The 135,280-nt window shown below is 42.2% G+C and overlaps 4 protein-coding genes across 8 annotated transcripts in view; 3 read left to right on the forward strand and 1 right to left on the reverse strand.

The window, feature by feature from the left end:
- Positions 1–5,993: 5,993 nt before the first annotated feature.
- On the forward strand, positions 5,994–36,742 carry lhcgr (luteinizing hormone/choriogonadotropin receptor). Of its 2 annotated transcripts, XM_042306208.1 has the most exons (14): positions 5,994–6,420; positions 18,983–19,054; positions 19,172–19,246; positions 19,582–19,656; positions 20,664–20,747; positions 21,421–21,498; positions 21,699–21,767; positions 21,882–21,956; positions 22,064–22,111; positions 30,439–30,624; positions 33,360–33,431; positions 34,370–34,566; positions 34,978–35,435; positions 35,838–36,742. In XM_042306208.1, the coding sequence occupies exons 1-14, from the start codon at positions 6,242–6,244 to the stop codon at positions 36,402–36,404; spliced, it is 2,235 nt and encodes a 744-aa protein (XP_042162142.1). In that variant the 5' UTR covers positions 5,994–6,241; the 3' UTR covers positions 36,405–36,742. The 2 variants fall into 2 exon arrangements, with proteins under 2 accessions (XP_042162142.1, XP_024243988.1); XM_024388220.2 differs by lacking the exon at positions 22,064–22,111.
- A 14,393-nt stretch (positions 36,743–51,135) lies between these two features.
- mertka (c-mer proto-oncogene tyrosine kinase a) lies at positions 51,136–90,582 on the forward strand. Its single transcript, XM_042306209.1, has 21 exons — positions 51,136–51,428; positions 55,571–55,754; positions 56,030–56,233; positions 56,490–56,590; positions 56,815–56,988; positions 67,098–67,184; positions 67,972–68,087; positions 71,843–72,032; positions 73,151–73,296; positions 77,092–77,227; positions 81,153–81,303; positions 83,358–83,446; positions 83,631–83,726; positions 84,000–84,080; positions 84,384–84,476; positions 84,701–84,819; positions 84,943–85,052; positions 86,943–87,102; positions 87,921–88,057; positions 88,351–88,411; positions 88,866–90,582. The coding sequence occupies exons 1-21, from the start codon at positions 51,344–51,346 to the stop codon at positions 89,376–89,378; spliced, it is 3,033 nt and encodes a 1,010-aa protein (XP_042162143.1). The 5' UTR covers positions 51,136–51,343; the 3' UTR covers positions 89,379–90,582.
- Positions 90,583–92,377: 1,795 nt separating this feature from the next.
- tmem87b (transmembrane protein 87B) lies at positions 92,378–121,247 on the forward strand. Of its 3 annotated transcripts, none has more exons than XM_024388223.2 (19): positions 92,378–92,575; positions 96,856–96,916; positions 105,017–105,108; positions 105,771–105,905; positions 107,303–107,356; positions 107,610–107,787; positions 108,196–108,257; positions 113,194–113,377; positions 114,465–114,564; positions 114,678–114,771; positions 115,507–115,578; positions 116,153–116,261; positions 116,375–116,433; positions 116,727–116,830; positions 117,095–117,168; positions 117,268–117,344; positions 118,192–118,244; positions 118,344–118,374; positions 118,562–121,247. In XM_024388223.2, the coding sequence occupies exons 1-19, from the start codon at positions 92,423–92,425 to the stop codon at positions 118,601–118,603; spliced, it is 1,734 nt and encodes a 577-aa protein (XP_024243991.2). In that variant the 5' UTR covers positions 92,378–92,422; the 3' UTR covers positions 118,604–121,247. The 3 variants fall into 3 exon arrangements, with proteins under 3 accessions (XP_024243991.2, XP_024243992.2, XP_024243990.2); XM_024388222.2 differs by lacking the exon at positions 115,507–115,578 and adding an exon at positions 114,901–114,972 and having other exon boundaries at positions 92,379–92,575; XM_024388224.2 differs by lacking the exons at positions 105,771–105,905; positions 115,507–115,578 and adding an exon at positions 114,901–114,972.
- A 6,877-nt stretch (positions 121,248–128,124) lies between these two features.
- The window catches only part of LOC112224589 (fibulin-7), a 57,630-nt gene continuing 50,474 nt past the window's right edge, over positions 128,125–135,280 (reverse strand). For both annotated transcript variants that reach the window (XM_024388225.2, XM_024388226.2), the window contains exons 7-8: positions 130,181–130,319; positions 128,125–129,477 (exon numbers count right to left, since the gene is read on the reverse strand). In XM_024388225.2, coding sequence (XP_024243993.1) covers positions 129,105–129,477; positions 130,181–130,319 — 512 coding nt within the window. In that variant the 3' untranslated portion in view covers positions 128,125–129,104. The remainder of the gene's footprint in view (positions 129,478–130,180; positions 130,320–135,280) is intronic.

Consider the following 135,280-nt stretch of genomic DNA (forward strand, 5'->3'; position numbering starts at 1 on the left):
TGGCTTTCTCCAGCCCCATCCCTCAGCTTTATAGCAAATCAAGTGAAGGGGCTGCTGTTTGGCTGACGAATTCAGGATTGTGGTTTTAAAAACAGACTAAGGAAGATCTGTGTTGAAGCAGAGATCAAAGTAAATCATAGAGATGTGGGCATATGGATATTATCCAAGGTAGAGTACAAGAGGAACCAGGAGATGAGAAAGTTTGCAGACGACCCCGAGCCACACATCAAACAGCAAACCCAATTGGTAAAATAACTCCCTGTACAAATTACCCTTAGAATAGAGCTCCTTTACCCTCTACTGTGTCTAAAGAAACTCCTCTGTGTATAACCCTGGTGGAAGCCCTGTCGGCCCAGCTCAGTGAGAAGGAACAGGACCTACTGAAATGGGGGAAGGAGCGAGATACCCTGGTGGAAGCCTGGCCGGCCCAGCTCAGTACCTCATTTTCAAAAGATAAAGCTAAGAACATGAACAACTTCATAGTTAAGAACACTATAAAAATATGGAAGAAAATTAAACTTACTCTACAAGAACCAATATTACTCCCTTAAAACACAACTTTGTCGAATAATCCTTGGGTAGCTTTTCAGAATTCACTGATAAACTGGTCCACATTGAAAACTAAAGGCATAAGAAACCATAAATGACTTGGTAACATGAATTGCATTTATTTCCATGAGAGAATTCAAAAGTAATTTTGGACTCATCAAAGTAGATAGTTTCAAATATATGCAATTTAAAAGGTACATATCACAACATTTCGATTAGAAATATGTTGGCCCTCACGCAACCTTGAGTGAATCTTATTTGAGTCAGATAAGGATGTTCACATGATAGGGAAGATATACAAAACCTTGCAGAGAGCCTATCCAACTGACTTTCTCCTATACAAAAATATAAACTATTGGAATTTAGACTTAAAAATCATTTATGTTGGCACAAGATGGAGGGAAAGTTGGAGCATAACTAACGAAATTACAGTTAACGAAAATGTACACTTAATCCAGTATAAACTACTGTATGTAATGAATTATACAAGAGACAAAATACAGCACAATGGCAGTGATGTCTGAAGTGTTAAAACTAATAATGATTCAATAATCCATGCTTTCTGGGAACGCTATGGAGTCCCGGAATTGTGGGTGGAGCTAGAAAGTTAGCTGTCAGAAGATTTATACAGTATGAATGTACGTTTAGCTGGAGGTCTAGATACCGAAACTACTCTCCAGCAACGAAGACGAGGATAAACAGATTAGTCTCTGCTGCAACACCACCTCTCAACCAGCAGAGGTCAGTGAAAGCACAGACATGATGGATTGTTTGCTTGGGACTGTCAGAAACATTTTTCATTTGGGATTATACAATTAGCACTATTAAATAGTCAATCTGCGATAAAAACAAACAAAAAAACTTTAAAATGAATGATATAAACCCATTGATTCTTGAAGAACATAATTTATAAGTGCCTCAGGAGTTTAGTTCAACGGCTGTGCTACTCCACCAAAACCCAACATATAAACAAACGTGTTTTACAAATGTATTTGTAAACAATGTTATTGTAAACAAACACCGTATATCCTTAGAATGTGGTGAAAATGATCATTTTGATATCATTGACAGTCAATTTTTTTGCTTATGCTACAAGATTGCACGAGACAGATATACAGTAATTCAAGATAAGAACAATATGTTCTGTGTCCTGTTAATTCCCGTTAGTATGCACTTAGAAATGTAGCGAGAACTGAAGGTCAGAATGACCTTGGAAGAGGATCAAAGGGAAATTAAATTTCTTGGGTGGAATTTAGAAATGCTTCGATTTTTATCTGCTGTTTTTCTTTATTAGACCCACCACACCCCAACCCTTCCCTTGCCTGAAGTCTGATTATAATAGTTGCTGGCTCTTACAGAGTCTGATTTAGATGCTAATGAGGATGTGGTGTCCCAAATGCCACTCTATTCCCTATATAATGCACAGTGTTGGGGAAAGCTATGATGAAAGTATAGTGTACCAAGCTGTACAATTATTTCACACTGGAAGCAGTTGAGCTACAGTAAAGCTAGCCATAAGATAAATATTGTTCGTTCAACTAAAGTTACTATGAATAAGTAGTTCACCAAATCAAAATGACCTCGTGAAAAATGATATGTAATACAAAGTTGAGACACATGACAGCAAGAACACATCACTCTGTAGTAAGATGTTAAGAGTGCAATGAGATCCGTGTGACAGCCAGAAAGTGAGTGTGGTCTTAAAGGAAAACATAGTCCCAAAATGTTTTGCTTGTCAGAACTCAACTTTTCAAGATACTGTATGAACTTTCAAAATACAGAAATCATCCCCATATGATGCAAAACGCAGCACCATATGATGAAGAATGGGGACAATTGGGGACAATTTCTGTATTTTGAAAGTTACATACAGTATATGGAAAACTTGAGTTCTGACAAGAAAAACATTTAGGGACTATGTCAACAAAGGACTAATGAAACAAATACAAAAATATAATTTTTGGGTGGAGTTTTCCATTAATCTCCCAGTGGTCAGAGAGAGAGAGAACAATAGGGGGTTGTTTTTTGTAAAACATGTATGCCTAGTGGATTGTTCTAGACAGAAGTTAGGTACACCGATACATGCCAAGAAAACTACTGAAAACACAATAAGATTTTAATTTCGTTTAACTACCACCAAGCTGCTGCAAAACGTAGTTCAATTACTAGTTGAATTACAAGTAGTGGAAATACTCCCCAACACTGTTGAGGAGTAGTCCACTATGTGCCAAAAGTAGTACACTATGCAGGGAATAGGTTGCCATTTGGTAGTCCACTATGTGCCAAAAGTAGTGCACTATGCAGGGAATAGGGTGCCATTTGGGACGCAAACTTGCTGCTGGCATGGACATGAAGACTGGCTGGTACTCAAGGTTTTGGACAAAAACAGGGTAAAAAAACATGCATTTTCCTTTGTGCTGTGTGTTCTGACAACCACATTGAAAATAAGTATTTTTACATTTCATGTGTCTTAATCTGTGTTTCTTGTACTTTTAGATACTGTTTTTAAACTGTACAAATTGTTTAACCCAAAATAAAATCAATGAATCATCAACTCATTTAAATGTCCTAGGCCCATATTCACAAAGGTAGTGTTTATACAGGCAGCCCAATTATGATATTGTTTTCACTATTGTTCTTTTGACCAATTAGATCAGCTCTGAAAAATATCTGATATGAAAAGATCTAATGTGATTGGTCAAAAGACCAATTAGTGGAAAAACTATCAGAATTGGGCTGCCTGTGTAAATGCAGCCAAAGCGTTGCAGCGTGTGGATCTAGGATCAGTTTAGCCTTGGATCACAAGCAATTCGATTACATGGACAGGGGGGACTGATCCAAGATCAGCACTCCTACTCTGAGACGCTTGCTAATATATGGCCCCTGATACGGACATTGGGACCCAAATTAAAGTGCTTCCTGAAACTGTGTTTTATCTGGCGTCTGGTCCAAGGCAAAGTTGTAAGTACAAAACATACTTTAAGGTTCCTGGAATGTTACAATATAAAATGAAGTTAATCTCTCCTGACTGAGGAATGGGAAATGTAGTGTCCATCCACACTCTTACAAAAATAGTTATATTTGGAACCCAATAAAAAGCATGAGCTGGCGCACACCCAGAGAAAATGATTTAGTGTAGGGGTGCTGACTAAAGGCGAATAAACTGTAAGCTCTAAAATAAATTAAGAGAGTCGCACACTCTATATATAGTTAATTCAGAAAATATTCAGACCCCTTGACTTTTTCCACATTTTGTTAGGTTATAGCCTTATTCTAAAATCTATTAAATAGTTTTTTCCCCCTCATAAATCTACACACAATACCCCATAATGACAAAGCAAAAACAGGTTTTGAGAAATGTTTGCACATAATTTATTTAAAAAATCACATTTACATAACTATTCAGACCCTTTACTGAGTACTTTGTTGAAGCACCTTTGGAAGCAATTACAGCCTCGATTCTTCTTGGGTATGATGCTACAAGCTTGGCACATCTGTATTTGGGGAGTTTCTCCCATTCTTCTCTGCAGATCCTCTCAAGCTCTGTCAGCTCGGATGCACAGCTATTTCATGGTTTCTCCAGAGATGTTCAATCAAGGACATTCAGAGACTTGTCCCGAAGCCACTCCTGCGTTGTCTTGGCTGTGTGCTTAAGGTCATTGTCCTGTTGGAAGGTGAACCTTCACCCCAGTCTGAAGTCCTGAGTGCTCTGGAGCAGGTTTTCATCAAGGATCTGTACTTTGCTCCGTTAATCTTTCGCTCGAGCCTGACTAGTCTCCCAGTCCCTGACGTTGAAAAACATCCCCACCGCATGATGCTGCCACCTCCGTAGGGGATGGTGCCAGGATTCCTCCAGACGTGACGCAAGGCATTCAGGCCAAATAGTTCCATCTTGGTTTCATCAGACCAGAGAATCTTGTTTCTCATGGTCTGAGAGTCTTTAGGTGCCTTTTTAGCAAACTCCAAGTGGGCTGTCATGTGTTTTTTACTGAAGAGTGGCTTCTGTCTGGCCCCTCTACCATAAAGGCCAGATTGGTGGAGTGCTGCATAGATGGTTGTCATTCTAGAAGGTTCTCCCATCTCCACAGAGGAACTCTGGTGCTGTCAGAGTGGCCATTGGGTCCTTGGTCGCCTCCACAAACAAGGTCCTTCTCCCCCGATTGCTCAGTTTGGCTGAGCAGCCAGCTCTAGGAAGAGTCTTGTGAGTTCCAAACTTCTTCCATTTATGAATGGAGGTCGCTGTGTTCTTGGGGACCTTCAATGCTGCAGACATTTTTTGGTACCCTTCCTCAGATCTGTACCTCGACACAATCATGTCTTGGAGCTCTACAGACAATGCCTTCGACCTCACTTCTTGGTTTTTGCTCTGAAGTGCATTGTCAACTGTGGGACCTTATATGGACAGGTGTGTGCCTTTCCAAACCATGTCCAATCAATTGAATTTACCACAGGTGGACTCCAATCAACTTGTAGAAACATCTCAATGATGATCAACGGAAACTGGATGAACCTGAGCTCAATTTCGAGTCTCAAAACAAAGGGTCTGAATACTTATGTAAATAAGGTATTTCTGATTTTTAATTTTTAATACATTTATGGGGTATTGTGTGTATATTGATGAGGGAACATTTTTATTTTATCCATTTTAGAATAAGGCTGTAATGTAACAAAATGTGGGAAATGGGAAAGGGTCTGAATACTTTCCGAATGCACTGTACACTCCCAGTAGTTTATTGGGTAAAATACCAATGCTTTGGCATCACTGTGCCTTCTTCAGGGTAATGTCATGAATGCTTGAGCCAGGTAATGTAGACAAAAAATGCCATTAGTGCAACCAATGACAATATATGGAACCCAAATAGATTTGATCCTGTGATGCAGGCCATATGGCAAAGGAAGGGGTGGGGTGGGTGGAACTTAAAAGAACTGCAATAAAAAAACTATGACATTTCCAAGATTCCACTCTATTTCATTCTCCATTTGATCCTCTTTCAAGGTCCCTTTGGCCTTCTGTTCTGCCAAACACAAACTGACACATAGGCTAGAAGATATTGTTCTCATCTTGAATTAGGTCTACTATCTCTTGTCTCTTGTGCAATAATGCAAAACAAGCTGTTGGAAACCATTCTATTATGGTGCATTTCCATTAGAATTAGACAGGGCTTGAACTAATGGCTTGGGACCTCCATAATAAAACATTCAGAAATGTGATATTTTATGAAAGTTAATATGTTGATATTTAATACGTTTATATTTTATTTAAGTTATACTGTATCTTGTCTCAGAATAGACACATCAAGTAATTATGTCATGTTTGAGAGGTAGACTATGGGTAGACGCTGTAGGTTAATGACAGAAAAGACCATGACATCCCTGGGCCCTTGCAATCGTTATAATACTGACAGTTTACACGTGACGCGGAGCGATTACGGGGTAGGCGGGAATGGAGAGCATCTGGTGCGCTCGCGTCTGCACAATGCGCTCCAGCCACTATTTGGAATTTATTGCACTGGCTATCCTTTTGATGGATAGAGCAATGTTTGTTTCTTCCTCCATTCAAACGTACGCTGCATTAATCCACCGAGTCTGTTCCAACAGAAGGACTTAAATGGTTATCATCATCATCTTTGCTGCTCCTACTGTATGTGGTCCTTGGGATTTATTGCTTCAATTTGAAAAGTAGGATAATTCAATGATGTCGATATCGCTGTTGTTCCTGTTCTACCCGTCTGTTTTGCTCTTCTTTGGCTTTGGCTGCCGGTACTCTTCGAGCTTTGTGTGTCCGGGAATCTGCCGGTGTTCCGCCAACACCATAAGATGTAACAACATCACGGAGAAGTCCGTTCCAACGAGCGAAAGGGGTCCAAGACTGTAAGTGATTTATATTACATCTGAGCAGATTAATATTTTGTGGATGGACATGGTAACAATAATTTACATAATATTGGTGCGCATTTACACACTGGTCAAATCAATTGGAACCAGAGAGCATGCATGCAAATACAATGTTAAATTAGTTAACTTTTTTTAAATGAAAGATGAATCATGTATGGTGGTGTTTTAAAAAGCACAAGTGCTCAATTCTATTATTACTTGCCTTGATAGACTACTATTGGTGTTACTTTCAGAAAATGTATCCTAAAATTGATCAATTACATAGGTTTACGGGGCGACAGGTAGCCCAATGGTTAGAGTGTTGGGCCAGTAACCGGTAGGTTTCTAGATCGAATCACCGAGTTGACAAAGTCTAAAATCTGTCGTGCTTCCCCTGAACAAGGGGAGCTGTTCCCGGGCCGTCATCGTAAATAACCATTTGTTCTTAACGGACTTGCCTAGTTAAATATATTTAAACTTTTCCATTGGGTACACTGTGGATGCACAGGATGTTCCAAAGCCTTCTAAATCTACGGATAAGTGCTCTCTATGCATTTGAAAAATCCCAGCAACATGTATTTTTTTTGCTTTATACCCAAGAAGCTCTAGCTTCAGATACCTTCCTCCAGTCCTGAGAGGCTGACTACTCTAGCTACTGAATTGATATAATGCTCCGGATACCTTCCTCTAGTCCTAAGAGGCTGACTAAGAGAAGTTATGTTCTGCTGTTTCATCCTCAAATCCCGAGGCTCTAAAACACTATGTGGCCAACGTTGTGAATTTTTTATTACTTGATTTGGACATGACTAAATGCAGATGTTCTATTCAATTCTACTCAATTTGAAACATACTAGCCTGTGTGTGTGTGTGTGTGTGTGTGTGTGTGTGTGTGTGTGTGTGTGTGTGTGTGTGTGTGTGTGTGTGTGTGTGTGTGTGTGTGTGTGTGTGTGTGTGTGTGTGTGTGTGTGTGTGTGTGTGTGTGTGGAGAGAGGTTCAAAGTTGTAAATGAGTTCAAAGCAAATCTCTCTTGGCAGAGTATAGTGGCCATCTCCTGCAGTCAAGTTTCCATTAAAGGGATAGCTCACTTTTCTGAAGTCTAGTTTAGGATTGCTACACGCTGCAAAATTGTGAGCCAGATGATTCTTGAAATTGTTAAATAACGAGTTAATGGATTTAAAAATGTTTCAGAGTACACAACAACACCCTATAGAGAAGTCGAAAATAAGCTGAACATCAAAAGTGAACTAACCCTTTAAAGCTGTCTGTCTGTAAGCCACATTTTGGCAGGCAGACTGTTTATAAAACCTCTATAAGTCTTCTCCTAGATAATTTTCTGAGGTCATTTTTACACAGCAAATTCTCCAGTGTTAAATCAACACTGACAGTGGTAAATGTAACATCTAGTTAGTGTAAAGCCTTTTTTTCTTTTTTTCTTGCCTGTCAAGTGAATTGTAAAGTTACCACCCATGACTGTATTTGTTAGGGACAGTGACATAGTTGTTGTGTTCATAAATGTTCAGTCCTATGGCCTTCACCAAGTGAGATACTCAGCTAATATGTTAACAATAAAATGTCATTATTCAACACAATAACTAATATTTAATAAGGTATTTTGAGGGCCAAGTTTTACCCCAATACAGTGACCTGAAACTCATGTTTTTCAGGCCTGCAAGTCACAAAAAGTGACTTGCAGGCTTGCAAAGCGATGGGTAATTCTTATTGGAATCCAGCCAGAGTGGGGATATCCAACATTTTGAATTTTTATTCCCCTGCAGCCTGCATTCAGAACGACTGCAGGTTTGGGAAACCTAAGACATGAGACTACCTAAGACATCTAAACTGGAACAACCATTTCAGTAATGGGTGCAATAAGTCCAAGTAACAGATTGGATTAGTTTAGAAAAAAGTATGTTATTTATATTTAAGTAGCATAATATTAATCAATGTACATGCAAAAAAATAGATATTGAAACAAACCATTTAAAAAAATCAACCTGCAGTATAGCCTTCTGGGAAATATGATAATGATGGGCGTGATTTTGGTTTAACACTGGTTATTAACGCCAACACTGTTTTTTTTTTGATCCAATACGTTTTAATTTAACACTTACATCATTCATTTATCACTAGTATGAAAATGTTAACTGAATCTTTTCCAGGCAGTCTTCGCAAATGACAATGTTGTACCTTTAAGAGGCTAAAGCCACAAAAGACCTAATGGAATGGCATGGTATCAGTTATCTGTTGTTGATTTTTCAATCTAACATTTCTAGTGTTGATTCAGGAGAAAACTATGTTTTTTGTTCCCAAATCCTAATTAAATTTTATTGGTTCCAAACACGTGTTTAGCAGATGTTATTGCGAGTGTAGCAAAATGATTGTGCTTCTAGCTCCGACAGTGAGGTAATATCTAACAAGTAATATCTAACAATTACACAACATATACCCAATACACACAAATCTAGTTAAGGAATGGAATTAAGAATATAAAAATATATGGACTAGCAATGTCAGAGTGGCATAGAATAAGATACAGCAGAATAGTATTAGGATACAGTATATACATATGAGATGGGTAATGCAAGATTTGTAGACATTATTAAAGTGACTAGTGTTCCATTTATTAAAGTCTATGTATATAGGAAACAGCATCTATGTAGTATTGATGGCTATTTAACAGTCTGATGGCCTTGAGATAGAAGCTGTTTTTCAGTCTCTCGGTCCCAGCTTTGATGCACCTGTACTGACCTCGCCTTCTGGAGGATAGGGTGAACAGGCAGTGGCTCGTGTGGTTGTTGTCCTTGATCATCTTTTTGGCCTTCCTGTGACATCGGGTGCTATAGGTGTCCTGGAGGGCAGGTAGTTTGCCCCCGGTGATGCATTGGGGAGACCGCAATACCCTCTGGAGAGCCCTGCGTTTGCGGGCGGTGCAGTTGCTGTACCAAGCGGTGATACTGCCTGACAGGATCCTCTCGATTGTGAATCAGTAAACGTCTGTGAGGGTTTTAGGTGCCAAGCCAAATTTCTTCATCCTCCTGAGGTTGAAAAGGCGCTGTTGCGCCTTCTTCCCCACACTGTCTGTGTGAGTGAATAATTTCAGTTTGCCAGTGTTGTGTACACCGAGGAACTTGAAGCTTTCCACCTTCTCCACTGCTGTCTGGTCATTGTTGGTAATCAAGCCTACTACTGTTGTCTCATCTGCAAACTTGATGATTGAGTTGGAGGTGTGCTTGGCCACGCAGGCATGGGTGAACAGGGAGTACGGGAGGGAACTGAGCACACACCCTTGTGGAGCCCCAGTGTTGAGGATCAGTGAAGTGGAGGTGATGTTTCAAACCTTCACCACCCGGGGGCGGCCCGTCCGGATGTCCAGGACCCAGTTGCACAGGGTGGGGTTCAGTCCCAGGGTCTCGAGCTTAATGATGAGCTTGGAGGGTACTATGGTGTTGAATACTGAGCTATAGTCTATGAACAGCATTCTTACATATGTATTCCTCTTGTCCAGATGGGATAGGGCAGTGTGCAGTGTGATGGCAATTGCATTGTCTGTGGATCTATTGTGGTGGTAAGCAAATGTAGATTTTAATAGTTACAATAGGTACAACATCTCCTATACACTTCCTGTTAAACTCTGTCACTGAATCAGAGTGTATTTGTCAATGTTTTTCTCGGAATCTACCCGGAACATATCCAAGTCCGTCTGATCAAAACAATCTTGAAGCGTGGGTTCCGATTGGTCAGACCAGTGTTGACTAGTCCTTAGCACTGGTACTTCCTGTTTGAGTTTCTGCCTATAGGAAGGGAGGAGCAAAATGAAGTTGTGGTTAGATTTGTCAAAAGGAGAGCGGGGGAGGGTCTTATAGGCATCCCTGAAGTTGGAGTAACAGTGGTCGACTGTTTTGGCAGCGCAAGTACTGCAGTCGATATATTGGTAGAACTTCTGTATTGTTTTTCTCAAATTTGCTTTGTTAAAATCCCCAGCTACAATAAATGCAGCCTCAGGATATGTCGTTTACAGTTTGCATAAAGTCCAGTGGAGTTCTTTTCACGAGATGTCACAGGCCCTGCAAACAGAAATGACTTGTTAGGAAGTCACCGGAACTTCAAAAAAACAGTCACAGTGTTTTCAACTTACATATTTGACAGACTTCAACTATGTTTACTTACATAGTCATTATTATTCAACATGTGCTCACCTGGGATTTGAACTCACAACCTTTTGGTTCACGGCATTCTTCCTGCTACACCACCATGTCTGTGTCTGTGACTGATTTCACCTGTATTCCTACACTTTGGACATCCAAGTAAACCTCAACTTTGTATAATACACAAAAAAAATCTTTATCATAGTGATTCAGGAGTAACATTAAAGCAGGAAAATATGCCCCACCAACATTAGACAACTATACAGGAAACCCTCAAATTGCTGAAATAAGTAAATTAAATTAATGATGCAAGAATAGCCAGAAAAAAGACACGCTCCTGAACTTTGCCGACTAGTAAGTATTTTTTTAACCTCCTGTTTTCTGGCTGGATGTGTCTGTGTAGTTCGTACATGCATAATCTACAAGCAGAATTACCGTGTTACTTCAATTAGCCACAAAATCCCTAGTTTGAAAGTGACTGTTTTTCTGAAAGGTGTGATGCATCATTTTCCCAAAATGTTCACCCTCGTGAACCAGACTCCTAGCAATTAGAGTTCAATCAATCAGCTTCAGCCCCTCGCCATTTGAGTGACAGCTACCAAGATATACACACAGCAGAGTGAGAGAGAGAGCAATGACATGGTGCACATATCTGGACATATGTGACGTAGTATGCAATTGTCGGGGATCACTTTTGGCTCGAGTGCTGCTTTCAGAACTACTGGCCAAAGAGTATACAAAAGTACCGGACAATCTCCTTAACTGATAGCAGCGCAGACGGCACTCTTTTGCTAAGTGCAGAGATGTATTATAGGTAATGACTCTGTAGTGGACTTTGGAGAATGCTACAGACTTTTTGGAGCAGCAGACATATAAGTGTACCCCTAACTCCAGAGGTTGTGATATCAAATCCCGCTATGGTCATATTGAAAAGTCAGTACTATGTCGTCATTGATTAAAGCTTTTTACACTATTTTAGCTGAACAGTTCAAAATCGCCATACCATTTACCATTTATCTAAAAAAAAACATACCATTTAATTATTTCCCTTGCGAAAAAAAAACTTGAAATTCACAATGTGAAAACATGTGAAAACAAAAGAGACACATGTGAGGTCAGATGTTCACATGTATTACATTTAGAGATCACATGTTAACATGTTTTCACTTCACATGTGGAATTGCAAGTTCACATGTGAAAATCAAAACATGTGAAAATCAAAACATGTGAAAATCACATTTGCTGTTCCACATGTAAGAAACTAACTCTCACATGTGGAAATGCATTTTTACATATGGTAAATATTCAAATATGAAAATTGATTTCGCAGTTTTACATGTAAGAAACTTTCAAATGTTGTCATATGTGTAGGTTCATGGTATCATGTTGAAATTTTGCGTCCCCATGTTGTCACATTTATTTCACGATGTCAAATGTTTTCACATGTGTAGTTTCATGTTATCACATTTCTTTTTTTTTACATGTTGTCACTTTATCACATTAACTTCACATGTGAAACACTTGTGATCACATATGAAATTCATTTGGTTTTCATGTCCCTGACATCACTTGCTCAAATTCTAACCAACTGTTGAGTTCTGAATAAAATAATATATACAACAATTTTGGGAAATTGATCCGCGGGCCTACAAAAGTGGGGGTTGTCTGTTTATATCTTCCAAACCACAGAGTTACATTAAAGTGAACTAATCGGCCATTCCATTTGAGTGGCTCTGTCCTCCATTTCTTATTCTGCTGTCACGATGGGCCTCGTATGAGGTTACATTAGCTGGTGGTTACGTTAGCTGGTGTTTGGACATCTGTATTAGCTCGGCTTTATGAGGAGGTCTGTCAATGTGGCTTTTGTAAATCGAGAGATTGTCCAAACACTCTGACACACTAATTGTAACGATCGTCTGTGGTGGAAGAAGCTGAGGACCAAAGCGCAGCGTGGTAAGTGTTCATATTTTTTTATAAAATAACTGAACACTGAACAAAACAATAAACGACAAACGAACAGTCCCGTAAGGTGAATGGAAAAAACACTAAACAGGTAATAATCACCCACAAAACACAGGTGGGAAAAGGCTACCTAAGTATGATTCTCAATCAGAGACAACGAACGACACCTGCCTCTGATTGAGAACCATACCAGGTCAAACACAAAAACACAACATAGAAAAAGGAACATAGACTACCCACCCCAACTCACGCCCTGACCAAACTAAAACAAAGACATAATAAAGGAACTAAGGTCAGAACGTGACAGTACCCCCCAGCCAAAGGTGCGTACTCCGGTCGTAAAACCTAAACCTATAGGGGATGGTCTGGGTGGGCATCTGTCCGCGGTGGCGGCGCTGGCGCGGGGCGTGGACCCCACTCCACCATAGTCTCGGCCCACTTAAGTGGCACCTTGGGAGCGGCGACTGGGGACTCTTGCCGCGGGTCCCGAATGGACGGGAGATTCCGGCAGCACCGGACAGGCGGGAGACTCAGGCAGCTCCGGAGTGAAGGGCGATTCCGGCAGCACAGGAGTGAAAGGCGGCTCTGGCAGCTCCTGACTGACGGACGGCTCTGGCAGCTCCTGACTGACGGACGGCTCTGGCAGCTCCTGACTGACGGGTGGCTCTGGCAGCTCCTGACTGACGGGCGGCTCTGGCAGCTCCTTACTGACGGGCGGCTCTGGTAGCTCAGGACAGACGGGCGGCTCTGGCAGCTCACGACAAAGGGGCGGCTCTGGCAGCTCAGGACAGACGGGCGGCGCTGGCAGCTCAGGACAGACGGGAGACTCTGGCAGCGCTGGACAGGAGGGAGACTCTGGCAGCACTGGACAGGAGGAAGACTCTGGCAGCACTGGACAGGCAGGAGCAACTGGAGGAAGGAGACGGAGAGACACCGGAGGCCTGGTGCGTGGAGGTGGCTCCGAATGGACCGGACCGTGGAGGCGCACTGGAGGTCTCGAGCACTGAGCCTGCAAACCTTTCCTGGCTGGATACTCCCCGTAGCCCGGCCAGTGCGGCAGGGTGGAACAGACCGCACTGGGCTGTGCTGGCGAACCGGGGACACCGTGCGTAGGGCTGGTGCCATATACCCCGGGCCGAGGAGACACACTGGAGACCAGATGCGCTGAGCCGGCTTCATAGCACCTGGCTCGATGCCCACTCTAGCCCAGCCGATACGAGGCACTGCGATGTAGTGCACCGGGCTATGCCTGCGCACTGGGGACACCGTGCGCCTCACGGCATAACACGGTGCCTGCCCGGTCCACCTCTCTCCACGGTAAGCACGGGGAGTTGGCTCAGGTCTTCTACCTGACTTAGCCACACTCCCCTCTCCCCCCAATACATTTTTGGGGCTGCATCTCGTCCCTGTTGCACTGCCGTGCCAACTCCTCAAAATGCCGCCGCAGATTATCTCTCAACCCCAACAGAGGAGGAGAGATCTAGGGGTTTGAAGATGTGGGGGTTTTATGACCCGTCACGACCATGGTAAATCTTAGGCCACAGACAACATTCCTGTGTCCTCACACTATAGAGAACCAACCTCAGAACATTAAACATGCAATAAAGGGACTTTGGAACAATGGTTTCCGTCAGCCACAATGGTGGTCATGACGATAGATGGAATATGAAAACCTATGTCATTTTTGTTTTGTTATTAAAGGTTAATAGATGACATTATTACGAAAACATTGTAACTGTTTTGGTAAAGATGAAATGTGAGAATTGCCCTAAAGGCGATTACGCCCACTTCTGACCCGAGGGTATAAGACATGTGAGTGAATAATTAACAGATCAGACTAAGTGACCCAAGCTGCAGCCAAGGTCAAAAAAGTCAACGAACCCAAAATGCAACACAAGGTTGAAAACAAAGAAATATTTTTTCTATCCAAGCTACGGATGAGTAGCTGTGTCTAAGCGGGTGAATTCAAGCCGGACCACGTAGCCTCCACTCTCCATCGAATCGTGGCATCTACACTGCTTCATTCCTTTGCTGTGAGCTCTGAGCTACAGAGCTGTCTGTCCTCAGAAGACCCCTTCCAGAGCAAGGGCGAGGATACAGACCACTAAGCCAAAAGGACACTGACATTGTGAGGACAACCAGAGAGTTGCGCTGGAGAAGTGCGTCATTGAGAAGCCTAAACGACCCACGCGGAGTTTCCCATCTGAGACGTAATTACATCATTATATTCTGACCCATAACAGCGGCAGTTTAGGGCAAAGCTAGGGTTAAGCATAGCTGACAAATGCACCCAAATTTATATTTCTCTCGTGTACTTTCTCTTTTTCTCTCTCTTTTAAATCCCCATTTTGGGTAACACACGCCATAGTGTGTTGGCCCGTTATACTAAGTTCTAATCAATAGCCTAGAATGTGTTTTTGTGTATGTTTATCTTTTATCATCATTTTAGCTTTCTAGTAAATAAATACTCAACTAAGATTGGTGTGGTACGAACTCATTGGTGAGACCCGGGTCCGTGCAGATTCCCGGATTATGCGACGTTCAGAATGAGACTTTAGAGGAAACTGATTAATTAGCGACTGTTGTAAAATCGATATTCTGATATTCTTTGAGTTAATTTGGGAAATAAAAACTCAATAAAACTAATTTTCCCATGGTGCCCCAGGTTAATGAGTTAATAATGGTTTGATTCAGTTAATCACGCAATTAGAAACCTTTAATCATTCGATGAGCAACAGTCGTCACATTAACTAATGCAACGTCTTGACACTTCTGTTCGACTAGATGATTAGCAGTTCCATATTGCATTAGATTTTACACTGTTCATACTAATGTCAGTTTGACTATAGATTAGAATTTATGGACAAAGACCTTAAAATAAATCCGATTTTTTATATAATTAGCTTTTTTAATATAAAACTTTGGAGTTATTGGAGATGTATCATAAACCGTTGAATAGTGTATTTATGTAGTTATTGAAAGTGTAACATTATCTGCGAAACATTTTCTTCTGTTACTTTGAAAATAATCTCTGTGTCACACCCTGATCTGTTTCACCTGTCTTTGTGATTGTCTCCACGCCCCTCCAGGTGTCGCCCATCTTCCCCATTATCCCCTGTGCATTTATACCGGTGTTCTCTGATTGTCTGTTGCCAGTTCATCATGTCTGTCAAGTCAACCAGCGTTTCTGTATCAGCTCTTGCTTTTCCCCCCCATCTCTCTTTTCTTGCCTGATCTCGATTCCCTCATCGCTTTGACCATCCAAATCGATGTCCGACTACAGGAACGATGGAGGGATATGAAATTCGACTTCGTTCGCACGTCCAGGGATTCCACCTTGCATCCGAGTTTACTTGAATTTCAGAGATCAGTGACCTATTTTGAAGCAACACACTCTTTTAACTCCGCACTCCATCATATACTGTATACTGTAACAGTAATGGTAAAACAATTCTGTCATGTAACTCATTTTTCAATATACGCTTTGATGACGGGACTATTGGAGAACCAAACCCAGGACATAATACATAAACTATTTTGTTTGGTGTTTGGTGGTATAGTCATGTGTGCTATAGTTCTGCTGTCTAACCCATGACCTTTACCCCCAGATCACATTTCTGCTGTCCTGCACGCATCACAAACAGATTATTACATGTGCAGTTTCTATGAGTGAAAACCTTCCCTAAGATTGTTTCTTTGTTGCAATAGTTATCATAATCCTCATTAGCTATACAGTAAATATAGTTAAAATAATGTACACTACCGTTCAAAAGTTTGAGGTCACTTAGAAATGCCTATGTTTGGAAAAAAAGCAATTTTTTTCTCAAAAAAACCCCATCAAATTGATCAGAAATACAGTGTAGACATCATTAATGTTGTAAATGACTATTGTAGCTGGAAACTGCAGATTTTTTATGGAATATCTACATAGGCGTACAGAGGCCCATTATAAGCAACCATCACTCCTGTGTTCCAATGGCACAGCTAATCCAAGTTTATAATTTTAAAAAGCTAATTGATCATTAGAAAACCCTTTGCAATTATGTTAGCCCAGCTGAAAACTGTTGTCCTGATTAAAGAAGCAATAAAACTGGCCTTCATTAGACTAGTTGAGTAACTGGAGCATCAGCATTTGTGGGTTCGATTACAGGCTCAAAATGGCCAGAAACAAATACATTTCTTCTGAAACTCATCAGTCTATTCTTGTTCTGAGAAATGAAGACTATTCCATGTAAGAAATTGCCAAGAAACTGAAGATGACGTACAACGCTGTGTACTACTCCCTTCACAGAACAGTGCAAACGGGCTCTAACCAGAATAGAAAGAGGAGTGGGAGGCCCCGCTGCACAACTGAGCAAGAGGACAAGTACATTAGTGTCTAGTTAGAGAAACAGACACCTCACAAGTCCTCAACTGGCAGCTTCATTAAATAGTACTTGCAAAACACCAGTCTCAACGTCAACAGTGAAGAGGCGACTCCGGGATGCTGGCCTTCTAGGCAGAGTTGCAAAGAAAATTTGTTTTGTGGGGGGTATGTATCATTTGATTTTCACAACATGCCTACCACTTTGAAGATGCAAAATATTTTTTCATGTGAAACAAACAAGAAATAAGACAAGAAAACAGAAAACTTGAGTGTGCATAACTATTTATCCCCCCAAAGTCAATACTTTGTAGAGCCACTTTTTGCAGCAATTACAGCTGAAAGTATCTGGGGGTATGTCTCTATAAGCTTGGCACGTCTAGCCACTGAGAGTTTTGCCCATTCTTCAAGGAAAACTGCTCCAGCTCCTTCAAGTTGGATGGGTTCCGCTGGTGTACATCAATCTTTAAGTCATCCCACAGATTCTCAAATGGATTAAGGTCTGGGCTTTGACTAGGCCATTCCAAGACATTTAAATGTTTCCCCTTAAACCACCCGGGTGTTGCTTTAGCAGTATGCTTAGGGTCCTTGTCCAGCTGGAAGGTGAACCTCCATCCCAGTCTCAAATCTCTGGAAGACTGAAACAGGTTTCCCTGAAGAATTTAGCGCCATCCAACATGCCTTCAATTTTGACCAGTTTCCCAGTCCCTGCCGATGAAAAACATCACCACAGCATGATGCTGCCACCACCATGCTTCACTGTGGGGATGGTATTCTCAGGGTGATGGGAGGTGTTGGGTTTGTGACGGACATAGCATTTTCCTTGATGGCCAAAAAGCTAAATTTTGTCTCATCAGACCAGAGTACCTTCTTCCATATGTTTGGGGAGTCTCCCACATGCCTTTTGGTGAACACAAAATGTGTTTGCTCAGTTTTTTCTTTAAGCAATGGCTTTTTTTCTGGCCACTCTTCCTTAAAGCCCAGCTCTGGGGGCGTGTACGACTTAAAGTGGTCCTATGGACAGATACTCCAATCTCTGCTGTGGAGCTTTGCAGCTCCTTCAGGGTTATTTTTGGTCTCTTTGTTGCCTCTCTGATTAATTCCCTACTTGCCTGGTCTGTGAGTTTTGGTGGGCGGCCCTCTCTTGGCAGGTTTGTTGCGGTGCCATATTCTTTCCATTTTGTAATAATGGATTTAATTGTGCTCCCTGGGATGTTCGAAGTTTCTGATATTTTTTTATAACCCGACCCTGACTTCTCCATAACTTTGTCCCTGACCTGTAAGGAGAGCTCCTTGGTCTTCATGGTGCTGCTTGCTTGGTGGTGCCCCTTTGCTTAGTGGTGTTGCAGACTCTGGGGCCTTTCAGAACAGGTGTATTTCTACTGAGATCATGTGACAGATCATGTGACACTTAGATTGTACACAGGTGTACTTTATTTAACTAATAATGTGACTTCTGAAGGTAATTGGTTGCACCAGATCTTATTTAGGGGCTTCATAGAAAAGGGGGTGAATACATATGCATACACCACTTTTCTGTTTTTTATTTTTTAGAATTTTATGAAACAAGTCATTTTTTTCATTTCACTTCACCAATTTGTACTATTCTGTGTTTGTCCATGACATGAAATCAAAATAACAATCTATTTAAATTACAGGTTGTAATGCAACAAAACAGTAAAAACGCCAAGGAGGATGAATACCTTTGCAAGGCACTGGATTTAGGGCTTGTTTTTGGTGTGTGTGTGTCTGTGTGTCTGTGTGTGTGTGCGCTTGCGCGTTTGTATGTGTGTGTGTGCTTATGCATGTGTATGGGAGTGTGTGTGTTTACTGAAGAGGACAACTGATATGTGTGTGGCTGTGTGGAAGACCTTGAACAATGTGTTGTTACCAGGACAACTTCAGACAGGGAATTCTTTCAAGAACACACTTCCTTGACTGTTAACAAAATGTCTTATTTGACTTACTAAAAGTAAACACATACTAATGTATTGAATTAAAGTTTGGTTCCTTTTCGATGGTCTGTAAAATAGTTTAAAAGTACAATTTGATATAATATTGTCTTTCTGACTGTTCCCATACTTCTCAGCGTCCTGAAGCATCTGACTATGAGCACTATAGCCAGCCACACCTTTGATGGCCTGAGAAGAGTCCAGCATATGTGAGTATCAAATATCAATCTGGGGTTGATCCATATCAATTCAATTGCTTTTTGACCACACCCCTTTTGGTTATGAATTGTTCAAAATAACCCGTTTTTGCTTGGTGCGTCTTTTAGAGAAATCGGTCAAAGTGTTGCCTTGGAAACTATAGAGACCCTTGCATTCAACAATCTTCTCGACCTCAATGAAATGTGAGTGAGTGTGTTTCCCTCCAGGGGTAGAACATGGATCCTCATAGCAGAGTTTAGTCTGCTTTCTTGTATGGGCTGATCTGTCTTCAAGATGGTGTTCTAGATTTGCAAGTGATGTATGTGACGTTTAGTAATATGTCATTGTAAGTGAGGTATAACTAATATGTCAGCTTGGGTGACATACAGTATAACTAAAATTATTAAATGTCACTATTTTGACTTATCCTACTGAGACCATGTTTTGAATATATTGTAAAGGGACTGGCTGAAATCAAGTGTGTTCTGTATGTCAGATGTGTGCTGTATGTGACCTCATATACATTTTTGTTTCGCAGCTTCATTAAGAACATACGGAGCCTGGTGCACATCGCTCGAAGGACGTTCAACAACCTTCCTAAGCTGCGTTATCTGTGAGAGGCCTTCTGAACTTTAAGAGATACCAGAGACCATACTGTACTATACTATGCCTGTGTCACAAATGGCACCCTATTCCTATTATAGTCCACTACTTTGTATTCCCTTTATAGTGAACTACTTTTGACCAGGACCAGGGCTCTGGTCAGAAGTAGCGCACTATAAAGGGAATAGGCTGCCATTTGGGATGTATCCTATCTCTCTCTGCATAGAGGGCTTGTTCCACTCTAGATGATGCTACCTGTCTGGTTTATTCATTCACATACTTTCTTATACTCTGCTACAATGTACATGTTGACACTTTGACTTCACAATAGTTCATTTCAGTTCAGTAAATCTTTATTGTTCCCAGTGTATACACTGTATGTATAAAACATTATGAACACCTGCTCTTTCCAGGACATAGACTGACCAGGTGAAACCAGGTGAAAGCTATGATCCCTTATTGATGTCACCTGCTAAGTCCACTTCAATCAGTGTAGATGAAGGGGAGAAGACAGGTTAAAGAACCATTTTTAAGCCTTGAGACAATTGAGACATGGATTGTGTACAGTATGTGTGCCATTCAGAGGTTGAATGGACAAGACAAAATATTTAAGTTCCTTTGAATGGAGTATGGTAGTAGGTGCCAGGCGCACTGGTTTGAGGTTGTCAAGAACTGCTGCTGGGTTTTTCATGCTTAACAGTTTCCCGTGTGTATCAAGAATGGTCCACCACCCAAAGCACATCCAGCCAACTTGACACAACTGTGGGAAGCATTGGAGTCAACATGGACCAGCATCCCTGTGGAACACGTTCGACACCTTGTAGTCAATGCCCCAGCAACTCAATATTAGAAAGATTTTCCTAATGTTTTGTACACTCAGTGTATATTGTACATACAAAACATAGAAACCATATGATACAACATACATAAGGGATAGCAAGACCTCGGTAAGGTAGAGCAAATAGGTTATTATTGTGTTATGAAGTAATATAATACAGTCTTGTTATGCATTAACAGGAGTATATCCAACACTGGGATAACAGTGTTTCCTGACATGACTTCTATCCATTCTCTGGAACCTTGGAACCAAAATTTTGTCTTGTAAGTATGTGAATAAAAAAAGGGGTGCTCCAACAACATGAGAAGAGGTGCTGCCTTAAATCCTAGTGGAGTCCATAAGAGGTAGAGATGCCAAAACTCTCCATTAAAACTATTTTTAAATTCAAAATTCATTAAAAACACTGTGACTTTCATCAGACAGAGTCTTGTAATTATGGGTCAGTGACGTTGAAGGACTTGTCGACACTGTTGAAAAGTAAATATAGGCCTAAACAGTATTATACCAACTTATTCAACTTAATGGGAGACCAGATGCTGCTGGAAGTGGTGTTGGAGGGCCAGTATGAGGCACTCTTTCCTCTGGTCTAAAAAAGATCCCAATGCCCCAGGGCAGTGATTGACACTGCCCTGTGTAGGGTGCCGTTTCGGGTGGGTCGTTAAACGGATGTCCTGACTCTCTGAGGTCATTAAAGATCCCATGGCACTTATTGTAAGATTAGGGGTGTTAACCCCGGTGTCCTGGCTAAATTCCCAATCTGGCCCTCAAACCATCACAATCACCTAATAATCCCCAGTTTACAATTGGCTCATTCATCCCCCTCCTCTCCCCTGTAACTATTCCCCAGGTCGTTGCTGTAAATGAGAACGTGTTCTCAGTCAACTTACCTGGTAAAATAACGGATAAATCAAAAATAATCAAAAATGTGTTTTACAGGGATATCTGTGACAACCTCTATCTTCTGTCAATACCAGTAAATGCTTTCGTTGGCATGACAACTGAATATACTGCAATGTAAGTACTGTGTTATTATAATGGCTAGACCTACTTTTTCCAATCCAAAGGAGAATATAGTCCTAAAAGCCTGAAGTGTGAAAATGATATTGCTTTACTGAATGACATTTAAAGTCACTAACTCTCATTATTGCCTACTCAGGATCTGGGATCTAGGCCTTAATGCCAATGGTGTTAACATTGTTTTCTCTCTATTCCAGGAACCTGTTCAACAATGGCATTAGAGAAATACAAGACTATGCCTTTAATGGGACCAAGATAAATAAATTGTAGTATTTCCTATACTTTTAACATTTCAACTTATTTTTTTACAATGATAGCAAATGGCTAAATAAACCTGTATCAATAAACAATGCTATTTACTTTGTTTTATGTGTTCTCAGGGTTTTGAAGAATAACCGAAACCTCCAAGTGATTCATCGGGAAGCTTTTAAAGGAGCAGTGGGCCCTAGGATACTGTAAGCGACACGCTTTAAGACTATCAATATTTGGTCTTTATTCTATGTTTCCTTTATTTAGTCAGGTTATCACAAGACTATATGAAGTCATGGTAACCTTCCCACAGCTGCAGGGATCAACTACCCATACTAGAAAGGCATGCAGTACACACACTGTAAGTCACTTTAGAAGTCGAAAATCTATCTAATGCATGCACTTCTGCTTCTAGCTCCATTGGAATTTGTACAGTAACAGTCAAAAGTTTGGACACACATACTCATTCAAGGGTTTTTCTTTATTTTACTATTTTCTACATTGTAGAATAAAAACATCAAAACTATGAAATAGCACATATGGAATCATGCAGTAACCAAAAAAAGTGTTATATTTTATATTTGAGATTCTTCAAAGTAGCCACCCTTTGCCTTCATCCTAGCTGGAGGGGTGCTCTCATCTTATCTACCAACATAGACAGGGCTCTAACTCCTCTAGCTCCACAATGAAATAGGGTGCAGGCTAGGCAGCAGGCTGTTAGCCAGCCTGCCAGCATAGTGGAGTCTGCCACTAGCACAGTCAGTGTAGTCAGCTCAGCTATCCCCATTGAGACCGTGTCTGTGCCTCGACCTAGGTTGGGCAAAACTAAACATGGCGGTGTTCGCCTTAGCAATCTCACTAGGATAAAGACCTCCTCCATTCCTGTCATTACTGAAAGAGATCATGATACCCCACATCTCAAAATAGGGCTACTTCATGTTAGATCCCTTACTTCAAAGGCAATTATAGTCAATGAACTAATCACTGATCATCATCTTGACGTGATTGGCCTGACTGAAAAATGGCTTAAGCCTGATGAATTTACTGTGTTAAATGAGGCCTCACCTCCTGGCTACACTAGTGACCATGCATCCCGCAAAGGCGGAGGTGGTGCTAACATTTAGGATAGCAAATTTCAATTTACAAAAAAAAAAGACGTTTTCGTCTTTTGAGCTTCTAGTCATGAAATCTATGCAACCTCAATCACTTTTTATAGCTACTGTTTACAGGCCTCCTGGGCCATATACAGCGTTCCTCATTGAGTTCCCTGAATTCCTATCGGACCTTGTAGGCATAGCAGATAATATTCTAATCTTTGGTGACTGTAATATTCACATGGAAAAGTCCACAGACCCACTCCAAAAGGCTTTCGGAGCCATCATTGATTCAGTGGGTTTTGTCCAACATGTCTCTGGACCTACTCACTGTCACAGTCATACTCTGGACCTAGTTTTGTCCCATGGAATAAATGTTGTGGATCTTAATGTTTTTCCTCATAATCCTGGACTATCGGACCACCATTTTATTACGTTTGCAATTGCAACAAATAATCTGCTCAGACCCCAACCAAGGAACATCAAAAGTCGTGCTATAAATTCACAGACAACACAAAGATTCCTTGATGTCCTTCCAGACTCCCTCTGCCTACCCAAGGATGTCAGTTAACCACCTAACTGAGGCACTCAATTTAACCTTGCGCAATACCCTAGATGCAGTTGCACCCCTAAAAACTAAAAACATTTCTCATAAGAAACTAGCTCCCTGGTATACAGAAAATACCCGAGCTCTGAAGCAAGCTTCCAGAAAATTGGAACGGAAATGGCGCTACACCAAACTGGAAGTCTTCCAACTAGCTTGGAAAGACAGTACCGTGCAGTATCGAAGAGCCCTTACTGCTGCTCGATCATCCCATTTTTCCACAATCCGAAATTCCTTTTTGATACTGTCGCAAAGCTAACTAAAAAGCAGCATTCCCCAAGAGAGGATGGCTTTCACTTCAGCAGTAATAAATTCATGAACTTCTTTGAGGAAAAGATCATGATTATTAGAAAGCAAATTACAGACTCCTCTTTAAATCTGCTTATTCCTTCAAAGCTCAGTTGTCCTGAGTCTGCACAACTCTACCAGGACCTAGGATCAAGAGAGACACTCAAGTGTTTTAGTACTATATCTCTTGACACAATGATGAAAATAATCATGGCCTCTAAACCTTCAAGCTGCATACTGGACCCTATTCCAACTAAACTACTGAAAGAGCTGCTTCCTGTGCTTGGCCCTCTATGTTGAACATAATAAACTGCTGTAACGTTCTTTGTCGGGCGAAAGAGAGGAGGACCAAAATGCAGTGTGATGATTTTTATTGAATACTATACAACGAACAAAAACAATAAACCGACAAAATGAACGAAGACGAAACAGTCCCGTAACGTGAACACACACACAGGAAACAGGAACAATCACCCACACCCCACAATACAAAACAGGCTACCTAAATATGGTTCCCAATCAGAGACAACGACTAACACCTGCCTCTGATTGAGAACCATATCAGGCCAAACACATCGAAACAGACAAACTAGACATACAACATAGAATGCCCACTCATATCACACCCTGACCAAACAAAACATAGAAACAAACAACGCAAACTATGGTCAGAGTGTGACAACGGCTCTCTATCCACTGGATGTGTACCAAACTCACTAAAAGTGGCAGTAATAAAGCCTCTCTTGAAAAAGCCAAACCTTGACCCAGAAAATATAAAAACTATCGGCCTATATCGAATTTTCCATTCCTCTCAAAAATGTTAGAAAATGCTGTTGCGCAGCAACTCACTGCCTTCCTGAAGAAAAACAATGTACACAAAATGCTTCAGTCTGGTTTTAGACCCCATCATAGCACTGAGACTGCACTTGTGAAGGTGGTAAATGACCTTTTAATGTCATCAGACCGAGGCTCTGCATCTGTCCTTGTGCTCCTAGACCTTAGTTCTGCTTTTGATACCATCGATCACCACATTCTTTTGGAGAGATTGTAAACCCAAATTGGTCTACACGAACAGGTTCTGGCCTGGTTTAGATCTTATCTGTCGGAAAGATATCAGTTTGTCTCTGTGAATGGTTTGTCCTCTGACAAATCAACTGTAAATTTCGGTGTTCCTCAAGGTTCCGTTTTAGGACCACTATTGTTTTCACTATATATTTTACCTCTTGGGGATGTCATTCGAAAACATAACATAAACTTTCACTGCTATGCGGATGACACACAGCTGTACATTTCAATGAAACATGGTGAAGCCCCAAAATTGCCCTCGCTAGAAGCCTGTGTTTCAGACTTAAGGAGGTGGATGGCTTCAAACTTTCTACTTTTAAACTCGGACAAAACAGAGATGCTTGTTCTAGGTCCCAAGAAACAAAGAGATCTTCTGTTGAATCTGACAATTAATCTTAATGGTTGTATAGTCGTCTCAAATGAAACTGTGAAGGACCTCGGCGACCCTGATGTCTCTTTTGACGAACATATCAAGACTCTTTCAATGACAGCTTTTTTCCATCTACTTAACATTGCAAAAATCAGAAACGTTCTGTCCAAAAATTATGCCGAAAAATGTATCCATGCTTTTGTTACTTCTAGGTTAGACTACTGCAATACTCTACTTTCCGGCTACCCGGATAAAGCACTAAATAAACTTCAGTTAGTGCTAAATACGGCTGCTAGAATCCTGACTGAATGTGTTCATATTATTCCAGTGCTAGCCTTCCTACACTGGCTTCCTGTCAAGGCAAGGGCTGATTTCAAGGTTTTACTGCTAACCTACAAAGCATTACATGGGCTTGCTCCTACCTATCTCTCTGATTTGGTCCTGCCGTACATACCTACACGTGCGCTATGGTCACAAGACGCAGGCCTCCTAATTGTCCCTAGAATTTCTAAGCAGGGCTTTCTCCTATAGACATCCATTTTTATGGAATGGTCTGCCTACCCATGTGAGAGACGCAAACTCGGTCTCAACCTTTAAGTCTTACTGAAGACTCATCTCTTCAGTGGGTCATATGATTGAGTGTAGTCTGGCCCAGGAGTGTGAAGGTGAACGGAAAGGCTCTGGAGCAACGAACCGCCCTTGCTGTCTCTGCCTGGCCGGTTCCCCACTTTCCACTGGGATTCTCTGCCTCTAACCCTATTACAGGGGCTGAGTCACTGGCTTACTGGTGCTCTTTCATGCCATCCCTAAGAGGGGTGCGTCACTTGAGTGGGTTGAGTCACTGATGTGATCTTCCTGTCTGGGTTGGCGACCCCCATGGGTTGTGCCGTGGCGGAGATCTTTGTGGGCTATACTCGGGCTTGTCTCAGGATGGTAAGTTGGTGGTTGAAGATATCCCTCTAGTGGTGTGGGGGCTGTGCTTTGGCAAAGTGGATGGGGTTATATCCTTCCAGTTTGGCCCTGTCCGGGGGTATCATCGGATGCTGCAGTAGTTCATGTGTCGGGGGGCTAGGGTCAGTTTGTTATATCTGGAGTACTTCTCCTGTCCTATCTGGTGTCCTGTGTGAATTTAAGTATGCTCTCTCTAATTCTCTCTTTCTCTCTTTCTTTCTCTCTCTCGGAGGACCTGAGCCCTAGGACCATGCCTCAGGACTACCTGGCATGATGACTCCTTGCTGTCCCCTGTCCACCTGGCCGTGCTGCTTCTCCAGTTTCAACTGTTCTGCCTGTGATTATTATTATTTGACCATGCTGGTCATTTATGAACATTTGAACATCTTGGCCATGTTCTGTTATAATCTCCACCCGGCACAGCCAGAAGAGGACTGGCCACCCAGCGAGGAAGAAATCTAGAGAGGAACCAGGCTATGTGGGGTGGCCAGTCCTCTTCTGGCTGTGCCGGGTGGAGATTATAACAGAACATGGCCAAGATGTTCAAATGTTCATAAATGACCAGCATGGTCGAATAATAATAATGCAGAACAGTTGAAACTGGAGCAGCAGCACAGTCAGGTGGAAGTTGAAACTGGAGCAGCAGCATGGCCAGGTGGACTGGGGACAGCAAGGAGTCATCATGTCAGGTAGTCCTGGGGCATGGTCCTAGGGCTCAGGTCAGTTGAAACTGGAACAGCAGCATGGCCAGGTGGACTGGGGACAGCAAGGAGTCATCATGTCAGGTAGTCCTGGGGCATGGTCCTAGGGCTCAGGTCCTCCGAGAGAGAGAAAGAAAGAGAGAAGGAGAGAATTAGAGAACGCACACTTAGATTCACACAGGACACCGAATAGGACAGGAGAAGTACTCCAGATATAACAAACTGACCCCAGCCCCCGACACATAAACTACTGCAGCATAAATACTGGAGGCTGAGACAGGAGGGGTCAGGAGACACTGTGGCCCCATCCGAGGACACCCCCGGACAGGGCCAAACAGGAAGGATATAACCCCACCCACTTTGCCAAAGCACAGCCCCCACACCACTAGAGGGATATCTTCAACCACCAACTTACCATCCTGAGACAAGGCTGAGTATAGCCCACAAAGATCTCCGCCACGGCACAAGCCAAGGGGGCGCCAACCCAGACAGGATGACCACAACAGTGAATCAACCCACTCAGGTGACGCACCCCCTCCAGGGACGGCATGAGAGAGCCCCAGCAAGCCAGTGACTCAGCCCCTGTAATAGGGTTAGAGGCAGAGAATCCCAGTGGAAAGAGGGGAACCGGCCAGGCAGAGACAGCAAGGGCGGTTCGTTGCTCCAGAGCCTTTCCGTTCACCTTCCCACTCCTGGGCCAGACTACACTCAATCATATGACCCACTGAAGAGATGAGTCTTCAGTAAAGACTTAAAGGTTGAGACCGAGTTTGCGTCTCTGACATGGGTAGGCAGACCGTTCCATAAAAATGGAGCTCTATAGGAGAAAGCCCTGCCTCCAGCTGTTTGCTTAGAAATTCTAGGGACAATTAGGAGGCCTGCGTCTTGTGACCGTAGCGTACGTGTAGGTATGTACGGCAGGACCAAATCAGAGAGATAGGTAGGAGCAAGCCCATGTAATGCTTTGTAGGTTAGCAGTAAAACCTTGAAATCAGCCCTTGCTTTGACAGGAAGCCAGTGTAGAGAGGCTAGCACTGGAGTAATATGATCAAATTTTTTGGTTCTAGTCAGGATTCTAGCAGCCGTATTTAGCACTAACTGAAGTTTATTTAGTGCTTTATCCGGGTAGCCGGAAAATAGAGCATTGCAGTAGTCTAACCTAGAAGTGACAAAAGCATGGATTAATTTTTCTGCATCATTTTTGGACAGAAAGTTTCTGATTTTTGCAATGTTACGTAGATGGAAAAAAGCTGTCCTCGAAATGGTCTTGATATGTTCTTCAAAAGAGAGATCAGGGTCCAGAGTAACGCCGAGGTCCTTCACAGTTTTATTTGAGACGACTGTACAACCATTAAGATTAATTGTCAGATTCAACAGAAGATCTCTTTGTTTCTTGGGACCTAGAACAAGCATCTCTGTTTTGTCCGAGTTTAATAGTAGAAAGTTTGCAGCCATCCACTTTCTTATGTCTGAAACACATGCTTCTAGCGAGGGCAATTTTGGGGCTTCACCATGTTTCATTGAAATGTACAGCTGTGTGTCATCCGCATAGCAGTGAAAGTTTACATTATGTTTTCGAATAACATCCCCAAGAGGTAAAATATATAGTGAAAACAATAGTGGTCCTAAAACGGAACCTTGAGGAACACCGAAATTTACAGTTGATTTGTCAGAGGACAAACCATTCACAGAGACAAACTGATATCTTTCCGACAGATAAGATCTAAACCAGGCCAGAACATGTCCGTGTAGACCAATTTGGGTTTCCAATCTCTCCAAAAGAATGTGGTGATCGATGGTATCAAAAGCAGCACTAAGGTCTAGGAGCACAAGGACAGATGCAGAGCCTCGGTCCGATGCAATTAAAATGTCATTTACCACCTTCACAAGTGCCGTCTCAGTGCTATGATGGGGTCTAAAACCAGACTGAAGCATTTCGTATACATTGTTTGTCTTCAGGAAGGCAGTGAGTTGCTGAGCAACAGCCTTCTCTAAGATTTTTGAGAGGAATGGAAGATTCGATATAGGCCGATAGTTTTTTATATTTTCTGGGTCAAGGTTTGGCTTTTTCAAGAGAGGCTTTATTACTGCCACTTTTAGTGAGTTTGGGACACATCCAGTGGATAGAGAGCCGTTTATTATGTTCACCATAGGAGGGCCAAGCACAGGAAGCAGCTCTTTCAGTAGTTTAGTTGGAATAGGGTCCAGTATGCAGCTTGAAGGTTTAGAGGCCATGATTATTTTCATCATTGTGTCAAGAGATATAGTACTAAAACACTTGAGCGTCTCTCTTGATCCTAGGTCCTGGCAGAGTTGTGCAGACTCAGGACAACTGAGGTTTGGAGGAATACGCAGGTTTAAAGAGGAGTCCGTAATTTGCTTTCTAATAATCATAATCTTTTCCTCAAAGAAGTTCATGAATTTATCACTGCTAAAGTGAAAGTCATCCTCTCTTGGGGAATGCTGCTTTTTAGTTAGCTTTGCGACAGTATCAAAAAGGAATTTCGGATTGTTCTTATTTTCCTCAATTAAGTTAGAAAAATAGGATGATCGAGCAGCAGTAAGGGCTCTTCGGTACTGCACGGTACCGTCCTTCCAAGCTAGTCGGAAGACTTCCAGTTTGGTGTGGCGCCATTTCCGTTCCAATTTTCTGGAAGCTTGTTTCAGAGCTCGGGTATTTTCTGTGTACCAGGGAGCTAGTTTCTTATGAGAATTTTTTTTAGTTTTTAGGGGTGCAACTGCATCTAGGGTATTGCGCAAGGTTAAATTGAGATCCTCCGTTAGGTGGTTAACTGATTTTTGTCCTCTGGCGTCCTTGGGTAGGCAGAGGGAGTCTGGAAGGGCATCAAGGAATCTTTGTGTTGTCTGTGAATTTATAGCACGACTTTTGATGTTCCTTGGTTGGGGTCTGAGCAGATTATTTGTTGCAATTGCAAACGTAATAAAATGGTGGTCCGATAGTCCAGGATTATGAGGAAAAACATTAAGATCCACCACATTTATTCCATGGGACAAAACTAGGTCCAGCGTATGACTGTGACAGTGAGTGGGTCCAGAGACATGTTGGACAAAACCCACTGAGTCGATGATGGCTCCGAAAGCCTTTTGGAGTGGGTCTGTGGACTTTTCCATGTGAATATTAAAGTCACCAAAGATTAGAATATTATCTGCTATGACTACAAGGTCCGATAGGAATTCAGGGAACTCAGTGAGAAACGCTGTATATGGCCCAGGAGGCCTGTCATCTGATTGTGGAGGCCAGGTCATCTGATGCAGCACTATTACTCTCACTCTTGGTAAAATAGCCCTTACACAGCCTGGAGCTGTGTTGGGTCATTGCCCTGTTGAAAAACAAATGATAGTCCCACTAAGCGCTGTGTAAGGGCTATTCTACAATGTATAAGATAGTAAAAATAAAAACCCTTGAATGAGTAGGTGTGTCCAAACTTTTGACTGGTACTGTGATATCCTCAAAAACCTTTCTGAACCCTTTGCCGTGTCTGTAATTAGAGCTCTGATGAATGACTGAGTGAGTGTGTTCATTAGTGAGGGAGAGAATTAATGATGATGATGATAGATTAGATTATGATTGTATTTTCACTGTATGTTTTCCAGAGATGTCTCGTCGACGGCGATAGAGACTTTGCCATCCCATGGCCTCAATTCTGTCGTGGAGCTGGTTGCCCGTACAGCCTATGGCCTAAAGAGACTACCCCCTTTCAGGGATCTGGGCAACCTGCAGAAGGCACACCTCACCTACAACAGCCACTGCTGTGCCTTACTCACCTGGGACACACACAGGTGGCATAATCCCATTCACACGAGAAGAGGCTGATGGGAGGAGCTATAGGAGGACAGGCTCATTGTAATGGCTGGAATGGAATGGTATCAAGCACATCAGACATATGAAACCACATGTTTCATTGACCCTGTTCCATTTCAGCAAGTCATCCTCCTATCCTCCAACCAGCCTCTTCTGATTCACACCAGGGGCAAGTGTCAAAGGCAGGATTTGAACCTGGGTCTCCCACAGGAGAAACCAGTGTCTTGACGTTAGACCAAGAGGAAACTTGCTTTAGGGCTGACGGACAGGGATTTCCTCTTTTCCAGGGATATAACTAGTAATTAAGTGGGCTATTCCTAGTAGAAGTTTGGAATTAATGAGACAATGGTCTTCAATGCCCTTCAAATGAATCCCATGAATTGTTTACAGGATGTAGCTGGAATCAGTCTCTAGGGCATGGGTTAAAGATAATGTAACCTCGGAACCGAAAACCAAGTAGTGTTTGCTGGCCAGCTAGCAGTCTATCACAAGGGACTAAATATATTGTATCTCATTTTAGGTTGGGGGCCGGGGTGCATGTTCAATGCTTGCCCATTTGGTTATCCGGCCCTGTGTGTGTGTGTGTGTGTGTGTGTGTGTGTGTCTGTGTGTGTGTGTGTGTGTCTGTGTGTGTGTGTGTGTGTGTGTGTGTGTGTGTGTGTGTCTGTGACGCAGCTCTCATGCCAGTCTCTCCTTATTGCTGTTAACCAAATCAAATGTTCATGTCCTTATATAAGTGATACTCTACCACTGCTTTGTGATTATGTCTTGAGAATCAAAAACATATGTCTCTCCGACTGACTGTTTCCCCAAAGCATATCAGTACAAGATCAAAGCATGACCGCGTTGCAGTTCCTCTGGAGACAGGCAGCAAGAGGTTGGGGGCCCACAGATAGCATATGATAGCAAAATGTGTAGAATTGCAGGACATTTGCTTTAAAACTGCAACAGGTTCCCTCAGCCTCATGGCAAAATGTGTAGAATAGCAGGAAATTCGCTTTAAAACTGCAATATTGTATAATAATATTGTAAAACAACCCTAACCCCCCCCCCCCTAACCCCAAAACCCTTAAAATACAATTTGAACAAATTCAGGACCTGAAAAAAGTCCTGAATGTTCAAAACAGTTCTTGTTTTCCTACCTTTTCAGGATATTAAGGTGAAATGCTAGGACATTGGGGTCCTGATAATGTAGGAAAACAAGTGCATGCACACAAACAAACACACACTTTGTCTCTCTCTCTCTCTCTCTCTCTATCTCTCTTTCTCCCATGCCCCCTCTCTCTTTCTCCCATGCCCCCCCCTCTCTCTTTCTCCCATGCCCCCTCTCTCTTTCTCCCATGCCCCCTCTCTCTTTCTCCCATGCCCCCACTCTCTTTCTCCCATGCCCCCTCTCTCTTTCTCCCATGCCCCCTCTCTCTTTCTCCCATGCCCCCTCTCTCTTTCTCCCATGCCCCTCTCTCTTTCTCCCATGCCCCCCTCTTTCTCCCATGCCCCTTCTCTCTTTCTCCCATGCCCCTTCTCTCTTTCTCCCATGCCCCCTCTCTCTTTCTCCCATGCCCCCTCCCTTTCTCCCATCTCTCTTTCTCCCATGCCCCCTCTCTCTTTCTCCCATGCCCCCTCTCTCTTTCTCCCATGCCCCCACTCTCTTTCTCCCATGCCCCCTCTCTCTTTCTCCCATGCCCCCTCTCTCTTTCTCCCATGCCCCCTCTCTCTTTCTCCCATGCCCCTTCTCTCTTTCTCCCATGCCCCCTCTCTCTTTCTCCCATGCCCCCTCTCTCTTTCTCCCATGCCCCCTCTCTCTTTCTCCCATGCCCCCTCTCTCTTTCTCCCATGCCCCCTCTCTTTCTCCCATGCCCCTCTCTCTTTCTCCCATGCCCCCTCTCTCTTTCTCCCATGCCCCCTCTCTCTTTCTCCCATGCCCCCTCTCTCTTTCTCCCATGCCCCCTCTCTCTTTCTCCCATGCCCCCTCTCTCTTTCTCCCATGCCCCTCTCTCTTTCTCCCATGCCCCCACTCTCTTTCTCCCATGCCCCCTCTCTCTTTCTCCCATGCCCCCCTCTCTCTTTCTCCCATGCCCCACTCTCTTTCTCCCATGCCCCTTCTCTCTTTCTCCCATGCCCCCTCTCTCTTTCTCCCATGCCCCCACTCTCTTTCTCCCATGCCCCTTCTCTCTTTCTCCCATGCCCCCTCTCTTTCTCCCATGCCCCCTCTCTCTTTCTCCCATGCCCCTTCTCTCTTTCTCCCATGCCCCTTCTCTCTTTCTCCCATGCCCCTTCTCTCTTTCTCCCATGCCCCTTCTCTCTTTCTCCCATGCCTCTTTCTCCCATGCCCCTTCTCTCTTTCTCCCATGCCCCTTCTCTCTTTCTCCCATGCCCCCACTCTCTTTCTCCCATGCCCCCTCTCTCTTTTACTGTAATCATTCAAGCTCGCAGTTTTAACAACACAGGATCATAAATGGGAACAATATCTGTTTCAGTCTGTTGCAGTTTATCAATGAGGTTCACAATGAAATCAAGACCAGACACTCATGGTAGTATGCTCCAAATATAGAGATGGAAAAGAGAGAACACCTCCTATCTTTGTGATCATGGCTTCTGTGATGGCATAGACAGTGCCATTGTTGACTATCTTGTGGCAAGTGCGCCATCTATACATCTCTATGGCTCCAAGCTGATTTTGAACACAGGTTTAATTTACCTCTCTCTCCCCTAGGGATTCTCCAATCAATGCAGCACAACATAATGGATTTAGGCCTACGTATTGTGATGACAGTCCGTATGAAAAGTGAGTTTCTTTTCTTCTTCGTTTACTACTGCAGTAGATTAAATGTTCAGTGCAGCCATTTTTATCTCAATATCAAATCATTTCTGGTTAACAATTTTGCGACTTATTGTGATTGTTTTAAATTACAATTGTAAAAAATAATCAAAAATAGCTTTTTAGTAAAGGGCAATTTCTCAAGCAAGAATTTTGAGTGGGGAGGGGAAAACTGAAAATTAGCTGTTATTGGCAGAGAGGTTTGGAACTCTCTTTCTTATTGATTTATTAACTAATGTACCACATGGTGATGTCACCATGAAGGCCAAAACTCCATCCCACCAAAAAAACAACTCTTACACTCATAATTATCACAATTTCATATTATTATTCCAACCTCATAGTGTGGAAATATATATTAAACACAGGAAAATCACGTTTTTGACTGCACTGGGCTTTTAAAAACTAACGTCTGAGTTCCCCAAATAATTATTCATTACATAATGCTATTGCTAAGTTTGTAGATTCATCCGTTTTGACAAAGAGACATCTTCAGTGAAGGTGCCTTATTTGCCTAATTCCTAATTTGAGTAATTAATCATCTATTGATTATGACTTTTCAGTGATCCCATTTAAACTATCTGATTAGAAATGCCACTACTTGTCTGAACTAAAGTGAACTGTTTTTCATCCAGTCCTGCAATACTAGTGACAAACCATGATCAATCATGACCTTTCAGTTATGACCTTTCATCTCTCCACTTTTGAACTATGGAAACAGGTTTTTCTATCATTGTAGCCTCATATTACCAGACTAATTCATGTAAGTCCACAAGATCCGTCTAGCTCGCGACACTAAATGCATTGGTATTCGGGGAAAAATAAATGTCAATATAATTATACAGTCATAAAACTTTAGTGACCATTGACCTACTCTTTACAGCTCTCGCTTCCTGTACCACCAGGTTTCCAGCTGGTATGGTGGACTCATCCGACACATCCTTACTGGTGGAAATACATGGAACAAACGAAGATGTCGAAGATGAGTCCTACGGAGGTGTGGATTTCCAGTATCCAGAACTAGGGTTAAACTGTCAGACCAGACCAACCCTCCAGTGTACACCAGAGGCTGACGCCTTTAACCCGTGTGAAGACATAGCAGGTAGAATCAAGAATTGCTGCCCTCAACTCAGCTTAGTCCCTTAGGAAAAGTATTTGAATGCAGGGTTAAAAAGACAAACTGGGAAAACCCTCATTCACTCTAATAGTCTTTAGACGTTTTAATGTTATTTCAAGCAGTCAAGAGGTCAAACTAACGGACATGTTTTGGCAACAGCCTTTTACTGAAAGAACAGAAGGCCTAGGCATGATGCAAAAACATTCAGAGATGACTTTGTCGTCCGGTCTCCTTTCCACTGTTATTTTACTGTTTTACGATCTTTATTTCTTAATAATAATAAAATAAAAATGGTCTCTAATGTTGTTGCGCACCATTAAATGTATTTTCTGTAAGAAATGTGTTATATAAATGAAGTTTGATTGAGTTTGACTGCTTTTCCTTTGTTCACTCCAGGTTTCAGTTTTCTCAGAGTCGCCATCTGGTTTATCAACATCCTGGCGATCATTGGCAACCTGACAGTCCTCCTCATCTTCTTCACCAGTCGCTGTAAACTCACTGTGCCACGCTTCCTCATGTGTCACTTGGCCTTCGCTGACTTCTGCATCGGCGTCTACCTGCTTATGATCGCCGCGGTCGACCTCCACACCCGAGGCCACTACAGTGAGCACGCCATCGATTGGCAGACGGGAGCAGGTTGTAGTGCGGCGGGCTTCCTGTCTGTGTTCGGTGGGGAGCTGTCGGTGTACACGTTGTCGACTATCACTCTGGAGCGCTGGCATACGATAACTCATGCCTTGCAGCTGGAGAAGAGGCTAGGCCTGGCGCAGGCTGCTGTCATCATGGCTGGAGGGTGGTTGATCTGTCTGGGGATGGCCATGCTCCCCCTGGTGGGGGTCAGCAGCTACAGCAGGGTATATAATACACTGGACTATAAAAAAAAACAGAACAATGGACGGCAGAGTATACCTAGTGCTTCTGAACAGAATAGTGGCCGACATTTTCTGTTCATTTTTCAATGATTCTACATGTTGAATCCACGCAAATAGTCACCACTAGTCTGCACCCAGCAGGTGGTTGCTATAACACACTGCAGCGACAGAACGCAATGACCATCCATTGTTGTATTAAAAAACACACCGCAGCGACAGCCAGTGATAGCCGTCCATTGTTGTTGCTATAACACACCGCGGCAAAAGAAAGCAATGACCGTCCATCGTTCTGTGTGTTCTTTACATTATTTTCCCAGAGGAGAAGATTGGTTAGGACACACTTTTTACTGCTGTATAATAAATAACACAATAAATATTTTCCAGGTGAGCATGTGCCTTCCCATGGATGTAAAGACTCCTCTGGCCCAGGCTTTCATCCTCCTGCTCCTCCTCTTCAACGTGGGGGCGTTCCTGGTCGTCTGCGTCTGCTATGTCCTCATCTACCTGGCAGTACGGAACCCCCAGTTCCCCAGCCGCAGTGCAGACGCCAAGATCGCTAAGCGCATGGCTGTCCTCATCTTCACCGATCTCATCTGCATGGCACCCATCTCGTTCTTCGCTATATCCGCAGCCTTTAAGGTTCCGCTCATCACTGTCACCAACTCCAAGATACTCCTGGTGTTGTTCTTTCCTATCAATTCCTGTGCCAACCCTTTCCTCTATGCCATCTTTACTAAGGCTTTCAGGAAAGATGTCTATCTGTTACTGAGTAACATGGGCTGCTGCGAGAATAAAGCTAATATGTACAGGATGAAGGCCTATTGCTCTGAGAATTTGGTGAAGAGTAGTTCTGGGAACAAGGGGACTCTGATTTGTACAACACTAAGGATGGACCCTACGCCATTGCAGAGCCAACAGACGAAAGACGATAGAGATTTGGGGACAATCTGAAATGGCACCCTATACCTGAAATACATTTTTTCAAAGAGGATGAAGAATAGGCTAAGCTTTTTATTTTGTTCTATTCATTATCATCAACAGTAGCAACAAGTGACCTTACAGTATTTTGTAGTGCAATTCACTGGTTACTACAGTCTTACTGGGGGGGTTATTGTTCAGATGGGACTTTTCTTTCACTTTTTTCTTTAACTGGGTCCTACAGTAGAACCAGGATTGTCTGCAATTTACTGTAAAATGGTAAACTATTTTGAACATTTGAACTCCCATGTAATTCTCATATGGCTAAATGTGTCATTCAACCAAATTGTATTTAAATAAAACAACATTTTCTGTTGACATCCCAGACTTGCTTGGTGAATCAATGCTACACTATGTACATGTTTTGTATCAGAATAACTATTCAAATATTTAAAAAAATATGTATTTATTTTACAGTCATATGGAATATCTTCAAGCAGAGGCTGTCTGTAGACCATTAGAATGAGACCAGTTTCCACAGGCAGTGGTGTCGTGTCTTTGGCTATGAATAAGTGATATGACATGCTATTCTATAAAATCCTTTCTCCGTAATTAATATTACCTGATTGAGCTAATCATGTAAATGTAATTAACTAGAGAGTCGGGGCACCACAAAATAATATTTATAGAGCTGTTATCTTCCGAATAAACTCTTAAAGACCTAGTAATATTTTACATCAATAGCAGTCAATATTAATTGTCACCTTATAATTCAGTCTCATATGAAAGTTGTAAATTCTTGGTTATCTTCACGAACCCTGGCTAACAAGTTGAATCAGCAATACAAAATTGGGTTTAATTATTTATTTACTAAATAAGTAACTAATCACATGGAATTACATATACACAGAATGAATCATAACTTGATTACAAATTACATCATAAAGGACAACGTCCCTAGCGGGCGGAACAGATATGACAGCTTGTTACACAAAAGAAAAGGAAGAAGCTGTGCTATCGTAAATACAGTATCTTATGCATTCTAAATTACCGCCCATTTGGAAAAGGAAAATGCAATAAATATTTACTCTGAGCTGCACTTCGGTAGGTTGGTGGTAGATGGAAGGCCGTGTTGCCAAACCGAGTCCTTTGTCCTTTGAAGAATGTCTGGTGGTCAATTGGATACGTTGTAGTAACGTCATTGTGTGATGGACAGGATACTCTGTCTGTTCCTTCCTAACCCTCGTTTGCAGCTGCTGTTGCTAACTCAACGGCTAGGAGGTATCACTTCTGTAGTGAATAAGAGTTCAAAGTTCATACTATTCGCAAACGAAGCTCACGCTGATGTTGGTTTCATTCTGTAGTTATTATCTGAACCATTCTGACATCGGACCGTCGTCCTCACATCCTCGGAACAGGAGGTTACATTTTTGTCAAGGCTTTATATAGTGGAGCGAGAAGGGTGTGTCTGAAAAGTTTTATAACCCATGACTCTTCACAGGGATGGGCCACTGATTGAGCAGAGCCCTAACCTTATGAAAACCCAATTCTCAATTTTAGAAGCTAAAATCACATTTCATCCCATCACGAATAATTTCATATTCAAACATTTAAATTGAACAACAATTCCATGTGAATCCGATAACTCTGATGTGTAGACTTTCCACTGTAGAGTTTATGTCATCTTATCATTGATGAGAATGTCTCAGATGACAACCGAACTGACATCATATTCATTAAGTACCACCGCATATGTTCAATTGGTCGGGATTACCAGAATATAGTTACTTTCCCCCCACCTTCTGATGTTCCCAGAATCTCTATGTTAACCAAAAGGGTTTGCAAATGTAACATCAGTAGGGTAGAGAGAGGAAAAAGGGAGGAAGAGGTGTTTATGACTGTCATAAACTTACCCCCAGGCCAACGTCATGACAGTGGTTAGACCAAATGTAAACTAGCCTTGCATTTCACATAAGGCTCAGTGGCGACCCGTCATTCAGGGCAGGTGGGGTAGAGCCCCACCTATTTTGAGCCCCACTTTTTTTGCGAAAAAATACTTATTTCAGAACAGCGAAAACTTGACTTCAGTGAAGACAACTGGGAAGTCAGGAATAAATGAGCTCTGACTGGGAAAATACGTTTCGAACTGCCATCCAACTTGGAATTGTACATTCGGCCTCTTTCTAGAGCTACGTCCTGAAGATCATCATGATTCAACCTTGGTTTTTTTTCAGTTCCCAGTTGTTTTGAAAGCGCCATAAATTCAGAGAATACCAGACTTTGATGAAAAAATTTGCCCACAAAGAACCGCTGCGTCACCTTCCTGTTCAAGTGAGCACAGCACAACAAGGTGTCTAAAAATGTATTGTATGCTGCTGCATAAATTATGTAATATGCCAGGGAGAAATGTATACTGTAGCTAGAAAGTAATACTAAGTGTATGTTGTGTAGTAAGATGTTAGTAGCCCATGCGTCTCACCATAATAATTTGGTCTATTTACCGCTCTTAATCTTGCCTACTATTCTGACCTGGTGGTGCACATGTAGCCTATAACCTGTTTTAGAGAAATGTAATCATCAAATACTATAAGAGCTGTTAAGAACTCTTTTTATTTATTTAAATATGTTTTATATATACTGACTTTCAATGTCGAGCATTTGTGTGAGTAGAATGATTAGGGGCACAGAAGTCACTGGAATTGTGTAATCCATACAAATTCAAAGTTCAGGTATAGAAGTAATATATTGGCTTAGTCCACTATAATCCAAAGCAATATCTATATCCTATGGTTCTGACTTGGTGTACAGGGAGAACACTGTAACAATGGCCCATGTTTTGAATTCTGTACATTTCAAAAGTGCGAAACAAATAGTTGTATTGACTATGTCCGTCCTAGCTCACTCATTAATGTCTTAATCGAAATTACGGATTTCCTCTTATCAGCTTGTTGTCCCCTTACGTCATAGTTTGTACACCTCAATTGTCATTAGAAGCCACATTTGTTTAAACAAGTCAGCCGTATCAGCCTTTTTTTTTTAAAGGCAGTAAATGAGGCTGAATTAACTGTTTCGCTGCCAGACAAGGCTCCTCTGATAGCCAGGTGTAGCAGTGGTAAGATGTTGGGACTGCTGTTGGAACAGCTTTATGTAGACCCTAACAGTTTGTGGGCACTGTTTGTCACCATTATAGTTCAATTAATGTATTGTTTAGTGTTGTAGTGACTTTGCTGGCATGCATCCCATTTATTTTTATTTATTCGCCCCTACCAAGATTTACATGCTGTCACGCCCTGGTCGAAGTATTTTGTGTTTATCTTCATTTATTTGGTCAGGCCAGGGTGTGGCATGGGGTTTTTGTATGTGGTGTGTTGGTATTGGGATTGTAGTTTAGTGGGGTGTTCTAGTTAAGTCTATGGCTGTCTGAAGTGGTTCTCAATCAGAAGCAGTACGGTTTGGACTACACGAGTATGGACTATACTTCTTGGGAGGAGATAGACAGGTGGGCGGTCGACCCAGGGAGAGTGCCGGAGCCCGCCTGGGATTTGATGGTGCAGTGCGCGGAAGGTTATCGGATAATGGAGTTGGTGAAGCAAGCACGGCGGCGCGGACGGAAGCCTGAGAGTCAGCCCCAAAAATGTCTTGGGGGTGGGGCTCACAGGGAGTATGGCTACGCCAGGTAAACTCCCTGTGCCAGGTAGGAGACCGGGCAGGCACCGTGTTATACTTTGGAGCGCACGGTGTCCCCAGTGCGGGTGCATAGCCCGGTGCGGTACATTCCAGCTCCTCGTATCGGCAGGGCTAGAGTGGGCATCGAGCCAGGTAAGGTTGGGCAGGCTCGGTGCTCAAGAGCTCCAGTGCGCCTGCACGGTCCGGTCTATCCAGTACCACCTTCACGCACCAGCCCTCCGGTGGCAGCTCCCCGCACCAGGCTTCCTGTGCGTGTTCTTGGCCCAGTACCATCAGTGCCAGCACCACGCATCAGGCCTACAGTGCGCCTCGCCTCTCCAGCGCTACCGGAGTCTCCCGCCTATCTAGCGCTGCCAGAGCCTTCCTCCTCTCCAGCGCTGCCGGAGTCTCCCGCCTGTTCAGCGCTGCCAGAGCCTTCCTCCTCTACAGCGCTGCTGGAGTCTCCTGCCTGTTCAGCGCAGCCAGAGCTGCCAGCCTGCATGGAGCAGCCAGAGTTGCCAGTCTACATGGAGCAGCCAGAGCTGTCAGCCTGCATGGAGCAGCCAGAGCTGTCAGTCTGCATGGAGCAGCCAGAGCTGTCAGTCTGCATGGAGCAGCCAGAGCTGCAAGTCTGCATGGAGCAGCCAGAGCTGCCAGTCTGCAAAGAGCTGCCAGTCTGCAAGGAGCTGCCGGTCTGCATAGAGCAGCCAGAGCTGTCAGTCTGCAAAGAGCTGCCAGTCTGCAAGGAGCTGCCAGTCTGCAAGGAGCTGCCAGTCTGCAAGGAGCTGCCAGTCTGCAAGGAGCCGCCAGAGCTGCCAGTCTGTAAGAAGCCGCCAGAGCTGTCAGTCTACATGGAGCAGCCAGATCCGCCAGTCAGCGTGGAGCAGTCAGAGCCACCAGTCAGCATGGAGCAGTCTGCCAGTCAGCCAGACTCTTCCAGATCTGCCAGTCAACCAGACTCTTCCAGATCTGCCAGTCAACCAGACTCTTCCAGATCCGCCAGTCAGCCAGGATCTGCCAGAACCACCAGCCAGCCAGGATCGGCCGGATCCAACTACCTGCCTGAGCTTCCTCTCAGTGCTGGGCTTCCTCTCAGTGCTGGGCTTCCTCTCAGTGCTGGGCTTCCTCTCAGTGCTGGGCTTCCTCTCAGTGCTGAGCTTCCTCTCAGTGCTGAGCTTCCTCTCAGTGCTGAGCTTCCCCTCAGTCCCGAGCTACCCCTCAGTCCCGAGCTGCCTCAGTCCCGAGCTGCCCCTCATTCCCGAGCTGCCCCTCAGTCCAGTGGGATTCTGGGTGAGGACTACTAGGCTATGGTCGGCGGCGAGGGTGGACTATCCTAGGACGCGAGGAGGAGGGACTAGGACATTGATAGAGTGGGGTCCACGTCCCGCGCCGGAGCCGCCACCATGGACAGACGCCCACCCGGACCCTCCCTATTGTTTTGATGTGCGTCCGGGAGTCCGCACCTTAGGGGGGGGGGGGTTCTGTCACGCCCTGGTCGAAGTATTTTGTGTTTATCTTCATTTATTCACCACAAGAAAGCCGTTACACATGCTGAAATCGCCACTGATAAGGCCAAAGGTCTTTCTTGGTCTATTTTGCTTGAATAGCAGTACTGTGCTCAATAGTCAAAAGGCGGCGTACATATGAAAATGGGTCCCCATTAATATCAGATAACGGTGTGTTATTATAAAATGTGTTGTAAATGCGAGCCTATCCTTAATTGTTCTAATCTTAGTCAAATCCCCTATTGTCCATGGACAGGAGACAATGTTTACTTTTGTGAGGATTAAAAAATGTGAATGGTTAGATCATCCACACATCCACACATCCACACACTGACTGTACAAAACATTTGGAACAGCTGCTCTTTCCAGGACATAGACTGACCAGGTGAACCAGGTGAAACCTATGATCATTATTGATGTCACCTGTTAAATCCACTTCAATCAGTGTAGATGAAGGGGAGAAGACAGGTTAGAGAAGGATTTTTAAGCCTTGAGACAATTGAGACAGGGATTGTGTATGTGTGTCATTCAGAGGGTGACTGGGCAAGACAAAAGATTTAAGTTCCTTTGAACGGGATATGGTAGTAGGTGCCAGGTGCACCGGTTTGAGTGTGTCAAAAACTGCAACGCTGCTGGGTTTTTCACGTCAACAGTTTCCTGTGTGTATCAAGAATGGTCCACCACCCAATGTACATATAGCCAACTTGTCACAACTGTGGGAAGCATTGGACCATGCTGGTCATTTATGAACATTTGAACATCTTGGCCATGTTCTGTTATAATCTCCACCCGGCACAGCCAGAAGAGGACTGGCCACCCCACATAGCCTGGTTCCTCTCTAGGTTTCTTCCTAGGTTTTGGCCTTTCTAGGGAGTTTTTCCTAGCCACCGTACTTCTACACCTTCATTGCTTGCTGTTTGGGGTTTTAGGCTGGGTTTCTGTACAGCACTTTGAGATATCAGCTGATATAGGGCTATATAAATAAATTTGATTTGATTTGATTGGAGTCAACAAGGGCCAGCATCCTTGTGGAACACTTTCGAGATCTTGTAGAGACCATGTCCAGACTAATTGAGGCTTTTCTGAGGGCAAAAAGGGGTGTAGCTCAATATTAGGAAGGTGTTCCCAATGTTTTGTACACTCAGTGTACATCCATGTACACTTCACAACTGCTGCTACCAGACTCTTATTTACTATTGCTAACACTACACAATTCAAACACCCCCAAATCCTCCCTTCTCTGATACATGTGTAAATATTGTACTATAAATTGTGCCTTCCTGCATTATACTTGTGCTAAAATGTCTATTATATTCTTATATTGTATTATTTCTTATTGTTGTTGCATTGTCGAGAAGGATCTTGCCAGTATTCATTTCGTTGGACAGTGTATACCATACATATGACTAAGAAAACTTTCAACTGAAACCTGTTTTAGGCATACATTTTATTGTTTTATCATTGCATTATTGGTAGAACAGTGCAGTAGTCTAATTTATCTACTCAAGGCACAGTAGGCTATCAGCTATTGCAAATATTTGCTGATCAAAAAGTGCTGATCAAAATGTAATAACGAGATCAATATGGGTAATCATTGAAGGGAATGAAGAGTAACTGCCCAAAAGTGGGATCCCTCAAAAACCTCAAGTGACATCACCAGAAAAGTTTACCCCGCCTTCCAGAGAATCATTACAGTTCTCCTAGCAGCAGGATATTATGCTGGAAGGACGATCCCGGATGTATATATATATTTTTTTAAAGTAAGAGTCCCCCTGCAAAGACCTGCAACATTTTGGGAATATCAATGTTCTGTTTAGGCTATATTTAAAGAAATACATTTGTAAAAAAATATATATGTTATTGGAATTACTCAAGAGTCTGGAAAACTTAAATTGGTCTCTTTTCCTGGACGCCTGGTTTAATACAGTGCTTTTGACTCCTTCCTCCACCCCCTCGATTGTCCTCAAAGCAACACTGTATATAAATGACATATTGGCTTACAGTGAAAAACTATTCTTTGTGCCAATGTAAAAGTTTGGTTGGGAGTACTAGTAGGGTCTGTAGAATCTATATATGGTGTCATTTCATAAGGGACTGTGGTCAAAATACCCAACAAGACTTTTTACTCTGCCCCTTCCATTGCCCTCAATGCAATAGGGTCTTTCTATAAATAATGGTGCCGATGTGTGACATCGGGATCCCGGATCCACAATTCAAAATGGTTTGAATAACTAAATGTATGACATCTATAATAATGAAATATGTTAATTTCTTCAGAGGGACTGTGTTGTACGGCCTGCTTGTTATTTATTACTGGTCCGTTTTGAGATACAACTGCAAACTTCCAGGAGTAGCCACAAACCAGTCAGTGTTGAATTTGCCATCATGTTGAAAGAACTACAGATGTACAGATGTACAGTATATACACTGAACAAACACATAAACACAACATGCACTTACAGTTCATGTAAGGAAATCAATCAATTGAAATAAATTCATTAGGATCTAATCTAATCTATGGATTTCACATGACTGGGAATACAGATACCTTTTTAAAAAGTAGGGGCGTGGATCAGAAAACCTGTCAGTTTCTGCTGTGACCACAATTTGCCTCATGCATCAAGACATATCTCCTTTGCATGGAGTTGATCAGGCTGTTGATTGTGGCCTGTGGAATGTTGTCCCACTCTCCTTCAATGGCTGTGCGAAGTTGCTGGATATTGGCGGGAACTGAAACACGCTGTCGTACACTTCGATCTAGAGCATCCCAAACATGCTCTATGTGTGACATGTCTGGTGACATGGAAGAACTGGGACATTTTCAGCTTCCACAAATTGTGTCAGCTTCCACAGATCCTTGCAACATGGGGCTGTGCATTATCATGTTGAAACATGAGATGATGGCGGCAGATGAATTGCGCGACAATGGGCCTCAGGATCTCGTCACGGTATCCTTGTGCATTCAAATTGCAATCGATAAAATGCAATTGTGTTTGTTGTCCATAGCTTATGCCTGCCCATACCGTAACCCTATCGCCATCATGGGGCACTCTGTTCACAACGTTGACATCAGCAAAACGCTCTCCCTCACGACACCACACACACTGTCTGCCATTTACCCAGTACAGTTGAAACCAAAATTCAACCAAATTCACACTTCTCCAGCATGCCAGTGGCCATCGAAGATGAGCATTTTCCCACTGAAGTCGGTTACGACACCGAACTGCGGTCAGGTTAAGACCCTGGTGGGGACGATGAGCATGCAGATGAGCTTCCCTGAGACAGTTTCTGACCGTTTGTGCAGAAATTACTCGGTTGTGCAAACCCATGCAACGTGTTGGTCCCATGTTTTATGAGCTGACATAACAAATCCCAGAAATGTTTCATATGAACAAAAAGCTTATTTATCTCTATTTTTTAACCAAATTTGTTTACATCTCTATTTGTGAGCATTTTTCCTTTGCCGAGATAATCCATCCACTTGACAGGTGTGGCATATCAAGATGCTGATTAAACAGCATGATCATTACACAGGTGCACCTTGTGCTGGGGACAGTAAAAGACCACTCTAAAATGTGCAGTTTTGTCACAGAACACAATGCCACAGATGTCTCAAGTTTTGATGGAGTGTGCAACTGGCATGCTGACTGCGGGAGGGTCCACCAGAGCTGTTTCTGGAGAATTCAATGTTCATTTCTCTACCCTAAGCTGCCTCTAACATAATTTTTGAGAATTTGGCAATATATGTATATATTTTTAAATGTAAATCAAGTGCTATTTGCATGTGAAAATGTAATGGGATGCATTTGTTCCATTGTTAACATTTTTGTTGGTAGCCCAGTCTTCGAAGTTATTGACAAATGAAGGTGTGTGGCTTTAATCATTCTCATCACAAGCTATACAAACCCTGCTGCCTTGACAACTTTAACCTCAGTTTCAACCACATGGAATGCAGCCTACTGTGAGAATACTGCTGATCTTCCTATCTCTTGTTATTAAACCTTTGTTTCCTCATATCACTCAGAACATTAAAGTTTGTAGCCCTTTCCTGCAGTCAAATTACCAAATCACACTCTAGTTGCCTCATGGGTAGAATGTTATTCATATTTTTCATGATTTCATAATAAATCAGCATCACTTAAAAGTTATCTTATGATGTTTCTAAAGTGTAATATTGGGGTGCAAACTCAAACGGAACACATTTCAACTCTATATCTGACACAGTACAGGTGTCTTCTTTTTTTAAGCCCATGTGTGTGAGGTGCATAATTTTGTTTCAAAGTAGATTTGTTTAAGACTACCAAGAAACACTCTGTGTGACCCTGATTTAGCCCACTGCAGTAAAGACTAAACAGAACATTGTTGGTCGCTGGGCTTGTGATAAGACCTCAAAATGCTAATGCAGCACACAGCACCGGTCCTAGAACTTTTTTTCCTATACCGTATTTTGTAAATATTATGTAGTACAATTAGTACACTGTATGTAGTTTTAGTAAGTAGAAGGCAAGACAGATTTCAGACATGGCCTCTACACTAGTTTAAAGACAGAATGTGAAGGAATAGTTTTTGCTTTCCAAGATGGCCACTCTACTTAGGGCTATAACGGCCAAATTTCATGTAACCTGGCAGAATTGTAGAACCCACACAACTGAACATTTGACCACTTTCCCAACAACTTAGGCAGTAACGTAGAGCATTAAAGTGCGGTAGATTCTACAGACCCTACTGACTACTCCAAATGGCAATTTTACATAGGCACAAATACTATTCTTTTCTCCATAAGCCAATATGTAATTCATATATAGTGATTTGCATTATGGCCAATGAAATGGGTGGAATAAAAGGCCAGCAACACTCCATTTTATTTAGTCCACCATCTAAAAGGCACTCGCACATCTGAGCTATCTTTTTTACAGGTGCATGGTAACAGTTGAACAATATGAGAAAAAAGAAGGAACCCACACATTGCTCTTGATATTATCACTGCTCTTAAATAAGCTTTACGTATCGGCCTCACGGTGGTCTGATACATAAAGCTTATTAAAGAGCAGTGATACTGTCAAGAGCAGTGTGTGGGTTCCTTCTTTTTTCTCATTTAGTCCACTATGGAATAACACCATACAGTACCAGTCAAACGTTTGGACACACCTACTCAATCAAGGGTTTTTTTTATTTTATTTTTTTATTACTATTTTCTACGTTGGAGAATAATAGTGAAGACATGAAAGACTATGAAATAACACACATGGAATCATGTAGTAACCAAAAAAGTGTTAAACAAATCAAAATATATTTTAGATTTGACATTCTTCAAAGTAGCCACCCTTTGCCTTGATGACAGCTTTGTAAACTCTTGACATTTTCTCAACCTGCTTCACCTGTAATGGTTTTCCAACTGTCTTGAAGGAGTTCCCATATTTGCTGAGCACTTGTTGGCTGCTTTTCCTTCACTCTGCGGTCCAACTCATCCCAAACCATATCAATTGGGTTGAGGTCGGGTGATTGTGGAGGCCAGGTCATCTGATGCAGCACTCCATCACTCTCCTTGGTCAAATAGCCCTTACACAGTCTGGAGATGTGTTTTGGGCCATTGTCCTGTTGAAAAACAAATGATAGTCCCACTAAGTGCAAACCAGATAGGATAGCGTATTGCTGCAGAATGATGTATTAGCAATGCTGGTTAAGTGTGCCTTGAATTCAAAATAAATCACTGACAGTGTCACCTGCAAAGTACCCCCACACCATCACACCTCCTCCTCCATGCTTCACGGTAGGAAACACACATGCGGAGATCATCCGTTCACCTACTCTGCGTCTCACAAAGACATGGTGGTTGGAACCAAAAATCTCAAATTTGGACTCTTCAGACCAAAGAACAGAATTCCACCGGTCTAATGTCCATTGCTTGTGTTTCTTGGCCCAAGCAAGTTTCTTCTTATTGTTGGTGTCCTTTAGTAGTGGTTTCTTTGCAGCAATTTGACCATGAAGGCCTGATTCGCACAGTCTCCTCTGAACAGTTGATGTTGAGATGTGTCTGCTACTTGAATTCTGTGAAGCATTTATTTGGGCTGCATTCTGCACTGCAGTTACCTCTAATGATCTCATCCTATGCATCAGAGATAACTCTAGGTCTTCCTTTTCAGTGGTGGTTCTCATGAGAACCAGTTTCATCATAGAGCTTGATGGTTTTTCTGACTGCACTTGAAGAAACATTAAAAGTTCTTGAAATGTTCCAGATTGACTGACCTTCATGTCTTAAAGTAATGGTGGACTGCCATTTCTCTTTGCTTATTGGAGCTGTTCTTGCCATAAAATCTTTATTCATTTAACTAGGCAAGCCAGTTAAAAAATAATAAACTTACTAACAATGATGGCCTACCCCTGCCAAACCCTAACTCAGACAACGCTAGGCCAAATGTGCACCAGCCTACAGCCTGGACTTGAACCAGGTTCTGTAGCACCTCTAGCACTGAGATGCAGTGCCTTAGACCACTGCGCCACTCAGGAGCACACATTCAGGAGCACACATTGACCTATCTTCTGTATACCACCCCTACCATGTCACAACACAACTGATTGGCTCAAACACATTAAGAAGGAAAGAAATTCCACAGATTAACTTTTAACAAGGCACACCTGTTAATGCATTCCAAAGTACCTCATGAAGCTGGTTGAGAGAATTCCAAGAGTGTGCAAAGCTGTCATCAAGGCAAAGGGTGGCTAGTTTGAAGAATCTCAAATATAAAATATATTTGGATTTATTTAACACTTTTTTGGTTACTATTTCTATATGTGTTATTTCATAGTTTTTATGTCCTCACCCTATTAATCTACAATGTAGAAAATAGTTTAAAAATAAATAAACATTTAATGAGTAGGTGTGTCTAAACTTTTGACTAGTACTGTATATAGATTCTACAGACCCTACTGAGTACTCACAACCCCACTTTTACATCAGTACAAAGACTATTTTTTTTTTCTACAGCCCAATATTGTGAATATACAGTAAAAGTCTGAACATTGTATTTTTCAATAGTGGTCTTAAAAAATGTTTTTAAAAACATATTTCTGATTTATTTAATGAATTCCTTCTTGCATTTGCTTATAAGCACCATGGCATTGGCCATTGATTACGATTTACAATATTTTGAATAAGTTATCGACATTGAAATGTTTTGAAACTTATATTTTGAAGGTTTCCTCATTACCATACAACATGACTTTGTAACTTGTGCTGCTGGCAGAATAGTACAACAATGTAGTCAGAGAAAGGTATTTTCTGATCGTGGAGTTTATTATTGTTCTCTTAGCAACAGGATATTATGCTGGCAGTGCAAAAAAATGAGATGTTCCTTTTTTAAATAAGAGTTTCCCTTCAAAGAAATGCTAAAAGAAAATAGCACTCCAGTGCAGTACAATAGTTTTTTTTAAATACTACAACCACCTTACAAAAATTGATAATTTTAAATATTTATTTAAAATATTGTATTATTTAAATATGTGAAGTTTAGTAGGGGGACCATGTCTTACATACTCTGTACATACCTAGCACCCTATGCAATACATTGTAATAGACTATACATGGGAAACATTTTGACTTGTAGATAGAAAACTTCTGCCTGTCTCAGCTAAAGTCGAATGGAAAATACTCAGCAGGATCTCTATTGGTTTCTTTTTAGAAGGGTACTTTGTAGCACGGCCTGCTGATGGCTTTTCACTCCCCCCTCTCCATAGTCCCCAATGCAATACACTTGAACAGTAAATATGTGTAGTTTTGGAGGGGGACTCATGCCTATCCAGCAACACAGCTTTAAAGGATGTGGTACTTGTCACAGTCATGAAATTAATACGTGCTCAACAACAACAAAAGAAACACAAGAAACAAACTTTGTTATTAAAACGAAAATCTCATTTATTTACAAGTTAAATGTAATGAATATTAAACTATTAGTACACAGTATATTAACGCTTGCAAAGGCATTTTCTGTAAAGTTTTAAATGCATTACGTAGTCGTTTTCTCTCTGGTGACTCATATAAAACAAACCCTCGTATTCCATTGTGATAAAGTATTCACATTGCCCTCTGATAAGACTGCTTTAGAGCCCTCTAATAAGACAACTTTAGAGCCCTCTAATAAGACAACTTTAGAGCCCTCTAATAAGACAACTTTAGAGCCCTCTGATAAGACTGCTTTAGAGCCCTCTAATAAGACAACTTTAGAGCCCTCTGATTAGACTGCTTTAGAGCCCTCTAATAAGACAACTTTAGAGTCCTCTAATAAGACTGCTTTAGAGCCCTCTAATAAGACAACTTTAGAGCCCTCTGATAAGACTGCTTTAGAGCCCTCTAATAAGACAACTTTAGAGCCCTCTGATTAGACTGCTTTAGAGCCCTCTAATAAGACAACTTTAGAGTCCTCTAATAAGACTACTTTAGAGCCCTCTAATAAGACTACTTTAGAACCCTCTAATAAGACTACTTTAGAGCCCTCTAATAAGACTGCTTTAGAGCCCTCTAATAAGACAACTTTAGAGCCCTCTAATAAGACAACTTTAGAGTCCTCTAATAAGACTGCTTTAGAGCTCTCTAATAAGACTGCTTTAGAGAACAAATACTGTAAATATGACAGGACTTCTATTAAGACAAAGGCCAAGTAAAAATCACTTGACAATTTGGAGAGATGGGCTATATGATCCATGAATCAGTCCTAAACCCAAATCCAAGAAGCAAACCTTTGGATTAATTGCGACCAAGGTGGGGTGAAAACAATTCTTGCAAGGCTGTGCATAATTGGGGTGAAATAAACATATAGCGCCATGATTTTCCTTGGATACTGCCTCAAAAATATCAATAATCGATATTTGGCACCTCCATTAGGGCAAGGCATGAGTGCATGGAAGTCTACCATGGAATGTAGTTGTATTCCACACAGGAAGCAAATAGGGTAAGCAACAAAAAGTGTTATTGTCACACCTTGATCTGTACCTTCCTGTACCTTTCCCCACGTACCTGGATTACTGACCTCTGCTGACCCTGAGCCTGCCTGCCGTACGGTACCTTTGCCCCACCTATCTGGATTATTAACCCCTGCCTGTCCTTGACCTGTCTTTTGCCTGCCCCTTTTGGATGAATAAACTGTTGTTAATTCGATGTTGTCTGCATCTGGGTCTTACCTTGAAACGTGGTAGTTATGGTGTTTTTTCATTCCAACTGACATTCACAGCAACAGTACGTTAATTTATGTATAAATGCATATGTATATAACACAGTCCCCCTCCAAAACTACACATATTTGGTTGGTAGAGACCCTATTGAATATTTTCCATCCCACTTTAGCTGGGCCAGGTAGAAATGTTTTCTCTGTACAGACAAATTCTGAACATAACATCGCATTTTTTTCATTATTGGTTTAAAAAAATATAAATGTTATTTGTTTCCATACATTTCTTTTTGGCGTAATAAAAGTGGCCATTGATTAAAATTCTATATCTTTTTAATGAGTTATCTACAATGCTTAGCTTTTTTATAATCCAGGCTTTTATTTTGAAGGTTTTGATTTACCATACCATGTGGCGTCATCGTTTGTGCTGCTATAGTGAAGCACTTATATGGACGAAAACAGCTTGGATTCTAGAGCAAAGTAAATGTCTGTGTTATTCAATGATGTTGAGAAATGAGAATGATAACTATTTGTGGTAACGTGTCAGATCGTACGACTTCTAGAAAATAGTTTCATTTTTATTGGAGAGGAGGTGGTAGCGGATAAAATCCTATTGTCTGCGCATTGCACATTCTTTACTATGGCGGAAAAGTCAACTACGATACATCTATGGACTATTTTACTTTCTACCAGTGTTGGCATAATTTGGGGGAATCTGGCCATTGGTAAGTTACAATGTAACAATTTTTGCGGTTTGGAGGACTTTGAACAACTCTTTCTGTCAAAAGTTAATTATGTCTTTGATGAAAATCAACTGCTTTTTTTCAAGCAATTCATTATCGGTGTTTCATTGTTTTTCATTTTGAAACTTGAGTTTAATATTTGTTCGATTGTAAATTAATTCCATATAGTGATTTCTTGTGAGAATATATTTATTTGGTAAAAAATGTGAAACATACATTTACATGTATCCTTAGTGGGGGTTACAAAGTGTCTATAAATGTGGCTAATTTTAAAAGTACTTGTTTATTACCTTAAGATAAGCCCCCAGTACTCAATTGTTTATGTTTTTGTTTTAATTGGACAAAAGTAAAGTTGTTATCATCAAATACCTTGAACACTTCAAATAGGCCTATATAAATCCAATGCTATATGCATGTGGAAATCCCATGGGATCCATTTGTTTATGTTTTTGTAGGGGCCCCTGAACACTCTCTTATGGTATTACATTATCCTACAGAGTGTAACTTTAATCCCAACCTACAGTATATGCTTGCCGGGCTTTTATAAAGCCAAATCCAGGTGGTACTGATTAAAAATAGCCTGGAAGGATTCTAAGTTTGACCAGTTACTTGGAATGCACAAACCTGTCGGGCAGCCCCACACTCCAATGTGCCGTTTTTGTTTCAATGCAGTGTAGTGTTTTTATGTATTGTTAAGGGTTTTGCTGATCAGTGATGTCTGCTTGGCTCTTTTAGGGACCTATGGTAAGGACAAACGTTCAGTGCTGAATAGATTAATCCCTCTTTTATTCCCCTCCTCTCATGTTGAAAACCAGCAGGCTCCAGACCTCGTAGGGTAAGAGTTGAGTACCCCTGAGTTATAGGATGATAAATCCTGTATACGAGAGTTTTGGTGCATGTACAGCCAACTAGCGCTAGCTAACGTTAACCACCTAGCAAAAACAGTTATTTGTTTATTTTATTTTTACAAATCGATTCTTGGAGTCACAGTATCGATATAAAAACTATACAAATAATATTGCGATGCTCTACTGTATCGATGTTCACCCGCTTCTCTAGGTTTGTGTAAGGTATGTAGCCTACGACACCGTGTGAAGAGAAGTGAGAGAACAGGTTTGGCCTTTGGACTCTGGCATCACTAACAAAGTGGATCATTGCTTCCAGGGAGGCAAAACAGTTTGCTTCCTCTGTTAACAGATTATTTGACCTCTGAACTGCTGGTATTCCCCCCTTCCTCTCTGTCCCAGTGAAAGCTGGTGTCAGTTCCCTTACAAACAAATGTATGAGCTTACATTTATTTCACTATTGAAACCATATTTTCACATGTATACATTTAGAGAACCATATTTTCAAATGTATACATTTAGAGTTCACATGTTAACACCACCTTTTCACATGTGAGGAAATTGCAGTTTCACATGTTAAAAACATTCACATGTGAAAATCTCAGTTCACATGTAGAATTGCAAGTTCATTAGCAGTTTCGAAATCTGGGGTTGAAATAATGTTATTCTCCTCACATGTGAAAATATGTTTCCACAGGTGGAATTAGGACAGTGGTGGAAAAAGTAACCAATTGTCATACTTGAGTAAAAGTAAAGATACCTTAATAGAAAATGACTCAAGTAAAATACTACTTGTATAAAAGTATTTGGTTTTAAATATACTTAAGTATCAAAAGTAAAAGTATACATCATTTATAATTCCTTATATAAAGTAAAACAGACAGCACCATTTTCTTGTTTTGTAGCCAGGGGAACACTCCAACACCCAGACATCATTTACAGATAGCCAGGGGAACACTCCAACACTCAGACATCATTTACAGATAGCCAGGGGAACACTCCAACACTCAGACATCATTTACAGATAGCCAGAGGAACACTCCAACACTCAGACATCATTTACAGATAGCCAGAGGAACACTCCAACACTCAGACATCATTTACAAACAAAGCATGTGTGTTTAGTGAGTCCGCTAGATCAGAGGCAGTAGGGATGAACAGGGATGTTCTCTTGATAAGTCTATGAATTTGACCATTTTCTTGTCCTGCTACGTATTCAAAATGTAACGAGTACTTTTGGTTGTCAGGGAAAATATATGGAGTAAAAAGTACATTATTTTCTTTAGGAATGTAGTGAAGTAAAAGTTGTCAAAAATATAAATAGTAAAGTAATGTAAAGATACCCCAAAAAACGACTTAAGTAATATATTAAAGTATTTTTACTTAAGTACTTTACACCACTGAATTAGGGTGACCACATCTAAAAAGCCCAAATGCGGGACAAGGGAACCATTTTGTGTGACATTCACAGAACAGTGGACAGAATAATTTTTGGGGTGGGCAGGTTAATGGATGACCTTCAAATGGCGACATAGTTCTGCTGTATGAAGGTCACTTCCTGTTAAAGGGGCAATCCTCAGTTGTAACATTCCATTTTGGACTTGTAAATTAATGATATGTACCCATAGATTTTTTAAAGAATATAATGTATAATGTAAATGCCTCATGAGTATATCCCATCAGAAGCCAAAATATAAGCTTGTTTTACTCCAATGTTTGTAAATAAAGTAAATGTAAACAGTTCACTGTATAGCCTAAAAGCATGTTTAAAACTATCATTTTGATATTATGGATGGTCAGTCCTTGCATCCATAGCGTGGAGTGGTTGAGAATGGTTGCATTTCTCTAGCCCCATCTCTCAGCTTTTTACTGAAACTGTGGTGGGGAGAACACTTTGTTCATGTTTCAATTAAGGATTGCTGCTTTAAACACCTTTAAAGAGTAATAGTGATATTATATGGATAAATCCTCTAGTGAGGGAGTTACTTTTGTGCCAATAATAACAAGTAAAACATCTAAAGTCGAGAACTTAATTCTTAGCATTGCAAACAAAACATAAACACAAAAGTATGGATAGCCAAACAAAATATTGCATGGAAATCATTTCAAAATGCGAGAACAAATTAATTGTAAATAGATGCAAAAAAATTGTTTTCAGTGATTTTTCTTTAATGATAATGTGATTAAATAAAACACCTCCCTCTTTCCTGCAATTTTCTCTATCTTTGGTTATGTTACCCTGGCCGTTGCTGCCTTTTTTTTCCCAGTGACATGTTTTGGCACATTCATTCTAGCGATATAGCTACTGCTGATTTGCCTCAGAAGCTAAGCAGGGTTGGTCCTGGTTGGTCCCTGGATGGGAAACCAGATGTAGCTGGAAGTGGTGAAAATTAACATGTAAAAAAAAATGTCACATGAGCAAAAAACAAATTCGCCAGGAAAAGTACATGTGAAACTTCACACGTGTCTGAAAACCACGTCTCTGACTTGTGTGAAAATCTCAACTAACAAACATATATATATTTTTTAACATGAACATTTTCACGTGATTTATTCACACGTCTGAAAATAAAAGGTGTCTTTTTTCAAGTCATTTTTTTCATGTGTTTTTTTTGTGGTTGTGAGGGCTAACCTGGTCCTTTATCTGTGCTGGTTGTTGAACTGTGACCATCAGAGTTTGCAAGACAGCAACAACATATCTAGGACCAGGCTAAGTGGCAGTAGCCTGTCTTGATATTTTATAAGGATATTGCCATACACATATTTGCTTCGTCCCATATCTATTTTTTACTGTTTAGGAAAGACTGTACCAACAGATCTGGAATCAGGCTATATGAATATGACTTTGCTGAGAAAAATTACTGAAATACTCCAGATATTTGGGAGATTCCTCTGCTTACATTGTATGGTTCCTCCCTTAGCACAGGGAGAGGGAGAAACAAATGCAGAGTGGTATTGAATATCAAATGAGCTGTTCCACCCCCTCCTATACAATCTCAATACAGTTTGTTTCCATTGAGTTAGGCTAATCGTGGTGGCTTGAATCATTTGAGTAGTTCTAACTCTGAGGGCAAAATACTAAATGTAGGGAACTGAAATGTTAGTTTCAATTGCAGATTATTCTCCAATCCCCCTGTGGCATTATTTTGTGTTTTTTGTTGTGAGAAATACAGTATATAAAGTTATTGACTATTGATCTAAGGTAGGAGAAATGACAGAGATGGTCTATAATATTGTATCAGGCTTTGGAAATGACTGTCCCTTCCTGCTCACATACAGCTGAGCATCATGGGAGTCCCTATGTTTACCGTGTCTCTGGAGGACATGGCCGTGGCGGGGTCTCCCCCGACATGCCAGGACGTCAGGGTCGGTCCTCCCAGCCCACTGTATCCCCCGAGACCCTCATCGTACCAGCCCATGCCCCGAGGGTCCACCTCAGCCAGGATGACATCAGGAAGCTGAGGTTACTATCTATTAATCACTTGTTTGTATTGTTGTTGTTGTAACTTTTGTCTTGTTGTCTTTTTTTATTATCATTAGGTAGATGTTATTTGTTTTACCATTCTGAACCCCTTTGGGAATAAGTATTTGTATTAATCAATACGTGAGCTATCCTCTGAGGTTTAAATCACATCTTACTGATGTGATTTCATTTGCAACCGTAAAATTCAACAACATTTAACTCAACTCAACTTCCATTTCATTCAACTCAATTCTATTCTATTTGATTCCATCCAGGTTCAAGTCTACGGTGGGTTCGGTGCACCTATCCGAGGGCCACGAGGCAAAGTTCAACTGCTCCATCGACATCCCTGACGCCAACCTGGACCTCACCGTGCTGTGGTGGAAGAACAACATGGAGCTGGCTGAAAACCTGCAGGTGGTCATCAACGAACTACAGACTGTCACACACAGGGTCATGACCCTGCTGTCCACCGTCAGGTAACTGTGATGGGAGGACTTGGGTGTGAGCAGGAGACATTCATGGCAGACACAGAATGTGAAGAAAAGAGCATTTGGATACTTAGATCCTTGCAATTTTTTGCAATTAAAATGCCAATCTTCCGGTCACAGTCGACCTTCGTCAGAGCATAGAAACACAAACACAAAGTGACACAGAGAGTGCAATCAGTATTATAAATCAGGTGGTTCTGAAATGTCTGGATTGCTACATTTCTCCACTACTTGTGTGTTTCAGCATAACTCATGTCCAGAGAGCTGACTCTGGGGACTACCGCTGTAGACTGAGAGTCAGTGACATAGAGATAGAGTCCCAGCCTATCATTATCCAGGTCGAAGGTAAGTCCCAACATCATACGAGTGCTTCAAATGGATGACAAGGGTTTCCATGACTGGTTATTATATACTGTGTCTTTTAGGTGACCAGTTTGAGCAAGACGAGGCGTAGAATCACTGATCTTGATCATAATAAGTAGTTATTTGCAATGTAAGGTGATTCTGCACAGCCTGACTGCAATGTAGTCGATCTCAAACATGTACTGTTTGTCTGTGTGTGTTTTTAGGTCTACCAACATTCACCAGACAGCCTGATGACAAGAACGTAACTCGTAACAGCCCCTTTAACTTGTCGTGTGAAGCGGTGGGTCCCCCGAATCCTATCAGGATCCACTGGCTACGCAACGGAGTGCGTGTGATAGGGTACATTACCTCCTCCCCCAGCAACTACACTGTACCAGGTGAGAGAGACACATACATGCACGCACACACACACGAGAGCACATGCACAGGCTCATGCACAGATGAGCACATGTACGTGCGTATACATGCACACACATATGCACACACACACACATATGCACATACATGCACATATGCACATACACACACATGCACACATATGCACATACACACACACATATGCACCTACACACATGCACATACCCACGAACATGCACATAAACACACATATGCACATACAATCTCTTGCTTTCATATGAAGATTTGAACTGGCTGCCAATACTATCTCAGTACCTCTTTCTGGGTTTCACAAAGAGTCTGGAGGTGTATTGGATTGTTCTATTGCTCCATCATCTTAGATTGGATCCCAAATGGCACCCTATTCCCTATCAAGTGCACTAACTTTGACCAGAGCCTCTGGGCTAAAGTGGTGCACTACATAGGGAATATGGTGCCATTTTGGAGATACCCTTAGCCTCTCTCCTAAGGCCTAGAAAACCTCTTAAAAAAGTAATCTATATACATTGTGTGCAAAGGCATGAGGAGGTAGGCAATAAATAGGCCATAGGAGTGAATAATTACAATTTACATTTTGCCTTGCGAAAGTATTCGGCCCCCTTGAACTTTGCAAGGCTTCAAACATAAAGATATAAAACTGTATTTTTTGTGAAGAATCAACAACAAGGGGACACAATCAAAAACTGAAAAATTGGGCGTGTAAAATTATTCAGCCCCTTAAGTTAATACTTTGTAGCGCCACCTTTTTTTGCTGCGATTACAGCTGTAAGTCGCTTGGGGTATGTCTCTATCAGTTTTGCACATCGAGAGACTGAAATTTTTCCCATTCCTCCTTGCAAAACAGCTCGAGCTCAGTGAGGTTGGATGGAGAGCATTTGTGAGCAGCAGTTTTCAGTTCTTTCCACAGATTCTCAATTGGATTCAGGTCTGGACTTTGACTTGGCCATTCTAACACCTGGATATGTTTATTTTTGAACCATTCCATTGTAGATTTTGCTTTATGTTTTGGATCATTGTCTTGTTGGAAGACAAATCTCCGTCCCAGTCTCGGGTCAGACTCCATCAGGTTTTCTTCCAGAATGGTCCTGTATTTGGCTCCATCCATCTTCCCATCAATTTTAACCATCTTCCCTGTCCCTGCTGAAGAAAAGCAGGCCCAAACCATGATGCTGCCACCACCATGTTTGACAGTGGGGATGATGTGTTCAGGGTGATGAGCTGTGTTGCTTTTACGCCAAACATAACGTTTTGCATTGTTGCCAAAAAGTTCAATTTTGGTTTCATCTGACCAGAGCACCTTCTTCCACATGTTTGGTGTGTCTCCCAGGTGGCTTGTGGCAAACTTTAAACAACACTTTTTATGGATATCTTTAAGAAATGGCTTTCTTCTTGCCACTCTTCCATAAAGGCCAGATTTGTGCAATATACGACTGATTGTTGTCCTATGGACAGAGTCTCCCACCTCAGCTGTAGATCTCTGCAGTTCATCCAGAGTGATCATGGGCCTCTTGGCTGCATCTCTGATCAGTCTTCTCCTTGTATGAGCTGAAAGTTTAGAGGGACGGCCAGGTCTTGGTAGATTTGCAGTGGTCTGATACTCCTTCCATTTCAATATTATCGCTTGCACAGTGCTCCTTGGGATGTTTAAAGCTTGGGAAATCTTTTTGTATCCAAATCCGGCTTTAAACTTCTTCACAGCAGTACCTCGGACCTGCCTGGTGTGTTCCTTGTTCTTCATGATGCTCTCTGCGCTTTTAACGGACCTCTGAGACTATCACAGTGCAGGTGCATTTATACGGAGACTTGATTACACACAGGTGGATTGTATTTATCATCATTAGTCATTTAGGTCAACATTGGATCATTCAGAGATCCTCACTGAACTTCTGGAGAGAGTTTGCTGCACTGAAAGTAAAGGGGCTGAATAATTTTGCATGCCCAATTTTTCAGTTTTTGATTTGTTAAAAAAAGTTTGAAATATCCAATAAATGTCGTTCCACTTCATGATTGTGTCCCACTTGTTGTTGATTCTTCACAAAAAATACAGTTTTATATCTTTATGTTTGAAGCCTGAAATGTGGCAAAAGGTCGCAAAGTTCAAGGGGGCCGAATACTTTCGCAAGGCACTGTAGCAGATTAACACTGGAGTGATAAATGATCAGATGGTCATGTACAGGTAGAGATACTGGTGTGCAAAAGAGCAGAAAAGTAAATAAATAAAAACAGTATGGGGATGAGGTAGGTAAATTGGGTGGGCTATATACCGATGGACTATGGTACAGCTGCAGCAATCGGTTAGCTGCTCAGATAGCAGATGTTTAAAGTTGGTGAGGGAGATAAAAGTCTCCAACTTCAGAGATTTTTGCAATTCGTTCCACTCATGCTTTAACAATCTGTCTGTCTGTCTGTCTGTCTGTCTGTCTGTCTGTCTGTCTGTCTGTCTGTCTGTCTGTCTGTCTTCCACTGTCATGCTTTAACAATCTGTCTGTCTGTCTGTCTGTCTGTCTGTAGAATTACTGGGTGTCATTTTCTATTAAGGTATCTTTACTTTTACTCAAGTATGAGTACTTTGTATGTGTACTTATGGTTACTTTTCCCTCCACTGGTCAAGACTGAGTAGGGCTACAACATTTTGGCCTGGAGATTTGCTAAATGAGTTATAATTTGAATCCTGGACTGACAGAGTGGGGACTGCACCTTTGAAACGCTCCAAAACACCTAAAGGGGCCTTAATGATTAATTAGTAATAAATATCTTGAAGCTGAGCAGTGTTGTGAGCATAAAACTTTAAGTTACCTGCCTCCATTAGGTTCTCCCACAGACAAACACCTGTCTTCAATGTGAAAATATAAAATTGGCTCTATTGGCTCAATTTACAGCAGTTAATTTACTTGGTGACCTGGGGCCAAGCATTCCTTATTTTTTATTTATTTTTTATTTTGGGGGGTAGATCAGCTTTAATATTGCATATAGATTGTGGGTTCTATCAAATTGTTACAAATTGTTACATTGTTTCCAATCCCCCATATTTAATTCTATTTTATCCTTACATATATTTTACATTGAATTTATGAATCTAGGGCCTCCCGAGTGGTGCAGTGGTCTAAAGCACTACATCACAGTGCTGGCTGTGCCCCTAGAGATCCTGGTTTGAGTCCAGGCTCTGTCTCAGTTGGCCGCGACCGGGAGACCTGTGGGGTGGCTCACAATTGTCCCAGCGTCGTCTGGGTTAGGGGAGGGTTTGGCTGGCAGGGATGTTCTTGTCCCATCGTGCTCTAGCGACTCCAGTGGCGGGTTGGGTGCAGTGCACGCTGACACGGTTGTCAGGTGTACAGTGTTTTCTCCGACACATTGGTGCGGCTGGCTTCAAAGGTTAAGCGGGCATTGTGTCAAGAAGCAGTGCGGCCCGTCTGTGTTATGTTTCGGAGGACGCACGGCTCTCAACCTTCGCCTCTCCCGAGTCCGTACGGGAGTTGCAGCGATGGGACAAGACTGTAACTACCAATTGGATACCATGAAAAAGGGGTTAAAATAATTCATGAATCTTTTGAGCTCTGTGGTTTGATTTGGGTCCGGTACTGTTCAGTTTAAATATATATATATATAATTTTCCCCTTGGTAGTGTTATCAAAAAGCACTGCATTGATTTTCACTGCTACGCACACGATACACAACTTTACATTTATGTCACCAGTTGTCCAGACACAGTGGTGAGTTGTAGAGCCTTTAGTAGTCCAGACACAGTGGTGAGTTGTAGAGCCTTCAGTAGTCCAGACACAGTGGTGAGTTGTAGAGCCTTCAGTAGTCCAGACACAGTGGTGAGTTGTAGAGCCTTTAGTAGTCCAGACACAGTGGTGAGTTGTAGAGCCTTTAGTAGTCCAGACACAGTGGTGAGTTGTAGAGCCTTCAGTAGTCCAGACACAGTGGTGAGTTGTAGAGCCTTTAGTAGTCCAGACACAGTGGTGAGTTGTAGAGCCTTTAGTAGTCCAGACACAGTGGTGAGTTGTAGAGCCTTTAGTAGTCCAGACACAGTGGTGAGTTGTAGAGCCTTTAGTAGTCCAGACACAGTGGTGAGTTGTAGAGCCTTTAGTAGTCCAGACACAGTGGTGAGTTGTAGAGCTACTGGCTGGGAGGTGAAGGGTGGAGGGTTAGAGGCCAAAGTTGTGTTTTTTCCAGCATGTGCTGTGGCACAGTGTGAGTTGTAGAGCTACTGTGTGTGGAGGTGTGTGTGTGTGCTGTGTGTGTGTGTGTGTGTGTGTGTGTGTGTGTGTGTGTGTGTGTGTGTGTGTGTGTGTGTGATGGGGGTTGTAGGGAAGATGGACAGATCGGGGGATGGCTCCCTGGACAAAGGCCTCATTCACGGGATGGCCCACCACCCCCACTCTGCTTTACAGGGAGGGACTGGAAAGGGGAGCTGGCTGGGGACTGCCTGGCTGCAAGCTGGCAGGGTTTACTTACATCCATGTCTCTGGATGTTACGGTAGCCTTTCCTCCCACTAACACTGAGCAGTTTCCTTCCCTTTTCTGACTTGATTCTGATTGGGCCTGTTCAGCTTTTGTTACTGGGGTGGTAGCCTACTGTTGTTACAGGTAGCCTTTGCTCCCTCAAATTCTGACCATTTTCCTTTCTGTATATTAAAGTCCAGTTTGCCACTGTTCTCTCCCAGAAAAATACATGTTACATAATGATTTACAAACCTAGTCCCCAGAGGCACAGTACAGGGTCAGACCATGACCACATTACATGCCCACAATCTCCTCAGAGCACAAAGGGAACAAATGTGTTACAGTGTATTCAAAGATTTTAGATTCTCCTTTAGTTGAAAATGGAAAAAGACATTGGGGCAGAGGTGTGTGTCCCCAAGTGTACTCCTTTTGACTACAGCCCAATTGAACCTGGTCAAAAGTAGTGCACTGCACTATATAGAGAATATAATGCCATTTGGGACGCATACTGGGTTATATGAGGTTGTTCCGCAACCAGGTCAGTTCAGCAGTGAAAGTCTGGTAGAATGGAACCATAGAAATAGAATGGAACCTTGCCAAACCTGATAATTACACACTGTTTGTTGGACTTGGAACCGCAATGCAATACTTTCAGGGCTCTAGTTACAGAGAGATCATACATTTGGCTCGCTGGTTATAGAGAGATCATACATCTAGGCTTGATTGAGGTTGCCTGACCTAATCGAACCAATAGAATAGTCGCAAAAGTGCAAATCCCTGCCCATTTGGCACTCTAGGCAGACTAAAGCAAATGCTAAAAGTATTTGAGAGATTTTAAATAGTATTTCAACCCAGTTTCAGCTCACTCCACCCACTCACTCTCTCTATGCATTTACTGTAATCCACTAAACCAGTGTCAATGTTGTTAGCCTTTTAGTTGGAATGGTCACTTGCAAGTCTCAAGAGATTCCGTTTTGGGCTGCAAGAGTTGTCTAGGACAGCCATCAATAAATGGTGTCGGTGTGAAGAGCAAGTGTCTGACCTTTGCTTTGTGTGTTGTCTTTTTATTTAGACTCTGTAGTACTCATTGAATGATCTGTGAGTTGGAAGGCCCTCTGAAAGACGCTGTTAACATGGCACCCGATTCCCTTTATTGTGAATTACTTTTGACCAGGGACATAGAACTCTGGTCAACTTTAATGCACTATATAGAAAGGGAAGCTGGACGCAGTCGTTGGCTGTTATTTACTAGATTTGGCTCTTTTCGCTGTTGCCTGAAATAGACAAACCTTGGTTTGCCAAAAAGGCTTTCCTGCTCTATAAAACCAGTATCATAAACTGAGTAACTCTCTCTCTCTTACTTTCTCTCTCTCGCTTTCACTCTCTCTTTCACTCTCTCTTTCTCTCTTTCTTTCTCTTTCGCTCTCTCTCTCTCTTTCACTCTCTCACTCGCTCTCCCTCTTTTTACTCTCTGTCTTTATCTCTCTCTCTACCTCTCTCTCTCTCTCCCTCTCTGTGACCATTCACTGGCTTCTCTACAGCCTATCTCAGTTTGTAATGGGAGGTTATTTTATTTGTCTGTTTGAAGAACTTCAACCCTGCTGGAAGTATTTAGTAACTCTGAGTGAAAATGAGATAGATCATGAGACTTTGAGAGATGTCAAAACTTTGATCATAGTTTTACCAAAGCGTAAGGTTTTAGTTTATAAAGGATTTGTAGGTATTTATATTACAGGTCGACCGATTAATCGGAATGGCAGATTAATTAGGGCCGATTTCAAGTTTTCATAACAATCTGTATTTTTGGGTGCCGATTTCCGATTATAAAAAATAAAATAAAAATGTATTTAACTAGGTAGCCTGCCTGTTACGCGAATGCAGTAGAAGCCCAGGTAAATTGCTAGTGTGACGGATGTGAAATAGCTAACTAGTTAGCAGTGGTGCGCGCTAAATAGCGTTTCAATCGGTGACGTCACTTGCTCTGAGACCTTGAAGTAGTGGTTCCCCTTGCTCTGCAAGGGCCGCGGCTTTTGTGGAGCGATGGGTAACGATGCTTCGTGGGTGCAATGTAACAAGAACATTTAGATTTAGGGATGCCACCCATTAGATACGGAACCGTTCAGTATTTTATTTCACTTAAATAATAAATGTTTTGTTTTCGAAATGATAGTTTCCGGATTCGATCATATTAATGACCAAAGGCTCGTATTTCTGTGTGTTATTATGTTATAATTAAGTCTGATTTGATAGAGCAGTCTGACTGAGCAGCAGCAGGCCCGTAATCATTCATTCAAACAGCACTTTCGTGCATTTTGCCAGCAGCTCTTCGCAAGCACAGCGCTGTTTATGACTTCAAGCCTATCAGCCTAATGGCTAGCCAGTTAGCTGGGTGTGCGCTGTTTCAAATATGACTCGCTTTTAGATTTGGAGTAGTTATTCCCCTTGCGCTGCAAAGGCTACGGCTTTTGTGGAGCGATGGGTAACGATGCTTCGAGTGTGGCTGTTGTCGATGTGTTCCTGGTTCGAGCCCAGGTAGGGGCGAGGAGGGGGACGGAAGCTATACTGTTACACTGGCAATACTATAGTGCCTATAAGAACATCCAATAGTCAAAGGTATATGAAATACAAATGTATAGAGAGAAATAGTCCTATAAATACTATATTAACTACAACCTAAAACCTCTTACCTTGGAATATTGAAGTCTCGTGTTAAAAGGAACCAACAACTTTCATATGTTCTCATGTTCTGAGCAAGGAACTTAAACGTTAGCTTTTTTACATGGCACATATTACTTTCTTCTCCAACACTTTGTTTTTGCATTATTTAAACCAAATTGAACATGTTTCATTATTTATTTGAGGCTAAATTGATTTTATTTATGTTTTATATTAAGTTAAAATAAGTGTTAATTCAGTATTGTTGTAATTGTCATTATTACAAATAAAAAATCCATTTTTTAAAAATCGGCTGATTAAATCGGTACCGGCCCTTTTGGCCCTCCAATAATCGGTATTGGTATCGGCGTCAAAAAAAAAATCATAATCGGTCGACCTCTAATTTATATAGACCTTATACTGGACTTAGGAGGTAAGCTTCTGTACTTTTGAAACACTCTTGTTTAAAATGTCAATATTTGACTGCCGTGACAACTGAGTGAGAGGCTCCATACCCTGACGAGACTGATGTGGCATTATGTACTACACTCTTAGAACCTAAAGGGTTCTTTGGCTGTCCCCATAGGAGAAGAACCCCTTTGGGACCCCTTTTTCTAAGAATGTACATTACACATAATACTCTACACATCATGTTTCTACTCCTCACCAAGACAACAGGCTCGTTAGATATTCAGAGGAAAGTAAACAAAACTAGAAAAGGTAAATGTCCTGAAGAAAAATGTGTGTAAAAGTATGTTGTACGGTGGTGGTAGAAGTTTCAATTGGTAAAGGCTAATGTAGAATCACACTGAGGGTACACTACAAAACAGATTCATTAGATATTCAGAAGAATGAAAACAATAACAAGCCAAGCTGTTTCCAGTTCCAGTCAGCTCTCATGGGCAGAGCAGGCAGTGCATTGTGGAATGGTTTCTGAGCTTGGAGGCAGAGCAGGCAGTGCATTGTGGAATGGTTTCTGAGCCTCGAGGCAGAGCAAGCAGTCAATTGTGGAATGGTTTCTGAGCTTGGAGGCAGAGCAGGCAGTGCATTGTGGAATGGTTTCTGAGCTTGGAGGCAGAGCAGGCAGTGCATTGTGGAATGGTTTCTGAGCATGGAGGCAGAGCAAGCAGTGCATTGTGGAATGGTTTCTGAGCTTGGAGGCAGAGCAAGCAGTGAATTGTGGAATGGTTTCTGAGCTTGGAGGCAGAGCAGGCAGTGCATTGTGGAATGGTTTCTGAGCTTGGAGGCAGAGCAGGCAGTGCATTGTGGAATGGTTTCTGAGCTTGGAGGCAGAGCAGGCAGTGCATTGTGGAATGGTTTCTGAGCGTGGAGGCAGAGCAGGCAGTGCATTGTGGAATGGTTTCTGAGCTTGGAGGCAGAGCAAGCAGTGAATTGTGGAATGGTTTCTGAGCTTGGAGGCAGAGCAAGCAGTGAATTGTGGAATGGTTTCTGAGCTTGGAGGCAGAGCAGGCAGTGCATTGTGGAATGGTTTCTGAGCTTGGAGGCAGAGCAAGCAGTGAATTGTGGAATGGTTTCTGAGCTTGGAGGCAGAGCAGGCAGTGCATTGTGGAATGGTTTCTGAGCTTGGAGGCAGAGCAAGCAGTGCATTGTGGAATGGTTTCTGAGCTTGGAGGCAGAGCAGGCAGTGCATTGTGGAATGGTTTCTGAGCTTGGAGGCAGAGCAGGCAGTGAATTGTGGAATGGTTTCTGAGCTTGGAGGCAGAGCAGGCAGTGAATTGTGGAATGGTTTCTGAGCTTGGAGGCAGAGCAGGCAGTGAATTGTGGAATGGTTTCTGAGCTTGGAGGCAGAGCAGGCAGTGAATTGTGGAATGGTTTCTGAGCTTGGAGGCAGAGCAGGCAGTGAATTGTGGAATGGTTTCTGAGCTTGGAGGCAGAGCAAGCAGTGAATTGTGGAATGGTTTCTGAGCTTGGAGGCCGAGCAGGCAGTGAATTGTGGAATGGTTTCTGAGCTTGGAGGCCGAGCAAGCAGTGAATTGTGGAATGGTTTCTGAGCTTGGATGCAGAGCAAGCAGTGCATTGTTATGGAAAAGGTTTCCAAGCATGAAACACTGGACAGTGTGGAAAAAAACAACAGCACAAAAGGGACATTATTTGGAGCAGGCCTACGCTGGACAGATGCAGGGTTTAAACACTGCTCCTGTGTGGTGGTAGCCAGGAGAAAGAACCCAGGCATTGAGAGAGACGCCATTGGTCCAGTCGGGACTTTAGTAGATCAGAAGCGGTTGCAAAGTGGAAAGACTCAAAAGTTTAGTTTATTGTTGAGGTACTGCCATTATCTAACCTAACACTAGGCCTATGTTTTGTCAAGGATGATTCAAGGATGATTCAAGGATGACTGTGGTTTACAGCGTTTAATCTCACGCTCACAACAAACCACTCAAACCACTCACGTCAATAATTCTCTTTAGGCCTACTCAGGACTAAAGCTCTTCCCCCTGTCAAGCTGACACAGCTCTCATCAATCGTTTTCATGGTCTAACACTTTACCCACTACAGCACATGTAGTCCTGTATTCTGCTAATGGTAAACTATTATTAGTAACATTCACTTTCAGGCGGTAACAGGAAGGGAATGAAATTAAAAAGTGGCTTTAGTTGGCTTGTATCACATTGTTTGACATGTTCATTTTGCGGCTGACACAATATGACAGTTGGTTTCTGTTTGTGTGGTAGTTGGTAGAGGCATGAACGTTATCAAGACCTTGACTTACTTTCTATTGCATTTCAGTAGTTACTGTACTGTATGCCCATGATAAATACAGTATATTGTTTGTAAAAGTTTAAATTGAAATATTTCATCGGTTGAGTTCACAAAGTTGAACTGAAACTACTCCACCATACTTTTATTTGGTTATACACAAAGTTAAACTTTACACTGGAAGCGTTATCATTATAAAACGTGTTCCATTACCTTGTCCTTCTGTACAATTCAGTTAACATGTTCTGCTGTGTTATGTTTTTGTCTGTAGGTGTGGACAAGTACACCCAGTTCAGCTGTGAGGCCCACAACCAGAAAGGTGTCACTACTTCTAGGGAAGCTAACGTCAACATTAAAGGTAATGTGGACTCCAAAGTCTCCTCCCACACTTTGAACTGTTTGAATAAGATAACATGGACAGGGGAGATCATCCTAGATTAGCACTTTGTGAAAATGGGCTTTGATCTTTTTGAGTGCACATTCAGGCTGTCTGAGCAGTAATAGTACCCTAAATCTCAGTGTGTGGTGCCCAGTAAGGCAGCCACGGTGCTTCTTGGTGAGGCAGCCACGGTGCTTCTTGGTAAGGCAGCCACGGTGCTTCTTGGTGAGGCAGCCACGGTGCTTCTTGGTGAGGCAGCCACGGTGCTTCTTGGTGAGGCAGCCACGGTGCTTCTTGGTAAGGCAGCCACGGTGCTTCTTAAGGCAGCCACGGTGCTTCTTGGTAAGGCAGCCACGGTGCTTCTTGGTAAGGCAGCCACGGTGCTTCTTGGTAAAGCAGCCACGGTGCTTCTTGGTGAGGCAGCCACGGTGCTTCTTGGTGAGGCAGCCACGGTGCTTCTTGGTGAGGCAGCCACGGTGCTTCTTGGTAAGGCAGCCACAGGTGCTTCTTGGTGAGGCAGCCACGGTGCTTCTTGGTGAGGCAGCCACGGTGCTTCTTGGTGAGGCAGCCACGGTGCTTCTTGGTGAGGCAGCCACGGTGCTTCTTGGTGAGTCAGCCACGGTGTTAGGTCGCTGCTCTGGTGTTTTTCGGTTTTATTTGTTAATTTATGGATTGCTGTTTTGGCTGTATTTATTACTGTATGGGGATTATGTGGATTTTATTCCCCTTCTCTCGTGATGATGGATTGTGTTTGGTATGTTTGCAGTGCTTCCAGCTCCTGTCTCTGAGGTCACAGTGATACAACGTGAATCTAACAAACTAGTTCTGAGATGGACCCCTGGACACGATGGATTCTCCCCACTCACTACTTGCCAGATCAGGGTAAGCAAAGCTCCACACTCTCTGCCTACTAGATGGTGTATGATGACACAGAGAGACTAGCCTTGCTACCCTTCCACATCGCTCCGGCCAAACGCCACGCCCTCTAACCATCAATCAATCGATCAATCAATCAAATGTATTAATTAAAGCCCTTTTTACATCAGCTGATGTCACAAAGTGCTATATAGAAACCCAGCCTAAAACCCCAAACAACAAGCAATGCAGATGTAGAAGCATGGTGGCTCGGAAAAACTCCCTAGAAAGGCAGGAACCTAGGAAGAAACCTAGAGAGGAACCAGGCTCTGAGGGGTGGCCAGTCCTCTTCTGGCTGTGCCGGGTGGAGATTATAACAGAACATGGCCAAGATGTTCAAACGTTCATAGATGACCAACCGGGTCAAATAATTATAATAATCACAGTGGTTGTAGAGGGTGCAACAGCTTAGCACCTCAGGAGTAAATGTCAGTTGGCTTTTCATAGCCGAGCATTCAGAGTTAGAGACAGCAGGTGCAGTAGAGAGAGAGAGAGTTGAAAACAGCAGGTCCGGGACAAGGTAGCATGTCTGGTGAACAGGTCAGGGTTCCATAGCCGCAGGCAGAACAGTTGAAACTGGAGAAGCAGCACGACCAGGTGGACTGGGGATAGCAAGGAGTCATCAGGCCAGGTAGTCCTGAGGCATGCTCCCAGGGCCAGGAGGGGAGGTAGAGGGAGAGAGAGAGAATTAGAGGGAGCATACTTACATTCACCAGATAAGACAGGAGAAATACTCCAGATATAACAGACTGACTCTAGCCCCAAGACACATACAGTGCCTTGCGAAAGTATTCGGCCCCCTTGAACTTTGCGACCTTTTGCCACATTTCAGGCTTCAAACATAAAGATATAAAACTGTATTTTTTTGTGAATATTCAACAACAAGTGGGACACAATCATGAAGTGGAACGACATTTATTGGATATTTCAAACTTTTTTAACAAATCAAAAACTGAAAAATTGGGCGTGCAAAATTATTCAGCCCCCTTAAGTTAATACTTTGTAGCGCAACCTTTTGCTGCGATTACAGCTGTAAGTCGCTTGGGGTATGTCTCTATCAGTTTTGCACATCGAGAGACTGAATTTTTTTCCCATTCCTCCTTGCAAAACAGCTCGAGCTCAGTGAGGTTGGATGGAGAGCATTTGTGAACAGCAGTTTTCAGTTCTTTCCACAGATTCTCGATTGGATTCAGGTCTGGACTTTGACTTGGCCATTCTAACACCTGGATATGTTTATTTTTGAACCATTCCATTGTAGATTTTGCTTTATGTTTTGGATCATTGTCTTGTTGGAAGACAAATCTCCATCCCAGTCTCAGGTCTTTTGCAGACTCCATCAGGTTTTCTTCCAGAATGGTCCTGTATTTGGCTCCATCCATCTTCCCATCAATTTTAACCATCTTCCCAGTCCCTGCTGAAGAAAAGCAGGCCCAAACCATGATGCTGCCACCACCATGTTTGACAGTGGGGATGATGTGTTCAGGGTGATGAGCTGTGTTGCTTTTACGCCAAACATAACGTTTTGCATTGTTGCCAAAAAGTTCAATTTTGGTTTCATCTGACCAGAGCACCTTCTTCCACATGTTTGGTGTGTCTCCCAGGTGGCTTGTGGCAAACTTTAAACAACACTTTTTATGGATATCTTTAAGAAATGGCTTTCTTCTTGCCACTCTTCCATAAAGGCCAGATTTGTGCAATATACGACTGATTGTTGTCCTATGGACAGAGTCTCCCACCTCAGCTGTAGATCTCTGCAGTTCATCCAGAGTGATCATGGGCCTCTTGGCTGCATCTCTGATCAGTCTTCTCCTTGTATGAGCTGAAAGTTTAGAGGGACGGCCAGGTCTTGGTAGATTTGCAGTGGTCTGATACTCCTTCCATTTCAATATTATCGCTTGAACAGTGCTCCTTGGGATGTTTAAAGCTTGGGAAATCTTTTTGTATCCAAATCCGGCTTTAAACTTCTTCACAACAGTATCTCGGACCTGCCTGGTGTGTTCCTTGTTCTTCATGATGCTCTCTGTGCTTTTAACGGACCTCTGAGACTATCACAGTGCAGGTGCATTTATACGGAGACTTGATTACACACAGGTGGATTGTATTTATCATCATTAGTCATTTAGGTCAACATTGGATCATTCAGAGATCCTCACTGAACTTCTGGAGAGAGTTTGCTGCACTGAAAGTAAAGGGGCTGAATAATTTTGCTTGCCCAATTTTTCAGTTTTTGATTTGTTAAAAAAGTTTGAAATATCCAATAAATGTCGTTCCACTTCATGATTGTGTCCCACTTGTTGTTGAATCTTCACAAAAAAATACAGTTTTATATCTTTATGTTTGAAGCCTGAAATGTGCCAAAAGGTCGCAAAGTTCAAGGGGGCCGAATACTTTCGCAAGGCACTGTAAACCTTTGCAGCATAAATACTGGAAGCTGAGACAGGAGGGGTCGGGAGACATTGTGGCCCTGTCCAGGGGTATCGTCGGACAGGGCCACAAACAGGCAGGATATAACCACACCCAGTTTTCCAAAGCACAGCCCCCACACCACTAGAGGGATATATTCAACCACCAACTTACCATCCTGAGACAAGGCTGAGTATAGCCCACGAAGATCACCCCTATGTCACGTCAGTTAATCAACCCACTCAAGTGATGCACCCCTCCTAGGGATGGGATGGAAGAGCACCAGTAAGCCAGGGACTCAGCCCCTGTAATAGGGTTAGAGGCAGAGAATCCCGGTGGAGAGAGGGGAACCGGCCAGGCAGAGACAGCAAGGGTGGTTCATTGCTCCAGTGCCTTTCCGTTCACCTTCACACTCCTGGGCCAGACTACACTCAATCATAGGACATACTGAAGAGATGAGTCTTCAATAAAGACTTAAAGGTTGAGACCGAGTCTGCGTCTCTCACATGGATAGGCAGACCATTCCATAAAAATGGAGCTCTATAGGAGAAAGCCCTGCCTCCAGCTGTTTGCTTAGAAATTCAAGGGACAATAAGGAGGCCTGCGTCTTGTGTCCGTAGCGTATGTGTAGGTATGTACGGCAGGACCAAATCAGAGAGATAGGTAGGAGCAAGCCCATGTAATGCTTTGTAGTTTAGCAGTCAAATCAAAACATCAGCCCTAGCCTTAACAGGAAGCCAGTGTAGAGAGGCTAGCACTGGAGTAATATGATCAAATGTTTTGGTTCTAGTCAGGATTCTAGCAGCCGTATTTGGCACTAACTGACGTCTATTTAGTGCTTTATCCGAGTAGCTGTAAAGTAGAGCTTTGCAGTAGTCTAATCTAGAAGTGACAAAGAAATGGATTACCTTTTCTGCATCATTTTTGTACAGAAAGTTTCAGATTTTTGCAATGTTACGAAGATGGAAAAAAGCTCTAACATTTCTTCTCCACTATAAGTCTGGATTTGATCTCCTACCTGATGACTTCTAGAATGCGAACACATTCAAAGCTTTTTGATTGGTTCCAGAAACCGATGGGTTGGGCCAGAGCCTGAACACGTGGGTAAAGCACCGTTTCGGAAATATTAATTGGCTTTGATACTCGCTGATGGCTTGTTTGGTACAATGCCCCTCACTTTGACGTCAGCAGTGTGGTTCCTAAACCACTGATATTTTTGCACAAATGTATCTTTTTATTAGAAAATGATGTCCTAAATGTCTGTCTACAGTAGGCTATATATTTTTCTAACCTATATTTTTCCCTGTGCTCTCTTCAAGGTGAAAGAGGTGAGCCGAAGGAGAGGAGAGGTCAGGCTGGCTAGGATAATCAACACTACAGCTCCTCCGTTCCAGAGTGATGTCCCGGGGTTACAGGCCATGACCTGGTACAACATGAGCGTCTCCTGTAGCAATGAGCTTGGCCATTCACCAGTCAGTACCTGGGTCCAGAGCAACACTACAGAAGGAGGTGGGTAAGATCTATGGGCCCGGGTAAAAAGTAGTACACAATGTAGGGAATAGGGTGCCATTTAGGACACAGACCCATTGTCTTTGAAAAGGTGCTGGACATAATACATTTTCAATACAAGGTGAAAATAGACTCTGTACACTGGAGTCTACGCTCCCATGTGAATTATTGGTGACAATGTTTCAACCACATCATGATCCGCTATACTGCAGCCAGGCCATGGGTCAGTTTGGAGATTTCGGTCGTGTTTTCATGCATAGAGAATGCATAGATCGCAGGAGCAGCCTGTCCAGGTCCTTGCCTTCTTAAGACTGCATACATCATACGCACTTGCCTGTATTGAATTCTGTAGATCCTGTGTTAGGTCCTGCCTCTGTATAAGATGCATGGCTGTGTGTTGTGTAATTGTATCCTGGGGGGATCCAAATTGAATTGTTACATTTCACAGTTGTTTCACTTCACGAAAGAGAGCCATTCAGTTTGGATCCGGGCTAGTTTTCTTGCCCCCTCATCCCATCAGGTATTCAGAAATCAGTTTAATTTCATTGATCAGAAATCGTTAGAAGTACAGTACATATTATATTTTGCATGACAGGGGGTTCCCTAGTGAAATGTGCATCTCATCCAGAATATGTCTGATAATATCTTTGCATATCTTCCTGAGAGGCCACATAGGAAGCAAAAGCAGGAGTGGTCTCATGGAGAAAGCATGCAGTTCATAGCGTACGGGTGGGGCTGCTTCCGACTTCCTCTCTAAACTCAAGCCGCTGTTGGGGATATTTTAGCCTGCAGATCTGACAGAAATCTTTCCATGCCGTAGGAAACATCAGAAGTGGTTGGCCCGAATGTGGCCTCATCTCAGTCATTTTCTTTGACGACTAGACATATTGAAAATGATTTATTATTTGTTTCATTAGCTCCTATATAAAAATGTTGATGTAACCGTGAAGGACCGTGCACATGAATCAACATTTCAGTTCTTATCAATGCGAATGTGCCAATGTTTGCAAAAGTATTCTGTTGTATGTGAGCTCTATTTGAGTATTATCACAGATTCCAAGATTGAAGATCATATTTGAGTGTGTGACCCTCTCTTTTCCTTCCCTTTGTTACTCCAGTACCGTCAGTCTACCCCCGTAACGTGACTGTTATGCTAAACGAGTCACTGCTGGTGATCCGATGGAAGGACCCGCCCCAGGACAGGGTCAACGGAATCCTCACGGGTTATGATGTCATCGTCACGTATGGGACTCGGGTCAACAAGGTGAGTCTCCTCTTGGAACCTGGAAGACATTGATGCTATCACCCTAGAAATATGATTGTTAGAATGGACGTTTCCATTCTATTTCTATGGCGCTCATTGCCTCTCTCAATCACTGAAAGAGGCAGTGGGTCTCCCCATGGGTCTCAAAAAGTATTCTATTCTATTGATTAATCCATGCCTCTGTGAGATCTAGAACAGCAGAAACTTGAGATGGCCTACTGTAAAAGGTGTTGTTGCACTTTCAATATTAACAATGTCAGTTTCATACTGTGATTTCGGTACCAGGATTCAAGAAGTGAGATGGTCATATGATTTTATAGTCAGTTTGTTCATAAGGTGGAGTGTGTGTGAGTGTGTGTGTTTGTTTGTGTGTGTGTGAGCGCTTGTTTGTGTGTGTGTGAGCGCGTGCATGCATTGTATGAGGTGGGGGATTGTTGGTCCTTCTGACGTCATTCCTTTCTACCCAACAGACGGTCAACTTCTCTATTCTCTGTCCTGAACTAAAGTGTTTCACTCTACTGTTGAGTCAACAGAAACCTCTCCTGTGTGTAGCAATGCAGGAGTTGTCATTTTTAGGGAATGCTGAAAGTTATTATCCTGGTCCTAGATCTGTAGTTCACTGTGTAGGGAATAGGGTACCATTTAGGACACTTCCCAGGTCTCTCTAATACAATAGCAGGTTTCCTGTCACTTTCTGGTTGTGTCGTGGTTTACTGGAATAGTGTTTCCCCGTCTGAGTATTGTGTCCCTGTCTGAGTCATTGGTTGGTGGAGTGAACGGAAAATGAATACCTTAGATAGAGAGGGACTGTGTCCCAAATGGCACCCTGTTCTCTGATCCCCCAACTCAGTCCTGGAGACATCAAGGGGTGCACCTTTAGGTTTTTTCCCAAACACTACACAGCTGATTCAAATCATCAAAGCTTAGGAAAGACTGCTCTATTTGTGTCCCACTACATAGGGACTCAAACAAAGATATACATGTGTAATAACCATATGCCCTGTCCAGTCAAATGATGACATCACCACGTACAAAGGCTTTGTAACGACATCAGTGAATGAATGGATATGTATAATAAGCCATGTGGGTCCTGTCCAGTCAAAAGCTGTCCGCATGACGTCATCACACAAAGGCTTGGTCAGAAACAACACTCACATATCAGTGACGGAAAGTGTGTGTGTGTGTGTGTGTGAGACCCAACTCCTGTATCCTCAGCTGTTCAGCTGTTTCACCAGCCAAACAGCTGTGTTGTTCAAGAGAGTGATTCACAGAAACACCTTACACAGACACCTAACTTATTCTACTTTTCTACTCTATTCAACCCTGCTTTACTCAAGCCTACTCTACTCAACTCTACACTCTTAGAAAAAAAAGGTTATTCAGCTGTCCCCATAGGAAAACCATTTTCGGTTCCAGGTACAACTCTTTTGGGTTCCTTTTAGAACTCTCTGTGGAACAGTTTCTACGTGGAACTCAAAAGGGTTCTACCTGGAACCAAAAAGGGTTCTCCTATGGGGACAGCCAAAGAACCCTTTTAGGTTCTAGATTTCACCTTTTTTTCTAAGATTGTACTCTACAGTACTATATTCTACTCTACTCAACCCTACTCTACTCTATGCTACTCTTCCCTACTATACTTTACTCTGCTCTATTCTACTCAACTGTACCCTGCTCTGCTCTACCCCCTACTCTACCCTGCTCTACTCTACCCCCTCCTATACCCCCTACTCTACCCTGCTCTGCTCTACCCTGCTCTGCTCTGCTCTGCTCTACACCCTACTCTACCCCCTACTCAACCCTGCTCTGCAACATACTCTACCCTGCTCTGCTCTACACCCTACTCTACACCCTAGTCTATCCTGCTCTGCTCTACCCCCTACTCTACACCCTACTCTACCCTGCTCTCTACTCTACACCCTACTCTACCCTGCTCTGCTCTACACCCTACTCTACACCCTACTCAACCCTGCTCTGCACCCTACTCAACCCTGCTCTGCACCCTACTCTACACTCTACTCTACCCTGCTCTGCTCTACACTACTCTATTCTATCACCAAGCTACAGTATAATTGCTATTTTTAGACATATAATAGATGTTTTTGGTCAGTGATATAGTACAACATGTTTCTGCGTGTGTGTTTTCTATGCCTTTAGCCAGCAGACCAGTCACACAGTCAGCATGTTAGCTAGTTCAGTTTTAGTTTCCAAAATAAAAGTTCCGGTGTGAAATGTTGTCATAGAGAGATAGTACACCATGTGTCTGTGTGACTTCCATGTTTTTCCAGGCTTCCAGTCTCACTGTCAGCATGTTAACTAGTGAGAGAGGAACCCCAGATGTTGCCATGCGGTGGTATTGTGCAACCAAGGGCTTTATCCACTGTCACATGTTCCCCAACAATCCCCCTCTCAGCTCTCTGTAAACACCATGCTGATCATGTCTGAGCCCCAAATGGCAACATATGGCCTATTAAGTGCTCTACTCTATGGGTCCTGGTCAAAAGAAGTGCACTACATAGGGAATACGAATAGGTTGCGATTTGGAACTAAACCCAAGTCCACATACCAGCCAGCTTGTCAAGAATGTCTGGTTTTCTTCCCCTTTTTTAGAGCGCTGTGAAACAATGTTCTCAGCTTCCCAATGTTAGCAGAGCTAGAAACATCCAAAATGGCTCTACAATGACTTGACACAAAAAAAATGTGTGTTACAAGTACAAATATATTTCACGTTGGCATGAAGGATCTGGAGAACAGACGCAGGAATGCATAATAGGTTTTTTTATTAAGCCGTCCATGTGCCGTGTTAAGGCACATGGACGAAGACCAAACAAACACGTAACAAAAACACAGGATTGAAACCCAAACAAAAGAGCGAGGAGTACCTCAAATAAATAACACATGCGCACAATGATTAACACACAGGACAAGACCCGTAATCATCTGCACAATCCACAAGGGCACGAAAGCCCAAAACACACAGCACGGGTACTCACACACACCAACAGACATTGTAACAATAATCAACCCCCCAATGGAAACCAAAGGGCACATATATACAAATACTAATCAGTGGGAATAGGGGACAGGGTGTGCATGATGAAAGTTCCGGAGAGATCCGTGACATAATGTTACATAGTGTTTGGTTAACATCATTCCCTGGCTGTTAATAAGAATTTGCCGCATATCTAACACTGACTTTGACTTCACACAGATAATCATTAACTTCAAGGGACCACTACAAACACTATAATCCAAAAAATTGCCTATAGTATGTATGGCAGACAATTTCCCCAGGTGTCCGTCTGTTACTGGGTGATGTTCAGTAGGAGGGAAACATTTAGAAATATTCTCAGTAAGAACACAGATTGTAGTTTTACATTGGTAAATGATTTGCTGTCATATAATAATAATTATTATTATTTATTCAACTTCTATAGTATTTTCATAGAATCTCAAAGCGCTTCAAGAGCAAAAAACAAACTAGCAATATATCATGACATGACAGATGTGGGATCTTAATTTGATCAGTCTTTTGTTGCTGATCATTTTTATGCACATATTTTCCTGCTGTAGCAAACTGGCTCAAATTAAGATCCTACCTCTGTAGTTATAACAGTGTTTCTTAATTCCTGGGAAGACATTTTTGTTTTTGCCCTAGCACTACACATCTGATTCCACTAGTCAAAGGTTTGATGATGAGTTGATTAGTGGTATGAGTTGATCAGTTGAATAGGTGTCTATTACTGTAAACTGCTGAGTACAACCATGATCTCTCTAACATGCTGTGGTGTTCCTCAGATCCGCAGCTCCTCCAACACTGCTGCGGTGGCCCTACAGGAGTTCAACACTACATACAGTGTTCAGGTAGCTGCCTGTACTCAGGCTGGGCGTGGCATGCTCAGTCCACCGGTCGGGATCTTCGTACCAGAGAACAGTGAGTAGACCACACTACATCAGGAGTTCCTAATCCTAACACTTTACATATTGAATTACATCAGGAACTCCTAATCCTAACACTTTACATATTGAATTACATCAGGAGTTCCTAATCCTAACACTTTACATATTGAATTACATCAGGAGTTCCTAATCCTAACACTTTACATATTGAATTACATCAGGAACTCCTAATCCTAACACTTTACATATTGAATTACATCAGGAACTCCTAATCCTAACACTTTACATATTGAATTACATCAGGAGTTCCTAATCCTAACACTTTACATATTGAATTACATCAGGAACTCCTAATCCTAACACTTTACATATTGAATTACATCAGGAGTTCCTAATCCTAACACTTTACATATTGAATTACATCAGGAGTTCCTAATCCTAACACTTTACATATTGAATTACATCAGGAGTTCCTAATCCTAACACTTTACATATTGAATTACATCAGGAACTCCTAATCCTAACACTTTACATATTGAATTACATCAGGAGTTCCTAATCCTAACACTTTACATATTGAATTACATCAGGAGTTCCTAATCCTAACACTTTACATATTGAATTACATCAGGAGTTCCTAATCCTAACACTTTACATATTGAATTACATCAGGAACTCCTAATCCTAACACTTTACATATTGAATTACATCAGGAAGTTCCTAATCCTAACACTTTTACATATTGAATTACATCAGGAGTTCCTAATCCTAACACTTTACATATTGAATTACATCAGGAGTTCCTAATCCTAACACTTTACATATTGAATTACATCAGGAACTCCTAATCCTAACACTTTACATATTGATGTACATAAGGAGTTCCTAATCCCAACACTTTACATATTGAATTACATCAGGAGTTCCTAATCCTAACACTTTACATATTGAATTACATCAGGAGTTCCTAATCCTAACACTTTACATATTGATGTACATAAGGAGTTCCTAATATTAACAACTTTATACATATTGAATTACATCAGGAACTCCTAATCCTAACACTTTACATATTGAATTACATCAGGAGTTCCTAATCCTAACACTTTACATATTGAATTACATCAGGAGTTCCTAATCCTAACACTTTACATATTGAATTACATCAGGAGTTCCTAATCCTAACACTTTACATATTGATGTACATAAGGAGTTCCTAATATTAACAACTTTATACATATTGAAGTACATAAGCATGTCAACAACCGCAAGTAGATATTTAACCTGACCGTGTTCTAAATAGTAGGCCGGTTAAGTATGTGATAAAAATAAAGTTTTATTGTATGTGACATTTAGAAAATCGAGTATATTTTAAATTTCCGGATGTCATACTCATTTCGGCTTTCACAACAGCTGATAATCAGATATGGTGTTACTGAAATTAACCAATAACGTGAAACAACGCAACCGCGCATGACGCAGTCTCAGTATGCAAAAATATATCGTTTTACATTGTGCATTTTTGAAAATTGAGTATGTTTTAAATGCCAGGATGTTGTATTAATTTCAGCTCTTCATCTAGTAGAATTAAATGCACACTTTTCCACAATGGATTGGAAGAGGTGGGTTGCAAGTGACAGGCCCTAGTTCTAGGGTTTGTGGGTCAAATCCAGTGGTGTAGAAATACTTTAAAGTACTACTTACTATTTATATGTTTGACAACTTTTACTTCACTACATTCCTTAAGAAAATATTGGACTTTTTCCTCCATACATTTTCCTTTACACCCAAAAGTACTCGTTACATTTTGAATGTATAGCAGGATGGGAAAATAGTCCAATTCACGCCATTATAAACAGAACATCCCTGGTCATCCCTACTGCCTCTGATCTGGCAGACTCACTAAACACACATGCTTTGTTTTTTAAATTATGTCTGAATGTTGGAGTGTTCCCCTGACTTCCCGTAAATTAAAAAAATAATCATTTGGTGGCATCTGATTTGCGTATTTTAAGGAATTTAAAATTATTTATACTTTGACATTTGATACTTAAGTACATTTTAGCAATTACATTTACTTTTGATACTTAAGTATATTTTAAACCAAATACATTTAGACTTTTTCTCAAGTAGAATTTTACTGGGTGACTTTACTTTTAAGGTATCTTTACTTTTACTCAAGTATGACAGTTGGGTACTTTTTCCACCACTGGTAAAATCACCAGGGAAGCCAATCCAGAATAAAAAGCCATATTACAACCTATGTGTTGTGATAATTGCGTTGTTTGCTCTATAACCTGTTAATTCATATGCCTTGCCACTGTGATATATAGGCCTAAGGCCGAGACAATAAGAAGACACAGTCGCAGAATAAATTAAACTAGACCTTTGTTTCATCACAAAAAGGGAGAGTGACCTCTGTCTGGTGAAGTCCACAAAGCATATTGCATGTAACAAACTGTTACATGAACTGCAGCATGGTCAAGTTAATGTTTCCAACATTTTCGGACCACTAAACAACTATTGATTTAGAACCACAGAGAGTTACCACAAGTCACATAGAAAACAGGAGCTGCCTCCACTATTCCAGCACCATTTCAACTTCAACATTTCAACATCAAATTACCTCTGCTTAGTGTGTGTGTGTGTGTGTTTGTGTGTGTGTGTGTGCAAGTTGAACAAAATATGTTGACTCACCCCACATTAACATTTTCAAGGCTGTCTCTTCACATGATAAAAATTTCTGTCACAACGCCAATGCCATCCTCCTCTCTTTCATGTTGATTAAACGCTCTGACTCTGTCATACAGTACATGCTTTTAGTTTTTGTTGCCCTAGGCTACCTGGCTAAAATGCTTGCTCACTAACCAAACTTCCTTTCATGTGCAACGATGAGCCAGCTAATTAGCATTAGCCTACTTCATCTAGCTACATATTGAACTTCCATCCTCTCATCGTTGCACTTCCATCCTCAACTTCCAGCCCCTCTTCCATCCTCTCAGGCACAATGTATCAATATATGGTTGGATCAGAATCGCCGTTATAATCACTTGCCAGTACAGAGAATTAGGTAAAACCACAAATGAGAATTAGGTAAAACCACAAATCCAAATCCCTATCTCCATCCATGGCTATTTAGGAAAGGGACACTTTTAAATAGCTAGCTAGCCACCAGAGGACAATGACACAATGAGATGTAACAATGCACGTTTTTCTGTCAATTACATTTTTCTGTTGATGTGATTGGTGTGAAGCCAAATCCAAACTGGCTTCCCTTGACACCTTTTTTTTGGTGCGCCAGGAACATTCCCAGTTTAGCTAACTCAGTTTAGCCCAACGCTGATTGGCTAATTTTATACTTTTTTTATCAAGGGAGGCCAAATGCTTGCTGGTTTCCCTTGCATTCAATACTACAGGTGGAAAAAATGTCCTACTCTTTTTGACCAGACCGTATCAGATACGCTACACATACAGAGACAGAGGGGCACTGTTTTGCTCTCTTGGATGCTTTCTCTGGTGAGATACATTCAGCCTCTTCCGAATTGAAGGATAATTATGAAACTAAGACGGAAGATGATCAATTATTATGTATATGTTTTTTTGTTTGATAATGTTTTGGGGAAGCCTTGCTTCCCTTGTCATGCATGATACATGCCACTGCCTAGTTCTCTTCAAGTAGCCATACAACAAAATGAGGCTACTTAATTGGGAAGATGCAGAATAGTGATGCATCTGCAGTGGTGTTAAAGGGCAATTTGCTTGTTGCAAAATTACACACAAACTGAGAACACACACATATACAGCAAAATCTATACAAATACAACATACAGTTGAGTTGAAACTTTGATCATGTTTCTATCATGTTTGTGTGTTCTGTTCTATCAATCGATCGTAGTTTGATTTGATTGATTCATTGCTTGATTGATTCAATCATTGATTGATTGCGTGTTGTGTTCCAGATTGGCCCCTGTCTCCCTCCTCCAGTCCAGACACCATAGGATCAGACTCTGTGTATATCATACTGGGGGTGGTATGTGGCTTCTGTCTCCTGCTGCTAGTACTCTGGGCTGCTATCTGCATGAGAAGCAGGATACTAGACACACGCTTTGGGTAAGTTTGCATGCTTCTTCACATATTAAAGTCTTAATTGTATCAGGATGTACAAGGAGGGGTGTACATTGATGTACTACAGTACCCAGAATGCTGTGTAACATCTGGTTTGTCTTGTTTCTGACACTAACCTAATGGTGTCCTCAATACCTTAATGATCTGATCATGATCACTTTAAACCCCTGTGTATCGACTTCGACCGTGCTGCAGTCCATTGTTGTAGTACTAGAAGTCACATAGTAAGTTGGTCAGGGTCAGATTCTTAAGTTGGTCAGGGGAAACGGTGTAGCTAAGTGCAGTCTTGTAACGAGCGTTGTTGTATGAATTGGACCAAGGTGCAGCGTGGAAGGCGTTCATCATGTTTATTAATGTGAACCAGCAACAAAACAATAAAGAGTAACAAAACGAGCGTGCAGCTTTGTAGTGCAAAAAAGCTACAATACAAAAACAAGATCCCACAAACAGGTGGGAAAAGGCTGCCTAAATATGATCCCCAATCAGAGACAATGATAGACAGCTGCCTCTGATTGGGAACCATACCAGGCCAACATAGAAAAGAAAAAACTAGACTACCCACACCCTGACCCGTTAGGGTTTTCCTCCTCCTCTTCGTCTGAGGAGGAGAAGCGAGAAGGATCGGAGGACCAATGCGTGGTAAGTGTCCATGGTTGTTTATTTAAGAAACAAACTGAACACTATGAATACAAAAACAATAAACGTGAAACGAACGAAAACCAAAACAGTACTTTGTGGCGACAACCGCACACACCGAAACAAACACCCACAAACAAACAGTGAAACCTAGGCTACCTAGGGATGATTCTCAATCAGAGACAACTAACGACACCTGCCTCTGATTGAGAACCATACTAGGCCGAAACATAGAAATCCCAAAATCATAGAAAAACAAACAGACTGCCCACCCCAACTCACGCCCTGACCATACTAAATAACGACAAAACAAAGGAAATACGTCAGAACGTGACATGACCTAACCAAAATAGAGAAATAAAAGGTTCTCTAAGGTCAAGGCGTGACAAGTCTTCCTTCCTCAAATAACTTACCGGTACTTGACTTGTTCCTTTTCACTCCTAGTAGATTAAAGAGCCTCAACAGTGCATCTCCAGCCAGGGAATTCTGTTTTCACTCAGTTTCACCAGTAAGAAATGTCTATTGTCTGTTGCTGCAGATGTAAAAGTTACTCAGCATTTTGATCCCTGGAGTTGGTAAGGGGAAATGGTGTATTGGTCAGTGGAAGTGGTTATATTTCCTGTTGAGGAAGGGGTAAAGTTACTCAGTACATTGTCAATAAAGCAGCCTGGTTTCCTCATAATCACTGACAACTGCACCTGAGTCAAGACTGCCAAGGTTGTAGTGACTGTATCATGTTCATTAGGCACAAAATGGAAGTAAACAGACTGAAACAGCTGGACTCAATCAGCAGTGAGATCTGGGCAGTGTTAGTTAGGACAGACTATGGAAAACATTTTCACATTTTAATTTTTCAACAGAAAATGAAAATGGGCCTATCTCATTGGACAAACCCTGGTAGTCCCTCCCTGTTTGTCTATTTTCTTCTGTTTGGTGCCTAATGAACACAACCATCCCTGGTCTTACTGCTGAAGACAGAGGTAGTCTAGCTGTGTTGGAAAGAAACACCAAAACAATCCTTTCCACTCTAATCCTCTCCCCTCTCCACTCCTCTCTGCTACTCTCTCCTCTGCTCCTCCTCTCCTCATCACCAAAACAACAATCTCCTCTCCCTTCTGCTGTCTCTGTTCTGGAATTCATTATGTTAAAGAGGTGACTCAGTGTTGCCGTTCGGGATATACAGATAAGAATGCTCAGAACTGGCAGACATCTCTCATCACCCAGAGGCAGGAAAACATCCGGTCATAGAGCTTACTTCCTGATTCAAGATGAATTCTCAATCTACTTAACCAAATGATTACAATTCTGAGGCAAGCTCTTGTTAAAGTGTTAGTCAGTGAATGACTCATTCTGTTCCATTGTATAAAGTAACTTGTTTCGTTTCTCTCTGGCGCCCCCTGCAGTCAGATGTTTGGAAGTGGAGAGAAGCTTCAACCCATCGTTCAGTACAGGCCACAGAAGTCCTACAACCGATCAGCCATTGAAATTACACGTACGTGAATAAAAGTTATATTCTAATCTACTGTACTCTGCTCTACTTTACTCTACTTTTCTCTACTCTACTTTAATCCTCTATGTTCCTATTAACATACATCGGAGAAGAAAATCTATATCCACAGATTTTGCACAATAATAAAAAATATCAGCTCTATTTTCCCCTCTTGCCCTCTTTTTAGTAGGTAACCTGGGTGTGAGTGATGAGCTCCAAGCCAAACTACAGGACTTCATGATTATGAGAAATCTGCTTTCCATCGGGAAGGTTCTGGGAGAGGGTGAGGATGACATTCATTTGATTATTTAGTACACAAAATCAGGGGCCTATTTGTGTTATAAAGTAGGTAGAATACAACTTTATCTCAGTCATATGTCATTTTTTCCCAATGTCATTTCTTAAATTTTTTGGTAATTTAATTTGTTTGTGGCTGTTCCTTAATCACATTTCACATGTCATTTATTTGTTGCTTCTCGTCATTTAGAGGTATTTCTGACTGTTACCTCTGACTGTTCCCTTTCTGACTGTTACCAACCCATTGTTTATTGACCAGGTGAATTTGGCTCTGTGGTGGAGGGACATCTGAAACAACTGGACGGAACATCTGAGAAAGTGGCTGTGAAGACCATGAAATGTGAGCTTCTTCATCCTCTTGTTAGTTTTCTTTAATTGGGCTGATCTAACAATGCCCATTCGTTTAGGTCAGATTCAGAGTGCTTTTTTCTCTTTCTTACCCTTTGATTAATATCCTAGATGGTTGATGAATTCCTCATAGCCTGCTCCCAGATCTGTTTGTGCTGTATAACCAGCTAGTATGACCGTTCATGCCATGTTTGGCATGCCAATGACCACAGGAGTTGGAAAGATAGTGCAAACAGATCTAAGACCAGGCTAAATAACACATGACATTTGTATTAATTTCCTCTTTGTTTTCTAGTGGATAACTTCTCCCAGAGGGAGATAGAGGAGTTCCTGAATGAGGCTGCCTGCATGAAGGACTTTGACCACCCTAATGTCATCAGGCTGCTAGGTACTGTAGGTCTTCTTTGCTGCTATCACAGACCATCCTGCTCAGTCCTGCCCATCATGCAGAAACTATGGGTTCATGCTCCCTCACTCCATCCAGCCATACATACACATAAGAGAGATCACAGTTGATGTCTAAAGGATTTTGTAAAACTTAGTAAAAACTTTATTTTACAATCATTTTACAACTGTTATTTACCTGCTATTACGTTGATCTGCTCCTGCTAGGTGTTTGTCTGGAGGCGGGGTCTGGTCACTTCCCCAAGCCCATGGTGATCCTGCCCTTCATGAGATATGGAGACCTCCATAGCTTCCTGCTGCGCTCACGCCTCAGAGACAGTCCACTGGTGAGCTATCTGATGCTTTCCCGAGGAGCACGTTGAAAAAAAGTGTTGTCTTGTCTGAATATGGTTAATGACATTGTAATGATGAAGATGTTGTTTCTTTCTTATTCTTTATTTTTCTTTCAGTTCCTGCCCACTCAGACACTCCTAAAGTTTATGATTGACATCGCCATGGGGATGGAATACCTCAGTGGGCGGAACTTCCTCCACCGTGACTTGGCTGCACGCAACTGCATGTAGGTTTACATTTCACCTGAACCAGAGCCAGACTGAGTGTACGAAACATTACGAACACCATCCTAATATTGAGTTGCACCCCCTTTTTCCCTCAGAACATCCTCAATTTGTTGGGGATGGACTCTACAAGGTGTCAAAAGTATTCCACAGGGATGCTGGCCCATGTTGATTCCAATGCTCCCACAGTTGTGTCAAGTTGTCTGGATGTCCTTTGGGTGGTGGATCATTCTTGATACACACGGAAAACTGTTGAGCGTGAAAAACCCAGCAGCGTTGCAGTTCTTGATACACTCCAACCAGTGCGCCTGGCACCTACTACCATACCCCTTTCAAAGGCACTTACATATTTTGTCTGGCCCATTCACCCTCTGAATGGTACACATACACAATCCACATCTTAATTGTCTCAAGGTTTGAAAATCATTCTTTAACCTGTCTTCTCCCCTTCATCTACACTAATTGAAGTGGATTTAACAAGTGACCTCAATAACGGATAAAAGCTTTCACCTGGATTCAACTGGTCAGTCTATTTCATGGAAATAGCAGCTATTCCTAATATTTTGAACACATAGGGATTACATATTTACATTGTGACAAAGCACAGATCAGAGCTGTATATACACACACACACATATATATATATATATATAAACTGAACAAAAATATGAACGCAACATGTAAAGCGTTTTCCTGGGGACACTAAAATGCCACTCTATAATGGGCAGTTTTGTCACACAACACAATGCCACAGATGTCTCAAGTTTTGAGGGAGCATGCAATTAGCATGTCCACCAGAGCTGTTTCTGGAGATTTGAATCTTCATTTCTCTACCATAAGCCGCTTTTGAGAATTTGGCAGTACCTACAACCGCAGACCACGTGTATGGTGTCGTGTTGGCGAGCGTTTCACTGATGTAAACGTTGTGAACAGAGTGCCCCCCTGATCAACTCTATGAGAAGGAGATGTGCTGCGCTGCATGAGTCAAATTGTGGTCACACCAGATACTAGCTGGTGTTCTGATCCACGCCTCTACCTATCTTTAAAGGTATCTGTATATCTGTGGAATCCATAGATTAGGGCCTAATGAATTCATTTTCAATTGACTGATTTCCTTATATGAACTGTAACTCAGCTAAATCTTTGAATTTTTTGTATGTTGCATTTATATTTTTGTTGAACTTATTGAACTTATTTTTGTTGAACTATATATATATATATATATATATATATACAGTACCAGTCAAAGGTTTGGACACACCTAGTCATTCAAGGGTTTTTCTTTACTTTTATTGTTTGCTACATTGTAGAATAAAAGTGAAGACATCAAAACTATGAAATAACTCATGGAATCATGTAGTAACCAACAGTGTTATAACAAATCAAAACATATTTTATATTTAAGATTCTTCAAAGTAGCCACCCTTTGCCTTGATGACAGCTTTGCACACTTTTCTTTAGGAATGTAGTGAAGTAAAAGTAGTCAAAAATATAAATAGTAAATTAATTAAAAAATATATATATTTTCAAATATTTTTACTTAAGTATTTTACACCACTTTGTGTGTGTGTCTACAGGTCTGACCTTTTCACAATGTAAAGATATAATGAGTCTTATCTCATGGTAAACGGAGAGAGGACGGCAGCTAAACCATCCTTGTTCCTTGGTACAGTTCATGTACGACTGTGGTCTATTTTGGCAACTTATTCAAGTAGAAACTCACTGTTGCTGTCCACCATATTGCCAATGTGATGTAGACACATTTGCTCTTGACATTTTGAATAAATGCCAAATTCTTGCGTTTGTATCCTGCCTAGTCAATTTTGATATTTTTCTAGTATGTGGAATTGATAGATTGTTCTATTGATTGATTGGTTGGTCTGGTCCTACAGGCTGCGTGATGACATGACGGTGTGTGTGGCAGACTTCGGCTTGTCTAAGAAGATCTACAGTGGTGATTACTACAGACAGGGCAGGATAGCCAAGATGCCTGTGAAATGGATTGCGGTGGAGAGCCTGGCGGACAGAGTATTCACTGTGAAGAGTGATGTGGTATGGAGGTCCACACACCCACACACACAATGATGTTGTAAGGAACGTCTGAGATCGAGCCCCCATCAGCTAGTTTCATTTCTTTCAATCCTTGACTGATTATGGGAATACATGTGAATGTGTCAGAGAGAAATTAAAAGTACTGTTATTCAAGTATTTAGTTCCCTTTCTGAGAAATTAAACAGCCAGCCCGTGAAGTTCAGCTCACAGCTCTCAGCATTGGAAAAGTTATTGGATAGCTTAACAGAGTTCTCAACAAAGAGCCGTGTGACTGCAGGACAGTTAAACGGCTATCCGGACTTTCTGCTTTTCACCCCACCTACATATACATAGTACTTCAATCAATCAATCACCTTACCAAACCTACATGTACATATTACCTCAATCAATCACCCCAACTACCCGTACCCCAGTACACTGACGCAAAACTCCTTGTATATAGCATGTATATAGCCTCCTTATTGTTATTTTATTGTATTAATGTACTGTTTTATTTTTGATCTATTTGTTAATTTTCTTACTTTTTAACTGCATTGTTGGGAAAGGGCTCGCAAGTAAGCATTTCACTGTAAAGTCTACACTTGTTGTATTCAGGGTATGTGACAAATACAATTTAATTTGAACAGACTGCAAATATGATACTTGAATTCACAAATTAAAATGCATTTACAGTTCTCTGCTCACGTTATGTAGATGCATCTAACATGTTATTTTAGTAGGAGCTAGCAGAACCCAGCAATTTTAACATTTACGTTAACAGTCTATCACGAGAGAGAAACTACAGCTAACTTAAATGTGTGCTGTGTGTATTCTTGCAGTGGGCATTTGGTGTGACCATGTGGGAGATAGCGACACGGGGCATGACACCGTACCCTGGTATCCAGAACCATGAGATTTATGATTACCTACTTTTGGGCCACAGGCTGAAGCAGCCAACAGACTGCTTAGATGAACTGTGAGTGTTTATCTTCTCTCTACATGGCTGTCTTTCGGATTGGGCTTTAGTGAATAGGAACATTTAGCCTGATCCAATACCTGTTTGTGCTGTATTGCCAACTCCTAAGGTCATTGTCAATGAATGGACCTATTAACTATACAGATCTGGGACCAGGTTAAGGAACATTATGCTACAGCCAGGACAATATAGATAAACTGAAGAAGAAGTAATGTCTGCAACTCTGTTGTGGTTTATTAAGACGCAAAACAGATCACATTTGAATGATTATTCTTACTTCTCCTGTTCACCAGGTACGAGATCATGTACAGCTGTTGGCGTGCTGACCTCCTGGACCGCCCCGTCTTCACTCAGGTGAGAGAACTCCCGGCGAAGCTGCTCTAGACAGTCTACGTCCCAAATGGCACTCTATTCAATTTATAGTTCACTACTTAGGGAAACCCATAGGGCTCTGGTCAAAAGTAGTGCATTATATAAGAAATAATATGGTGCCATTTGGGATGCAGACATTGACATAGACACCCTGGTCAAATTGTGCACTACACTCTTAGAAAAACAGGTGCTATCAAGAACCTAAAAGGGTTCTTCGGCTGTCCTCAAATAAGAACCCTTTGAAGAACCCTTTTTGGTTCCAGGTAGAACACATTTGGTTCCATGTAGAACCCTTTCCACAGAGGGTTCTACCTGGAACCAAAAAAACGTTCTCCTATGGGAACAGCTGAAGAGGGAATATAACGAACAAGGTGAAATTTGCTACGCAGACAGACTGTGTAAAGATGAATCTTCTAATCTTCCGGACTTTCCTCAGGTTAGAGAACTGTTGGAGAAGCTGACAGAGAAACTTCCGGAGGCTTCTACCAGCAAAGAGGACATCATCTACATCAACACCAGTTTCCCTGAGGAGGATCAGCCCGGTGCTTGTGCAGACTCCCACCTGGATTTGCCGCTTTTTAGCTCCTCCCCGTCCTGCAGTCATAGAAACGAATTCAGCCCCTCCCCTTCCTGTAGCGACCAGTTCAGCTCTTCTCCGTCCTGCAGTAACAGTCGCCAGAGACGAGACAACCGAGATCTGGTAACAGCAGTCATCCACGAGACTATGGAGGAAAAGGAGGAGGAAGATGATCGTTACGTTGTTGTCATCTCTAATGCCAATAGGAGTGGGGACCCCGCTGTCACCATGACAACAGCAGCTGTGGACAGTGACACTCCCCTGTTGGCTCGGGAGGGCTTGGGTGGGGTTTTGGGGGGAGCTACTCGTGACTCAGTGGGTGATGTCACTGGGATGGATCAGCACGCGAGTGACACAACGCTGTTGCTCTGATAGGCATGGAACGTTGGGACTAGAAATCCAGTGATCTGAAACCAGTCAAAGAAAAGAAAAGCTCTCCCCCAGCGGTCATGTCTGATGATAATACACATCCTTCTTGTCTGCACTCTGGACTGTTGAGGACATAATATAGGTATTGTAAAGACCCTGCCGTTGATAAGCATGATGACCACTTACCCAAGGGAACTAGCTTTCTTGGAGCAGCGGTAACGTTTCTGGATCTGGACCCTATGATACTGGGTGCAAATCACACCTCGGAATCTCGTGCTACTCCCTCATTTTGTTACAGTTTGAACGTATGGTACTGTGTGGATCATGAGCACATAGGCCTTCTGCTTGGTGCAGCATTTGTAGTCTCACGTTGCAACACTTCCAAGTTGTTTCACCAAGGATCTGCCCAGTGTCTATAGAAATATAATCCCTATTTCTATGATCCTGTCTTGTGGCATTATTAAAAGTGTTATTACCTTGTCTATTCCCCAATGTTTTGCATTGAAATAATTATGACCAGTTTTCCAGTGGATGTTTATACCTCAAATGGTTACCACTAGCTATCAGTGTTAATGCAAGAGATGTATATAAGAGACGCTACATTTGCACATCTCTCTTATAGTATATTTCCAATTAAATAAGCTCTGCTAAAAATTGAAGTCAGTGTATCCCAAGCAGATATTGAAAGCTGTGAACAAGGCACAATTACGGCCAACCACTGTTGTAAGTCAGTAGTACACTCCCATTACAATCAGAGGCCATCTAAAGCATTTAAACTGTACGTAATTTTAAGAATTCCTTTTATATATTGAAGTATTTTTGAAGTGGCAATGTGTATAGGAACTTTACATGATATGTGTATATAGAGTATTGTGTACATATGATATCGATGGACTGAAGAAAAAAAACAACAGTTATTTTGTATCTCGGAGGACCTTGTATACAGCCTTGAGGTACTCCACCAAGGTTAGGCAGTGGACCCTGGAATGTCCACAATATCTAATAGTTTATTTTACAGATTTTAATAGAAGTTCAACTTTTGTTAAATATAAATATAGTCAATGTTGATATTGACTGAATTGTTAAAGAGATTTGCAGAATTTTTTTTCATGATGCAATAAATGTTTGCAAATTAAAAAATGTTTAAAAATTTATCCATCTGACCCTGAAAATAAATCCATCCTGGATTGAATAAGATGCACGCACACACACAGTTTTGTTTTACTCTTCTTGTGGGAACCACAAATATTAATTCTCTTTCAAAATCCTATTTTCCTTAGCCTTAATTCTAACCATAATTATAAACCTAACCCCTAAGTCTAAAATTTATTTTTTCCCTTGTGAGGACTGGCAAAATGTCCCCACCACATGAGGGACAGAGTTTTACTGTGTGTGTGTTGCAAATGTATTTCTTGCACTTGATGCATGTGTACTGTGTCTTCCTGTCCTTCTTGGGTCCACACACATAGCAGCGCTTCTTCTTGTTGCTACCGGCTGCAATCTACTCACACTACTCACACTTACTTTCAGTATTGGAGTTGTTGGTTCTGCAGGTCGGGCGGAGGGCCACCAGCATCCTCCTCCTGAATCCTCCTCATAATGGCTGCAGAAGCTGGGGTCCTTGGATATGTTGCCTCCTCTGGATTTGAGGTCTTACCAATGCCTTGCCCTGTTCTTCGAGAAAGAGATGTCTCCTCTGGAGCTTCCCTCTGTACCAATCTGGGTTCAACCAACGCATTGTACGCCGAGATGTCCAAGATGTTGAAGAATTTCACAAGTGTCCAGCTTAGGGTACTTCTTTTGCAGCTGTAGCCAGTCCCCAGCTTGTTTAAATTGTCCACCCCTCCTTTTGTGGCATTGTAATCCATTATGATTTCTGTTTTTTGATGTCCCTGGCCACAAATTCTCCCATCCTTATGCATCGTACTCGTGAGTACCACATTTTTGCTTTTCTTTGGCATGTAGGACACTAGGGACGTGCCGGACGTGAACACAAACTTAAAGGAATTGATAGGCCTGTTCCATGTATTCAACAGCTGAGGTGGGAGCTCTGGCTTGTTTTTTCTCAATTTTCCTACCATTGTCAGCTTCTTCTGGAGGAGCTCCTGTCCCAGGTTGTGTGAAGTAAAAAAGTGATGTTTGCATGTGATGTTGTGGCCACAGAGTCCCATCCATGACAACCCGCATCCCTTGGTTCTCCTCCATCTGGCTTCCTTGTATTTAATTTTTAATTTTACCTTTATTTAACTAGGCAAGTCAGTTAAGAACAAATTCTTATTTTCAATGACGGCCTACAGTGGGTTAACTGCCTGTTCAGGGGCAGAACGACAGATTTGTACCTTGTCAGCTCGGGGGTTTGAACTTGCAACCTTCCGGTTACTAGTCCAACGCTCTAACCACTAGGCCACCATGCCTTCCCTCCAAATTAGTACAGTCCAGAATAATTTTCTAGATGGTGTCTGGGATGAACATTTCAAAAGAAGGCTTTATGTCCTGCACATGAGAAATCCAACATCCTTATCAGCCCTGGTTGCATCCTTATCACATTGGCAGGCCACACCGCATGGCGGCCAATGTAATAAGGATGTAACCAGGGCCAATGTGATGGCGGTGTGCAGGTTCTCACAGTACATTTTATAGTTTCACACACTACAAAGGTGTAAAGAGAGTGAGAAAAGCGGAAGACAGGCAGACAGACGGACCCGAACACCACATATGTAATATAAATGTGTAGGGGGGTAAACTGTGCACTCAATGAAAATGTGTTATTTTACATGTTCTTCACAGAAAATGAGCCAAGGCCAATGAGTTGCAGGTGAAAAACTAATTAATTGTATAATTTTTCTTCTAGTATACATTGAAAATGGGTCCCACAGACCTGAACACCACACAAGGGTTAATAAAGTATATATATGGTCACTGGCACTGCTTTACGTGGTGTGTTGTTCAATGCATCTGATGTTAAAACGTCAACTCAGCATGCGCGTGACGTTACTTCCACTCAGGTGAGTTAGCTAGTCGTCCCAGCTATACCACATGCTGAAAACATGGCTGCTTCTGTACGGGTGAGGACGTGGAACACATCTACCTCAGTGAAAACCTGGCTCCTTTATTTGGCAGGGATTATTTTACTAGGAGATGTAAATAGCGGGGTGATGGCAGCTCCAGAACCAGGACAGTGGAGAATTACAGTTGTCAATGTGAGTATTAAAATATGTAATATAGTTAGTTAGCAAGAACAATCGTGCGATTTAATTTCAACTAACCGGCTAGCAATCCAACCTACCTAGCTAGCACGGGTTTGGATGAAGGGGGCGTTTTTCTGTTCATAAAATTGAACATTATTGATTAATAATGCATTTTCCTGAGCTGATTGACTTTATCGATACAAGGCGTTGTAGCAAACATTAATGTTTTATCTGCGAGCTAGATAGCATAGGCTCATTAACCCGATATCGTTGAAAGATGTAGCCACAGAGTTTCTAAACTCTCAGAGGCGCAACATTGCGAAACTTCCGGGAACGCTTGCCAAGCAGACTAGGCCCGGGTTTGGAGAAGTCAATGAGTGAAGTGAAACATTGTTCCTTTAGTTAATTTTCTCAATCTAAAGACACATAGATTCGAGACAATGTATTAAGTAGATTAACATGTTATTTCTCCAACCTCGTGAAAGTGACAGAAGTTTTCATTTGTCAAAACAACTATCGAAAGCGTGCCTTTTTATTTGACGGCATACACATGCGCAGTTTGGCGCGAGACGAGATTACGTGTTTCTGCGCATGAGTTTAGCTAGACAACGTCGCCACGATGTCGTCTACAAATTTGAGCTGGGATTTTTAATGGAGAAGCTGTGTTTGTCGATCTTCATATCTAAATTTCTTGGCCAAACACCTCTGTTAGGCAGCTAGCTATCTAAAGTTACATAACTAAATGTAAACAAACAGAGACAGACCACTGTACTCAGGGTTAGATCATTGCCTGCAATTTAGCCCAGATAGAACATACGTCTACAAATCATTCAGCAAGTATAATTAGTGAGCTCGCTAATGTTCAGATTAGAATGTGGGCTGTGCCAAATCTATTTGGTAGACTAGCTACTGTGTCCAATGAATTGAAGAGATCTACCAGTAAATTGCTTTCAAGTCAGTGAAGGGAAGTGAGCAAGTGCACAAGCGACGTAGGCTAATTGGGAGTTTGTTTTCCATGGAGGTGGTCAGGTGTCTGTCCACCACCATATCCTGTTGCAGAGTAATGTGAGAGCTACCCATTGCCTGCCTAGGGACTCCCAATAATGGTTACCAGGGCCTATATGAAGTGTAAGAGTAGGAATGAGTGCTGGTCAAGGATCAAGTCCCCCTTCCAATGTAATCTAATTTATCGTGATCTGAAAAAGCAAAACGGATTCTAAATCATCACTCTGGCTGGATACATACGGCACCAGATGAGAGAACACGAGTGTTGTGGTTTATAGGGGGAATAGGGTTTCCTCATATCACTGAATGTCAGTTGAAGTCAGAAGTTTACATACATTTAAACTCAATTTCACAATTCCTGACATTTAATTCAAGTAAAAAATCCCTATTTGGTCAGTTAGGATTACCACTTTACTTTAAGAATGTGAAATGTCAGAATAATAGTAGATTTATTTCAGCTTTATTTCTTTCATCACATTCCCAGTGGGTCAGAAGTTTACATGCACTCAATTAGTATTTGGTAGCATTGCCTTTTAAATTGCTTAACCTCTTAGCGTGCTGATCCCGCATTCGACAACATCCGCTAAAATCGGAGTGCGCCAAATACAAAATCGTAATATTAAACATTCATGAAAATACAAGAGTCATACATAATTCTTTAGCTTAGAATCTTGGTAATCGAACTGCGTTATCCGATTTACAATAGGCATTACGGCGAAAGCATAGCATTCGATTATCTGAGGACAGTACCTCACATCAACATATGTTTACAAACCAGCACAGGTGTCACAATCATAAATGGCGATAAAATAAATCACTTACCTTTGACGATCTTCCTCTGTTTGCAATCCCAAGGGTCCCAGCTACACAATGAATGGTTGTTTTGTTCAATAAAGTCCTTCTTTTATATCCCAAAAAGTCTGTTTTAGTAGGCGTCATTGAGTTCAGTAATCCACCCGTTCAACATGCAGACAGAGAAGTCCCAAAAGTTACCGGTAAAGTTCGTCCAAACAAGTCAAACGGTGTTTCTAATTCATCCTCAGGTAGTCTAATAGCTAAATATAGGATAATGGAGAATAGTATGTTCAATAGGGAAGGAAAGCAACGAAGAGCGCACCCTCATTCACGCGTGCAAAGAGACTACTTTTGCCTTACCTCTCCCCATGGATAAACAACTATTACTTGTTGGTTTTTCAAAAAACAAGCCTGAAACCATGTATAAAGATTTGAAATCTAGTGGAAGCCATAGGAACTGCAATCTGGGAGGTGGAAGTCATAGTTTGCAATAGCTTCCCATTTGAAGTTGATGGGAGCTTAAAAAAAATTGTTTTTTTCACCTGCCATATCAGTTCTGTTATACTCAGACATTTATTTGAACTGTTTTAGTAACTTCAGAGTTTTTTTTTAGACAATTCTACCAATTATATGCATGTCCTAGCTTCTGGGCCTGAGTAACAGACAGTTTACTTTGGGCACATCAGACAGGTGGAAATTCAGGATACTGCCCCCGACCCTAGAAAGGTTAACTTGGGTCAAATGTTTTGGGTAGCCTTCCACAAGCTTCCCACAATAAATTGGGTGAAATTTGGCCCATTCCTCCTGGCAGAGCTGGTGTAACTTTGGTTTGTAGGCCTCTGTGCTCGCACACACTTTTTCAGTTCTGCCCACAAATGTTCTGTGGGATTGAGGTCAGGGCTTTGTGACTTTGTTGTCCTTAAGCCATTTTGCCACAACTTTGGAAGTATATGCTTGGGGTCATTGTCCATTTGGAAGACCCATTTGCGACTAAGCTTTAACTTCCCGACTGATGTCTTGAGATGTTGCTTCAATATATCCACATCATTTTCCTCCCTCATGAAGCCATCTGTTTTGTGAAGTGCACCAGTCCCTCCTGCAGCAAAGCACCCCCACAACATGATACTGCCACCCCTGTGCTTCACAGTTGGGATAGTATTCTTCAGCTTGCAAGCCTCCCCATTTTTCCTCCGAACATAACGATGGTCATTATGGCCAAATAGTTATATTTTTGTTTCATCAGACCAGAGGACATTTCTCCAAAAAGTACGAACTTTGTCCCCATGTGCAGTTGCAAACCGTAGTCTGGCTTTTTTATGGCGTTTTTGGGGTAGTGGCTTCTTCCTTGCTAAGCGGCCTTTCAGGTTATGTCGATATAGAACTCGTTTCACTGTGGATATAGATACTTTTGTACCGGTTTCCTCCAGCATCTTCACAAGGTCCTTTGCTGTTGTTCTGGGATTGATTTGCACTTTTCGAACCAAAGTACATCATCTCTGAGACAGAATGCGTCTCCTTCCTGAGATGTATGATGGCTGCGTGGTCCCATGGTGTTTATACTTGCATACTATTGTTTGTACAGATGAACGTGATACCTTCAGGCCTTTGGCAATTGCTCCCAAGGATGAACCAGACTTGTGGAGGTCTACATTTTTTTCTGATGTCTTGGCTGAGTTCTTTTGATTTTTTCCCATGATGTCAAGCAAAGAGGCACTGAGTTTGAAGGTAGGCCTTGATGTACATCCACAGGTACACCCCCAATTGACTCAAATTATGTCAATTAGCATATCAGAAGCTTCTAAAGCCACAACGTCATTTTCTGGAATTTTCCAAGCTGTTTAAAGACTGTCAACTTAGTGTATGTGAACTTCTGACCCACTGGAATTGTGATACAGTGAAATAATCTGTCTGTAAACAATTGTTGGAAAAATTACTTGTCATGTGTAGCCGATGTGAAATGGCTAGCTAGTTAGCGGTGATGCGCGCTAGTGGCGTTTCAATCGGTGACGTCACTTGCTCTGAGACCTTGAAGTAGTAGTTCCCCTTGCTCTGCAAGGGCTGTGGCTTTTGTGGAGTGATGGGTAACGATGCTTCGAGGGTGACTGTTGACGTGTGCAGAACGTCCCTTGTTCGCGCCCAGGTCGGGGCGAGGGGACGGACGTAAAGTCTATACTGTTACACATGCACAAAGTAGATTTCCTAACCGACTTGCCAAAACTATAGTTTGTTAATTAATTAACAAGAAATGTGTGGAATGGTTGATAAACAAGTTTTAATGACTAACCTAAGTGTATGTAAACTTCCGACTTCAACTGTATGTATGGGGGATCCCGGGAATCAAACCCACTATCCGGGCATTGCAAGCGCTATGCTCTACCAACTGAGATACAGAGGACCTGTTAGGCATTAGGCCTAGACTACATTAGTCAGGACTGACTTACTCAGTTTATCTAACCAATGCCAATATAAACACTGTTTCCTCTTCTTCACAGACCTCAAGACCATTGCTTTTGAGGAAATCTATGTATAAAGACACTGATATCAAATTGAAAGGTAAGATTAGCCAATGTTTGATATCATACTGTATATGGGAAATGCCTCGCATGAGGGTGTCAAACAAATGAAAACCTGTTTCCTCGAGCATTTGTGAGAATTCTGCTAAATGTTTTGCTTTCACAAGACCTGAAAATAACCGTTTCATGGTGCGATTAGCTTGTTTACAATCTGCAAAAGGTTCCATGCGACTCGCACTGCCCTGTCACAATACCTGGTACTCTGGTTCTAGATCTTCGACCCGCTAGCAAAGATTGCCTATAATATTGAAAAGATAGTCAAGTGACCTTTTTAACAATGGAAATGCAGGCAGGAGGGGGTGAGGTCAGGTGAGACCATTCTGGCCAATGAGATGGCAGGTGCGCATGTGAACAGCCCATAGAGATAGATGGAGTACTCTTTATATCTGTGCTATTAGAGCGTCTGTGACAGCATGGGCAACGCCATTGAGCCTATCTTCATTTTAAAGTAGTAAATTCTCTTATATATTTGTAAATGTTCTTACTTTTTAACTGCATTGTTGGGAAAGGGCTCGTAAGTAAGCATTTCATGGTAGTCTACACTTGTATTCGGAGAGTTTGTGACATTAAAATGTTATTTGATATATCTGTGTCCTCTAGCTCTAGGAAAAGAGGCACAGCTCCAGTATAGTTTTATTTTTAAATAAATTGCAAAAATGTATATCAGTGCCACGTACAGTATCAGTCAAGTTTAGACACACCTACTCATTCCAGGGGTTTTCTTTATTTTTACTATTTTCTACATTGTAGAATAATAGTGAAGACATCAAAACTATGAAATAATACATATGGAATCATGTAGTAACCAAAAAAGTGTTAACCTTTCTGGCGCAGGCGTTCCACTAGCGACCCACCTCGACAACATCCGATGAAATTGCAGAGCGCCAAATTCAAAATACAGAAATGGTCATAAATACAAGTGTTATACATCGGCTTAAAGATTAACTTCTTGTTGATCCAGCCGCTTTGTCAGATTTCAAAAAGGCTTTACGGCGAAACATACCATGCGATTATCTGAGGACAGTGCCTGCTTACAAAAGCATACTAACATTTTACAACCAAGTAAAGGAATTACAAAAGTCTGAAATAGCGATAAAATTAATCACTTAACTTTGAAGATCTTCATATGGTTGCAGTCACAAGAGTCCCAGCTACACAATGAATGTTAGTTTTGCTCGATAAAGTCCCTCTTTATATCCCAAAAACTCTGTTATGTTGGCATGTTTTTTCAGTAATCCGCTTGCTCCAAGGTGGTCAACATGCAGACGAATACATCCTAATAGTACCGTTAAAGTTCGTTGAAACGTCAAACGATGTTTAGAATTCATCCTCAGGTTGTCAATTGTCTAAATCGATGATATTTAAACCGGACAATAGCGTATTCAATAGAAAGGAAAAACAACTAAGGGCGCACACTCGGTCATGCGCAAAACCAGCACTGCATGATTCTACAGTCCACTGACAGAAAGGCCTCCTCCTTCATTTTTCAGAAAACAAGTCTGAAACAATTTATTTATTTTATTTTACCTTTATTTAACCAGGTAGGCAAGTTGAGAACAAGTTCTCATTTACAATTGCGACCTGGCCAAGATAAAGCAAAGCAGTTCGACAGATACAACGACACAGAGTTACACATGGAGTAAAACAAACATACAGTCAATAATACAGTATAAACAAGTCTATATACAATGTGAGCAAATGAGGTGAGAAGGGAGGTAAAGGCAAAAAAGGCCATGGTGGCAAAGTAAATACAATATAGCAAGTAAAACACTGGAATGGTAGTTTTGCAATGGAAGAATGTGCAAAGTAGAAATAAAAATAATGGGGTGCAAAGGAGCAAAATAAATAAATAAATAAAAATTAAATACAGTTGGGAAAGAGGTAGTTGTTTGGGCTAAATTATAGGTGGACTATGTACAGGTGCAGTAATCTGTGAGCTGCTCTGACAGTTGGTGCTTAAAGCTAGTGAGGGAGATAAGTGTTTCCAGTTTCAGAGATTTTTGTAGTTCGTTGCAGTCATTGGCAGCAGAGAACTGGAAGGAGAGGCGGCCAAAGAAAGAATTGGTTTTGGGGGTGACTAGAGAGATATACCTGCTGGAGCGTGTGCTACAGGTGGGAGATGCTATGGTGACCAGCGAGCTGAGATAAGGGGGGACTTTACCTAGCAGGGTCTTGTAGATGACATGGAGCAAGTGGGTTTGGCGACGAGTATGAAGCGAGGGCCAGCCAACGAGAGCGTACAGGTCGCAATGGTGGGTAGTATATGGGGCTTTGGTGATAAAACGGATTGCACTGTGATAGACTGCATCCAATTTGTTGAGTAGGGTATTGGAGGCTATTTTGTAAATGACATCGCCAAAGTCGAGGACTGGTAGGATGGTCAGTTTTACAAGGGTATGTTTGGCAGCATGAGTGAAGGATGCTTTGTTGCGAAATAGGAAGCCAATTCTAGATTTAACTTTGGATTGGAGATGTTTGATATGGGTCTGGAAGGAGAGTTTACAGTCTAACCAGACACCTAAGTATTTGTAGTTGTCCACGTATTCTAAGTCAGAGCCGTCCAGAGTAGTGATGTTGGACAGGCTGGTAGGTGCAGGTAGCGATCGGTTGAAGAGCATGCATTTAGTTTTACTTGTATTTAAGAGCAATTGGAGGCCACGGAAGGAGAGTTGTATGGCATTGAAGCTTGCCTGGAGGGTTGTTAACACAGTGTCCAAAGAAGGGCCGGAAGTATACAGAATGGTGTCGTCTGCGTAGAGGTGGATCAGGGATTCACCAGCAGCAAGAGCGACCTCATTGATGTATACAGAGAAGAGAGTCGGTCCAAGAATTGAACCCTGTGGCACCCCCATAGAGACTGCCAGAGGTCCGGACAGCAGACCCTCCGATTTGACACACTGAACTCTATCAGAGAAGTAGTTGGTGAACCAGGCGAGGGAATTATTTGAGAAACCAAGGCTGTCGAGTCTGCCGATGAGGATGTGGTGATTGACAGAGTCGAAAGCCTTGGCCAGATCAATGAATACGGCTGCACAGTAATGTTTCTTATCGATGGCGGTTAAGATATCGTTTAGGACCTTGAGCGTGGCTGAGGTGCACCCATGACCAGCTCTGAAACCAGATTGCATAGCAGAGAAGGTATGGTGAGATTCGAAATGGTCGGTAATCTGTTTGTTGACTTGGCTTTCGAAGACCTTAGAAAGGCACGGTAGGATAGATATAGGTCTGTAGCAGTTTGGGTCAAGAGTGTCCCCCCTTTGAAGAGGGGGATGACCGCAGCTGCTTTCCAATCTTTGGGAATCTCAGACGACACGAAAGAGAGGTTGAACAGGCTAGTAATAGGGGTGGCAACAATTTCGGCAGATAATTTTAGAAAGAAAGGGTCCAGATTGTCTAGCCCGGCTGATTTGTAGGGGTCCAGATTTTGCAGCTCTTTCAGAACATCAGCTGAAAGGATTTGGGAGAAGGAGAAATGGGGAAGGCTTGGGCGAGTTGCTGTTGGGGGTGCAGTGCTGTTGTCCGGGGTAGGAGTAGCCAGGTGGAAAGCATGGCCAGCCGTAGAAAAATGCTTATTGAAATTCTCAATTATGGTGGATTTATCATTGGTGACAGTGTTTCCTATCTTCAGTGCAGTGGGCAGCTGGGAGGAGGTGTTCTTATTCTCCATGGACTTTACAGTGTCCCAGAACTTTTTTGAGTTAGTGTTGCAGGAAGCAAATTTCTGCTTGAAAAAGCTAGCCTTGGCTTTTCTAACTGCCTGTGTATAATGGTTTCTAGCTTCCCTGAACAGCTGCATATCACGGGGCTGTTCGATGCTAATGCAGAACGCCATAGGATGTTTTTGTGTTGGTTAAGGGCAGTCAGGTCTGGGGAGAACCAAGGGCTATATCTGTTCCTGGTTCTAAATTTCTTGAATGGGGCATGTTTATTTAAGATGGTTAGGAAGGCATTTTTAAAAAATATCCAGGCATCCTCTACTGACGGGATGAGATCAATATCCTTCCAGGATACCCCGGCCAGGTCGATTAGAAAGGCCTGCTCGCAGAAGTGTTTCAGGGAGCGTTTTACAGTGATGAGTGGAGGTCGTTTGACCGCTGACCCATTACGGATGCAGGCAATGAGGCAGTGATCGCTGAGATCTTGGTTGAAGACAGCAGAGGTGTATTTAGAGGGGAAGTTGGTTAGGATGATATCTATGAGGGTGCCCGTGTTTAAGGCTTTGGGGAGGTACCTGGTAGGTTCATTGATAATTTGTGTGAGATTGAGGGCATCAAGTTTAGATTGTAGGATGGCTGGGGTGTTAAGCATGTTCCAGTTTAGGTCACCTAGCAGCACGAACTCTGAAGATAGATGGGGGGCAATCAGTTCACATATGGTGTCCAGAGCACAGCTGGGGGCAGAGGGTGGTCTATAGCAGGTGGCAACGGTGAGAGACTTGTTTTTAGAGAGGTGGATTTTTAAAAGTAGAAGTTCAAATTGTTTGGGTACAGACCTGGATAGTAGGACAGAACTCTGCAGGCTATCTTTGCAGTAGATTGCAACACCGCCCCCTTTGGCAGTTCTATCTTGTCTGAAAATGTTGTAGTTTGGAATTAAAATTTCTGAATTTTTGGTGGTCTTCCTAAGCCAGGATTCAGACACAGCTAGAACATCCGGGTTGGCTGAGTATGCTAAAGCAGTGAATAGAACAAACTTAGGGAGGAGGCTTCTAATGTTAACATGCATGAAACCAAGGCTATTACGGTCACAGAAGTCATCAAAAGAGAGCGCCTGGGGAATAGGAGTGGAGCTAGGCACTGCAGGGCCTGGATTCACCTCTACATCGCCAGAGGAACATAGGAGGAGTAGAATAAGGGTACGGCTAAAAGCTATGAGAATTGGTCGTCTAGAACGTCTGGAACATAGAGTAAAAGGAGGTTTCTGGGGGCGATAAAATAGCATCAAGGTATAATGTACAGACAAATGTATGGTAGGATGTGAATACAGTGGAGGTAAACCTAGGTATTGAGTGATGAAGAGAGAGATATTGTCTCTAGAAACATCATTGAAACCAGGAGATGTCATTGCATGTGTGGGTGATGGAACTAATAGGTTGGATAAGGTATAGTGAGCAGGACTAGAGGCTCTACAGTGAAATAAGCCAATAAACACTAACCAGAACAGCAATGGACAAGACATATTGACATTAAGGAGAGGCATGCTTAGTCGAGTGATCAAAAGGGTCCGGTGAGTGGAGAGGTTGGTTGGTGATTTAGACAGCTAGCCAGGCCATCGGTAGCAAGCTAGCATAGGATGGAGGTCTGTTGTTAGCCACCTCTTGCGTTCTGTCAGTAGATTAGTGGGGTTCCGTGTGGTAGAGGGGATTAATCCAAATCACACAACAACAAAAATAAAAACAATAGATATAGTTATAGATGCCCAAGAAGAAAACATAATAATAATAATAAAAATAAATAAATTGTCCGATTTGTCTATTCAGATAGCAGCCGGTAAGATAGCTAACGGTTAGCAGGCCGCAGATGGGCGTTCAGGTAACGTCGCGACGGAGGAGCCAGCCGGATCTCCTTCGGGTAGATAACGTCGGCAGTCCAGTTATGAAGGCCCGGTGGGGCTCCGCGTAGGCAGTAGAACGGGTCCGGATAGGTGACTGCAGCCCAGGAGTGATTGATGGAACTCAGGAGTGATTGACGGAGCTGGCTAGCTCCGGAATAATTGATGTTTGCTCCGGAATCGACGAAGGCCGATAGTCACACGGATAGCAGCTAGCTAGCTGTGAGATCCGGGTATGAATGTCCAGAGAGCAGTCGAAATCCAGGGACATGGAGAGAAATTGGTCCGGTATGTTCCGTTCCGTTCCGAGCCGCGCTGCGCCCGTACAGAACTGGCGATAGATTTTCGAGCTAAAGGATAGCTGATGACCACAAACCGTGGTTAGCTGAATACTAACGATTTGCCAGTAAAGGAGCTAACTAGCTTCTGGATTAGCTTCTGGCTAGTTTCAGGCTAGCTTCTTGGAGGATTACAGATTTGAGGTAAATAATACTTTTTTATAAATATAAATTGGTGAGGCGGGTTGCAGGAGAGTGTTTTGAAGATGAGTTGATGGAAAATAAAAATGAAATGTATGTGAAAAAAAGTTGTAAATATATATATATACAGGACACGACGAGGACAAAAGACGTCTGAACTGCTATGCCACCTTGGAGAAGATGTCAATGTCTAAAGACTGTTGACATCTAGTGGAAACCATAGAAACTGCAATCTGGGTCCTAACCCATTAGATACTCTATAGGCATTCAATTGAAAACTACTCACATCAACAAATCCCAGGTGTGTTTTGGGTCATTGTCCTGTTGCAAAAACAAATAATAGTCCCACTAAGCGCAAACCAGATGCGATGGCGTCTCACTGCAGAATGCTGTGGTAGCCATGCTGGTTAAGTGTGCCTTGAATTCTAAATAAAACTGTGTTACAATCACACCACCTACCCCATGCTTCACGTTGGGAACCACACATGCAGAGATCATCCGTTCACCTACTCTTCATCTCACGAAGACATGGTGGTTGGAACCAAAAATCTCCAATGTGGACTCCAGACCAAAGGACAGAATTCCATCGGTCTAATGTCCGTTGCTTGTGTTTCTTGGTCCAAGCAAGTCTCTTCTTATTGTTGTGGTTTCTTTGCAGCAATTCGACCATGAAGGTCTGATATTCACGCAGTCTTCTCTGAAAAGTTGATGTGTCTGTTACTTGAACTCTGCATTTATTTGGGCTGCAATCTGAGGTGCAGTTAACTCTAATGAATGTATCCTCTGCAGTAGAGGTAACTCTGGGTCTTCCTTTCCTGTGGCAGTCCTCATGAGAGACATTTACATCATAGCGCTTGATTGTTTTTGCGACTGCACTTGAAGAAACGTTAAGTTCTTGACATTTTCTGTATTGAATGACCTTCATGTCTTAAAGTAATGATGGACTGTCGTTTCTCTTTGCTTATTTGAGCTGTTCTTGCCATAATACTTTTACCAAATAGCCCTATCTTCTGTATACCACCCTTGTCACAACACAACTGATTGGCTCAAACGCATTAAGAAGGAAAGAAATTCCACAAATTAATTTAACAAGGCACACCTGTTAATTTCAATTGCATTCCAGATGACTACACCATGAAGCTGGTTGAGAGAATGCCAAGAGTGTGCAAAGCTGTCATCAAGGCAAAGGGTGGCTACTTTGAAGAAAATCTAATATAAAATATGATTCCATATGTTCCTGTTAGTGGAATTAAATTCCTATATGTTTAATACCCAATTAAATTAATACACTCAGCCCATTTCTAAGGATTTGTAAGAAACTTATTTGCATAAAATGGGCGGAGACCAGTCTCAAAATCAAGCGCTAGTGTTTATTCTCAAGAGTACTGAACATGATACAATTTACAACAGGTTATAAACTGAAAATGACGTCATTAGGTTTCAAACTGTCCCGTCCCTCCTCCACTCCGGTACAATGGCAGTATAGTTCTCAAGCCTTCCTACATCGTCTCCCACCAATTTAGATAATTTATGACCAAGCCAAGGTCTTACTGTGTAGATAAGCATTCTAGTCAGTCTGACGATAAGTTCATTCGTTTCTACCAAGGAACAGACAGTCATTGTTCTAATTCTTGATTTATAATTACACACATTATATTCAGTACTAGGATTAAAAGAAAATTCATACATCTATACAGTAACATAATAGTATTCTGATTAGTCAGTCCTGATTGAAATGTATACATAATTAGTCATTATTGATTAAAAAAATCCCTTACCAGTTCCATATACATTTGCTATTTTTGCCAACAATCAGTAGATTGGAAAGTGTTATGGAAACCCATTTAACTTGTATTTTTTATTTCGGTACTTGGGAATTTAGCCGCAAAAGTTATTTTTATGTGCGCCACGTTATCACACACAGCATTTTATCTGCAACAGGTCAATTTGATGGGAAAATGTGCATATTTATGTGGATTTTAGAATATTAACATCTGTTACCAATTGGATGGAAACATACCTAGTAACACTTTTTATTTTTTATTTTTAAGTTGTGTCCTTTGGATGTCCAGAGGAGATGACTTTTACCATTCAATGGTATTTGAAATACTACCCATGTCACAACGAGTTCAATAATATTGAGGTAAGTAAAGTACATGCACTAGCCTAGTTAGTAAGTTACTAGTACCATGTTAGTCTAAAGCAGGGGTCGGCAACAGGTGGCCCGGGGGCCAGAGTTTGTTTTGCTCCCAAGTTTTTAGTACAAAAATATATTGTGAAATCACCAGGAATTCAGCTAAAAATTAGTTTAATGTAGGAAATCTGTTCCCAATTATTCCCATGAAAAAAGAACGTATATGTGATAGTGACTCAATGTAATCAAGGTATGAAATTGTGTTTGAAAAGAAAAATACATTTTTGGGCTTAGTTGTGGTCAATTTAGTGTACAAATGATTCTAGTTATTTTCCGGCCTTCCGCTCCGCCAAACATCTGCCTGTGGCCGAATCTACTTTCCTACCCCTGGTCTATAAGTTGATATCAGATATGGGTGTGTGGAGCAGAGAGTGAGTGTTTTGCCATAGTCATCTTTCATTATCACTACCTTCATTTGTTTAGGATTCCTATGGTAGTGCCACATTTTGACAGTTGGTGTGAATTACCAGTTGACTGTAATATGCACTTTTGGAGTTACATTTCCTTTGAGCAATGAGATTTAAAAGTATGTCTCCCTACATTCAACTACTAATACATATTGTACTTGTAAAAAAAATATCTCAACTTTGATATAAATCATTACTTTCAAGGAAATGTATGAGAGGACGCCACTGAGTCGAGGACAGGGTATGGATCCTAACCCTCTAGGACAAGGGGAATGCATTGAGCACAAGCACAAGCCCTTGACCTGCAACAATGACCTGCGATACTTCCCAATGCTAAATGTAAGGGCTTATAGGTTACATACAGTACATGAGTTACTTTCCATTACAGGGCTTTTCACACTACTGGACTGAACTGAGCAGGCCTGGTTACTCAGCTACCATAGTTGCTTGAACCGTACTGAAAAGGACAGGGTGAAAACAAAATATTCAAGCCACAGTTTTGTTCGGGTCGGCTCAATAGTTTGAAAAGGATACGGTGCATTCAAAAAGTATTTAGCATTATTCTAAAAATGATTTTTTTTAAAATGTAATCCTCATCAATCTACACAATACCCCATAATGACAAAGTGAAAAGCATTAAAAAAAGATGTGTGTGTGTGTGTATATATATATATATTATTTACTTAAGTATTCAGACCCTTTGCTATGAGACTTGAAATTGAGGTCAGGTGCATCCTGTTTCCATTGATCATCATAAAGATGTTTCTACAAGTTGATTGGAGTCCACCTGTGGTAAATTCAATTGATTGGACATGATTTGGAAAGGCACACAGCTGTCTATATCAGGTCCCACAGTTGACGGTGCATGTCAGAGCAAAAACCAAGCGCTCCGTAGAGCTCAAAGACATGATTGTGTCGAGGCACAGATCTGGGGAAGGGTACCAAAACATTTCTGCAGCATTGAAGGTCCCCAAGAAGACAGTGGTCACCATCATTCTTAAATGGAAGCTGTTTTTAACCACCAAGACTCTTCCTAGAGCTGGCCTCCAGGCCAAACTGAGCAATCGGGAGAGAAGGGCCTTGTTCAGGGAAGTGACCAAGAACCCGATGGTCACTCTGAGAGAGCTCCAGAGTTCCTCTGTGGAGATGGGAGAACCTTCCAGAAGGACAACCTTCTCAGTAGCACTCAGCAACACACTAACAATCAGGCCTTTATGGTAGAGTGGCCAGACGGAAGTCACTCTTCAGTAAAAGGCACATGACAGCCCGCTTGGAGTTTGCCAAAAGGCACCTAAAGGACTCTGACTATGAGAAACTAGATTCTCTGGTCTGATGAAACCAATATTTAACTGTTTGGCCTGAATGCCAAGCGTCACGTCTGGAGGAAACCTGGCACCATCCATATGGTGACGCATGGTGATGGCAGCATCATGCTCTGGGAATTATTTTCAGCAGCAGGGCCTGGGAGCCTAGTATCGAGAGAAAGATGAACAGAGCGATCCTTGATGAGAGAATTTATACATCTGTTTTTGCTTTGTCATTATGGGGTGTGTGTGTGTGTGTGTGTGTGTGTGTGTGTGTAGTAGATTGGTAAGGAGGGGGGGGGGATATTTAATCAATTGTAGAATAAGGCTGTAATGTCACAAAATGTGGGAAAAGGTCAAGGGGTCTGAATACTTTCCGAATGTACTTGTTGTTTGAGTTACTGACAACTTACTATGACAACTTTGTTTCAGAAAGCCAAGGTGGAACCACGGACAGTTGTCCCGCCCATGGAAGGGGCATCACCGGTGAGCTGCTATGATGGGGTCATGGTGTTTGCATCACTTTTTTAGCATACACTCATTCAGCTATTGCTTTCGGCTATTGCCAATTCCTAAGGTCATTGTCAATGAGCATAGGAGTTGCCGTTGGCCATATACAGCAAGCACTACGAGATCTGGGACCAGGCTATCACTTTTCAGATTCTCTTATATTTCTGGGATTTCTAAATACATTGCATAATGCAATTTTTAAAACAAATGTTGGTTCAATCCTACTCAGGGTTTGGATGAGAACTACACCAAATGGACGATGGAGGAGTATGACAAAGTCAGCGGTGTGAAGAATTCCAGTGTGTCACTTAAAGATGATGTCATTGCCACCACGTGGAAGGATGGCCCCTATCTGTTTGTGGTGGTGATTAAATCTAACAAACAGGAAGCCAACTGGAATTTAACTGGTGGGTTCGCTACATTAACCACAATACACCTTAGCTTGGTTGTGTTCATTAGGCACCAAACACAAAAATACAGACTGAAACAACAGGGCGGGACCACCAGAACTAACAGAAGAACATTTACTGAAACTGGGCGTGACTAGCTAGCTGGACTCATTTTTGTTTTCCGTTGCAATAATGTTATTATCTACCCTAATGAACACGACCCAGTTCTTGAATGTCAAACTTGCCCATGAGGCTTACCAAAATGGAAATGACATTTCTTTAGTCAGCCTAAATACTAATTGAAATTATTTAAAATAATAATACATTGGCTACTGTTTTGATCACATTGCTCAATGTTGTATGTTGTAAACCTGATTTATTTTCTGTGTTATGGAAAGCTGATGTATACTCTCTTTATATTTCCAGTAAACGTTGTAATGAAAGGAACTCACGGCTACATCTCCATCACTGAATGGCCTCTCATGATCGTGAGTATACATTTAATTGATTTTTTTCCTTTGTTGGGACAGATTCAATTAAACATTGTCACATTAACTAAACAGTCAGATGCATTGCACCATGAGACTTTAGCTCATGCTAATTTCCAGTAATTGTCCCTAGTCAAATATATAATGTAGGCTTAATCATTGTCATAGATTGCAGACACCTGTTTTACTCACTCGTCAAATTTTATTAGTCACTTCCGCCGAATACAACTGCTGTAGACCATAGAGTGAAATGCTTACTTACGGGCCCCTAACCAACAATGCAGTTTAAAAACAAATATGGATAAGAAATAAAAGTAACAAGTAATTAAATAGCAGCCGTAAAATAACATAGTAGTGAGACTATATACAGCGGGGTACCGGTACAGAGTCAATTTGCGGGGGCACCGGTTAGTTGAGGTAATATGAACATGTAGGTAGAGTTATTAAAGTGAATATGATGATAACAACAGAGAGTAGCAGTGGTATAAAAGGGGGGGTCGGGGGAGCAATGCAAATAGTCTGGGTAGCCATTTGATCAGGTGTTCAGGAGTCTTATTGCTTGGGGGTAGAAGCTGTTTAGAAGCCTCTTGGACCTAGAGTTGGCGCTCTGTTACTGCTTGTCGTGCGGTAGCAGAGAGAACAGTCTATGACTAGGGTGGCTGGAGTCTTTGACAATTTTTAGAGCCTTCCTCTGACACAACCTGGTATAGAGGTCCTGGAAGGTAGGAAGCTTGGCCCTGGTGATGTACTGGGCCGTTCGCACTACCCTCTGTAGTGACTTGCGGTCGTAGGCCGAGCAGTTGCAATACCAGGCAGTGATGCAACCAGTCAGGATGCCCTCGATGGTGCAGCTGTAGAACCTTTTGAGGATCTGAGGACCCATGCCAAGTCTTTTCAGTCCCCTGAGGGGGAATAGGTTTTGTTGTGCCCTCTTCACGACTGTCTTGGTGTGCTTGGACCATGTTAGTTTGTTGGTGACGTGGACACCAAGGAACTTGAAGCTCTCAACCTGTTCCACTGCAGCCCCGCGTGCTCTCCTCTCTTTCCTGTAGTCCACAATCATCTCCTTTGTCTTGATCACGTTGAGGGAGAGGTTGTTGTCCTGGCACCACACGGACCAAGTCTCTGGCCTCCTCCCTATAGGCTGTCTGTGATCAGGCCTACTACTGTTGTCATCGGCAAACTTAATGATGGTGTTGGAGTTGTGCCTGACCGTACAGTCATGAGTGAACAGGGAATACAGGAGGGGACTGAGCACGCACCCCTGAGGGGCCCGTGTTGAGGATCAGCTTGGTGGACGTTACCTACCCTTACCACCTGGGGGGTGGCCTGTCAGGAAGTCCAGGATCCAGTTAAAAAGGGAGGTGTTTAGTCCCAGAGTCCTTAGCTGATTGATAAGCCTTGAGGGCACTATGGTGTTGAATTCTGAGCTGTAGTCAATGAATAGCATTCTCACATAGGTGTTCATTTTGTCCAGGTGTGGAGTGCAATAGTGGGTCTAGGGTTTCTGGGATGATGGTGTTGATGTGAGCCATGACCAGCCTTTCAAAGCACTTCATGGCTACAGATGTGAGTGCTATGGGTCGGTAGTCATTTAGGCAGGTTACCTTAGTGTTCTTGGGCACAGGCACTATAGTGGTCTGCTTAAAACATGTTGGTATTACGGACTCGGACAAGGAGAGGTTGATAATGTCAGTGAAGACACTTGCCAGTTTGTCAGCGCATGCTTGCAGTACATGTCCTGGTAAACAATCTGGCCCTGGGACCTTGTGAATGTTGACCTGTTTAAAGGTCTTACTCAAATCGGCTGCGGAGAGTGTGACCACACAGTCTTCCGGAACAGCTGGTGCTCTCATGCATGTTTCAGTGTTATTTGCCTCAAAGCGAGAATAGATGTAGTTTAGCTCGTCTGATAGGCTTGTGTCACTGGGCAGCTCTCGTCTGTGCTTCCCTTTATAGTCTGTAATGGTTAACAACCCCTGCCACGTCCGACGAGCATCAGAGCTGGTGTAGTACGATTCGATCTTAGTCCTGTATTGACGCTTTAGATGTTTGATGGTTCGTCGAAGGGCATAGCGGAATTTCTTATAAGCTTCCGGGTTAGAGACCCGCTCCTTGAAAGCAGCAGCTCTAGCCATTAGCTCAGTGCGGATGTTGCCTGTAATACATGGCTTCTGGTTCAGGTATGTACAGTCATGGCCAAAAGTTTTGAGAATGACACACATGAATTTTCACAAAGTCTGAATTTCTATTAATTGCGAAGTCCCTCTTTGCCATGCAAATGAACTGAATCCCCCTTCAAAAAACATTTCCACTGTATTTCAGCCCTGCCACAAAAGGACCAGCTGACATCATGTCAGTGATTCTCTCGTTAACACAGGTGTGAGTGTTGACAAGGACATGGCTGGAGATCACTCTGTCATGCTGATTGAGTTCGAATAACAGACTGGAAGCTTCAAAAGGAGGGTGGTGCTTGGAATCATTGTTCTTCCTCTGTCAACCATGGTTACCTGCAAGGAAACATGTCGTCATCATTGCTTTGCACAAAATGGGCTTCACAGGCAAGGATATTGCGGCCAGTAAGATTGCACCTAAATCAACCATTTATCAGATCATCAAGAACTTCAAGGAGAGCGGTTCAATTGTTGTGAAGAAGGCTTCAGGGTGCCCAAGAAAGTCCAGCAAGCGCCAGAACCATCTCCTAAAGTTGATTCAGCTGCGGGATCAGGGCACCACCAGTACAGAGCTTGCTCAGGAATGGCAGCAGGCAGGTGTGAGTGCATCTGCACGCACTGTGAGGCGAAGACTTTTGGAGGATGGCCTGGTGTCAAGAAGGGCAGCAAAGAAGCCACTTCTCTGCAGGAAAAACATCAGGGACAGACTGATATTCTGCAAAAGGTACAGGGATTGGACTGCTGAGGACTGGGGTAAAGTCATTTTCTCTGATGAATCCCCTTTACGATTGTTTGGGGCATCCGGAAAAAAGCTTGTCCATAGAAGACAAGGTAAACGCTACCATCAGTCCTGTGTCATGCCAACAGTAAAGCATCCTGAGACCATTCATGTGTGGGGTTGCTTCTCAGCCAAGGGAGTGGACTCTCACTCACAATTTTGCCTAAGAACACAGCCATGAATAAAGAATGGTACCAACACATCCTCCGAGAGCAACTTCTCCCAACCATCCAGGAACAGTTTGGTGGCGAACAATGCCTTTTCCAGCATGATGGGGAGCACCTTGCCATAAGGCAAAAGTGATAACTAAGTGGCTCGGGGAACAAAACATTGGTATTTTGGGTCCATGGCCAGGAAACTCCCCAGACCTTTATCCCATTGAGAACTTGTGGTCAATCCTCAAGAGGTGGGTGGACAAACACACAACCAGTCAGGAGACCCACAAAACCCACAAATTCTGACAAACTCCAAGCATTGATTATGCAAGAATGGGCTGCCATCAGTCAGGATGTGGCCCAGAAGTTAATTGACAGCATGCCAGGGCGGATTGCAGAGGTCTTGAAAAAGATGGGTCAACACTACAAATATTGACTCTTTGCATCAACTTAATGTAATTGTCGATAAAAGCCTTTGACACTTATGAAATTATTGTAATTATACTTCAGTATTCCATAGTAACATCTGACAAAAATATCTAAAGACACTGAAGCAGCAAATTTTGGAAATTAATATTTGTGTCATTCTCAACTTTTGGCCACGACTGTACGTACGGTTACTGTGGGGATGACGTCATCGATGCACTTATTGATGAAGCCAATGACTGATGTGGTGTACTCCTCATTGACATTGGAGGAATCTCGGGACATGTTCCACTCTGTGCTAGCAAAACAGTCCTGTAGTTTAGCATCTGCTTCATCTGACCACTTTTTTATTGATCTAGTCACTGGTGCTTCCTGCTTTAATTTTTGCTTGTAAGCAGGAATCAGGAGGATAAAATGATGGTCAGATTTGCCAAATGGAGGGCAAGGGAGAGCTTTGTATGTGTCTCTGTGTGTGAAGTAAAGGTGATCCAGAGTCTTCTTTTTCTCCTCTCTCTCTGGTTCTACATTTGACATGCTGATAGAAATTTGGTGAAATGGATTTAAGTTTCCCTGCATTAAAGACCCTGGCTACTGGGTGAGGGTTTTGTTTGCTTATGGCGGAATACAGCTCATTAAATGGCATCTTCGTGCCAGCCTCTTACTGTCGTGGTATGTAAAGAGCTACGAAAAATATAACTCTCTCGGTAAATGGTGTGGTCTACAGTTTATCATGAGATTACCTCAGACTAGCAATAGCTTGAGACTTCCTTAGATATCGTGCACCAGCTGTTATTTACAAAAATACATGTTCTGTCCTGCCAGTGCAGTGTATAACTAGCCAGCTGTATGTTGATAGTGTCGTCGTTCAGCCACGACTTCGTGAAGCATAAGATATTACAGTTTTGAATGTCCCGTTGGTAGTTTATTCTTCCGCGTAGGTCATCTATTTTATTGTCCAAAGATTGCACATTTCACTTGCAGGGTTTTGTGTTGTATATGTAATATAATACTGTATATGCCATTTATCCAAAGCGTCTTAGTCATGAGTGCATATATTTCAACATACGGGTGGCCCTGGGAATCGAGCACACAACCGTGGCGATGCACGTGCCATGCTCCACCAACCAAGCCATATAGGACCTTGTTGTTTGTTCAGATGACTAAAGACCCTTTCAGGCCTGATGAAACTGGATGCGGTGCAGTCATAGGTTTGACAGTGATCAAACAAACCAGTTTGTCAAACTTTATGATGTACTTTTGGAGGTGCGTTCTAACTCCCCAAAAGCCTAGGTTTTGGCTTAGTGGGCTAATGCGCTCTTCAGGCATGCAGGAGAGCCAGGTTAAAACCCTGTATCATTGTAGTTGAGTTCATATGTTTTAACACCCATCTCTTTCCCTCTCAGTTCTACATGGTGATGTGTATAGTGTACATCCTGTACTCGTTACTCTGGTTCATGTGGGCTGCCTGTTACTGGAAGGACTTACTGCGGATCCAGTTCTGGATAGCTGGAGTCATCTTTCTGGGCATGGTGGAGAAGGCTGTGTTCTGTGCTGAGTACGAGAACACCAACGGTGTCGGGGCAGCTTGTGAGTCTACACTACGACTAATACTACTACTAAACTACACAGAGCTCTCTTTCTGAGTGGTTTAAAGAGTAGTAAGATCCTCTGTATAGGAGCATGGCGAAGGCTGTGTATGAGAACAACTGTGTCAGGGGCAGCTTATGAGTTTACAGTACACTACACCCAGCTCTCACATTGATCTGGTCCCATTTCCCTCCCTACCCTTTCCTCTTGGCACGAACCTGTCCAATTGTTTTGCAAATCTGTATGGTCTGAATAGGCGGGAATGGTCTGAATAGGCGGGAATGGTCTGAATAGGCGGGAATGGTCTGAATAGGCGGGAATGGTCTGAATAGGCGGGAATGGTCTGAATAGGCGGGAATGGTCTGAATAGGCGGGAATGGTCTGAATAGGCGGGAATGGTCTGAATAGGCGGGAATGGTCTGAATAGGCGGGAATGTCTGAATAGGCGGGAATGGTCTGAATAGGCGGGAATGGTCTGAATAGGCGGGAATGGTCTTGTTAGCAGTTGATATTCCTCTTCAATAACACAGACCCCAATGCAAATCAGGGGGAAGAAAATAGGTTTATTCTTATTCAAAGAGGACGAATCATGCGGGGAGGGAGATGGTAGATGTTCATGCTCCCCTGTCCTCGGTGCTTCTCTCCACAGGACAAAGGGACAATATGTACTTTATAACCCAGCCCTAGCCTGTGGTTCACCAATTAGAATTCCTTGTAATAAAACTGGGCCAATGGCTGAATAACTATCCTATTTCAGGCTCGATGCATAGACAAATTCCTCCCATGTCTCTGACCCATTGATCAATAATTCCCTATTACATAAACACAATTTCCATTGATCGTTAGTACTCTATTTACTTTTAGTCCTCTTGACCTCTTGTACACTGCGTTGTGTATTTATCTTCGACATATTCTTAGTCTGAATAGGCAAGTATAAGCAGTGTAGTGATGATGGTGCTTCCATCATATTGCTTCTACCTTACAGATTTGCTTAGAGCCAAGGGGGAGGTTTAGGGAGTGTTATTATTCTGAGCAATACATCGTCTTTCTGCCTTTCTACCATGCATTCCAATGTTCTTGTTTTCAGCTCCAGGCCTGTTGATCTTTGCTGAGCTCATCTCTGCCCTGAAGAGAACCCTGGCACGACTGCTGGTCATTATTGTTAGTCTGGGATATGGTATAGTCAAGTAAGTTGAGAAAATAAAGGTCATCACTCATTCCCTGTCACTCCCAATCCATTGATAGGTTAGCCTGCTATCTATATTTTGTACATTTTCCTGCATTTTGTGTTTCCTATCAGGCCTCGACTGGGTACTGTGATGCACAGAGTGGTGGGACTAGGCGTCCTGTATTTTGCCTTTGCTGCTATCGAAGGTGTGCTTAGGATCACTGGGGTAAGGAGTTTTCTTGATTTTGCTCCATTGAGCTTGCATTCAAAATGTGAAATTTCAGTTGTAGTTGAGCTGCTGTTTTTCCCTTGTGAGTTATCGGAATTACTTTAAATAAATGTATATTCACTAAAGGGTCGTGACAATGGCCTTTCCCTCATCACAATCGTTGTTCTAGTTGTGATGGACTCCTGTATCATCTGGTTCATATCCTTAATCCAATTATCATCTGAAGTTTATAATAATTACTCCATAATGCACATCTATTGGTCTATAATAACAAAATAGGCCTACTTGTCTTGTTAGCCTTGTCTGACACTTGTCTGTCAGTACAGAATTTTACGTATTTTGCTATTGCTTACTAATAAGTTTTCATAAGTCTCACTAATAGACTAGGTGCTGGGGTTATGTGTCTTGTACAATTTAAACTGGAGTTTGGGTTGTATACCTTAATTTATATACTAAATTATGTTTCAGTGGGTGATTGTCCTTGGTTGCGGCTCTGGTGAAAGGCTCTGTTCTCTATCTACCCCACTCACTCATCACTTTTTTGTCCTCTGTTTCTTCTGTCTCTCTTGATGTTAATCTTGCGCTCTGACTCTCTCTCATATGTCTCTCTTACTCTTAACTTTCATCTACACTTTCCCCACCTGCTCTCCTCTCCTATGTATTTATCTTGCTCTCAACTTGTATTCTCTCCTCTTCTCTTCCGCTCTCCCCCTTTCTCCTGTCCTCCCTCAGGCGAAAGACTCTGACCTGGCTCTGTTGGCCAACATTCCTCTGGCTCTGCTTGACTCCTCTCTCTGCTGGTGGATATCCTTTGGTGTGCCTATAGCCTTGCTTGGGCTCCTCTGTCCCCTGGGGGGCCCCCTGGTCCCTACCCGGGGCTTTTCTGATCCTCAGTCTGGGGGCCTACTCTGACCCTCCCTGGGCTGGAGGGTCAGAGTAGAGTGCTTCTATCAAAGGGTTCAGTCCAAATCCAAAGGGTCTCTGCATATTAATCCACTAGCTACATGCTAACCATCTCACAGCTAGCTTCTCCTGACGTATATAAATAGAGAGCATGAGAGATTAGATTATTTGCTATCTTACTAGCTAACTCACAGCTAGCTAACCTGGAAGTCTACAAGTAGAGGTCAAGTAGTCCGGCCTTTCCCAGGGCCCCTTTACCTGGGGCCTCATTTGTTCTTCGGGTCAATCACATTCCAACACCTTAACCCACTAGCTACCACTCAGAGGGCACATAATCTGACCTTGCATGCTGTTTTCCCTGCTGACTTTGCTAGATTCTTCCCTGATTCCTTCTTATACGTGAAGTCTGTCAGTTACTCTACATACTGACAGTGTCTGTCTAGCCCAGAGGTTGTTTCCTTGACTGCCTCCAAACATATTTGTGAGCCTGGCTCAAACTATAAAGACACTGAAGCTGAGGAGAAACCCAGTCAAACTGTCTCTCTACCGACACTTCACGAACACACTCATCTTTGCCATTATAGGTGAGTGAAGTTGTTAAATTGATGAAGAGTCTTTTCCCAGCACCGGATACCGGTCATACATTCATTCAATCAAAGTAGTGTAGTGATGATCACTCATTCTTTTCCTTCTTTAGCTTCAATCATTTTCATGGTGTGGACGACAAAAAAATTCCGTCTAGCAGATTGTCAGTCGGTAAGAATACATCTCTCTGTTTTTAAATGTCTTGTGTTTCAAAAGTTTAAATAGAAAATATACAAATGTGTGTTTATACAGTTCTTCTGGATCAATGTTTTTAGCTTTGCTCTGTCTTGAGACGAATATCGAATCAACAGTTAAGATGTTTTATTTGACTAACACCTTCAATATGTGGCTGTTTAACCTCCTTTAGTTGAATGCAGTGATTTTAAAAGAACGTCTGCTAAATAACAAAAATGTAAATATACTGAATCCTCATGAATGACGTTTGCATCGTCCTGTGTGGCCAGGACTGGATGGAGCTGTGGGTAGATGATGCCTTCTGGAGGTTCCTCTTCTCCATCATACTGCTGGTTATCATGTTGTTATGGAGACCATCTGCTAACAACCAGAGGTGATGATTGATTTGGCTGTTCCATAAACAGACATTTGCATTGATCTAGGTGTTCTCATCCTGCACCTTAGCTACCTTGTTGAGTGTGCTGTAGATTTCTCAATGGCAATATGTTGACGTATCAAACCACCACCAACAGTCAGTCAGGGAGAAAGTGCCTCGCCTTTCGACTCTTCAAAGCTTCACAGAGGAAACTTAAACGGTCTTTCTCTAAATGGAGCTTTATAACTTGATAATGTTTAACTGTTCCTTTGTTCTCAACAGGTATGCATTCACTCCTCTGATGGACGACTCTGATGATGAGGAGATCGAGGACTTCCTGGTGTCAGCTAATTTGGGTACAGTTCACTTAGTGAAATAGTAGGGTTTTCATTCTCACTGTGTCATTGTTTAAACATTGACCATTGATCACCAAAAATGTTTCTCTCTCTACACAGCTGACGGCATAAAGTTGAGAGCAACCAACTCCAGGATTGAGACAAACGGTTCTGCCAAGCCTTCAGGACCCAACCCGGTTAGTATCAAATGTTCAACTTCATTGCCCTGGAGGTAATAAATTAAGAAAGGCAAAGTCCGTTTACAAGTATCGAATCAATATGAACGCAAAGTACTCCACATATAAATGCAGTTTACAAACAAGTCAATCTTTTTTTCTTTTTTTTTCTCCCCATTTTTCGCGGTATCCAATTGGTAGTTAGTCTTGTCTCATTGCTGCGACTCCCTTACGGATTTGGGAGAGGCAAAGGTCGAGAGCCGTGCGTCCTCCGAAACCCAACCAAGCCACACTGTTCCTTGACACAATGCCCATTTAACCTGGAAGCCAGCCGCACCAATGTGTCGGAGAAAACATCGTACCCCTAGCGACCGTGTCAGCGTGCACTGTGCCCGGCCTGCCACAGGAGTCGCTAGTGTGCGATGGGACAAGGAAATCCCTGCCAGCCAAACCCTCCCATATCCCAGAAAACGTTGGGCCAATTATGTACCGGCACAATTGGCCCAGCGGGTCTCCCAGTCGCGGCCGGCTGCGACAGAGCCTGGACTCGAACCCAGAATCTCTAGTTTCACAGCTAGCACTGCAATGCAGTGCCTTAGACCACTGTGCCACTCGGGAGGCCCAGTCAATCTTTTCTGTCAGCACAGTCAATGGTCCACTTTCAGTTAACTGCACATGATGACATGACACTTTTGCTTACTCAAATGTCTTACTCTTACATGGCAATTCAAACCCCCTACTGGCAGACATTAATGGAACATCTATGTCGTCTAGTAAATGACATGACTGAGTTTAAACAACAGGGGGCAGCGTGGAGTAATTATCTATTTTTCTTCTCTTCTGTCATTTTGTTTACCAATCTGTCCAGGATGAAGACATGAAATGGGTGGAAGAGAACATTCCTACCTCTTTATCAGACGTGTAAGCATGACTTAACAAAAAATAATACATGTGTTTTAAAGTGATCAACATTAGGCAGTTGTATAAAAGCACGTTTTGTCTTTTCCTCTTTCATTATAGAGCGTTGCCTGTCCTTCTCGACTCGGATGAGGTATGTGTATCCTTAACACAACAGGTCTCAACTTTGGCTCATTTCTGTCAATGGCAACACATGGTTTGCTTTACTGTGCATTTACTTTAATGTTATTCAATTCTCAGATTGCAGTATCATATGTACAGTATTATATGTACAGACTGTTAGAGAAATATATAATATATTCTCTGTATTTTTTTACCAGGAAATCATGACCACAAAATATGAAATGTCCAAGATGGAGTAACATGGAAAGTCTTCCTCCCACCCATGGTGGATGCAGAGCATCTCTTCCTCGGGTTCCTAATGCATGGCATGGAATAGACAGATCATCTGAAGCACGACACCTCTCCAATCCTAGTCCTAGGGCTGTTTAGGCTGAGATTCAGACCTCTGATCCTCTGTACAACACTACTGTGGCTTAACGCAACACCTCTGACTTGGCGATCAGCAGGGTCCTATTCATTGGGCATCAAATGGAAGAAAATGGATTAAAACGGGGAGGTACTACTTCAACTTGTCCAATAAGAAATACTTGTTTTAGTTTTCCTTTCCAGAGTGTTTTGTTACGGTGTGCTCTAATGTATTCAACCAATGTTATATGTGGGCAACAGAAAATCTCACCTGCAATACTCCTATTCTGTGCGTCCCAAATGGCACCCTGTTCTCTATATAGGGCACTGCTTTTGACCATGACCCATAAGGTTTTATAGGGTATATGGTGCCTTTTGGGATGTAACTTATGAGACTTCTGTTCCAAAAAAAACAGCTTCACTTTGTTAAATGCTGTATGTATTTATTTTTAAAAAAAATTCTCACTGAACTTGACTTTATAGGAGAAAGGAACAAGCTGGTATATTATTTCAACACCAATTGGACACACTGCATAATAACATTACCAATATTATTTTGATAGTTGATAACATTCAGAGGTGTATAGTAAACATTATTTATGATATATTTCACGAAGTGAAGCTTTATTGTTTCCTAACCAAAGTATAATGTGATGTGGGAGAGTTTGTGCGTTTTTGTCTAGGCTGGGACACAGGATTCATACGTGCAGTGTGTTACGCAGTACACAGAAGTGTTCTTGATAATGTCAGTGTACAATGGCAGGACTGGTCTGTTCAGGAGGATGTAACATTCCAGAATATTTAGATAGAAATACAAGGAATAGAGCTGACATGATTCCCTATTCTATCTACTATCAATGTTCAGAAAGTTTGCATCACTGAATGGACCCCTGAGGTTGGTAGAGGCAGTACTGTAATTGAGGCTTACGTCATTGAGGAGTTGTGTGTTTGAATGTGAGTGGAGGGAATCTTTAGCCTGGTTCCAGATCAGCAATAACAGCGTTACAATGGCCATAGGAGTTGGCAAGACGGCACAAACACATCTGGGATCAGGCTAGGAAGTCCTCTGTTTCCGCTAGTCAAATAAAGAGCAATATTATATATGACCTTGTAAGGTTTACTTACACTCCTCTAGTACCCTCCCTTTATCTGTTTTACATTGCTTGTGCACCAAATGGTACCCTATTCCCTATAGCAGGGGTGCCAAGCTCATTCCATGTAAGGCTGAGTGTCTGAAGGTTTTAGTTTTTTTCCTTTCAATTAAGACCTAGACAATCAAGTACAAAGGAGGAGTGAAAACCCACAGATGCTCAGCCTTCCATGGAATGAGTTTGTAAAGAGTGCCCTATATAGTGCACTACTTTTGACCAGATCCCTATGCGCCCTGGTATAAAGTAGTGTGCACTATATAGGGGATAGGGTGCTATTTGGGACAAAAATGGTTATTTATGTTTAAGTGTACATACAACTTGCTATATTTAGTTTACTCTAGGTACATTTATTGGGATGTTGTTATTGTGTGATAAGTTTTAATGTTATTTCTGATTTGTTGTCATCTGTCTAGCTTTTTCTAAAACTCTTTTTAAAGGACAAACTATTGTAAATGACTTGTCTCGTTGATTAATTAATGCGTTTTGTTTTGCGGATGAAACGGGGATGTGTCTCTCCATCTTATGTTCTGTAATGGTATAACACTTTCAAAGTACAGATTCTTTGTGCACCATTTCTGTAACGGCAATCGGTACTGGTGCCTGAAGTCTTCAGCTGTATGGGGGGTTTGTCTTGTGTGGACATTCCCGTTTCCAAATAGGATTATGTTGTATTGGTCCATGTTATGCTCTGCGGCCTTCACCTAGGTTAGGGAGTTATGATTTCACTCACAACCTCAACTATTTCCTAGGACCTGTCCAGAAACATTCCCTACCCACTAGATTGTCTTACATCTGTCCAATCCTTGCATAGGTAGGGTGTAGTTGTCAGTTTGGGAATCAGGCCCTAGTATATGTAGTGCTTTCCCTAACTTGTATAAATTCATATTAAGATACTTCCTCTTACTCAGACCCTGACATTCTTCTATTTATGATCATACAACTGTATGTTGGTTATTTTCACTTAAGACTGGTTTTGTCTGACTGTTAGTGCTGTTATTATATTATTTACTGCCTGATACCTTTTTTGGAAGGGTTAACATCTTCAAAGCTATGCTTGAACTTTTAAACACAGGGCCTGTATTCATAAAGCGTCGCAGTACGAGTGCTGATCTAGGATCAGTTTGACCTTCTAGATCGTAATGGACACCTGATTCCGATTGGCACGCCTACTTTGAGATGCTTAGTAATGTAGATATGGCTCCAGATCAATGTGGCTTTTTTGTCCTTTTTATTTCTGTTGGCAGAGCAGAGAGAGAGAGAGAACAGCACCATGTTATTAGTATGCCAAACTGTAAATCTGTATTTATGATGTTTGTTGAAAATCTTTGTTTTCTGATCTATTTCAATACGATGGTTAATTTAATTGTAAATAAAAATGTTTTACAAATTTGTTTTTGTGTTCTTGCAGTCACAGGATAACAGATTATAACCAGTGATCTTTCGATCATCATTATTAGTTGATCATCCAGTCAGGGAGATTTGCTGTGCGGCCAGAGTGCCATATTGGTGTACTTACAGCAGATGATGGGCAACTGTCAGTCGGGGTCTCCATTTACTGTTGGGAGGTAGAATACACAAGGTGCAATACCCAGCGGCCAGGAATCTAAACTGGTACTGTAGTAATCAAGGTTGAATTAAAGCCTTCGGGGCCCCCATTGATTTTGCTACTCTCACTCAGATTTCATATTAAAAACTGCAAACATTTCTCTCCACCGTATGGCATAATGAGTCGAATTTCATTAAATTAACTCTTAAACTAAAAAATGTGCATTAGTTAAAATGGCTAAATATCTCTCTGCCCCTGGCAAAATGCGCATTAGTTAAAATGGCTAAATATTCTCTCGGCCCCTGGCAAAATGTGTAAAATTGCACAGAATTTTAAGTGTAAAAAAATATATATATATCTGGGTAGAGAGCATTTTCTGGCCCCCACCCCATCAAAGTTGCCCATCCCTGACTTAAAGTATACTTCTGGCAGCAGTCTGTTCTTCTCTTAGATTTTATATCTTGATTTCGATTGAACTGTCCTGGCAGATTCCTTACCCAACCATGCGTTCATGTATTGACTTTGGGTGATGTCCTCTAGTCTAGTGGAATGAGGTGTTCTGTTCCGTTTGCACAGCTGTTCGTGTGATGCAGACAGCACAAAAATGAACTGATTTTCAACAGAAGACAGAGAAACTTCTGAATATTTACACATACTTTAACGTACGGGCATTTTAGAACATTGGTTATCATCCTGATTTAAACAGACTAAGTGTTTAAGACATTATGTTCAAAGGGAGATAACCAGACTAAGTGTTTAAGACATTATGTTCAAAGGGAGATAACCAGACTAAGCAGTTTTCTTCTGCACTTTGAATCTTGTATTTTCAAAGTGATAATTATCTGCAGTTCTTGAAATTTCAGTAGATAAATGAATGGGTATAGGGCCTACTATAGAGAATCAACATGTTCCCAACTAAGTGTTCCTGACTTGTGTGAATGAACCCAATCTGTTCCACAGAGGGCAAAGAGCCTTCAATAGGCTGTTAGTTGCATTCTTTACCACATTATCTATTGACCACGTCATATGAAATCTACAACAACCCCATGCACATATGTGTCATGTCGCAATGAAAGCTTGTTTTTCAGTAAAGTTTTTAAAGAACTCTTTCTTTCTTCAAAGGGATCAAGTGAAAGTAGACTAAATTACACAGTGTTAGAAACCTGATTGCTTCAGTCCAGGGGCTTTGTACTAGTATTGGGTTATGAAACCGCTTAGTAAAGCCCACCAGATCCTTGTGTTGACACAAACAGGGGAACAACAAGCCTTTAACGAGGTGAGTGACATAGCCTGTCCCAAGCTGTTCCCTCCCCCTCCATCATGGCCCTAGAAGTTTGCAGATCTAAAGGGTATTGAGGAAGTATCTAGTGTAGAGGGGGGATCTTCCACCATATTGCTTCCATCGCTGCTAACATCGAAAGGTTACTTAGGGCCATGGAGGAAGGAGGGGCAGGGAGTGAATTGGGACCGACCATAGAGATAGTTAGAGGACACAACATTGTAAAAAATATATTTAAAAAACGTTATTTTAACATACACCAGGTAGGTGCAGTGAAATGTGTTGTTTTACAGGGACAGCCATAGTAGTAAGCGACCCTTGGAGCAAATTAGGGTTAAGTGCCTTGCTCAAGGGCACATCGACAGATTTTTCACCTTGTCAGCTTGGGTATTCAAACCAGCAACTTTTCAGTTACTGGCCCAACACTCTAACTGCTAGGCTATCTGCCGCCCTATATCTGTCCCATTATGGCGAATGTGAGAGCATGGGCAGGGCCATTGAGGCCATTTCCATTTTGAAGTAGTCAATTATCTTCTTCTGCTGCTTCTATGACTTGGAAAAACAAACAAAAGGTGCATACTGCCACCTGGAGTGTGTTGTTTGAACAAGTACAACTCCAAGTTTGGCGATTTACTGACACCTGCAGTTATGGAATGTTTGCTCACGAGTATAATTCATTGGCTGATCCCTCCTGATGACCTGGATGGAATTATGTGATCCTTCCTAAACCCATAGGAAGTCTGACCCAGTTGATTACTTCAAAATGGTGAAAAGCATTAATGGCACTTCCCATAAGAAATGTACTTTTGGGCACTAAAGTCCTCTATCTATCTCTATGGAAGCCCAGGGCCCACATACTCTGAAACGCTTTGTGAATGAGTGCTGATCTAGAATCAGTTTTGCATTTTAGATCCTAATGAATAGGATTACATGAACAGGGGGGACCTGATCCTAGATCATGAGGCCTGTTTCTTTGAGGTCCCAATGTCACATTTGTTTCTCTGATGCTTGTTGTGGTCATGTGTTAGCTCAGTTCCTGTTATGTTGGAGGTTTTGAGATAGAGGGAGGGGAGAGAGAGAGAGGAAGAAAGAAAGATAGACTGTAGGGAGTTCTACCTGGAGACAAAACAATCACACAGATCCTCATTCTCCTCTCTCCTCTCTTCTCATCCACTGTTGGACTAACTCCAGACATTTATCCCACATGAAAAACGATCCACCACCGAGCTCCCCCTTTCCTGCATAATATAACCAGAACAAAATACCTCCTCTATGTCTTTTCATTCTGAAATAGCCCACTGACAAAACTCTCACTGCTTTTCTCTGTTTTCATAAAGGGACTCACATACCGGGGGAAAGAAAGGCTCTACTGTTTCCCTTTCTGAATGACTTTCTGGTTTTCCATAGAATTCCATATGTTTTGTTATTGCAGGAACATTTTGAAATAGGTACGAAAGCAAAGGGGAAAGTGAGGAAGGAGGGCGTCTACTGTTGTTTCAGAAGGATGGAGAGCACATGGTCCACGGGCGATGCCTTTGGAATCTGGAGAATTTGGAATGTTGGAGATTATTTCTTCCTTTTGTGTGAAAGGGGAAAATGAATACAGGATGTGAATGATGCAGGTGTTATGTGACATTGGGCAGCTTTCCACTAAAATCTGATCATGTTCACGTGTCTCTTTTACACTGTGACAGACAACATGCTAGCACACAGAACTTGGTAATAAACCCCTGTACTTGGCTTTCTCCTTGATGCCTTTACTCCAAGGAATGCATAGAGTATGTATCATTACTTCTAGGGCAAATGTATGTTGCCCAGTTATGTAGTCTAGTGCAGTGGTTTAGTTATGTAGCCCAGTTATGTAGTCTAGTGCAGTGGTTTAGTTATGTAGCCCAGTTATGTAGTCTAGTGCAGTGGTTTAGTTATGTAACCCAGTTATGTACTCTAGTGCAGTGGTTTAGTTATGTAGCCCAGTTATGTAGTCTAGTGTAGTGCTTTAGTTATGTACTCTAGTGCAGTGGTTTAGTTATGTAGCCCAGTTATGTAGTCTAGTGCAGTGGTTTAGTTATGTAGCCCAGTTATGTAGTCTAGTGCAGTGGTTTAGTTATGTAGCCCAGTTATGTAGTCTAGTGCAGTGGTTTAGTTATGTAGCCCAGTTATGTAGTCTAGTGTAGTGGTTTAGTTATGTAGCCCAGTTATGTAGTCTACTGCAGTGGTTTAGTTATGTAGTCCAGTTATGTAGTCTACTGCAGTGGTTTAGTTATGTAGTCTAGTGCAGTGGTTTAGTTATGTAGCCCAGTTATGTAGTCTAGTGTAGTGGTTTAGTTATGTAGCCCAGTTATGTACTCTAGTGCAGTGGTTTAGTTATGTAACCCAGTTATGTAGTCTAGTGCAGTGGTTTAGTTATGTAGCCCAGTTATGTAGTCTAGTGCAGTGGTTTAGTTATGTAGCCCAGTTATGTAGTCTAGTGCAGTGGTTTAGTTATGTAGCCCAGTTATGTAGTCTAGTGTAGTGGTTTAGTTATGTAGCCCAGTTATGTAGTCTAGTGCAGTGGTTTAGTTATGTAGCCCAATTATGTAGTCTAGTGTAGTGGTTTAGTTATGTAGTCTAGTGCAATGGTTTAGTTATGTAGTCTAGTGTAGTGGTTTAGTTATGTAGCCCAGTTATGTAGTCTAGTGCAGTGGTTTAGTTATGTAGCCCAATGATGTAGTCTAGTGTAGTGGTTTAGTTATGTAGTCTAGTGTAGTGGTTTAGTTATGTAGTCTAGTGCAATGGTTTAGTTATGTAGCCCAGTTATGTAGTCTAGTGTAGTGGTTTAGTTATGTAGCCCAGTTATGTAGTCTAGTGCAGTGGTTTAGTTATGTATCCCAGTTATGTAGTCTAGTGCAGTGGTTTAGTTATGTAGCCCAGTTATGTAGTCTAGTGCAGTGGTTTAGTTATGTAGCCCAGTTATGTAGGCTAGTGTAGTGGTTTAGTTATGTAGCCCAGTTATGTAGTCTAGTGCAGTGGTTTAGTTATGTAGCCCAGTTATGTAGTCTAGTGTAGTGGTTTAGTTATGTAGCCCAGTTATGTAGTCTAGTGCAGTGGTTTAGTTATGTAGCCCAGTTATGTAGTCTAGTGTAGTGGTTTAGTTATGTAGCCCAGTTATGTAGTCTAGTGCAGTGGTTTAGTTATGTAGCCCAGTTATGTAGTCTAGTGCAGTGGTTTAGTTATGTAGCCCAGTTATGTAGTCTAGTGCAGTGGTTTAGTTATGTAGCCCAGTTATGTAGTCTAGTGTAGTGGTTTAGTTATGTAGCCCAGTTATGTAGTCTAGTGCAGTGGTTTAGTTATGTAGCCCAGTTATGTAGTCTAGTGCAGTGGTTTAGTTATGTAGCCCAGTTATGTAGTCTAGTGCAGTGGTTTAGTTATGTAGCCCAGTTATGTAGTCTAGTGCAGTGGTTTAGTTATGTAGCCCAGTTATGTAGTCTAGTGCAGTGGTTTAGTTATGTAGCCCAGTTATGTAGTCTAGTGCAGTGGTTTAGTTATGTAGCCCAGTTATGTAGTCTAGTGCAGTGGTTTAGTTATGTAGCCCAGTTATGTAGTCTAGTGCAGTGGTTTAGTTATGTAGCCCAGTTATGTAGTCTAGTGCAGTGGTTTAGTTATGTAGCCCAGTTATGTAGTCTAGTGTAGTGGTTTAGTTATGTAGCCCAGTTATGTAGTCTAGTGCAGTGGTTTAGTTATGTAGCCCAGCCCAGTCAGTACTTAGCTTGGCTGACACGACACACGTCACTCACAGCACAGGGAGAAATGTGAGCACACTGGTCTAGAAAGGAGGCTATTTGTTAATGCAATATTCACTCAGAAATAGAGTGACGTGTTTGTTTGGTTCTCTCAAATGCAATTTTTTCCTCTGGGGTTGAGAACTCTCAATGTTTGGATTTGAAAATCCAAGCGTTGTAATGGAAGGGAGTGGCGCTCGGGGGCTGTGTGTGGCTGTGCATGTGGGTGTTTGAGTGAGAAAGACACAGAGTCAACCAGTAAAAGTACATTATCGATGCATCGTGCCGACAACATCAAAGAGCCATTCCAAGCTCTGAAGTCAGGAGGACTTGGAGAGTTAGGTGTTACCCAGACTAGTCAGCACTCTCCTCTCCAACTGTCTCCAGCAATATCCCCATGCTCTGAACTTTAACAAAACATGTGTGCATCATCAAACAGTCCAAGCAAACAGCTTCAAACGAGGACAGCAAGCTGAGAGCAGGAGGCATGGTACTAATAATTATAAAAGGAAGTCTTGAGTTGGCCATTAAAGAGCATTGTCATTTTGAGTCAGGGGTGTAGTGCGTATAGGAATATGGCATGTTTACCTCTTTCCCCCCACCCTTCTCTCCCCCCCATCCTTCTCTCCCCCCACCCTTCTCTCCCCCCACCCTTCTCTCCCCCCCACCCTTCCATCCCACCCTTCTCTCCCCCCACCCTTCCATCCCCCACCCTTCTCTCCCCCCACCCTTCTCTACCCCCACCCTTCCATCCCCCACCCTTCCATCCCTCCACCCTGGAAGCTTGCGGTTCTTTTGATCTTCTTTATTGCAACTGAATCCCTGGGACGGGCGGAGATGGGAGTGGAGGAGTGGTGAAAGACAGAGTAAGAAAGACGAGAGAGAAAGGACATGTGGTGAACATTACGCCCCCCCCTCTCTCAGACAAATATATAATTGAAAAACACATTGAGGTATATCTTTCATTTCCTGATGGCTATTTCTCCAGTCAAAATGAAAGCTCTGACCTGACATTCCTTTGGTTCTAATACTAATCAACAGTCCAGTATGTACAGGTTTTGACCTGCATTCTGGTCTGTACTGCCAACAGACTTTTCCTGATAAACATTTTTTTTTCTCTTTCTGATCAATTCTATTTTAAACCTAAACATTGCTGATCATATTGCTGATCACTTGACCTTCCTCACTGTATTTTGGGATAGGGACATGGGCTGATCACTTGACCTTCCTCACTGTATTTTGGGATAGGGACATGGGCTGATCACTTGACCTTCCTCACTGTATTTTGGGATAGGGACATGGGCTGATCACTTGACCTTCCTCACTGTATTTTGGGATAGGGACATGGGCTGATCACTTGACCTTCCTCACTGTATACTGTATTTTGGGATAGGGACATGGGCTGATCACTTGACCTTCCTCACTGTATACTGTATTTTGGGATAGGGACATGGGCTGATCACTTGACCTTCCTCACTGTATTGTGGGATAGGGACATGGGCTGATCACTTGACCTTCCTCACTGTATACTGTATTTTGGGATAGGGACATGGGCTGATCACTTGACCTTCCTCACTGTATACTGTATTTTGGGATAGGGACATGGGCTGATCACTTGACCTTCCTCACTGTATACTGTATTTTGGGATAGGGACATGGGGTGCAAATCAGATCAAACTAGTATTGTAGGACTGTCTTTATTTCATGTATGGAGAAATAGTTATGTGCAATAATAATGACTTATTAAAACATTAGATGGCTGATATATTGTACACTGCATTGGCAGGGCTGCCAAATCACTGTAGTTACCATGTATTAATTACATCATGTATTAATTACATACTGAATATGAGCATAGTGGAAATATGTCCAAGTACAATATTACGGTTTCTATTGTAAAAAATAATAAAAATAATGGGGGGAAAAAACACTCTTAGTTGTTCTAAGTGTTTAGGTCCTATAATCACAAAGCAAGTCAGTAAAAAACAGGTGTAAATGATACAAATTGTAAAAGCACACTGCATTGAATCACTGAGTATGTAACAATGAACAACAGCAACAAAATATTCAGATAAATCAGAGCCATGTTATACAGGGTGTGCATCCCAAATGGCACCCCATTCCCTACATAGTGCACAAATAAGTTGTGCACTTAATATGGAATAGGGTGCCACTTTGGACGCAGACATGGGTTCATGTCTCTTAAAGGACTACTCTGTGATATTTACAGCCGTTTTTGATCATCAGCTTTAAATGAAAACTAAGTTGAGTAAATGAAGGAGTGGGCCTTTAAACAGATCTAGCCAATGGCATTCCACATACATGAGCGCCTCCGGTCACTATGGCAACCCCAGGGGCCAACTCCTGAGCGAATGAAAGAAAAATAATATTACCATTCCATTACCACTTTGTCAGTTTGTTTCACAAATGTTTACTCTCTCACATTCATTAACTCACTCACTCAACCATTCATTCATTTCAGCTACATCCTCACGAATATACTTTATAGTCAATGTCAGTCCAAACAATTCTGTGTCTGTCCCTCTCATTTTCTTTTAACTTCTCCTTCTCCCTCTGTCCTTCTCACTTCCTCATCCCTCTGTCCATTGCTTTTTTCTCTCCTCTTTCCTTCTGTCCCTCTCACTCCTCTGTCCATCCTCCTCAGAAGTCATACGCCGACACAAGAACATGCACCTTCGCCACATGCTTAGCCTGGAAGGTGCGCTCACTATACTCGGACATATCCACATCAACGCTGATATCCTGCGGTCCTCGTAACCCCTGAACCAGGATCAGTTCACCCGTCTGGCGGTCCGACCTTTGCATCACAAACATCCCGCGGCTGTTGCCCCCGACGATGCCGAATCGCAGGCTATCGGGGCCGGGGCGGCCAGGGGCGGCGGCAGTCGCCATGCGGAACAGGGTAGCCGGGGTCTGGAGGTTGGAGGGGAGGGAGAGGTAGTGGAAGGAGACCGTCTTAGGAGCCAGGTGACAGGAACGACTCTCCATAGGGCAGGGGTTCCTCTCACACTGACTATGTGGGAGAAGATAGGAGATGTTGATGTAATTTTGAGAGCGATAGGCTCTAGTGACATGAACATACACATGTGTACACAGCACACAGAATCAAACAAACACAATCTGGTACCATCATTTACAAACAGAGAAGAATTCATTCCTTTCCCCGTTAGTACTCAGTCAAGCATCCCTGGTCAAAGTGTTTGAAATAGGACAAAATGTTTCAGTCCTGATTCATCTTGTATGAAGGAACTGTATTGTTTTGAGATTTTTTTACTAACATACTTTGTTTAAGTCGTACTGGTCTGGTTTTTATGAGCATTCCTATGAGACACACGCCTTCCAGTGACTGTGTTTGTTTCCCTAAAACATAGCAATTGAATAAGTATGCAGAAGATACACTGTATATCTGGCTATCCCTCTAGATTGGAAACGTAATACTTTGCTAAACTAAAACGTTTCTTCAATTGGCTGCAGAGTGGACAATATTATCATTGGAAATTAGAAGTAAGCTGTCTGTCTCTTGAGAGTAGTAGATCTATCACGGGATTAAGAATCACACACACACACACACACACACACTGTATCCACCGCCACCTCCCTCTGAATTGGTGGAATGCCTACAGTAGGAATGCTGGTGGTCTGACCAATTATTCTACTGCTGGGGGAGGAATAATGCACACACAAACACCAGGGGGTGCCTATCTGTATCTACTTACAAGGGAGACGTCTTGACGTAGCTGATGTTGCCGTGTGATCGGGGACACTCCGGGCTCACACACTGGAACCCTCCTCCAGTGTTGATACATGTTGTTCCTCTACTGCAGTTGTGCTGCTGGGTCAGACACTCATCCACATCTGGAGGACAACATGAGAGAGGGATGAAAGAGAGGGCGAGAGAGGAGAGAGGGAGGGGGAAGAGAGAGGGAGGGAGGGGAAGGAGAGAGAGAGAAAGAGAGGGCAAGAGAGAGGAAGAAGAGAGCAAGGGGGAGTGTAGAGAGAGAAAGAGAGAGGGGGGTTGGTACAGAGAGGAATAAATGGAGAATAAATTAAATAGAGAAATAAAGATTGACATGTCCAGCCTCTGACCCGCCCGACTGGCATCCTGCTCCGTGGTTAGTGTCGTCTGGGCTGGCGGGCAGGAGGACTAGACTAGAGGACTGACTGTTTATTTGGTTGTTCAGTTTAGTCTCCCCAAAACGACTCGTCTCACGTCCTGGATCAAGACATTCCTTATGGTCTGTTCTGCTGGGAACTAGTGAGGTCATCTGCTCATCCACTGGTCAGCAGAGAGCTACAGGGGAGTTGATGAAACTGGACTGGGGAGTAGAGACTGTGGTCAGGCAAAAGACTGCGCACTGGACACATCCACAGAAATACATACAGCCACCAGCCTCCTCTTTCTTTCTCTCTCTCTCTCTCTCTCTCTCTCTCTCTCTCTCTCCCCCTCTCCCTTTCAAAGGGCCTCCATCCATAGCTAAGCTAACACACTGCAGAGCAATACCTCCCTTCACCACCATCGCCCTTCCTTTCCAAAGACCTCTGAAGCTAAACCAACCATGAAGATGTTTGTTTATCCCTTCTCTTCATCCCTCCATTCTCTCATTACACCTTTATTAATCCTCCATAGCTAAACCATGTTTGTTTATTCATCCCTCCCTTCTCTTTGTCCATCTTTCACCCCCCCACCCCCCCCCACCCTCTCCATTCCCTCATTTCACCTTTATTAATGTACTGCAAAGCCCCACAACCCCACTATTCAGAGCCAGGACCCAGGCTGCGTCTAGCTGGGTCACTCCTACAATGCACTGCCTTTTCTGCTGCCAGGAAATATTGTGTAAAATGTAGATCCCAAAAGGCTTTAAATATAAGGTCACGTGTCCTTTACCTTAAAAACAGAAAAATATGGATCTTGAAAAGGAATTTTATGCATTTTTAACACTTTTGTCAGCGGATGTAGGTGTTTTACCGTGTTATTAATCAACTTCTACAAGAAATACAAGCCATAAGATATTAAAATATATTTCAAATCTTTCATCATTATTTTATAGTCTCAGTTAAAATCTCTTTCTTCAAAACGTTTTTTTCATTATTGTATTTTTGTATTTTTTATTATTGTATTTAATATTTTCTGTGTCCCTGATATCACTTCCCACCCTGTTAGTTTGTAGTAATTATCACAGAACCTTCCCACAATGACATCACTTTCAGAAAGTGCCATCATTTTTTGGTTGGAATATCAATGGTGCAAAGCTAAACAAAACTAAACAATCGGTTTTATCTATTTTTCATGATGCTTGTCTGTTTGTCTCACTCATACATTTCCAGCCTGTTAGCGTAGATTATAGAGAAAATGTGTCACATTTCAACATGTAAAAATACATTTAGAAGTTAAAATCATCTTCAAGTGCTTACCATTATGCTAGCTTAAAGTAAAGATTCACCCATATTATATTGCTTTTGTGTATCTCTGCGCAATGTTCTATCGATTCCGTGTGTAATTTCATGTTTCAATGTGTAAATGAGCCATTGATCATATTTTTTGCGATATTCCTACCTTGAGAAATGTGTAATTTAACAGAGGGTCTGCTTCTTCAGTCCAGGGTGAGGCACATCGATCTGCAGGTTGAACATGGTGAGCTTGTAGACTCCTAAATTGATAGTGCAGTTTGTTTAGGCGATTTTACAGCTAACTAGCTACTTAACGTGCTGATATTGACTTTGGTATTATTGTGTGTAGCTACGTTTGCTAGGCAGTCAGCCCATAGAGAAAGCATTGCATTGTGGGTTTTGTAGTCGACTTGAGCTGCAATAGATTTGAGCTGCAATTTTCACATTTTATTTAACCAGGCATGTCAGTTAAGAACAAATTCGTATTTATAATGCCGGCCAAACCCGGACGACACTGGGCCAATTGTGCGCCACCCTATGGGACTCCCAATCACAGCCGGTTGTGATACAGCCTGGAATCGAGCCAGGGTCTGTTGTGTCACCTCTAGCACTGAGATGCAGTGCCTCAGATTGCTGCGCCACTCGCCACTTGCTACCAACTTTACTATAACGACAAAATGAAACATTTGTTGACAAAAAATATTGTACATTACAGGAATGAGTGGTTTTGGGTGGATTGTTCCTTTAATCTCAATCACCCACAGAAATATGTCTAATTCAGGCTCCAAATTTCCACCCTGTTAGGACTATGCAATGACTGTATGGTATTATGCACCTAGAGATTTAAGTGCCTGAGCTTGACCAATATGTTTTTCTGAAAGTCCTTTTTCTAATGGAATACTAAACAAATTAAAAATATATAGGCTACTTTTTTCCCTAAAAGTCATGTGGTCCAAAAGGCTGGTATAGTCCTGACGGTCTAGATGGTATGAAAGACACAGCCATCAAATCCTTGCTTCCTCTATACTCCATCATTGTTTACTCAATTCCTCTCAAAGCACAAGGAAGCAAGGACACAAGGATTTGACAGCTAACGTTTCCAGCCCCAGCCCCAGTCTGGCCCTCCCTGCCTGTAGCTTTGTAGTTATAAGCCCAGCTCTGCAGCTCCATGCATAGCGCCGCAGCCAAAACACATGGAAATGAATGGGCCATTGTCCTCCATCCCCTCCTACTAGAAGTCTTCCCCGGTTCAAAACGCTGGATCCGTTCCGAAATGGATCCGTGGCTTTCCCACCCGACCGATATATATATATTTTTTAAATGGAGACCAGTTCTGGACTAAACCAAGGACAGTCACACCCATTCCGAAATGAACAGTGGAAAACAGACCCAAACTGTTTGGGATTCGACTGACGCATTCAAATCCTGAAAGAAAGAGAGAGAGAAAGACACCTCCAACTCGGCGCTGCCAGCGCCATCAATAAGCAAGCGATATTGGCCAAATGATCCACAGTTATTTGTCCTTAAAAACTGCCTATAACAAACTGCCTATACAAAAAAACAATTGGCTGTATTTCGATAGTAGTCTTTTGTTTTATTGGTTTTTACTTTCCTAAAACAATAGTTGTCTACCTCACGGTTAAGCTGTTGGAGATTTGAGCGACATGCATCAAGGCATTGCACGCATAAGGCCTAAGCGTCCACTGTATGGTATTAATATAAACAAATATATATATTATAGGAGACAAGCTTAGGCCTAGAGAGACGGAGAGGATGATATAGATATTCCGGCGCCATGTTCCGGACATCGACATGGATTTATTTTTAGTTGTCAGATAGGCTAGTACTGCTATACAGATATAGGTGTACAGAAGGACAATAATTTGTGAATTTTCGTTCAGAATATATTTGATATTGGTAGGCCTAAAACATTCTTCCTCTCCTCAAGATTTTAGATTAGATTCATTAGAATCCCCGTTAGCCGACGGCAATGGTGACAGGGAGTCTTGTTGGGGTGCGAAACATAACGAAGGTAATGGTGACAGGGAGTCTTATTGGGGTCCGAAACATAACGAAGGTAATGGTGACAGGGAGTCTTGTTGGGGTGCGAAACATAACGAAGGTAATGGTGACAGGGAGTCTTGTTGGGGTCCGAAACATAACGAAGGTAATGGTGACAGGGAGTCTTGTTGGGGTGCGAAACATAACGAAGGTAATGGTGACAGGGAGTCTTATTGGGGTCCGAAACATAACGAAGGTAATGGTGACAGGGAGTCTTGTTGGGGTCCGAAACATAACGAAGGTAATGGTGACAGGGAGTCTTGTTGGGGTGCGAAACATAACGAAGGTAATGGTGACAGGGAGTCTTATTGGGGTCCGAAACATAACGAAGGTAATGGTGACAGGGAGTCTTATTGGGGTCCGAAACATAACGAAGGTAATGGTGACAGGGAGTCTTATTGGGGTCTGAAACATAACCAAGGCAATGGTGACAGGGAGTCTTATTGGGGTCTGAAACATAACCAAGGCAATGGTGACAGGGAGTCTTATTGGGGTCTGAAACATAACCAAGGCAATGGTGACAGGGAGTCTTATTGGGGTCTGAAACATAACCAAGGCAATGGTGACAGGGAGTCTTATTGGGGTCTGAAACATAACCAAGGCAATGGTGACAGGGAGTCTTATTGGGGTCTGAAACATAACGAAGGCAATGGTGACAGGGAGTCTTATTGGGGTCTGAAACATAACCAAGGCAATGGTGACAGGGAGTCTTATTGGGGTCTGAAACATAACCAAGGCAATGGTGACAGGGAGTCTTATTGGGGTCTGAAACATAACCAAGGCAATGGTGACAGGGAGTCTTATTGGGGTCTGAAACATAACCAAGGCAATGGTGACAGGGAGTCTTATTGGGGTCTGAAACATAACGAAGGCAATGGTGACAGGGAGTCTTATTGGGGTCTGAAACATAACGAAGGTAATGGTGACAGGGAGTCTTATTGGGGTCTGAAACATAACCAAGGCAATGGTGACAGGGAGTCTTATTGGGGTCTGAAACATAACCAAGGCAATGGTGACATGGAGTCTTATTGGGGTCTGAAACATAACCAAGGCAATGGTGACAGGGAGTCTTATTGGGGTCCGAAACATAACGAAGGCAATGGTGACAGGGAGTCTTATTGGGGTTAGAAACATAACCAAGGCAATGGTGACAGGGAGTCTTATTGGGGTTCGAAACATAACCAAGGCAATGGTGACAGGGAGTCTTATTGGGGTTCGAAACATAACCAAGACAATGGTGCCAGGGAGTCTTATTGGGGTTCGAAACATAACCAAGGCAATGGTGACAGGGAGTCTTATTGGGGTTTGAAACATAACGAAGGCAATGGTGACAGGGAGTCTTATTGGGGTCCCGAAACATAACGAAG

Source organism: Oncorhynchus tshawytscha, linkage group LG25 (assembly GCF_018296145.1).
Source record: "Oncorhynchus tshawytscha isolate Ot180627B linkage group LG25, Otsh_v2.0, whole genome shotgun sequence".
Lineage (NCBI taxonomy): Eukaryota > Metazoa > Chordata > Actinopteri > Salmoniformes > Salmonidae > Oncorhynchus > Oncorhynchus tshawytscha.

Coding starts and splice junctions, on each gene's coding strand:
- tmem87b (XM_024388223.2), top strand. CDS start 92,423: ATGGCTGCTTCTGTACGGGTGAGGACGTGGAACACATCTACCTCAGTG. Junction 92,576..96,855: donor GGAGAATTACAGTTGTCAAT/GTGAGTATTAAA, acceptor TCTTCTTCACAG/ACCTCAAGACCATTGCTTTT. Junction 117,169..117,267: donor CCTGGTGTCAGCTAATTTGG/GTACAGTTCACT, acceptor CTCTCTACACAG/CTGACGGCATAAAGTTGAGA.
- lhcgr (XM_042306208.1), top strand. CDS start 6,242: ATGATGTCGATATCGCTGTTGTTCCTGTTCTACCCGTCTGTTTTGCTC. Junction 21,499..21,698: donor ACAACTGAATATACTGCAAT/GTAAGTACTGTG, acceptor TCTCTATTCCAG/GAACCTGTTCAACAATGGCA. Junction 21,768..21,881: donor GGGACCAAGATAAATAAATT/GTAGTATTTCCT, acceptor ATGTGTTCTCAG/GGTTTTGAAGAATAACCGAA.
- mertka (XM_042306209.1), top strand. CDS start 51,344: ATGGCGGAAAAGTCAACTACGATACATCTATGGACTATTTTACTTTCT. Junction 77,228..81,152: donor GATCTTCGTACCAGAGAACA/GTGAGTAGACCA, acceptor GTTGTGTTCCAG/ATTGGCCCCTGTCTCCCTCC. Junction 85,053..86,942: donor TTGGCTGCACGCAACTGCAT/GTAGGTTTACAT, acceptor CTGGTCCTACAG/GCTGCGTGATGACATGACGG.